Source organism: Manacus vitellinus, unplaced genomic scaffold, assembly GCF_001715985.3.
Source record: "Manacus vitellinus isolate BGI_N305 unplaced genomic scaffold, ASM171598v3 scaffold_30_pilon, whole genome shotgun sequence".
Taxonomy (NCBI): domain Eukaryota; kingdom Metazoa; phylum Chordata; class Aves; order Passeriformes; family Pipridae; genus Manacus; species Manacus vitellinus.
Window position 1 is genome coordinate 2,426,231 of NW_021940291.1, and position 144,179 is coordinate 2,570,409.

At 42.1% G+C, this 144,179-nt stretch overlaps 2 protein-coding genes across 3 annotated transcripts; one reads left to right on the forward strand and one right to left on the reverse strand.

Moving 5' to 3' along the window:
• Nucleotides 1-4,606: 4,606 nt before the first annotated feature.
• PTPN5 (protein tyrosine phosphatase non-receptor type 5) lies at nt 4,607-65,019 on the forward strand. 2 transcript variants are annotated; one of them, XM_018076130.1, is made up of 13 exons: nt 4,607-4,883; nt 27,893-28,074; nt 28,978-29,097; nt 30,952-31,035; nt 37,293-37,531; nt 40,290-40,479; nt 43,900-43,984; nt 46,535-46,614; nt 47,105-47,242; nt 50,524-50,634; nt 56,170-56,330; nt 59,054-59,167; nt 62,918-65,019. In XM_018076130.1, exons 1-13 carry the CDS (start codon nt 4,784-4,786, stop codon nt 63,009-63,011), a joined length of 1,698 nt encoding a protein of 565 aa, XP_017931619.1. In that variant the 5' UTR covers nt 4,607-4,783; the 3' UTR covers nt 63,012-65,019. The 2 variants fall into 2 exon arrangements, with proteins under 2 accessions (XP_017931619.1, XP_008920292.1); XM_008922044.2 differs by having other exon boundaries at nt 4,823-4,883; nt 27,903-28,074.
• Nucleotides 65,020-100,725: 35,706 nt separating this feature from the next.
• TMEM86A (transmembrane protein 86A) lies at nt 100,726-108,066 on the reverse strand. Its single transcript, XM_018075946.1, has 3 exons — nt 107,965-108,066; nt 105,530-105,794; nt 100,726-101,344 (listed from the first exon to the last, which is right to left on the reverse strand). Exons 1-3 carry the CDS (start codon nt 108,064-108,066, stop codon nt 100,917-100,919), a joined length of 795 nt encoding a protein of 264 aa, XP_017931435.1. The 3' UTR covers nt 100,726-100,916.
• Nucleotides 108,067-144,179: the final 36,113 nt, after the last annotated feature.

Consider the following 144,179-nt stretch of genomic DNA (forward strand, 5'->3'; position numbering starts at 1 on the left):
ATATTGGTCATAGTTTTTAATATACAATCAAGTTTTTAAAACTACCAGCTGATATATCTATTGTGAGTGACATCAGAATTTCAAGCAATTGCTATAAATGTTCACTAAGATAGCTGTGCATATCATGTGTAATTATCTGAGTTTACTTTTTTTTAATGGCTGGAAAACAGTTTTTTAGAAGAGTGAAAATTTTTTGCAGTGGAAATGCTGCTGGAAAGTTTTGTATTCAACTGTCCTGGTTGAGATTTGATCTCACTTTCTTCGATAAAATTGGTGTGAGGTACTCACAAAAATTAGTATGCTGTAACAAATGAGTTGAATTTCATTTGGTACTTGCTTAGCTATAGTTTTAAAATGTACATGTAGATGCTATTGAGCTGAACACCCAGGGATGTCCTGTAAATCCCCGTAAGCAGAGTGCAGTTTACCTTAGCATTTAATCTAACAGGGAGCTTCCACTGAAGAACATCTCCTTTTCATTCCTCCAGTGATCTCTAATCCACCCCCCAAATTAATTAGTTTTCTGTCAGTTCTTAAGCTGAAGCAGCAACCTTTTTGCTGCATAGATAGGGGAGACAGAGGGATATGATGCAGTAGAGGAAAGTGAACAGGATGAAACAAACCCCTCTCTTTCTGCTGAAGTGTAAGGTTAGATCATCTTAAAACTCAATATGAAGCGAACCTTAAGTGTTGATGATTTGGACAGTGGACTCATTTAAATTCTCCAAGAAATATTAAGGACCCACTGAGCTAAGAACTCTATATATGCAGAATTTAGACAGTGTCTTGATCTGAATCTTAAGAAAATGGAGAAACAGTAAACCAAAAACAGACTCTCAAACTGCTACATTACAGTTCTGTGACCTGACAACCAGATGATCAAGAATTCGATGAACAGACCTCTGTTGTTCCCAGAACTAAAAATTCTCCAAGTTTATCGTGCTTTTCATTAACACTCACAAACATACAATATTACAGAAAGCAGAGTCTCAGAATGCAGATAGAGAAAGACCAAAGTCCTCAGATGTTTTCCAGGACAGTCTCTCATTGACAGTGGCAGAATCCATCAGCATCCATTTAGCACTGAGTAAGTCTGATGAAAAGCTAATTTTTATGAGTTCAAGAAGTAACAAAGCTGTATTTCCCTTACAGAGCTATTTAACACCCAGTGTAATGTGAATTAGTCTCTATTTATTTTAAGCACCTGTTTCTTCTTTCTTGATCTCTCTGTAAGTTGGCATCTAGATCTCTCATCCTAGTTACAATATTTTTACCAGTAAAAATTGCTATTTTGTGGACTAGCAGTTAGAAGGGGTTGTGTGGAATGACTGGGGTGACAGTCCACAGATAGTCTGCATTACATAAACTGTGCTTTCCACTAAGGTGGTTAGTTAAACTTGGTCTTCAGATCCCAAGACAGAAACCACTAATGTGCGCATTTTATTTTAATAACATGTTTCTGCTCCTCTGCCCCAGGAGACTTGGCCCAGTCTTCCAGCTTGTCTGTTCTCAAGAGAGAGAAAAGGGAATGTAAGGACTAAAGGAGAGTGTGTGGCTCCATGTAGTCTCTTTTCAAGCAAATAGTCTTGTCTGACTGGGGGTTGTAGATGGAGTGAGGGAGCATCTTATGACATCACTACAGATTGCCTGAATGTGTTATGTTCTTTGGGAGAGATTCTGTGTCCTTCCCAGAACAGGGAAAAAGTGGACAGTAGCAATAAACTATTTAATAGTTTTGAGTTCCACCCTCTGGATTTGCATTACTCTTCTGTGATGATGCTCCTGTACATTAACCCACTGTGCCACTCTTGTCAGTGCCAGGGTATATATCCAGATAACTGTGTGTACAGTTTTTTGCCTGGATCTGGGCAGATCATGTCATTGTTTTCAGCAAAAATTATCTCAGTAGCTTAAAAACACGAGATTTTCCTCATTCAAAGCACAAGGTAAAGTTCCTGTTGCTTCCATGAAATAGTCTGAATGTGCTTCGGAGTACTTTCTACTAGAAGTTTTGTAATTGCTTTTCAGTCCTCTGTGGCACATCCTCTAGAGTTTTCACACAGTGCAAAATTAGGTGCTGAAATCTTCCCTTAACTTGAAGCCTGATTTTGCTGGCACTTATGCACATGAGTAAGTGCTCCTGTAACTAGTTTTAGCTGCTCGTGTCAGAATAACAAAGGGCACGCAGGAGTTTTAAAAGGAAGGTCGTGCAGTTGTATTGCCTTTACTGTTTAAGGTGAGTAAAACTACTTGGCCTTCACAGTTTTCCTTGTAGTCATGGGCAGATGGAAGTATGACTTTGACATCACTGTAAAGTAGGTGTAAAATGCTGCCAAATCTGAATATTGTTTTCACATCAGTTTTACATTGATAATAACTGCAAGGTGTAGGTTAATTGAGAATAAATCTTTATGCATTTTCAGAGGCGGGAGTTATTCCTAACTGTCCTTGCTTTAGTGGTATTTTCTTTTGATCATTCACATGGTGTTGGAGAGACAGAAATTGAGTCACGTTAGGCAATAGATGGGCTTATTTCCTTCAACAGTGTAAAACCACACTTCTCCCTAAGTTATATGATGGGGAAAGAGGAAGTAGAAGAGAAATGTTTGACTTTGGAGTCAGTGTAGAGAAAAGAATTCTCTAGCAAGGCACCTATACTGAATGCAGACTACAACAGTAGCATATATCTTACAAAGAGAGAACTCTCTAGAAGAGTACAGAGCTCCAACAGTTGTTCATATTCATTTGGCCTCTCTGGAAATGACGTGATACCAAGTTCTTTGCACACTGGGTTTAAAGAAAACAGTTTTATACTAGCATTTGTATGCTGTGGTGAACCACAGGCACTACGGAAGGTCAAAGAACAGCATTTGGGGCTATTGTCATTGCAAACAGCTTTATGTTAAAAACTGAGAGTGTGGTCAAGTTACCTTGTGTTAGCTGAACCACAGCACCTGTGTGTACACATTCTTAGTCGGCTTTTGTGAAAGCACTAAGCACTTCTGGCTTGAATTTTAACTATCTTGTCTTCTATTCACATTGGACTGAGAGTATGCAGAGTTAATTACATTTCCACTTAACAGAAGTAATAACGTTTTATGCTGGGGCAACCTGTTCAGATATCAGAGCCCTTCGTGTCACAAAAAGGTAGCATAAGGAGAGCTGTATAAGGAGGTGTAGCATCCTTTATTAGATCACTTGATGTAGTTTCGGGATACAATTTGGCCTTCAGTAGTGAGCCAAGAGGCATCAATTCCTTTTATCCAGTGGCAATCCCTTATGAACTCCAGTTACTTCTTGGTTCCACACCTCATGGCCATTCTGCTGGAGTGAGGTGAGTGTGCTGCAAAGCCTGTCTCTTGGGAGCTGTTGCACAGAACTGGTGATTATGTCATCAACAAGTTTGAAGAGCAGTGGGGGTGCTGATGGTATACTCAGAACTATCCACACCATCTTTTTATGGTACTTGTTAGTTGTTTTTAATGGCATTTGCTCTGTAAAAGAAGGGTGACTCCCTTTGGGTCTTTCCTGCAAGACATCTTTTCTGGTTTTGAGCTTTGACTGAAGAAGTCACATCAGAAAACAAACTTAATAAAAACATCTAGCTGAAAATAATTGGTTGTTATATTTTCCTGTGGAGGAGGGAGAGGTGTTTCTAAGTGGCTATAAAAGTATAAATACCATCTGTGTGCTTTATGCTTATTTTTTCTGGTTTTAAGAATAACTTCTGGATTACATTTTGACACACATTGTGTACACAGACAGTAATTCTTATTCTTGGACCTACATAGTTCCTCCATACTATGTTTGTATTACAAGTGAAAGAGACAGCATGTATCCAGGCCTTTACAACCAGTTGCATCCTTTTACTTAGTAATCCCTTGTCCTGGTTACCAGAGGATGGCTTAGTGCTAAGATGGGCTATATAGGATGAGGTGATTTTTTTCAAAGAGTTGTATCAGGTCTGTGGACTTCAGATGAGACTGTGAATGAACTTGCCTGACGTTTGCAGTGTGAGGTCTTTTAGAAGTAGATGACAAATCACATAAGCCTTGAAGGCAGAGCACTTCATAATCTGGACAAAAAAATGCATCTCCCTTAGCTGAATGAGTGAAGAAGGAAAAGGTCCTTGTAGTTTGCTAGAAGTCACTTTCTCTCTACATGCCTGCATGACCGTCTTTACCCATGTCTTTGCCATGTTTGAGTGGCGTGTTGGACACACGGTCTCTGAGGCTGTGATGGACTGTTTCCAAATTGTGTATTCAGTTAACCCCGCTGCTTAATGAGTATGACACATTCAACAGTCCTTCACAAATAAGTAGTAAGGGGTTTTTCTTGTACTCACAAACCTTTAAACCCTCTCTGAGATTTTAGTGAAATGGGGTGTTATGATTTCAGGTGAAGGCTTTTTCCATATGGTGCAGGTGGCTCCTAAGAGAGCTTAGCTTATGGATTGCTTCGTTTTCCTTAAACACTAAAAGATTTTATGGCACATACCCTTTGAATACCTGGAAGGTTTCAGGCAGATTCCAGTTCCTGTAAGCAGGGAATAAGCAAAAGCAATGGTATCAGTAACAATACAGGAATACATTTCATCTCCCTTCTGTATTTGACCTCCCCCCACATCTCAGTGGCTTGACATTTTCTTTATGGATGAACATCACATCATGGTCTTTTAGAATTTATTGTCATGACAAATTGTGTGTAAAAGCCCTGAATGGTTCTTAGACATCTGATAGTGTTAAAGCTTCAATTTTTCACTTATTCTTCAGGATTCTAGTGCATGAAGGACGTAAATGATAATCCCAGAGGACCATCTGTCCTGGAGCAGACATTGGAACCAAGCTACTATGTGACTGAAAGAACTGAGTGCAAGTCAGATGGTAAGTAAGACAAGGAAGATGAGATAATCATATTATACCTTCAGTACAGATGAAAAATACACCCATACACTGTTTCAGAACTTGTCCTAATTTTCTTGGAGAAAGAAAGGAACAAGGGAAAAAAAAAAAGGAAAGGAAAATTCATTGCAAGTTTTAAATGTTTTTCAATGCCCAATTAGTGTGAAACATCGCTTTTGCTAGATCTTTTTATAGTGGTGTATATATTTTAGTTTAGCTGTGGTTCTCATGTCATTCAAAGGGTCCATTTTACCTCCATTGCCTACTTGATGGGTAGGAAATTCTTTCTAGCTCAGATTTCTAAGGAAGCCTAGAGGATTGAGCCTTTGTCTCCTAAAAGGTCTTTAGAAAGTCCTTTTAAATCCAGTCCATAGCTGTCTCAAACACTTTTAAAAAATTTATTTATTTGTGGTAAGCAGTAAGTAAATTAGTTTTGTTTAGTCATCAAGGAAGTGGGTGTTTCCAATTCTGGACTTTTTTCTAAATATACTCTGTCTCTTACAGGAAAGTGTTTCCTGTCTGCACAGTGAGGGCTCTTGGAGCAACTGGGCTTTGTACTTTGAATCATGTATCCAGTGTATATAAACCTTTTTTTCTTTTTATTGGTTAGTGGATTTATTTACTGGTTACAGTTAATGCTGCCCTGGACCAGCCTTTCATACCATCTTGCAGACTGTTGCAGTTTGTGGTTGTTTTTATGGTAGAGAAGCCTGTTCAGCTGGATGTGAGTGGGCCTTTGGTGTCAACTCCGCACTGTGAGGGAGGCCTAGTTTATGAAAAGAGGATGCTGAAAACCTTTATTAGGGCGCGTTTGGAGGGCAGAAAATGTTTTGTATGCAAATAAACTGTAAGGTGAATAGGTTTATTCCACATGCTGTATGCTTTACTTCTTAGAAACCCTTTATGAGCTGTGATCTTTCATTATTTATGTAAGAATCCTGAAACCTATAGATATTTCTCCTGGAAATTTACATTCTCTTTACAAATTTAGATATAAGCGGTCAGCTTTGGCCAAACTAACAGTCAATGCTTGCTGTTCATTTGATGGCATTTCTTTTCTATAAGCTAAGAGAGTCATGTTAATATTTTACACTTTTTGGTGTTTTTTACACCTTATCCAGACCCCTTGAGGCCACTGTTAAACCTAGGCCATAAAACATCAGTGTTATTTAAGTTTTTATTGAGATGGTGTGTAAGTGTGCCAAATGATTGGAAGATTCATTGTGGTAGAACATGTACAAATATACAGTAAATGACAACCACACACTTTTTACCTCACAGCACTTGTCCTTGATAGTTTGACAGAAGTAAAACCACAATGTTTTATGTTACCTGACCCTTGTAGTCATAGACTATATTGATTTCAAAGCAAGATGTAAACACAGTTCTGCTGGTTATACAAAATAATGCATTCAGAAATCACTTTGCAGAGTTTATCAAATTTATCCCTGTACTGAAATTTGTAGTAAAATTAAGTTAAAAGTATGGAGTTAAACCATGAGTGAATTTGTTCCATCCATTTACATAGAAACCACACACAGGTCCTGTTTTGGAACTGGATAGTTAGGAAAAAGTAATTTATGTGCTATAAATCCAGTATATGATCCTTATGGATAGTGAGGATATTCAGAGGTCTTTCATGTTTCACTTCCTGTGAACCATGTGTTCATGCACAGACCCTGAAGGTTGTTCATGGAAAGGATCTTTAATCCAGCAGTGATACTGGCTTACTCTTTATATGTGGGCAATACAAAGGGAAGTTTTTCAAACAGTTTTGTTTTTATTGCAGAAGAAGGCGTGGGTAGTTCTGCCTTGCAGAATAGCTTAGCCTGGAACAACCCTTATGTGGGAGGGCAGAAAGAAAAGATCGACAATCATTTATCATGTGACACTGAAGTGGAATAGTTCCAACAAAAAGACTTTTGCTAAAACTTTCCAGCTGAATGTGAACTGAAGGTCATGCACTTGCCTTCTTGTTAATATGATAGCACCAGCATGGAAGCACTGGTAACATGCTGTGTGTGTAGGCTGCCCCTGGCAAGTGCGCTTGCTGAAAACGTACCCTGTAAAGGCCTCAGTCTGAGGTGGCTGAACAGACTAGTTTTGGCAAAGATGCTTAGAAAGTATCACTGACACTAATTTGAGGGAACGCTCAGGTGTATAAAATGCAAATCTATGTCTTTAGAGCTGATGGAAGATGCTCTAATAAATGTTTGAAGTAAAAGTTGTTGTCCAGGCATTGTCACAGGACTGTAGACTGCTCCTTGTTTCAAATCTGACTAAGAAAATGGTATCATTCAGTTGAGCTGTCACAAACACACTAATAAACTTGGCTGTTGTATAAAATGTTATATATAATGTGGCCAAAGGTTTTTTTGTAGTTCCTAAGTTAAGTAATCAATAAAAATCATACAAAGAAAATCTTGTTGTTTTCATGGCAGGGCATGGGAGCTAATGAGAAGCTTCTAAGGCACGGCTTGATTAGGGTAGGTTGGAGGGCAACTTCAAATTCTGAAAGATACCTTGAAAAATTGTTAAGATGTGTTTATACCAGCCAACAAATAGGGATGGTGAAACCATAAAATGATTTACTAGATTGGAAAACAGTCATTTTAAGTAACTGAAAGGCTATTTATTTCACAGAACCGCCTCATGTTCACATGCTCACATCCAACATAGTGTATGAAGCAAAAAGTATGCAGAGTGAAATTAAAACTAGATGCTGTTCCTGAGGATTGAAAAGTTTTGCTGTAGCTGCACAACATAGTAATGAGCTGCTCTTGTGCGGGTGGAAAACAGGATACAGATAAAAGAGGTCACATGAGTCTGTGGGGATGAGCAAAATTAACATGCTATTTTTGAAGGAGTGTGCACTCGGGTTGGCATTTTGAAGCAAAATTCTTTCAGTTAAAGCTTTATTAAAGCAAGTTTATTCTACAGTGTGTACACAAAACACTAAAGAAAATAAAACTGGTGGAAATCTGTTTGTCTCTTAGCAGCATTTAAGAATCAGAGAGATGAAGAGGACATGGCAGTTTGCAGCGCCAAGGTACACTGTATCTACAGTGTACAACTGTACATTCACAGGGACCCTGATTTCAAAAGAGTTAAATTAAAAATCAGTCTATTCTTTTTGACAAGTATCTATTTGCTGAATTATCATGTGCCACTTTTAGTTCTATGGTCCTTATTGATTTAGTACAGTTTTAGTACAGTTTTTTTCAGTATTATCATATCTTAATGAAGTGCTGGATAAGTTCTTAGGTAGTTTTTTGTTGGTTTTTGGGTTTTTTTGTTAATTCTTCTTGCACTTGATCCTTTCTCAGGCTGGACAGGTGGCAAATGACTTGACTTGATGCTGCATAAAATGGTTATCTTGCTTCACATTAAGTAGGAGGTATAACTTTGGTAAACATGCATTTGTAATTTAAGGACTTGAACCTGTTGATGCTGTCCCCTGCTGTATGTTTATTCCTCTGCCAGCTCCATTAGTCCAGCACAGCAGTCACAATATCAAGGATATCTTATCGTTGAATAGCAAAGATAAGACTCTGTTATTCAGATTGGGATTTTATGAGGCATTTAAGAGAACTGATTATTTGCTTTCCGCTGAAGTTCCAGTGAAAGTTGAAATTTTTGGTCACCTTTCAGGCATCCTGCATGAAAAGACAACAGAATCCATTTGCTGATATGTCCTGGATCTCTGTGTCGCTAAGTACCTTTCTAGGTCACCATGGAGAGATTGCCATTCATCATGTCACTGTAACTAGAAAACAGTGAATCCAGCTGGTCTCTGGCAATGCTGACAGCTTAGTATTGGTGAAGTATGCATTGTCAAATTATAAACTGTTGCAGAGATTTACCTGGAACTTCAGAAGTCTTAGCATGTCACATCAACCAGGTTTAGAGCATGCAGGTTTCTGAAGACAGCAGTTTGTAATGGTGTGCTAGGAAGTGGTGTCTGCTGTCTACAATCTAACAGCCCAAGTAAAAGACATACACAAGCTGATCTACCACAGTGTTTTGGTGCAAAGCTCCAGCTTGTGATTTGGGTTTCCCCTGCACAGTTATTCTAACCACTGTGCTGCTGCTTCTCCAGCAGCTGCAAGTCTTTCCTTGCTTTCCAAGAGGATGTACATCTGTTTTCCTCCAGGTGCATTCCATCGTGCCTCTTTCTTTCCCAGATATGCACTGCATTTTGAGTTGCGGTGACAGAATGATTTGGGGTTTTTTTCCAAATTGATAAGATGGAGCTGCCTCTTATTTGCTTGATGAGTCAGTACCGTGCTTGCAATGATAAAATAACCAACTGAAGTGGAACGCCTCACATGCACATTCATTTGATCACACCAATTATTTGTTTGGCCTCACATGCACATTCATTTGATCACACCAATTATTTGTTTTGGTTTCAGTCTTTGAACCTTAATACAAGAATGTTACTTGAAAACTTTAAAGATTTATTGACAATCATGAGCACATGCTGACATGGGGCATACTTAATAAGGTATGATTCAGGAGTCCTAGCAGAAGTGGGCAGCTGTATTTCAAAAGTAGATCACGGAGTTTGTTTTTTTTACAGTTTCTGTCATTCCTAGGAGGATTGGGGTCCTAAATCCAAGGTAAAAGTACATTCTACTGTGTCTCTACTACTACACAGGCAGCAAAATAGTATTTCTGGTCTGTCAGTCTCCTCCAATGATTATTCAGGACTCTTCTGTCAGTCCTTCTTTCACCATTCATATTAGGACAGTTTGCTCTGCTCTTGCCTCTCTGTGTAGCTCCTGCCTTTTAAGCTTGATCTTCAGGAACAGGGACTGTGACAGAAGATAAATCTAATCACATGCTCTTTGTTAGAGTGAGGTCTGGAGGGCATCGTCGTTGTCTTTTTATCTCTTGGTTTCTGCTGAAGGAAATATAGACATATGGACTTCAGGAGTGCAACATCAAACTCAGGTACAACCCTGCTCCAGATGGTCATAGAGGTGAAGAACTGTGGTTTGTTCCTGCTGTGCAGTCAGATGTGGCAGCCTATGCACATGCACCATGTCAAAAAACAGGTGGGACATGGTGGCATATTCCCTGAAATGGCATTGCTTGGCTTGGCATGTCTACCTGTAAGGCCATGTTCTGCCCCTGTGAGAGCTGACAGAACTATTCTGTCGAGTTCTATTAGACCCTGTGATACTTCCCCATGTGGGACTTTCTCGGCTTTTGTGCAGGTACAAATATCATAAACGTCACTGCAGTTTAAAGTTTGGAATGATGGGCTGTTCTCACACTGCCCAGTATGTAGTGTTTGATGTTCTCACAACTGCACCTGTGTTTTCTTAATTGTGAGTGACAACAGACGCATTTATGTGCTGTATCCACAGATATGCAAAAGCACATGGTAGACAGCAGTTTGAAAACTGTGTCAGTCTCAGTTTCAAAAGCAACTCTGCAGTATTGTGTCCCTGTCTTTCAGTGTGAAAGGGATTCTGTATGTTAGGCTGCTTTTGAAAATGAAACTTAGGCCCATCTTTTGAAGAACAATTAAAGTTGTTTCAACAGAACCACAGTCTTATCTGGCTGGATTGGGACTTCTGAAAATTTGACCTCTTGATGCCCTAAATGAGCTAGGGAGAAGATATCCACCATCATGTTTCCCACTAGAAAAATGAATCAAAATCAATATCTGATTTCTGCAGTTTTGCCTTTGAAATGTTCCATTAAGAGCTCACAGTTGAAATTGGGAAGTTTAACTAGACATTTTTTCTGTTTCAAAGTTTAGAGCAAGATATTCCCAAGAAGAGGGAGGGTAGACTGTCTCCCCTAACTCTGAGGTTATTTAATCCCCAAGAGGGAGGAAGTTTTCAGTGTACTGTACTTCTTGCATATGCTACCTTGTTTCATTTGAGCTATTGCCAGATGCTGTTTTTAGTCTCCACTCAGTGCTTCTGTCAGGCTTTCACACTCCTCCTCCTCCTGTAGGCTTCTCTTCTATGACCTTGTATTTATTTTCCTTCTTTCATCTCTTATTAGATATTCTTATTTCCATTATTCTCAAGCATAGTCAGACCTTCTTTTGTCACCTGTATTTTGTCTTCTCCTTTCTCTGTTTGTTACCGCGAGTCCATTATGGATCTTAACTGGCAAGAGTGGTTTTATAGGACCTGGTTTAATGCATTAGAGCAGATATTTCATAAGTCAAAAATACCAGAGAACCTGTTTCATGGATGTGAGATCCAGAACAGTGCAATATTTTGAATTGGGCATGTTGTCACATACTAAATTTTAGGAATGCCTCATGGTCAGTGTTTGGATTGGTGGACTAACTGATTAATTAATGGACAAATTAATTGCATAACTACAAGCTGAAATAAGCTGAAAATCAGCCTGGTAAAACAACTAGTCATTTTTGAGAACAGAACTTTGATGATAAGTGTGTGTCTGTGGCAGTTTTATAAACTTATTTTAGTTGAAGCAAACCACCCTTTGGAAGTCTAATGTCATCACAGCATTTCAAACTTCTGCTGTTTCATGCCTTCTTGACCTCTGCCTTACCAGTTTGTGAATTGTGGTTTCATGCTTTCCTTACATCTGCTGGTGACATCCCCATGGGGAAATGCAAGAAACCTCAATAAGCAAAGTAGCTCAATATGGATAACATAAGGAGCTGAATTGTTGGGGAATACCATCCTCAAGAATTAGAGGGTTTAATGATGGAATGTTTTCTTCATTGTATCACTGTTCTGTCTTGGAAAAGAAGTCTTGGGAATCTGAGACCTGAGACCTGCTTTATATTTGTGCATCTTCTTGTCTCTTTCCACCTATACATGATCTCTGATCTTTGGTAATCTGGGCCTGTTCTGTGTCTTCACAGAGGAGAGGAGGGACTGCAAGGATTGGCAAGGTAACAAAGCTGATGGAGGGCAAGCATTGACTCATGCTCAGCTGTCCAAAAGCAGTGAGGAACAGTCTCCCAACCTTTCTACTTGAAAAGAGGTGTCAGAGCTGATCATGGCATGGTCTCACCTGTTAGATTTGTTAGATTTTTCAAATGCGGTGTGTTACACCAGGAAATATCGTTGAATGCAACTTGGGAGTTCCCCATGGCTCTTTCACCACAAAATGCACCTTCCAGTTGAGATCTGGCCATGTTGCCAAAAAAGAGCCATATTCAAACGTGTTATTGAAGGAAAGAACAGAAAGGGGAGTCTACCTTGGTGAGCCTTCCTTAGGAGTACTCAGAGTGTAACTGAGGATCTTAAACTCTCAGATTAAGCAGAGAAAGGAGAGATTTGGGCACTCCATGAGAAGAGTTTTTTGGGAGGACAGAAGAGGAGCTGAGTAAATACTGACATGTTTATTGTTTAATGGTGCATTTTCACAACATCTGTCAAGCTTCCTTTAAAAATACTCAGCCAGCTATGGCTTAACTGTAGATATTTTTCATACTTACTTCCCAATGCAAGGAATTGGCATTTTAATTTCACAAATAAATCTACCAGCTTGTTAAACTTATCCACTTGCTCATGCAAATGGAAGCCCAGCAAATTCAGTTTGTTCTCATGTGCTTTTTTCATCATAGCTTCCTGGTTGTCTTGTAAGTTCTTCATAGTCTATTCTGTTCAGATTCTACGTTGCACTGTATTGTATATAATTTCATCCCTTAAATTGCACCCACCACCATGATATGTGGTAGCACTGGGTTGTCAGACTGTTCTCCCCATGGGATCTGAATGCCTCTTCACTGTAGGCTGCTGGCTTTCTGTGTGCTACACCCCATGCTGTGGTAGCAAGCAGCCTGGATAATACTGTATTGTGGTTCTTTGCACCTACCAAAGAGCATGAACGCTTATCCGTGTCGTTAATGACATGGATCTGGTATTGCTTTATTTTAAACTCAGCTGTTTAGCTAAAAGAATGTGTTATTTAGAAGAAAAATGCAATTTCACCTGAAAGTAACTGGCCAAGTGAAATTTTATTTAGTCCCAACAATAGATGCCATTTGCTGTTGATGATTGCCATCATGGCACGCTTTAAGTGAGAACAAACATACTACCCCCCTCCAATACACACAAGCCTTTTTTCCTAACAGATTTATTCATTAAGCATATGTTCAAAGACTACAGCTATTACCACTTTTAAATAGAACCATTTTTTCATTGCTTTTCATGGATAAAATGCCACAGTGTTATGAAAAACCTGTTAATGTTCCAGATTTAATGAACTAACATGTTCTATTAAAAGTCCTTTCTACTCAAGTTGTTGGACAATAGACTTTGCTGCCTTGCAAAGTTTTTAGCAGTTTGTATGCCTTTACCTTCCCTCTGTGTATGTTAATATGGTCTCTTACTTCTGAGCACAAAAATAGGATAGAAGGTGGTTAGACTGCAAGGCTTGGTCCCAACTTCCTTGCACAGGCAACATTTCTGCTGAAATAGGTAGAAGTTTCATCTGACCAATTTTGCAGCCTTTTGAGAAGAGGGATGGCACTCTTGAGAGACACTAAATGCCTTCCATTTTGTATGCCTTCAGTGGGAGACAAAGAAAAATACAGAAAGCTTTTTCAGAATAGGTCATTTTTCTTTCTGTCATGTCTGTTCAGGGGCTCTCAAAATGGCCCCTTTTAGCATCCTTTGTGCTCACTGGTACTGACGGGTTCTGAATGTCGTTTGCCAGGACATTGAAGAGCCTGTGTTATTTTCTGTAGGGAAAAAGGCTTTTGCAACAGCTCTAAGGTGAAGCTTCCTTTGTTCTTGAGATTTTTCTGCATGCCACTAAAGTGCTCTTTCTATTGGATGCACATATAGGTTCGATGATGCTATGTCCATTCAACTGGTAAGATCATTTCAAGATCTGTAGAGATGAAAGGATGAACTATGTTGTATCCCTCAAAAATAGGACTTGGTACTGCCTTGCTTCATCTTTTGTCTTTTGTGCCTCTGTTCAGCATATCTGAAATAGATCACAGGGCTTCTACCTGGGCCATGCATAAAATGCTCTTGTCCCTTCTTCTTATGATCTTCCCAACATAATTAAGGCTACTGTGGTGGTTTGACCCTACCTGGAGGCCAGGTCCCCACCAAAGCTACTCTGTCACGCCCCTCCACGACAGGATAGGGGAGAGAAAACATAACAAAAGGCTCATGAGTTGAGACAAGGACAGGGAAAGATCACTCACCAGTTACTGTCACAGGCAAAGCAGACTTGACTTGTGGAAATTTATTACCAATCAAAATCATTAGGATAATGAGTAGTAAATCAAATATTAAAAACTCTTTCCCCTCACCCTGCCCTCCATCCTGGTCTTAACTTCATTTCTGATTCTCTACCTCCTTCCCTACAGCAATTCAGGGAGATAGGGAATGGGGGTTACAGTCAGTTTATCACATGCTGTTTCTGCCACTGCTTCCTCCTGAGGGAGAGGAGTCCTTGCCCTGTTCCAGCATGGGGTTCCTCCCATGGGAGACAGTCCTCCATGAACTTCTCCAATGCAGTTCTTCCACAGCCTACAGTTCTTCACTAACTGCTTCAGTGTGGGTCCCTTCCAGTGAATGTGGTCCTTCAGGAACAGGCTCAAGTGTGCAAGGTCACAAGTCCTGCCAGCAAACCTGCTCCAGCGTGGGCTCCTCTCTCCATGCATCTGCAGGTCTCTGCCAGGAGCCTGCTCCAGCACAGGCTTCTCACAGAGTCACAGCCTTCTTCTGGGCATCTACCTTCTCTGGTGTGAGGTCCTTCCAAGGCTATCTACACCCCTCTGGACCTCCATGGGCTGCAGGGGCACAGTTCCTTCACTATGGTCTACACTGTGGGCTGGAGGGGAATCTCTGCTCCAGCACCTGGAGCACTTCCTCCCCCTCCTTCTGGACTGACCTTGGTGTCTACAAGGCTGTTCCTTTCACATATTCTCACTCCTCTCTTCCCTGGCCACATTCACTTCTGTGCCATAACTTCTTTTCCTTCTTAAATATATTATCACAGAGGTGCTACTACCGTGTGATTGGCCCAGCAGTGGGTCTGTTTTGGAGCTGGCTGGCATTGGCTCTGTTGAACATGGGGATGCTTCTGGCAGCTTCTCAAAGAAGCCACCCCTGTCGCCTCCCCACACCCTGCTACCAAAACCTTGCCACACAATCCTTTCCGGAAAGGACCAAGCAAGTTTGTTGTACACAATCGTCAATGGGAGTTGAGGGGTGCAAGGAAAAAAATCTCTAGTAGAATTTTCAAGTAATGTGGAGGAAGACCTGAATTATAAATGTTATGAGATCAGGAGCTTCTGAAAAGAAAGAAATACTTCAATCAAGATCAGAGACAATAATATTTTTAAAATTTGTGTTGCATAGTCGAGGAGGTAAAGTAATTTGTTGTGTTTTCATCCTCAGAATAGGAGATACTGTAAACACCTTTTATACCTCTAGCAATGGGAGGTTTAAAGTGTGCCTCCTTGTCAGCTGTACCTCCCACAGATGCAGCATACCTGCCTTGTGCTTCCATGCAATATCAGATCATATTCAAATCTTCTCCAGAAAGGTCTAGGATTAAGGTATAAAAAGCATTTCTGCAATATTTGCTGGAGTACAGAATAAAAACCCCCTAGGCTAACTGTGATCCCAGTCTTACTGGGGCGCTAGAAGTAGAAAAGCTATGCTGATACAGGATCCAAAATGGTGCTTGCTTCCCACCTTGGAGACCTATTGATTAATGTCAGCTCTTGCTAAGGTAACTCAGCATGAGGCTCTGTGGTATAAGAGTCACCTCAGGTCAAGCAGAGCCTTGGGATATGTGTGTCCATTAGAGGTTTGTTTCTTTGGATTGTTTTGTAGAGTGAAGCTCAGGACTGCAGGCAAGTCATGCAAAATCCTCCCAGAATAATTGCAAAGTTCATCACCAGCGTGTGCCTGTTTGTCTCACCTTCTCTGACAGAGATCCTTAACAACTTGTGCATGTCTGCTTCTCTATCTAGACAAAACATTGCTCAGTGCATGTTTCCTCACTGGGAAGAGGATGAGAAGACAAGCTGTTGCTTTCTTTTTTTTTTTTTTAGTTTACTATTTAAGGCTGTGTATCCATGTTGAGAAGCGGAGTATAGGAACCAAGATAGTCTAGGCACAGGTAAACGAAGTGGACTGTTACCACCTCCTACATGCACTGTTCCCTTTTTGTGCTCCTATATGGATAGCTAGGGAGAAGGAGAGATTGAAGCTGTTATGCTTAACCCATTTTATTAACCTGAGAATGCCCCTAATGTGAAGGGACTGCAGTTACAATGGTAGCAGAGTACTGAACTGGAAGCAATGATATTTAATTGTGCAGGGTTTGCATTAATGGAGTAGCCCTGGATGGAAATAGGGCTCTAATAAGGAGGTAAAATTGAGTGTGGACATCCTGTTTCTGGATGTCCATGCCCTAGCTGTACAAGTGCTTATTCTGAAGCCTAAGTTATAGTATCTGAGTGAGGCTGCTGCTTTCTGAGGAAGCAAAGCAATGCAAGCATAGCCTTTTTAAATGCATGAAAGAAAGTGAAATGCTTATACTTGGCATAGTACCCTTGGGGCATGTATCAGGTTTGCAACTGAAGATGATTGTTGAGACTGGTCTTGATATAATTTACTTTGCTCAGGAAAGAGAATGTCTTTGAAATAAACATTGAATGCGATAGTGGCTTTCCTAAATGTTTTTGGTGAAGGCTCCAGGGCGTAAGATTTGAGTCACTTAGTAAAGCAGGCTATCCCCAAATGAATGACATCAAAATGTTCACATTTGAACCTGGCAGGAAGCCAGTGTATCACCCATCTGCTTCAAGGTGCAAACCTTCTCATTCACCAGAGCAGAAAGCGGATCTAATACCTACAGAATGCCAGGCTAGTAAGTCACTGAGGTGAAATTAGAAACACACAGTGGTATTAGCATTACAACTGTAGAAGTTATTCATTTATCAGGAGAAATATGCTTTTTTTTTTTTCAACGGTACCAATGTGCTAACACCAATTTAGATTATGGTAGTATGAGTAGTAAACACTTTGGAAAGTGTATGATGCCAGAATGTGCTCATTTCTTTTAATTTTCAGAGTCACTCTTGTATTGCAGAGGCCATTTGACTGTGTTTAAATTATTGCTATTTTTTGATTAGGCATTCACGCATGTTTAAGTATATCCTGCAGTTAAAGACTAAAGGCACAAAAATTATAATTAGGGTTTGGAAGAGGAGAGTTGGTTATCCTGTTTCAGAGAGTTCAAACCTGTACATTTCAATCTGCATTGTTGTGCTGCTGACAGTTGTCCCTGGCTGTGTTGCCTGTGCAAGGCTGATTCATGAGCAGTCAAAGCCTTACCTCTTCAACTGTGGAATTACAGAGCTGCTTTTTGGGTTTCTATTTGCAGTGTTAAAAGGAAGTTTTCAGCCTGGAATTAATTTGGGACAACCAACTCCACTGAAACTCAACTAGTATTCTGTTTACAGAGGCTCAAATCACCTCCGAGTTATCACCAGGCACTTGAAAATGTTCACTGAAGAAAACAATATAACAGAGAAATGTATTCTTTATTTAAAAATACCAATTGTTAAAAATTGAATCTAATTGTTAAGTGGTAACCAGACGTACCGTCTGTAAGGGGGTTAGTAGGAAGGGAGGAAAGAGCCTTACGCAAAAAAAAAAATAAAATAAAAGCAAAACCAAACTAAAACCAAACCAAAGAAGCTTTGAATTGAGCCCTGATTGAAAGGTGGCAAATGCTAATATGTGTGGGTGTGATACAAGTTAATATTCACTGTCTCTGCCCGTTGAGGGTCTGTGCTCACTTAAGAGCCATACTTTGACACCGTATTTAATATTTTGTTTCAAAGCAAACACTGCTCGAGGGGCCCTAGCTGCCATGAGAAATGGCATATCCTTTAACTTGACGTTTCACAGGAGAAAAGGAAAAAGGACACTGCTTAACAACACATCTTGTGTTTTAAGACCTGTAAGCATTAGGAAAGGCATTAAGAATAAACCTCTTGTGTATTTGATTTAGTAGTGGGAGTATGATTTAGATGTGGATAAGGGCATAACGAGCCTTGCATCGGAAATTAAGAGCAACTCCCCCCTTATTAGTAGAAACATAGCAGTTTATAATGAGTGTTGGACACCAGCAGTCAGACCCTACAGATGGTACAGTAGCTCCCATATACTTCCCATATGGTTGCTTTATCTGACAGTCCCTTACTGCTTCTGATGGCTCCTAGCAGTTCATCTTTGCTGTTTTTCTAGAGCAGAGATCCTGAGGATTTTGTTTCTTCTCACTCCCAATCCAAGTGAGGCTTACCCCTGATTCGGAGTGGTGTCAGCTGGGTGTATCCCCAGCTGCTTCTCCCTTGCAGCTCTGTTTCATATGAGTTACTATGGACTAGAGATTTGGTGAGATGATTAGGTAAGTTACTTTACTGACCCGCTAAAGTGGCTTAGGTATATTTTAAAGCAGTCTATAACACTGTGTGGGACTCCAGGTCTGGGAAGGGTGGTGTCTGGAACATCTTGTTTCTTCCAGACAGGAAGAGTTAGATGACAGCTCAAATGAAGTGTCCCATACACAAACTTCAGTGAAACTAAGTCTCTGGTGTCAGGCTGCATCCTTCCCCCTTCAAGAATGACTTCATATACCAGAGTCCTGTCTTATAAAATTGTCTTTTGCAAATTCTTTTGATTATTTGGGGGAAAAAAAGAAGACTGTATGGAGGCAAGGAAATTTTAGAAGATTTTGAATTTTTCTTTTTCCTTTCCCGTATTTCTTTTCCTCTGCAGTTATCATTTTTTCATGAATTATTTCTTGAGCAAGACCACTCACTCACTGGGGGGGGGGAAGTGGAAGTTGATATAGAAAGGCATGTTAATGCTATGCCATTAAATTCTCTGAGACTGGGTTTTATCTTTGCGTTTCAGGTTTATAGAGCACAAGCACATTTTCAAGCAAACAGATTTGCACCAGAATCACTAAGAAGCAAAACTGAACATTACCTAAGAACAGATTGTTTCTCACAGGGCTTACCTTTTGAATCACTAATTCTACTTAATAAAACAAATCCTTATTTAGCTCCTAACAAGCCCTTAGTTTTTCTAGTGAATGCTAAGACTAGCAGTAGGTAAAAAATCAGTCTGAAAGTTAATCACAGTTGTCCTGGTTTAGTATGAAAGTTAGTTTCAGAAGTGTTTTTTCAGACATTAATTTAATAAATTAGGAACCTCCTGGACATTTTTTTCATGGCTTATAAACTGTACTGTCCAGAAATCTAATCACAGAAAAAAATACTACCTTGGTAATTTAGTTAAATGTATGTTTCTATATGTACAGTCCAACCTAAGAGTAATCTGGACCCTCTGTAAGAGTAATCTGGACCCTCTGTAGCCATGATAAATATATTTCTTGCCATTGACAGCAGAGTCCCTTTTCTGTGCAGGAATTTAATAGGTATTAGGATATGATTCCTGTTATGCTTGAGTTTTATGGATCCTGCAAGAAAATGGCTAAAATTTTTTCTTCATCTTCTCAAATGATGAAGGTTGGAGCTGGTGGACATTTCCACTGCAGCAACTCAGCTGAAGATGCCCTTAGGAACTGGAACCTATCCAGGTGGTATTTTCACTTATCATTGTGGCAGCCAGACAATTACTACACAGTACCTGTTGGACTTTTGAAAAAATCATAACAATTTGAAAGCTCTTATAAATCACAGAAAAGAGGGAAAACCTCAAGGCCTCATCTGTACCCTAAATTCTCAGAACATATCAGCAAGCACATAACATCAGTGACTGACTGGGAATCAGATGAGGTTTGCAACTTGTTTGCTGGCTGGTCTTCTCTTGTTGAAGAATAGGGGGAGGCAGTTTGTCTTGCAATCTGATATTTCTCTTCTCCATTCCTCTCTCTAGCAGCTTGCAGGCTTGCTTTTATATGTGACCCTGCGGTATCATAATAATGGTCTTGGGTGAACATGAACATTTTTTTTGACTTCACCTCTTTCTCTCCTCCCACCCACCCCAGATGAAGTGGCAGGTGGACTGAGTGGGAGCAGTGTGAAACGAATGCAGAGAAAATGTGTGACTCAGCAGTTCATCAGGGAGCTGCTGAGTGGAAAGGCAACTATTCTCCTCGCAAACTGGCACCAGGTTCCTATTCCCTCAGAGATGAGAACAGGCCCCTTATAGATGGAGCTGTGTGTCCCACCAGCATGGTGAACTTTTTTCAGGAGAACTTATTTCAAGTAGAGAGGAAAGTTTCTTCTTTGAGTTTGTTGCCAGGGAAAGGGGAGAAGCATTAGGCTAGAAATACATAGACCTCCACTGCCTGTCTTGCTCACAGATTTTATACGTGATTTTACTCCTTACTTTCTTTTTCTCTTAATGTGTTTTTCCCTTTTGGTAATCAAAGTTTGGCTTAAGCAGCAGCCAGATTCTACCACTTGAACTTTAAAAGTGCAAGCCTCCAGTAGTTTTCCTGGCTAGTAGATGACACCCCTTTTCCTCTCTGCACTGTTGTTCAAAGAACTCCACAGAGAACGTTTGTCTTCCTCAGAAGGAGGCTGCTGGATTTAGGTATGCTAGCAGCCACTCATGGACAAAGCAAGTGAGAAGGAGAATTAATATTTGTGTGTTATCCTCAGTTGCACAAGGGTGAATTAACCTTCTCTCTTCAGTGTGAGGGAAAGACCATTTCTAAGCAGTTTTGTAATGGTACAAGAAGTTGTTTTATTAGCAGTTTCAGTGACTGTCCTTCAGAAAGGAGAAGTGAAGTAGATTTTTCTCTGACTAATCAACAGCAGGTAGACATTTTATATCAGTGATTGTACTTACTAAAAATTGAGTTTTAAAGCTGTAATGTGCATCATTGTCACAGAGTTTTCCCAACACACACTTGCAAAAAAAGCAAGAATGAGGTGGTGTTCTCTCAAATCTTCAGAGAGCCTGAAACAATGTCACTTGAGAGCTGTTGAGCAGCTGAATTCCTCTTGATGGGCATATCAATCCAGGAATTGGAGTGAATGAAATACAAATATTCTTGGCTACTTCCAGTGTGTTCATTTTAGCGAAAATATTCAGCTTTCCCAAATGTTATGAATTTCAGTTGTTCTCCACGTAGCTATAAATACCTCTAGCTTGGCCCAGCTTGTTCTTACAGTCCAGGGTAGATACACTTAGTGCAAACTGAAAGCATTGTAAGCTGAAATTCATTTCAGATTAAGTAACATAGGAGACTGATAACTAGGTTGCTGGTCATGTAGGCTGAAGAGGCTTCCATTCTTCTGTAATGTGTCAGAGAGGGTAATTCCAGTTTCTTGGACCTCTTACTTAAATTGATGGTATGCCAGGCTTATTTCTTCTTTAAATTCTGTTACACAGGGGTGACTGAAATCTGCAGTTACAGTTTGCAGTCCTACAAAGGACCACTGGTTTGATCTAAGTGGCTTCCAGTTAATATCAAACTGATTTTAGAATTGCTTTGGTGCCTGGCAGTGTTTAGTGGTAAATGTAGTGAGATATGTGGATCTCTTGGGGTTGTTGCTAGTGTTTGAATTAAGCTGTCTGATACCTCCTGAAGTAGCTCTCTATGTGGTTTTGCATTACAAATGCAAGATCTACCAAACACAGGTTCTTGGCAGCTAAAACTTGGACTTTATCCAGAGTGAAATTGGAAGTATTGAGGCTATTACATTGTTGTAAATCCCTGCTATCTCCAGTCAGCCAGTAGTAGGTAGCTGTAGGGTGCATCTGTGAATATTTTTCTTTGCAGCTCTTAATCTGGATACTTTTAAGGACTAGATGCTCTCCTCCTGAGCAGTATTCTATTCAGGCATTTGGAAAACATAATTGTATTGAACTCTTGTAAACAGAGCAGGTCAGGGATTAAGCACAGTAACAGTTGTCATGATCAGAAAGGTCAAAAAAATTAATAATGGAGGAGATGCATTCTTAGGATAACAGCAAAAACATTCCCTGATTTCAACACAGATCATGAAGTCTTCAGTGTAATTTTTGACGTAACTTATCAGGTGAGTTATGAGTGAAGAGAGAATCAAGAAGAAACAAACTTAGCTTGGTGGTGAATTTTGTCTGTCTGTAAACAGTAATGATGCAGCTTCTGTCATGTTTACTACTTAATATATTAGATTGCAGATTATAAAGAAGTTCAGTAGAAGTTTCAGAATTATAAAATAGTGATCCATGAGTTGGTTTCCTGCAGAATGAGGAAAAAATACACAAGTTGTGTTTGCTATGCAAGTATGAAACATCCTCTTCCTCTTACCCACTTCCTCCCATACCACTGCAGTGCAAAAGAAAGCTAATTATTTGGTTTCCATCCTTATCATTCTGCAGTGGCAAGCAAAAAAAAGAACGTTTTCTTAGATGTTACCTTTCTTCTAAAACTTTATTCTTTGGATAGACGAGCTGTCTTTTTACCCTCCAGCACAAGCTGCCTTTTCATGTGCACTCTGAGGCAACTCATTCGGCTTTGGTGTGTCTTGCCAGCACCTGGACTTGCCTGCAATCAGGATGTCTTATGATGTGTGTTTTTAACAAGGTCTTGACCAGATATGTGAACTGCAATGCCAAGGGCTGTGTCCTGCTTATGCAGTTTAGGTGCATGTCAAAAGAAGCACTTGCAGTCCCATATCAGTAGTGTACATTCATCTACTGTTCTGTCATCAATAGCAGGTCTCCCTAGCAGTTAGATGGAAATTGGAGACAGTGATTTCAGTGGGCAGTTGTCTTTTGATATCTGAAGATCTAAAAGCTATACATGTATTTATGATTCTGGTGTGAAGTGTTGGTAATCTTGACGGATGTGAAGTTTGGCTGGTGTGTTCATGCTTTGTGATGCTTTTATGCTGTGATCCATTCCTATAAATTCTTGTCACTCACAGCCATCATGAAGATAGGTTCAGAGAGATATGTATCTCTATACACCCTAAATGATCATGGGACAATGCAGCTGAGCATCGGTGGTGTGTTGACTGCTACAGCTTTAGAGTTGGCAGAACACGTGAGGCCTGTTTTTCTCTTGTTTTGTGAGTCTGGCAGGTAATTCACAAAGCCTGGGGTTTCCACCCCCAGTGAAGAAGCAGCCACCACTGACAAAATTTATATTTCTCAGTGAAGAAGCAGTACCATCCAATCCTTCACAGGGACAGTGTGATGGATGTACATAAATGTCTAATAACTGTAGAGCACTATATTGTCATTGCTGGGGTATATTTTATTTCTGTTATAAAAACAATTTTGATGAGAAACAAGTCTGTTGCTCAAAAATACATTATTAAATTAAGTCTGCCAATGGAGCTGTGTCAATTCCGTGAGCATTAGCACCCATGCACAAAAGAGGACACAAGTTCCTTTAAAAGTGTTAATTTCATTAGGAAATAACAGCCACAATGTGCAGTTCTGGGGACTTGTTTTTTGTTTTGTTTTGTTTCTCACTGAAGGCTTTAAGTATGAATCAGTTGAGTTCCAGAGCTGCTAATGCCTCACCCACAGCAGGATTTGATGGGATCCTGGCATGTTTGTTACTGTGAGGTTTGTTGACATTGCTACAGTGCCTTTTAACATTTCAGTTAAGCCTGGTACTCTAAGCACTTGTTTTTCTGAGAGCGCATATAGGCATTGTTTCATTCTTCTGCCTTTTATGTACCCACATATAAAGTCAGAAAATTAAAGATATGGAGACACAGGGGTTTTAAAATAGCCATTTTCAGAGTTACAGAAGCCAGCTTTTACCTCCTGAATGGAGAAAGATGTTTCCCTATGTATTATTCCATAGCAAAGTGTTGTGCCATGTATTTTTGGCAGCTTGTATTGGTGGCAACATTTAAGGAAGGAATACAGGATGAATGGATCCCCAGCATGATCCAGAAAGTTCCTTACCCTGAACAGCAAGGATGAGGTTAAGTTTATGGTGCTGTTTTGAAATGTCTGGTTGCTTTAACAAGCCATATGGCTGCTACAGATGTCAGAGACCTTTTTAGTTCTTCTGCCAAAGGGGTTTTTTTTCTAGCAGCCATAGTCCTGCACCAAAGCAGAAGTATTTGTGGAACCTGAATCCCAATCTTCATGATGCAGGAATAGAAGAGGATATCACATGGATGTTACATTTAACTGTCAGTCAAATCACTAAGAGAGGAGAGGCACGATTCACTCCTGGATGTAGTCATCCTTGCCAGCTCTCTCCAGACCTTCACATTCACCTTGAGACAAGAAAGCTTTACTGATGTCTCACTCATTTATTACCTCATCTGGGCACTGAAAGAATCCAAGCCCCATTAGGGCAAATAATACAGGAACATAGGATTGCAAGATGAAGTGTGAGTGGTAATTGCACTATTGTTTAAATCTGACATAGTTAAATCAATACAGAACCCTAGGTGGGAATCATTATGTTTGTTAGAATCTAATCTTTTAGGATTTGGAAGAACAAATGTTTGAGTGAACTTTAATTAATATAGGCCTTTTTCTTCATATATCCAAGATATGTATCTTAATAAATTCCTTTATACATATGGATACAGGCAGTTCTCCAGTATTTTAGTTCTTGTCCCTCTTGTCTTTTCTTGTATTAGTGCAAATACCTGTTCATAACAGTTTCAATTCAGCAGAGCTGGAATCCTGGGCTCCCAGGTCCATAGACCAGGACCTTACGCAGTGAAAATAATTGAAAGTAGAAGTAATCTATTGTCTTTCATATAGGGCAGTCATAAGAAGGAGAATTTGACTCCTCCAATCGTACAGATGATACTGAATAACAATGGAATTCCAGGAATTGGACTTCTGGGCTGTGGAGAGGCATAGATCCCCATGGTTACAGACACAGAGCAGTCCCCTAACTTTGACATCTTTGTTCCAGAAGGCATGTGGTTAAGTGGCCTTCACATTGTCATGTTAGAGTCAGGATTTTGTTTCCAACCTAGACACAGATGACCTTGTAAAATCTCAGGCTGTTACAGATATGAAACAAAGAAATTCTGTTTACCTACTACATAAGGCAGGTGAACAAGCCTTTGGTCAGTTAAAAGAAATTTTCTGAAATATGAAATATTATGACTTATAAAAAACAATTGAAAGCTGAGCTTGAAATCTGCATTCCCTGACTTCTTGTTGGGTTGTCTTCCCAATGATATTTTAGTTCTGCACTGTGTGTATTTTATCTTGAGCTTTGGGGAGGAGTATCCAAGAAAGGAATTCATCAGAATTTGGAAAAACAGTAAATATGTTCATTAACCATTCTTAGGGACAGAGATGTATCATATCATGTAGATAAAGGAAAAGTAGAACTTAAAAATATGTTCAGTGAAAATAGAAGGCTAGAGACTTTAGGAGCAAACAATAATAAACTGTATGTAAACAGATATTTCTGAAGGTTTAGTTCTCAGCCACAGGTGCATGTCTCTCTGCAGGGATGACAAAAATAATTTCTGACATCAAGATTCTGTCCCTGCTAAATTGCAAATTCCTGTTCCAAAACATAGAGCAAAAACATCACACAAAAATATCAGGAAAAAAAATTGGCAATCATTAACAAGTGTTTTCACCTCAATTCTTATTCAAATCCAGTGAGACATGAAGCATTTTAGAAGCTTGAAAATTTGCAACTTTAACTCTTAAGATTTAGCACATTATAGAAATGAAAACAAAGGTCAGCATTTAAAGTATTTAGGCAGCCTTAACTGTGGCTGCTTAATGTGGCTACTGTGTTGTCCTCCAAGAGAACTTCTGAGTCCAGCTCTATGTGGTGTGGTATCAGAAGTCGGGTGTTAAACGTAAATATGTCCCTGGACACCAAGGACTGTGTCTGTCCTCTCTGAGTTTCTTGGAGATGTTTGTCAAGGACTGTAGATCACTGGCTGGAAGCCTGAAGGACTGAGAGGTAGAACTCCCATGATCTCTTGAGCGGTATTCCAGAAACTTTCTGCTTTTCCTTTGAAAAGCATTGTTTTCAAGTGATTGTCTTCCAGCATTAAAAGATACATTGGTGAAAGTGAAGGGTGGGATTGTTGACACTTGTGATTTTACCTCTTTAGTTCCGTATTTTTCCCTGTTTTATTGACCTATATTTAATATAAAATTTTGGTAGTGTTTAAAAAAATTGAGTCCTTCATAGAATGGTTTTGACTGAAAGGGACCTGAAAGGTTGTCTAGTCCCAGCTGCCCTGCCATGAGTAGGGACATTTTCCACTAGAGCAGGTTGCTCAGGGCCCCATTCAACCTGGCCTTGGCAAATGGGTGATTTCAGGATGTACCTGTGGTATGAGATACATGGGGTTATGTCTATTTAGATGCACATTCTCCATGTTTCCTGAGAAATATCTGTTTAAAGACAATGAAATAGTTGCATACAACTGGTTATACCCAGCATGCCTTGCTGAGGCCATTACTCATCATGAACTGACATGAACATTTTGAAAATGAGAAACCAGTAACCTTGAGCTCCTGGGGAAACACCTGACAGTACACTGCAGATGCACCTTCTTGTGTCTCTGGGTCTCCTGAGTCATTATGTGATGATGACCCTTTTGTTACTGGGCAGCTGTGGGAATGGAGAACCTTGTAGATGAATCCATCAGTGTTTTCTAAGCACCTTGTTCTCATGTGCAGGCATGGATGTCCTAAGGTTTGCTTCAGTGAGGGGAGGGAGAACAGTAGCAGAGTGGGAATAAACATCTCATGTTCCTGCCTACTCTCACATTTTTCTATTATAGAAATCAGAATGAGATATTTTCATGAATTCTTACTGTGGTGAGACCCTCAGCTGATACACAGGTCCTTATGTTTCATTTGTCTGATTAGAGCTGTGGGTACTTTATGGGTCCTTTTCTGACCTGGAGTTACTGTTGTGAGACATTTAGAGAACTGTATGTTGAAAAGAACTTTTTTAGAAACTTGACCTCAACAAATGGTTTAGGTTGGATATTAGGAAAAGGTTCTTTACCCAGAGGGTGGTTGGGCACTGGAACAGGCTCCCCAGGGAAGTGGTCACAGCACCAAGCCTGACAGAGTTCAAGAAGTGTATGGATGGTGCTCTCAGGCACATGGTGTGACTCTGGGAGGGTCCTGCACTGGGCCAGGAGTTGGACTCAATGATCCTTATGGGTCCCTTCCAACCCAGCATATTCTGTGGTTCTCTGAAACCAGGGAAGGACCAATGATGTGGCATTTCCCTGGGACACAGGTGGCTGGCTTAGGCTTAAGGCTGCAGTGCTGTACACAGGGCAGCCTTGGGGCTATCCTCATGTAGAAAAATGTGAATCAGTAATACTTACATCAAGTGGGGCTGATCTTTCACTCCTTTTAGCTTACAAATTAATTTATATCTACACAGACTCTGTTCAAAATACTGTTACTGAGGGACTAGCCACTCCAGCAGTTATTTCCACCAAACAATAGCATTACAACATTATTAAATAGCTCTTGAGTATGAATTCATCCAAGAAGTAGGTTATTAGAATAAAGTCTATTTTATTAGTGCCTTAGGATGCTCAGCCAAAACCTAGAGCCCTTGAGCACTATTCAGACTCCTAACATGAAACAATCTCTACCTCAGAAATTTATAATCAAATTAGACAAAGCAGACAAATAAGGGCAAAGAGAGAAATTGAGGCAGGAAGGGACAAAATGGGTTCTGTGCTACCATTTAGCTGGGAAGTGTGTAGCTAGGCAATAGCACAGATAGTTTCTTTTAAAAAGTAAAAATGAAAAGGTGCAGCAATGTAGATGAGAATTTATTAACAACAAAGCCCAGAATCTGCACCTCCGGAAAGAAAGGGAAAATAATTTATCCGCCCACACTCACTTTTTTCTGACGAAGGCAGGTGAATAAAGCTGCACTAATCGAGTGTGACGCTCACAATCCTGAGCTGCACTTACTGATGCGGAACTGAGAGGTAACCATCGTCTCCAGGAAAACAATAGCCCTGGCAGCCCCCGCGGTGCCTGCGGGGTCACACACTATTCATCCCCTGCACATGTCATTTTCACGTGAAGGTTGTTCCAGTCCAGCTGTTATGGAGTCAATGGATGAAGCTGAAGGACAGCAAGAAGAGCTGAACAGAAAGGAGCAGTCCCTGAAAACCTCTCAGAAAACAGCAGTGCTTGGTTGGCCGCCCCGGTGGAATGGATTAATGCCTGGAGACAGCATGTATCTGTTTGTCCTCTCACAGATACTGGTAAGGCAGTTTGCCATAGCTTTGAAATGCTGGGACCCTCCTTCTAAGCTGTGTTGGCTTGGGAGGTCTCCTCCTCATTTGTTGTAGATGTAGCAGTGGACAAAGGTGTAGTCCTCTCATTTCTGCAGCTGCCTCTTTGCCTTGCAAACAGCCCCTGCGTTTTGATGTCCCAGACTCCCATCCCATTTACTGCCTCACTGCAAATACCTCCTTTGCCCAATGACTGATCTGATCTCCCACAAAATCCATTTTCTGTAGCTGGTATGTATGGGGGTAAATACCCATCTTGTTTTCAAGTGGATCGGGAGGTGTATCCCAGTAAAGTTGTGGTGTGCCCTTCACAGTCAGAGATGAGATTATACCTCTCTGTGAGTACATTAAGTATATCATCATTGCTTTTGTAATTTTATGTTACCTCTGGTGTGTGCAGCACCCAAAAGTGGTTCAAATGAAAAGTTCCCATGCGGGTATGTTTGTGTGTGTGTGTCTATTTATAGTGATGTCTATGGGAATGTTGCTTATTTGTGAGAGATTTCAGAGAGGCCTTAATAGTCTTTTAATAACATAGTAATTTCATTGAATTACCAGTTCTGATCTAGAAGAGTTCAGAAGTCAGAGGAATCTGTTGCTCTTTCAATGTACACCTGGGCAGTCCTTTTTCTAGTGTGGATCAGAGTAAGCCTGCATAACTCAATGATGCATATCTGCTTAATAGTGGCTGAGCATGTAGCCTTCAGTCTTCTTATTCTTGTTAAGCTACAGCCTAGAAAATACTTGACTTTTTAAAGCAAAAATGATAATCAAGATGAAATCAATGCTAACTAAATTAGTTAATTATGCAGTCTTGAAATGAAAACGTATAATGAGAGGTGCTCATTATGTCTTTTCTGATTGATTGCACAGCTTCTCTGCATGATGCTGTGGTACGGCACTTACGGGACCATCCCAGCAGCTCAGAATGCCTTTGACCTGCTCTCGTACTTGCTTACCCCATTTAAACATGTTTGGTCAGATCAAGGGGAGGTAAGTCCCTGTACTCCTCTCTGATTATGTAGTTGATGTCAGTAGCCTTGGATGATGCTTCTAAAATCTCTTCTGATTAAAAGTGTAATACACGTGTATTTCATATATTACAGTGATTGCTGCATTGTGTGTCTGTCCTGAGAAGGTTAAAAGAGTTTTCTGAAAACATATCAATATTTTATCTTTGAGATATAGTGCTGAATTTTTGGCTATGATGTTAGGTCAGCACAGCAGATTTTTTGTAATGTGCTAGTAATTGCAAATGAAAAAAACAATAAGAAGCCAGCCACTAAGGTTTAGTTCACAGTAAAGGGAGAGCAGGAACTTCATTTATTAGGATGAATAGAAGCTTAAATTCTGGAAGAATGGATCAACTCACATAAAAGGTGCAAATCACAACATACTCAGTCACAAAAATCTATTTTTGTTGAGTGTTTAGAACATACCTATGTGCAGTAAATGTATTTCAAGTGTACTAGGTATACAGGTTCAATTATATCTACAAAGCTATACCAGTAAAACTGCTTGGTTTCTCACCATGACATAATGACACGTATACCAGAATGATTCATCTGATAAATTACTGATAATTATACCCATTGCAGATTTTTCTAGTGTGGACAGAACATTAATTAAATAGTGAACAACTACTTTCAAAAATCAGATGAAATATATTTGCTATCAGAATGCTTAGATTCATTGTACATAATCTTTGTAGCAGAGGCTATGCAGTACAAATAAAAAATCTGATTCTGTGCCTCTTGTGACTGAAGTAAAGTGACGACTGTTTTCTGTTTCCTCTTAGCAGTGTTTATGAGCTGCATGTCGCCTGCTCTTTTGTGGTTTTTTTTTTTTCAAAAGAAGCACTTTTTCTTTGCCCTTTTGCTGTTGGATTTATTATGCACAGAGCTCTTCATGGACTACTGCCTGTGTCTTATTTGTAGTGGCTGAATCATTAAGAAATTGCTGTTCCTTACAGAAAATCACTGATTTGTGTGATTTTGACTAAAAATAATTGTTCAGCATGGAGGAAACTGATTCCTGGAACACACTACAAGAACATCCCAAGTATGACTGTGCAGATGTTCATGCATATTTTTGAGGACTGTTTATTATAGCACTGTTTATCATGCAAATTTAGACTTGAAAACAGTAAAGGCAAAGAAATCTTCTGTCATTAAAATAAGCAAATGGAAGCTCTTAACTCCACCTTTTTCTTTAGCTGTACTAGCGGGACAGAAACAGAGTAGAGTTCTTGACTACTGAAGCCCATTAGAACTGAATTTTGCACCTACTACTGAGGATAGGCCAAACTGTAAACTACTTAAATATGGCTAAGACACTGGAATTAATTTCGCTTCCAGTGGTGTGAATTAACCTGATGGTATTTCACAGAATGTGTATAAAACAGAGAAAAGTCTTCTGTGGCTGGATTTTATGTAAGGACCTCTAAACATGGGAACAGTACTAAACTTCATTCAAAGCCCTTTGTCAAAGTATAAAATTGCACTGACTACAGCAATGAAGCGTTGGGTCCAGGCTGCAAAACTGAATTGTGGATCCAGATCTCAGTTTTGGCAACACATGAGGGTAGGAAGCAGAATTCTTTTTTGCCTTCACAGCAAAACCTGGGGTTTAGACTTTCTGAGTTGATAGGGCTTGGAGATGGTTTCAGTTTCAGTCTTCTCCAAAGCCTGGCATTTTCTCTGGTGGTGGTGGCTTTTCCACAGGTGAGTATGGTATGGCTAAATATTCATGGGAAATAATACACAGTTTGCCAAGAATATGCATGCAAGACACTATACTGTGTCCCTACGTATTTCATGAGTCATTGTCTATTCTGTTGTTTCACAGAACCTGACTACAGTTGGGAGCATTGTGGTATCATACATCCTGCTGTCTTTAGCTTCTCTAGGACTGCTATTTGTAGGATCTCTGGTAAGTTATGATACTATGCAAACTATATTCATGCCCTTTTTCAATGAGTTTTTATAAGATGTCTAATTTACCTGAAGTTTTTGGTGTTACACCCAAGCTGATTGTAAAGCAATATTTTTGGGGCTGTTTCTATATAACTGTCTGCTTGCTTTATGTAGAGGAACCACTTAACCTTACTCAGTTTCTTGATTAATTGAGGATCACACTGATGGTTTTTATTCTTTCCATCCACAGATGGGCAAAAAATTTGCACTTAAATAGAAGGGATGTGGTCCAGTAATAGGACCTTAATCTGCTTCAGTGGCAGAAAGAGCTGTTCCAGAACATCAGTGTAATACTGAATGTAAAGCACTTGTAGATGTAGGCCAAGACCCCAGCTGCAGAACAAGCTTAGTGGCATGACTACAAGTAATCTAGTTAGCTGTCAGCTGTTTGGGAACAGGAGGAGAATATCATGTTTCTCCACTGATTGTGTAACTGGCACAAATCTGTGTGATAGATGAGGAAAACTATGAAAAATTCTCTCTTTTTAGGGAGCTCTAATTGAATGTGGCTTTCCATACCCCTGTATGCTATTCTCTCAGAGTGGGAATGCAGTTACTGAAGATACAGGTAGAGCATCACCTCCTGTCCTTACAGAGGTGCACCCTCGGGTAGCTCAGGAAGCTGAAGCTGTACTATTGATATGCTGTTTGAGTGATGCACAGTACAGTGAAGTACATTATAGAATCATGGGACTGTTGGTGGGAAGGGACCTCTTGATCTTGCTAGTCTAACATCCTGCTTGAAGCAGGGCTGTTGCCAACACTCAGTCGGTAGGAGTGGTGCTCCAGCCCTTTGATCAACTTCATGGCCTCCTCTGGAATTGCTCCAACAGTGCATATTTCTACACAGGTTTTGAAAACTTTCATGGAAGGAGTTGTACAGCACTTTTGGGGAAGAATTTTTCCCTAGTGTCTGATGTGAATTTCACAAAGTTAAATGTCTGAGCTGAATTTCTGCAGTTTGTGGCCATTGTCCCTTGTGGTATCAGCTGCCACTATGAAAAAGAGCCTCCTCTTTGCCAGGCTGAACAAGCCCAATTCCCTCCACCTTCTTCAAAGGTGCTGTACTTTGCACCCCTGACCTCTTTTGCAACCTTCTACTGGCCCCACTCCAGTTTTTCTATATCTGTCTCAAACTGGAGGACCAAAATTTGTAAACAGAATTCAAGGTGCAGCTGCATCAGTGCCAAGAAAAGGGGAACACCTCCTTTGATTTGCTGGCCACACTCCCTGCTAGAAAGTATGTCATATTATATACCATGGTTAAGTTCACTCAGAGGCAGCACACTGGCAAAATCTTTCGTTTAATGCGTCAGCTGAATATACTTTCTAAAAACCATTCACAAGACAAAGTAATTATAGTTAATTTCTCCATTATTGTGATCATTGATCACAGGCAAGGAAGTTAGGAGGGTTTATGCAATTTTCTGCTTTCTTGATGCTGCTATTCCTTATTCAGATTGATTTTGTCCTCAAAAATAAACTTTTGATGACTCTGTAATTGCAAATATTCAACTTAAAAAGATGGAGCTATCTAAGAATTCTCAAGAACTTTATGAGTTCCAGGTAATTTTGCAGCAAAACATTCTGATCTGAAAATCCGAATAGGAGGGGTGTGATTTTCTGCAGATTCAGCTATTTCTCAGTGGATGGAAACATTTATTGCTGACCCCTTCTTAATACAGAAGGTAACAAAGTGAAAGCTCTGTGTGCCCAAAAATTCTGATCTCAGTTTTAGCTGCTTTGCATTTGAATTCCTTGCAGATGAACGCGAATACTAGTGTAGATGAGAGAGGATTTTGGCCCATTTTTAAGTGTTGGCTAAAATTTTTGTAAAGCAAGAACTTTATAACAGTTTCCATGTACTCAGGTTTGCACTGGTTTGTGTTCCTGTGGTCTGTGCTAACAGGCTTCTGGCTGGAGTAGAGGCACGAATGTCACACGCTATGTCACCTGGCTCTCTGAATAAGTCACAAGACAGCAGGGTATAAGAAACATCCTGTGAGTTCAGACCAGTGGTCCATCTTACCCAGTTTTTTCTCTCTAATGTGGACATAAGGAAGGAGAGTTTGTTTAGAGAGCCTTGTCCATTCCTGCTTTACTCTCAGACATCTCAGGTCATGCTGCTTTGCAATTTGCAAGCATCTGCTTCTAACAAGAAGGGAATAAGGTATAAAATAGTCATTGGCAGAACATTGAAAATAATGATTGAACCAGGAAGAGTTTCTAGAATCCCAGCCTGGTGAACAACAGATAGTTGCATGAAGATAGTTTTCTTTATCTTTCCCTTTGTTTTCTTTATTTTTCCTATGACTCTCAGCTGAGTCATATCTCTCTCCCTCTCTCTCATTCCTCCTTTAAAATGGATTTTAAGCAATATGCTGCCTAGAAGGCACCTTGGAGGGGTCTTTTACTTTGAGGAGTGCCTTTATAATCAAATCTTTCTTTCCCAAATGTACCCTTCTCTCTTTATAGATGGACCTGATACACCAGTCCCACTCCGATATACGTGGAATTATAGAATGGTTTGGGTTGTAAAGGACCTCAGGGACCATCTTGTTCCAACTCCCCAACCATGGGAAGGGACACCTTCCACAGGACCAGGTTGCTCGGAGACTCATCCAACCTGATCTTGAACATTTCCAGGGATGGTGCATCCACACCTTCTCTGGGCAACCTGTTCCAATGCCTCACCACCCTCATAGTAAAGAATTTCTTCCTAATATCTGATCTAAACCTGCCTTCTTTCAGTCTGAAGCCATTGCCCCTTGTCCTGTAATTACATACCCTTGTAAAATGTCCATCTCCAGCTTTCTTGTAAGCCCCCTTTAGCTACTGGAAGGCTGCTCTGAGGTCTCCCTGGAGCCTTGTCTTCTCAAGGCTGAATAGCCCCAACTTTCTCAGCCTGTTTTTGTAGGAGTGGTGCTCCAGCCCTTTGATCAACTTCATGGCCTCCTCTGGAATTGCTCCAACAGATCCATGTCTTTCTTATGCTGGGGGCCCCAGAGCTGGACACAGTACTCCAGATGGGATCTCATGAGAGTGGAGGACAGAGAACCACCTCCCCCAGCCTCCTGGTCACGCTATTTTTGATGCAGCCCATGATAAGGTTGATTTTTTTTTCTGGGGTAAAGGGCACATTGCTGGGTTATGTTGAACTTCTCATCAACCGCAGCCCCATGTTCTTCTTGGCAGAGCTACTATCAGTCTGTTCATCCTCTGGGCTGTGTTTTTGCTTGGGATTGTCCTGACACACATGCAGAACCTTGCACTTGGCCTTGCTGAACTTGATGAGGTTCACATGGGCCCATCTCTAAAGTCTGTCCAGGTCCCTCTGGATGGCATCCTTTCCCTCCAGTGTGTCGACCGCACCACACAACTTGGTGTCGTCTTCAACCTTGCCAAGGGTGCACTCAATCCCACTGTCCGTGTCAACAACTAATATGTTAAATGATGCTGGTCTCAGTACTGACCCCTGAGAAACGCCACTCATCACTGGTCTCCACCTGGATATCGAGTCATTGACCACAACTCTTTTGAGTGCAACCATCCAACCACTTCCTTATCCACCAAGTGGTCCATTCATCAAATCCATGCGTCTCCAATTTAGAGACAAGGATGTCATGCAGGACAGTGCATTGTACAAGTCCAGGTAGATGATGTCAGTCGCTCTTCCCTTACCCACCACCACCGTAATCCTACTCTGGAAGGCTGCCAGATTTGTCAGACACAATTTGCACTCAGTGAAGCCCTGTTGGCTGTCACCAATTACCTCCTCATTTTCCATATGCTTTAACATAGTTTCCAGGATGCTCCTCAGTGCTCCATCGGGCATTGAGGTGAAACTGATTGCCCTGTAACCCCCGGGATATGTGCTAAATGGCAAACCAGCGAAAAGCAGCTTATGCATTTTTGTTTTTATTCAGCAGCTATGGTAATGTACAGTACTACTTTAGCCCTTCCCCAGGAAAGGGAGAAAATGTGCCTGTTTATATGGGTATTTTGTTGCTTTAATGCAGAGCAATAGCTGTTGGACCATTTAACAAGGGTGAGAAGTGTGGTTAAGCAGAGTCTCAGAAGTGATACCTGTCTGGTCTGCGCACGTGCTGAAGTCCAGTTCATTCCTGTATTGGGGAATTTGTAACTCTAATACATGTAGAGCAAATGTTTCAGGAGAGCAGACATCAGTTAATGTTTGAAGCACCCAGGTACCAGAACGTGTTGGATAGTTTAGTAATCACAGTGAAAACAAAAGGCTGGATAGAGTGCTTTAGGCTTGTATTAGTGATGATGTCTGTCTTCTGTCTCATAAAATAGTGTTTTAACACTCAGTCACCTGCAGAGAACCAGCATTGAACTGTTTTTCTGAGTAGGTTTTCAGAGTGAACTAGTTTTCCATTATTTGTTGTAACCTCATCACTTTTAAGTATAACTTAATTTCTTCCAGTGTCTTGGACAGCTCCTTATTTGCCACACACTTCTTTCAATGTAAAGAAAAGATGTTTTGTTTCTAGGGGGAACTTTCTGTTCCTTTGGATTTATAGTGGGTTGAATCACCAGTAGAATCAGCCCTGTGTCACCGTACCAGTCCTAGAATCTGTAACAGAGAATTGGTACCTAGACTTTACTTTACTCTTAGCCCTCAACACGAGCATTGATTTTGGTACAGCAGCACTCTCCAGCAGTACAGAGTTATTGATCTCTGCTCAGCTATCATAGTCTTGCAGTATGGGTAAGAATCATGGATAGTGCCATGTGGGATTGCCAAACTCTAGTAGTCGAGGAATGAAAATAGATCCTCCAGCTTCCTGCTTGTCATGTAACAGGCCAAGAATGTAGGACAGGCCCAGTTCAGACTTGACCTCGAGTTTGTGTAAAATGAAAGTCTAGTAATGGTGTTCCTATGTTTACTTTTGTAGTTCCTGTGTACTCTGATTAATTGAAACAAAAAAAGCATTTTGTAACTTTCAAATACTGCTGCTTTGTGAGAGTCTAACATTGGCTAAAGCTAGATATGGACAGAAATTAAAACTTGCTTCTCTTCCTTTCATTCTTTAGGCTCAGAGAAATGAAAGTACATGAAAATAAGACAGGCACAAGAAAACTGTTCTTTCAAATCCCATACAGGCTAATGTGCTTTACCAGCCTAGGAAGAGAAAGAAATTTGACCTTTAGTGGTACATTTTCCAAATTCAACTGTTCATTTAAAAACCATGTAAGAAAAGGACTGAAGAGGCTTTACTTTGGAAAAATAAGACCTGTTCTTAGCCTCAAAAGGATTCATGACAGTACAGTTACAGTTTGTATGACATTTATTCTGAGTGATGCTACTCTTAGTTCAGTGCTAGATGGATGAAGCTGGCCTAAGGTTGCAGATCCTGGAGTCCACAGCTGGGCTTGAAATTTTTAAAGTGAGGCCTATGTAAAGGATTTAAACAATCTACTGATCTGATTTCCAAATCATATAGCCTACCACAGCATCTATGCAAACCAATATGATGCAGAAATTTCTTAGCTTCATGCCATTTCAAGCCTTTCATTTATTTGTAAGATAACCTTTAATATTACATTTATTTTCCTTCACAAGATTTATTATTTAATGTTTATGCCATGTTCAAATCAGACAATTAGATTATAAAAACTGATAAGGGTATTTTGAACCTCGGAAGCAGGTACCTCAAAACTGAGGCCTTTTTAAAAAATGATGGATTTATATATAAATTTTGGGTATAGTGCCAAGTTATCAAAGTTGTTCAGTCCAATTGTATTTACTTTTCTTAACTCAGTCACCTGTAAATTTTAGATGGAAACCCATTAAGTCAGGAGAGGTATGATTTGTAGAATATTACAATGAATTTTTATTTTGTAAACAAGCCTAGGAAGGATAAGAAACTGAACAAAAGGACAGTGATATCACGTTGGCTTGCATATGATGGTCACAAGCACATTCCACTTCTACTGTATCCCCGAGTTAAGCCTGGCCAGCTCTGTGGAAACCTCTGTGGCTGAAAGCAGGTTTGAATGGGTAGATGTGAATCCTTATAGCATGCACCACAAAGCTACTCCTGCATGGAACATTCCTGTCCTCTTCAGTACTCTCCGATTCTAATACATTATAGTGAACTGGGATACTACCCTGAAGACCCATCCTCTGGGCTGTATGGAAGGGCTGGCAACAAGCAGAAGGCTTTTTTAAATGTTTGTTTCCTTTAGTTTTGGCATCTACTCAGAGCCCGACCAGACCCCCCCTTCCCGCTACAAGAGGACAGACGCCAATCTGTGAGCCGGCAGCCTTCGTTCACGTACTCAGAGTGGACAGAGGATAAAAATGAGGATGACTTCCTAGATTTGGACCCCGTACCGGAGACTCCGGTCTTTGACTGCGTAATGGACATTAAAGCGGAGACAGATCCAGCTACTCTAACGGTTAAATCCGTGGGCTTGCAAGAAAGGTAGGGTAGATGTGGCTAAGAGGGGAAAGTCTGGTCCCAGAATTTGTGGATTTAGGAGTTCTATGCAAAGCAGGAAGCTTTATTGCCTTTGTGAATGTCACTTTAAAATGGGGTTTAAAGTCAAGTGCCTGCTTTATTACATATATATATATAAATATATATATATATTTATAGTTGTTTCCTGTCTTGTTTTCAGTCCAGTCATAAATATAAGCATATTAGCTAAAAAAACATACAGTTTCTAGGCAGCTGTCAACAAGTGCTATTCTAAAGCATCATTTCTTTCCTTTGAATATATCTATTTGTGTGTGTTTCATCAGGCTTTTGCCATTCCTCATGATGGCAACTGTGTAGAACGAAATCCATCATAGGGCAGTGAAAGCTTCTACCTCTGAAAGAGGAGGATCTTGTAGATTTTCTTTTTTTCTGTCACTCACGCTGGAGGACAGTTCTCCAAAAGAACACCATAGGAGGAGTGGTCATCTGCAATAATTCTTGTATAAATGAGTTAGTCCAAAAGTAAATGAATTTGTTTCAAATTAACCCAGTAATGAAATGTCAAGGTGAGCTGGTGTTCACTGCTTGAACCGTCAGGGCAATGGAGCTTCTCAGAGAGATTCACAGCTGGTAAAAGGCAGTTTCAAGATAAAAGGAAAAATTTTTTTTTTCTGGTTTGTGTTCTTTCGATTTTATTAGTGAAATCAGAAAAAGGTCTTGATGAAAGAATTCCTGTGAAGAAATTCTGCAAAGGTGATGATGTTATAAATAAGAACGAGGCTACTGAAAGGCCCAGCATGGCAGAGTTCTTTATTTCTAGGTTTTCAGGCTTAATTGGATTGCTAACCATAGTTAATTCTCATGCCTAAAACTTAAAACAAAGGGCAGAACTTGGATTTTAAGGAGTATGATGCTGAGTTTCCAAATCTCCACAGGACACAGTAAAAGGACTGTTACAGAAGAGGCTTTCAATTTGCACTCCATGAGCTTAGAATGTTTTTTCTCACTTTATGTGTTGTTATAACATTTGTCCTAAAATTTCCTATCTTTTATTGCTATATTCTACCTTTAACATGAGATTGCAGTAGCCTCTGGGGCTTGTCCCTGAACCTGCTGCTATCAGTGAGTTTTGTTGTTTCTTTCATTATAGCAAGATTGGGCTTGAAAAGCATGAATCATTTGTGTTCTTCCCTATCCTTGATTCATTCCATTTCAGTCATTGTAAAGATGCTGACATTTCTTCTCAGGTGACTGCTAGCCTGCAGGGAAGATACTCACTGTATTGAGAGAGTTAGGGAATATCACTTGGGGAGTATCAGTTGGGGAGTAAACAATTGGTTAAAGTAAAGAATTACAATTAAAAACCTGTCAAAGAACTAGAGGTGGGAAAAATAAAGCATTTGCTTGAAATTCTCACACTATGTGTACTACACTACACTTAAGATGTAAAATAAACTTGTTTTCAACATACACGTATGCTTGAGAAGACAGACATCATTTCAGGTTTAAGCTGTGCCCTGGCAAATTTCATTTACATTAAGCATTGGACACTTTACCTTTGTTTGGTGTTGTGTTAAATTAGCTACCTGTCCCTCTTTGGAATCCATTCTGCTTCTGTATCTTACTTCCTTCTCATTCTTTGACTACCTATTCCATCAGAGGCATAGTCAGCAGTTAAATTCAAACACCACTGAATGTTGTTAAAGAAGAAATCTCATTTCCTCATGCTGAAGAGCTATTCATGTATGTAACCTCTTCTACCTTGGAAGAACTAAAAGCATTCAGTATCAAATGCTTACATTTCTGGGGAGAAATGTGGTAGCTGTTTAATAGCACAGGGAGGTAAGGTCAAAATCCTTTGAAAGATATCGCTAAAGATTTGATGTCTGCCATTAGTGGTCATGTTTCATTCCAAATCATTTCCCCATGACTGTGAATCATAGCAAGAGGCTGGCTGCACATTCTTTTGGGAAAACTCCTGAATCCAGGAAAGGGCTGTCACCCAAGTAACAACTTCCGTGATCTTCTCCGTGAGCTGGTAATGTGATTTTTCAACAGCTCCTGCACACATCTCCTAACTAGATTTTGCCAGTTGAGATTCATCAAAAATAGGTTTACTGTGTGGATGTATAGAACACTTCTCTAGTAGTCATCATATTGTGTGACTTTATGTTAAAGATATTTAAATATAGATTCACTGATGCCTTTTGAATCTTACTTTTGTCTATGATATGTGAGATTGGCAGAAGCTCAGAAATATATTAGAACTGTACTCAATAAACAATGTAGGCATTTTGAGGTTTTTTTTTTGTTGTGTGGCTAACTTACAATAAAGCCACTAAAAATTCTGAACTCGACAGTATCTCTGTTTTCAATGTAACTGTTAAAATGTCGGGACCTTTGTTTTAACCTTCTCATTATGTAAATTTGTGGAAAGAAAATTTTTCAGACATAAAAATTGTTTGCTGCAGTGGTTGGCTTTTCACATCTTTATTGATGTTGAACTGGTAGTTTATCCCAGGATCTTACCCACCAATGAAAGTGTCGGCCTTCATGTTTCAGTGCACAAAATCATCTTCTGGTCTTGTCTACACAAGAAGCATCACCCATTTTTTACAGTTAGTGACCAAACCGTACCCATGAGAAGCAGCTGGGTGCTTTTCTGAAGTTGTTAATCTGTCATTGGGACTGCATCCATTGCTGACAGTGGTGGGTCACTCTGTTCTCTTGTAAGCAAACTTTGACCGCTCTGTTTTTGCAGGAGAGGTTCAAATGTTTCACTCACACTGGATATGTGTACCCCAGGCTGTTCTGAGCAAGGCTTTGGCTATGTCATGTCACCACGAGAACAGTCAGCCCGAGAATACCTCCAGACGGCATCAAACATTCTTACTGAAGAGGAACTGCACAAGAAAGCACTGGATTCTTTCATACTCCAGGCAGAGTTCTTTGTGAGTATCTGACTTCTCTCTTTTAGGAGCATCAATACAAATTAGATGATGTCTCTCTCCTATGAACCTTGCTATTATTTTATGCAAGTCTAAAAGTAGTGCATACAAACTCCGCTTCCACCAGTGAAGCATTTAATGCAATTCCGAAATTTGTCATCCCTTGGAATGACAGTATCTGAAAGCTTTCACTGATATTGTCACTTAAAAACTAGAGAATTAGTTCTGGCAATGACAACAGCAAATCTTATTTTTCACAAGTTTTTGGGTTTTTGCTGCTGGCATGCTACTTTTTTATTAAAAAAAAAAAATCAAAGTTTTCACTAGAGTACAGAAGAAAAGCCATGTTTTCTGTAGGCATAACTTTTTGAAATGTGTCTGGAATTGCTCTAGAGACGAAATTACAGAATCACAGAGTATGCTGAGTTAGAAGGGACCCACAAGGATCATTGATTCCAACGCTTAACCCTGCACAGAATCATCCCCAAGAATCACACCATGTGCCCGAGAGTATTGTCCAAATGCTTCTTGAACTCTGTCAGGCTTGGTGCTGTGACCACTTCTCTAGTGTGCCTGTTCCAGTGCTCAACCCCCCTAATCCACCCTCTTTGCTGCTTAATGCTTGATGTGGAGCTATTCAATGTTCTCTGGTTAACACGGGGCTATTATTTACTAGTTTTAAGCTTGTCTGTCAGTTGCTTTTAGGATTTTGAAACATGTTTTCTTGGCTCACTGTATCCATTGATGCTTTGGCAGAAAGATTCTTTGCCTCATTTTGGGAAAATATACTTACACAGATAAAGCAAGCAGTTGAAAATTGGATTTCTGAGTAGTTTAGGACAAAGGTCAGATAAATTTTGGTGTAGTGAGTACTCTAGCTTTTGAGATCTTTAAATGCTATTGAGTCTGTTCTCTACTTGCTTGGATGTCCATGTGGTAGGGATTGTCATGTTTGTCATGTTTATTATACCTGACAAAAATAGTAGTATGCAAAATGCTGCAGTAGCTGTATTAGGTCTACTAGGCAGAGTTGTAAATTCCTGCTCAAGATGGGAGGTAACCAGGGCACAGACTTTGAGTGCTGAGGTGTTGCAGGGCATGTGATCAAGAGCTACTGAAGTTAATACTGCAAAGTCAAATATTCTCTTAAGCATGGAATCTCAGCAGAGCAGGAGGAAGATTGTCTGGCAACATAACAGCCCTTTCAGCCTGTCCTCTTCATGACCTGTAAGTGTCTGAAAGGGAAGGAGTAATGCTCTGAGTATCACCTGCTGTCCTCCCTCCTTGTGTGATTTCAGGGGTTTTTTCTCTTTACAAGAAAGGGGTATGGTCAGGGCTTCTGTTTTAAAATAGAACACCAGATATCTGTGGTCTTTAATTCACTTAGTGCTGTCCAAGTTGAAGAAAAGCAGCTTTTTTGTAGGTATGCCCTGATTCTTTCAAGGTAAAACATCTATTCCTGTTTTAGGGAGGAAACGTTCACTTAGTGTGTGAACTGACTGCTGAACTAGTCCACATATGGTTTCATCAGTCTCTGAGGTACACTGTAGCTTTCAAGCAAAGAAAATAATGTTAGAAGGAGGAAAAAATATACTTCATTTCTCTAAGAGATTTGGAATTAGTTTTTTCATGTTCATAGAATCATTTAGCAACCAAACTATCCAAAGTTATTTTCATTCTTTAATGAAAACTGAAAAAACACAGATAAAAATGCAGTGTAATCAAAATGCCATTTCTGTAATTAAATACTGTAAACTAGTTTGTTTTTTTTTTAATGAAACAGTTATCACCAGCCAGCTCTGCATTGTGTATTTTCCATCTGTCTAACCTGCTTGATTTTCAAAGTCCAGATCCATGATGAAGCAAGCAGCTCTGTTTCACTTTGGAAGAATTGTCAGAGGGGACATTTGCAGGGCTAAATCCTGAAATTCTTACAAGATTTAGAATTTTTACTCAGGTATAAGTCCTGTTGATTTCACCAAGAATTGGCTTGAGCAGTGAATGACTTAAGACTCAAAAACAAGATCATGGGGCTTGGCTCAGGAAGAGTTTGGAGTGACTAAATACCAAGTAAGAATTGAGAAAATATGAAGGTTTTGTTCCCATGCAGGTCTCCAAATTGATACAAAAGTGCTTCGACAAAATGTTTTTATCATTAATTGCCTCTAGTTAAACCCAACAGTATTCTCAGTACTGTGTGAGAGAGAGAGAACAGATAGTCTTCTAAGGTTCCAGAATTGGCCTCAAGCTGCGCCAGAGCAGGTTTAGATTGAATATTAGGAAAAATTTACTCACTGAAAGGTGCTCAGGCACTGTAACAGGCTGCCCAAGGAATCAGTGGAAGCACCATCCCTGAAAGTATTCAAAGACATGAGGATGTGAGGCTTAAGGACATGGCTTAGCAGGGACCATGCAGGTGCTAGGTGAACGGTTGGACTCAATAATCTTAGAGGTCATTTCCAATCTTAACGATTCTGTGTTTCTGTAGTCCACAGCTCTGCTCATCCCAATTTTTTTTCCCAGAGTGAGGCTTGTCTTACTTAACCCTGATTCCTCTTACCACTGTGTCCAGCAGTGATGTCTCAAATGCAGTGTGCAGCAGGTGGGAGGATGAGCTCTTCTTCCAAGTTCCCATGAGCCATATCTCTGCTGAGTCTGGTTAACACATCTCTTCCCATCCCACGCCTACTGACTACAGTTGGTGGAAGGTTCTCATTTGTTTCTACCTGGCATTGACTGCATATTGCAGTAGATGTGCAGTGGAGACTACAAAACCCCTCCACCTTTGTGTGTTCTTGGCACTAGCAGTGTAGAGAGCAGGTAATCCCTGAATACCCATTTGCTGTCCTTCTCCATGGAGCTTGCCAGCCTGATGAGCAAAACCAGTCCCGCTCCCCCAGCTCCATAGAGACAGGTCAGTATGCCAACATGCCATAACGTGTGTCATACTTTGTTGCTGGTGTGAGTCCCTAGCAAATTATTGACTTCCACTCTCTGAGAGGAAGCAATGTGAGTCAGAAAGGATGGTGTCTGAGGTCCATCACTCTTGGAGCAGTGTCTTGAGTAGCACTGTTTGCTTAGTTCTGTGCCTACACTTGCAATGCAATTCTAATAGTATTAGGAGTGAACATAACGCTGTCACACGTGAGTCAGTGAATTAGGCACTATAAGTGTTTTCATATTAAAGATTTCAGAAAAAAAAGCCAGTGACAGTAAAAGGAAACATCAATCATATTTTGGTGATAAATTGCTAGAAATACTGTACCGTATGTCTCAGTTAACTTCATCATTTTGCCTCCCTCACAGTGAGGACATAATGGGCTTGGGATTTTTATTCCTCTTGTGAATCTAATAATACCACCTACTGTCTTTTATGTTTTTGTGATTTTTGTTGTTTGGTTTTTTGTTTGTTTTTTTAAACAGGAAATTCCAATGAACTTTGTTGACCCAAAGGAATATGATATTCCAGGCTTAGTGCGTAAGAATCGCTACAAAACAATTCTCCCGAGTAAGTTTCTGCTTTTAAGTCACTCAGGTAGGGTGGTTTATTCCACATGCTGGAGGGCTTTTCATGAAGTGTACTGTCACCACGATGTATCATCCAAAGGTCATGTTTATGAAGCAGGAACATGGCTTCAAAGTATAAATCAAATTTGCAAAGAGGTACAGAGCATGAAGAATCTAAGTGCTGCTGATTTTGCCTGTATCTTTGGCTCTTAAGTTATTAGAATTGCATCATTTGGCGCTGCTTAAAAATTCTATCTAAGATCTTGGTGTTCATTCAGATGTTACTTAGTGGTTTCTTTGAAACTCCTTTAGAAGGACTAAACTCTAGCAATGTTATTTTCCTTGCCAACGTTTTCTCAGAATCATGCCTCAGATGCAGACTGAGAATATAGGGAACTAGCCTGATGGCATTAAGATGACACAGAAAGTAATAATATTTTTCTTTTCTATTACACTAATATTATTTGTAGCTAGGAATAGGAATTTTGAGAAGCATTTTGGTACAAAGTTTTACAAGTGTCATCATTTCCCCCTCTCTCATACTTAAAGTTATTTTGAAAAGTGAAACGATTGGATGTCATGCCTCTTTTTTTGCTCTAAGTCATTGCTGGAAGATGCTACCAGTAGCCATGGTAACTGGATTTGCAAAGTCCAAAAGGTTCAATGCCAGGTTAACAAAGATAAGTGCAGAGAAGTCAAAAATACCTAACATTTCAGTCAATGAACCTGGACTGGAAATGGTTTCAAAAGATATTTTTTTAATCTGTCTTTAAACTCCAGTAGCTGCAGCTCAGTGTGTGCAATGCTTCTGATGACTTTACTCATACCTTAGACAAGAAGTATAAAAACATTCAACCACCTTTCACTGTTGCTGTGCTAATGACTGAGGTGAATTTTTCAAGTATTAATTCACTGTTTTTGCTGGAAAGGGAAGATTGCAAAAGTAGCTTATGATTTCAGATGTCCCAGGTGCCAGATTTCTAAGTAATCTGTGTATTCTGAATTTGGTATCTAATGTGTACTTTGAGAGCAGGATCCATTTTGAATGTGTAATATTGGATGTTTAAACTGAACCATCAGAATTGCTGCCATTTTGAAAACGCTGTTCCAGAATTGTAATCAAATGACTAAGTATGGCCCACTACCATATTTTATTAAAAGTGATCACTCAGTGGGCTAATTATTTGCTGCAATCTTCATCTCAGTGACATGGCTGTCTGCTAGCAGCCAGTGTTGTCACTTTGATCTCTCCATCTCAGCTAACTGGTTTCTACCCTACCATCTCTCTAAGGGTGAACAACCTTATCCCAGGGTTATTATGATCTGAGTATTTTTTCTGAATGAATTTGAAAACTTGTAACCTCTGTGCAACTTTGTCCCTGGCTGGGACCAAAGGATGGCTTGATATTGCTGAGGAAGGAAGAGAGCAGAGTGTTTGCTCTTATCCTGCTACCTCTATTTCGAAGGGCTTAGCACTGGCAGTAAAAGTGGGTAGCAAGGAGAGCTAAACATTCACTTTATGCTTCAAAGCCAAGGATTCCAATAAACATGAATCTAGTCCCTCTGAGGACAGTGTTTCATGCTGAGTGTGTGTTTGTAGTACTGTAGAAATTACTGTGTGATCGGTCCTTAATGTGATATTGGGTAAAGCACAATTTTTGCATATTTTTTTGTCTGGTTTCTAAGCAGGCTGAATTTTCTTATGAAAAAGTCATCTTTGGTTTGGTTTTAATATTGTCCTGGTGATATACTCTGTTGCTCTTTGCTGAGGCCTCTGTCAGCAGTAGGCTGTTTCTTATCAATTGTAACACACTGTGTAACACTGGTGAAAGAGCATAAACGTGGGCCTGTGTCAGTTTGCATTGAAATCATTGCAACAGCCATTGACTTCAGCAGGAATTGGACTGAGCTTCTCAAGTGAAATAATGTTTTCTTTTGTCATCTTATTAGAACAAGAGTAATGCTTCATAAACAACCTCAATGAAGGAGACTCAAGTACTGGAAAGATTTAGAGTACAAGAGACTGTTAATATTCTTTAATTTCTCTTTAACCATTGTATTTGTTAATAGCACATCTTGGAGTTTGGTTCATTGCAAGATGAAACAGGAAAAGAGTTATTGTTGTCTGGCTTGCCTGGGCACAAGAAGTGCGTGCTTATGGTTTGGGAGAAAAGCTGTTTGCTGTCATTTCACAAACAATATTTCAAAAGTCTTTCAAGCCAGAATGAGTCTGTTGACCTAACATACTAAGAAGTAATTTCCTGGAGCAGAAGACTGCTTTTCCAGGGTCACACTGAGACACTGACTCTGCTACAGGACCAATTAAGCGGGCTTCAGAGAGCGGGTGAAACTATCAGAAGGCGGCAAATTACCCCAACCATCCTTTGCTTTTTTTTATGGTAACTTTTTAACATGGGAATTTTCCAAGGCCACTGACATCTGTTGTGATGGCCATGAGTGCGTGTAAATTTCTTACTGTACAAAATAATCTTGTGTGTCTCTTTCCTCTGAGGAACTGATAAATTCTTACTTATCTCTTTACACCTTTCAGATCCTCACAGCAGAGTGTGCCTTACCTCAGCTGATCAGGACGATCCCCTCAGCTCTTACATCAATGCTAACTACATCAGGGTAAGAGCTCAGTAGTCCGATGTGTCTGTCTAGCCTCTGTCAGCTGCTGTTAATGTAAACAGAATTGCAACATTCACTGGCTTTTAAAGGCATCCTAGCTGATCTGATTGCTCTTCTCTCCTGCTTACATTAGCTGAAAACCAAATCTCAAAGTGCACCTGTACAGATTCAGACCAGACAGAAACATACTTCTGCAGTTCTTGATGCAAATTCCTTGTCAGCTGGCCTAACCAAGGCACTGGATAATCAGCCTGAATAAGGCTTTGACCTAGCCAGAGTCACCTCAAGGCTGTTGGACACTCTTTGCTGGAATTACGTGAGTCCATACTGTGCCTTCACTCCATGTACACGTGTTCAGGAGAGAGATGGAGAGGAGAACTGATGCCGCAAAGTCACCATTTCAACCAGTATAGCTCTCTGTTTTAAAGACCAAACCTTCAAGGTTGTGGTGGACATCTCTGTTAAAATTGATCTCTTGTTTTGTTGGCAGGGCTATGGAGGAGAGGAAAAGGTATATATTGCTACTCAGGGACCGATAGTTAATACTGTCACTGACTTCTGGAGAATGGTGTGGCAGGAGCGTTCTCCCATCATTGTCATGATTACCAATATAGAAGAGATGAATGAGGTAATGGTGTTACATTTAGTCTCTTTTTTAACCGTACTCTAGTAGATATTTTTGACATAGACACTAAACCAGCAAATAGAAGTTAGTTCAATGACCTGTGCAATCAGAGCCAGCATTAAATTCTTCGGGCTCAAAGAAGATATGGGCTTCTCTTTCAGTTCCATTTACTGTAAGTCCTGTTTTGCTGTCTGATTCAGCCTACTGCTGGTTTTGCCATTTTCATCTCTCAGCTGACCTGAAACCTCTCCTAACCCAGCTCTATTTGCAGGCAGTCTTTGAAGTTCTCTCTAAAGGAATCAAAAACAATAGTAGCCCATAACTACTAAGGTTGAATATCTTCAATCAGTAGAGGTGCTGCTGCTTTATCTTGCATTTATTATGATTTGGCATCTATATGCACATTTCATTGAAGCTGTACCTGATTTCTGAAAAAATGCTAGTTATGACAATCAACAATTAGAACTGACTTGGATGTGGAGGACCTTTTCCTGAGTGCACGTAGGAAATGTTTTTAAAATACTGAAATGCTGAAATTGTCTATTTGCCACCTACTTCCAGAAATTAAATTATTATTGTGTTTCTGCTAGTCCACCTAAAGCAATTTATTTTTTTTTTTCAGTTTAAAATACTGCTGCCCTCCAGCTGTTCATTACTTACCTGCTGAAATATTGCCCCATGGCAGAGTTGCAAGAACTATGTACATGGGCTTCAGCTCACAGATGTGTAGCTGAGCTTACATCTGCCTTTATTGCCAGTGTAAGATGGGAGAAAGTGGTCTGGGCATGTGTAGTGCTCTGCATCCTCCCTCACCACTAGCAGGAATGTGTAGTGGAGATATCCAAATGTTGTTTCTTAAACTGCAGCAGCAGTATATGTCAAGCTTGTCCTTGAGAACCCATTACTATTTGGGTGAGAGAGTTTCCTTTGGAGAAGAGGCTTTAGATATTTAGAAGCCCAAGAATATGGGCATACATCCAGCATACACACAGAGTTATAATGACTTGCCTGCTTGCTGGATGCTTAGTGCCCATAACCAGGCACGTGCACAAACCCTTAACTTTTCCCAGTTATAAAGTAAATAAATTTAACCTTGAACTGCACTGAAAAAAAAACGTGAACAAGACGGACACAAAATTATCATGCTTTGCAAGTGAAAAATGTTCAGTTATTACAGCTGGCTGATTAGACATGTACTGTCAAGGCATTGCTGATGCAAAATATAGTATGCTGTTGATCTAAAAGTTATGTTTTCACTAACATTTTTAAGCTTGCATATGCCTGTGTCTGAGCAGCAGCACTGAAGTAATAACTTGCTTGTTGATCTAAGTTGCCGGTTTCTGGCACGTAAGATGTTAAAATGTCATGACAAAGTGTACTAGAATCTTTTGAGGACTTTGAGGTTTGAAGAGGAAATACTGATCCTGAATGACATACCTGGTGATAAGTTCTTCCACTATAGTTTTCATGGCAAGATTGTATACCATGAATGCAAAATAATCTTTATGTCTGAACTGCCTCTTAACCATACTGGCCAAGTATTTTACCCCTCCTGTCAGTCTTGGGAAGCAGTGTGCTGCAGTACTGATGCACTACATAACTGGAGCTTGTTACAGCCTATATGTCACAACAGAGCTGCTGAGTCTTTTCTGATACCTTTTGTGTCAAAAATTAAATGGTGTCATGAATCTCACCCATAAATACAGGGCCTTGTCATGTAAATGACTTCTATATTAATTTCCTTTTTCTGTAACATATATATTAAAATATGAATAACGGGACTCAGAAGTACCTAGATTCAAAACCAAAACCTTTGTTCAGCAATGATGCTCATAAGAGGGGCTTTGCATTCCTTCTCAGTGCAATGACTTCACTAATGTGAGTATTAAAAGCTCTGTACCTCAGCCCTCTGTCACTTCTAATCTGAACTGACAGACAGCCCACAGAAATGAGTGGGCCATCTTACTCCACTCCTTTAAGCAGAGCAATGTCTGTGCTATTGATAGCTACTGGAGCTCTTGACAATTTTTACAGTGGATTCTGCAGTTTATGAGAAAAAACACAATCTGCGTAAATAACTTTGCAGAGACACAGTGGGCCACGCTCCCAGTGGGTTATTAACTGAGGCACCGTGCAGATGGAACAACACTGATTCTCCCACACAAAAATTTTTACTCAATAACTTTGCAAGGTACTTTTCTCTTGTTAGTCTTTCTCCTGAAGCACAATTATTTTTGGTGGAGGAGAGCAAAATGATTTAACTTGCTTCCTTCAAGATTGTGTGCAGCTATGTGAGAGAGGAATCTTACAGGCATCATCTTTACCAAAGTTTGTTGAATAGTAGATACCTACTCTCCTGTGATAACAAGATTGCCTCTTGCATTATCACAAGGGAGCCTTTTTCTCTGATTCTGCCTTGTTCACGTCATTCCTTGTCCACGAAGTAATTCGTGCACCATCTTGAAATGCCTGTCTCTGCCTTTGCATATGGATCAGTTCTAGGAAGCTGCATACAAAAAACCAGTCTTTTTTAGTCCTCCTTACAGGATGGGAGTGCTTACAAATTTTTAGCTTATCTTTAGTATATTGGTACCACAAAGTGGATTTGCTACTGGACTGTAGTTTCTGAATCTCTAATTGTCAGATTGTGCTGGCTGCATCTCTGACTGGTTTGGGGCAAAATCAGTCTAATATCTCTCACTGCTATTGCTTCCTTTTAGTTCCTTAGCTTTGAAAGATTCTCACTGACAATTTTAAGTGGATTTTGATACGCGATCTATTTCCCAAAACATTCCTAGTCGTATTATTTTATACAAAAACTTATGCAAATGATCATTTTATATTCAGAGAGCACTGAGTCTTTATAAAAAAATAGGAAAGCTGTATTTTGTGTTTCCATATTGGTAACTAGTGTGTATTATACTAATCATTATTATCTTAAGAAAGGGATTAATCTAAAAACACAAGCACATTGCCACTGGTCTCCCTAATGAACCTTCAAAATGCACATCAGCTGCACAAAGATAAATAAGGATGTGTGTATTTAAAAGATTTGGTTAGTAATTACTTGATTTGTGCATTTTTAATCAAGCAATCAGGCTATTATGAGTGCAGCAAAAATCAGCTGAAATGCGGTCCCTGTTTAGAAAGTGAAAACTTGTACTTGTTATAGAAACAAAGTTTATTCATATTCATCTATGCATGTGCTATATCCAGTTTCAGAGGAGCAAAAATGAACTTCCCTTGATACCTGCTTAACTAGATTTATTTTATGTTGCACACAGAAATGTACAGAATATTGGCCAGAGGAACAGGTCACCTATGAAGGCATAGAAATCACAGTTAACAGAGTCATACAAGCAGACGATTACCGTTTAAGGCTCATCACCCTCAAGGTAAATCACTCCAATGTACTTACAGTAGTTTAGAAGTCTAAACCTATACATTGAGATGTTCATGGAGAGTCATGTAGAAATCTTCTGTGAGGTGTACTGCTGTACAAATACCACTTTTCATTACTGAAGTTGTCATAGCTTTGCTCGGCTCGTTGATATGAAGACTACAGTAAAATAAGCAGTCAGAGATTTAGGCTGCATGTGTACAGTCTGAAAGCCACCAGGCCAGTTGTAGTAGGATGGCATTCACTTGGTAAGAAACCAGTGACTCATTCTGTGCCTGTGTCCTCTGAGTTCACTGATCATTTAGAATGACATGGTAGCTCACAGAGAGCTTCTTACTAGCCTTTGCAAGTCATACTACAGACAGCACTTGTGGAGTAACGCACTAAACTCTGTGGTGATGTTCTGTAGAATTCAAAGGCTTGTTTATTCATAGGGCCATGGACTTGGGCAAAGGGCTACTAATTACTAACGGGATTTTTAACCTGCATGGCATCTTACATAATTTGTAGTATGTATAGGTAGACCCCTAAGAAATATTCTTGTCTTTTTATGGTCATTATTAGGATGCTGTCAGACTGAGCTGTTTATACTTAAGATGACTTGTGCTACTAGCAAGAAGTGGAGGAGTTGAGAACGCAGCAAAAGACGTTTTAATTTTACTTACCTATTTTCAGTTTCTCTCAGCACTGGGACTACTGATCTGCTTGGCACTTGTCAGTGGTATGGTAGCACCACTTCTGTTCCCTAAGTCTAAACCCCTTTCAATAGGTACTATACTAATTTATTCTTTGAGTAATTTGTCTGACTTGACTTCAAAGATACTTTAAGGGATCATTCTGCTCCAAGACACTAAAACTGTTGATGACTCTTAAAAGTATTTTCTCCACAACATTCTTCATGCTTACATTTCTAAATATTAGTGTCTTTCCAACTAACTGTATATGTATTTTTATATACCAGTAACCATTCTATCATCTTGTTGATAGAAAACTTAAACATGGGTTTGATTTTCTAAGTACTTAGATACTACTTGATCTAAACTACTGGGGTCCTATTTTACAACTGTTTTCATTGCTAGGTTCTAGAATATCAAACTACATGTTTCAATAAGAACAGTCTATTTACATAAACTTCATACATCTTTCATGTACCAGATCTATCCCTGACCTCAGTATAACACCACAGTTTCTTTCCAAGCTGGAAAAACTCTTCTTTTATCCAACCAGTTTCAAGTCTCTTCAGCCATATGCTAATAGGCAGAAAGCCAGCATATGATATCCCATGTCTGGGATGTTCAGAGTGTGGAAAGTCTGTCACTCAGGCTTTTGGCTAAGGCAGCAAGGAGAAAATCACACTCCCTGACAAGTGGGAAGTGACATGTTGCAGAGTTGCAGCTTCATCCGAGTTAAACAATGTTTTTTGTTTTCAGTACTAGTGTGGCAGTCTCTTTCTCCCCACCCCAAGCATCAGGATGTGAACTGTTGAATTCTAAAGCTGAAATAAAGATTCCATTTGTTAAGTTAACATTGCCTAGAGCTGTACATTTATCATTTAATAGCAATAGTGGAGTAGGAGCTCCAAACCATGCGTACATTAAGTGACTTGGTAGTGAAAACTGGAGAAACCATGAATAGACTTCTGTTTTCCCTTAAACAGGAGTGGTCAGAAATATACAACACCACCAGCAGCAATATATGACTACTGCATGTTTTACAGAGTGGACTGTCATACTTCTCACAGTATAGAGGACAGGATTTGACAAGCTTCAGGAATTTATAGAAAGCTCAGGCAATAGGCAAGGGATTTTTCCCTTCTCAGAGAAACCTGCCAGTGCCTAGTCACTGATTCATGACCTCAACTACAGCATATGTGATAGTAGACTTCAAACCATCACTTAAATTTTGCTTCCTCCTAAGTGTTCCTATGTCTTCTCTGTCTCAAGGAACCACCAATAGAGAATATTTTGTTAAAGTCAAAGCAGAAGTGTACAGAACCACAAAAGTTAGAATTCTCTAAGCAGAAGCATAAAACTTTTATCACCGTAGACAAAACTAAAGACATCCAGAGTTCATCATTAGAACTTTGGCTGTTTTCCATTGCTGTCAACTAAGCGACTTTATGTAGTGATTCATGTTTTTCTTCGGATGACTTTCATCTTTTACTTTTTTCTCTGTGTTATTGACAACATTTGTATTATCATTTTTCACAACTGAGCTAAGAATCAGGTGTTCATAACTTCTGTGGCTCACACATAGTCACATTCAAATGCAACTGTCTATGTTCCTGTTTCAGAGGAGTGTTTGATTGGATTTACTGAAGTGAGCTCAAGTACTATTCATGACAACTGATAATGCTCTCTTAAACAAAATATTTTCTCATTAGGGTAAATAACCTAAGGCCAGGCTCTGTGCTACAATAGTAAGATTCTCTTTTCCTAAAGTGAGTTATATGTAGCTTTAAGGTTCCTATGACTGTTCTTCAATGAGCATTTTAAACCCACTGTAAGATGGAACAGCATCTCAATGAAGCTGAGCCTCCTGTTGCCCAGCTCCCTTGTTCCTACCTTTGTGCCATCTCTCCCATGTTCCCTCACAAACATTTATATGACTGTGTGGTAAGCCAAAGGGGGAAGCCAATAAATCCATCTGAAAATTAATCAGTCTCAAGAAAGTAAAAAGATTTAACTTGATCACTTTCCCAATCTAATTCACTGTGAAGCTGTGCAAAAGCTCTGTCAACTAAAGAGAAGGATGGAAAATGGCACAGTCACAGAGCACTCTTAACATTCAGTCTCTGACAGTCATAGGGAGGGACTTGGGAATACAGATGACAGAAACTATTTTCAGGTTTTTGTGCCTTGTTCTTTATAAGAGCCAAATTTGTCTTTTTTTTCCCCCCTCCCCTCTTCAACTCAGACAGCGTCGTGTTGAAGGGAGGGTTGTGGAAGATAACATTTCTGTTCCTGGACCTTTTGAAAACATTTATTTAGCCCTGTGCCAGCTGGCTTATGTAATGGCTGTAGGCTAAGGCCAGTTGCCTGAGCACCATGTTACTATTTTGCACCTTTAGAAATCAGACAGAAGGATCACTTTGAACACACAAAATCAGAAGCGCACAGTGCTACTTGGCACTTGGAAAAGGAAATGGCATATTTGCTATTTCATAGCCATGCTGAGGCAGAGAATTAGAATTTGTGTCTCTCAAAAAGCCATGGACTGCAGCTAGAGACAATTCCAACCTTCCATAGAGTCTCTGAATTTCTCACAGTGTCTAAGAGACGAGTAGAATTGACAGGAAACTGATGTAAGTCTGTCTGTCAGAAGAGATAGAAAAATAAGCTCCCATCTCTCTCCCTCATCTATTTATCTAGCTATCAGAGACAGAGATATGGCTCCTGGCTCTCTGTCTGTCAAATACATTATGAAAGCAATTATGTCACAAGCACAGCTCTGGCTTTGCTGAATGAATCTGTCAAGAGGGAACAGACTGCCTGGAGTGTTTTGCACATGGCTCTTGGCACTAAAAGAGCAGAATACTTTAGGAGGGAGGATTTTTTTTTTTTTTAAAGCAGTATACTGAAGTGCAGACATGATATTTGAAGTCCAGACTTCTATGTTGTGTGGCTTCCAATATGGATCTCTCCATTAACATTCACATAATGGTTGGGTTGGAAGGGACCACTAAAGATCATCTGGTTCAAGCCTCCTGCTAAAGCAGGTTCACCTAGAGCAGGTTGCATGGGATTTTGTCCAGGTGAGTTTTGAATATCTCTCGAGAAAGAGACTCCACAACCTCTCTGGGCAGCTTGTTTCAGTGCTCTGTCACCCAGAAAAGGTTTTCCTCATGTTCAGATGGAACTTACTGTGTTTCAGGTTGCCCCTTATCCTGTTGTTGGGCACTACTGAAAAGAGTCTGGCTCCACCCTTCTAACACCCTCCCTTCAGATATTTATAGACATCATTAAGGTCCCCTCTCAGTCATCTCTTCTCTAGGCTAAACAAGCCCAGCTCCCTCAGCCTTTCCTTAGCAGTGGGGTGCTCCAGTGCCCTAATCATCTTTGTGACCTTCCACTGGACCCTCTCCAGTAGTGCCTTGTCTCCCTTGAACTGAGGAGCCCAGAACTGGACACAGCACTCTAGGTGAGACTTCACTGAGGCTGAATAGAGGGGCAGGGTCAACCCCCACGACCCTCTGTCAATGCTCTTCCTAATCCACCTTAGGATACCCTTGGCCTTCTTGGTCCCAAGGGCACACTGCTGGCTCATCGACACACTGTCGTCCACCAGGACCCCCAGGTCCTTCCCCACAGAGCTGCTTCCCAGCAGGTCAGTCCCCAGCCTGTGCTGGTGCAAGGGATTATTCCTCCCCAGGTGAAGGACCCTGTACTTGCCTGTGTTGAACTTCATCAAGTTTCGCTCCACCCAACTCTCCAGCCTGTCCAGGTGTCACAGAATGGCAGCACAGCCTTCTGGTCTATCAGCCACTCCTCTCGGTTTTGTATCACCAGCAAACATACTGAGGGTACACTCTGTCCCTTCATCCAGGTCATTGATGAGTAAAATGAACACTACTGGACCCAGTGCTGACCTTTGGGGAACAATGCTAGCTGCAGGCCTCCAACTGACTCTTCAACTGTTCACAACCCTCTGAGCTCTGCTGTTCAGTCAGTTCTCAATCCACATCAGTGTCGACTCATCTAACCCGTGCTTCCTGAGCTTGCCTATGGGAATGTTATGGGAGACAGTGTCAAAAGTCACTGTCCCCTCATCTGTCCACTACTGTCCCTTCATCTACCCAGACAGTCACACCATCACAGAAAGCTGTCAGATTGGTCAAGCATGATTACCCCTCAGTAAATCCATGTTGAATACTCCAGATAACCTTCTTTTCCTCCTCATGTTTAGAGGTGACATCCAGGGTGAACTATTCAATCACCTTTCTGGGGATGGAGCTGAGGCTGACTGGCCTGTAGCTCCCTGGGTCCTCTTTGCCCTTTTTTAAGATTGGGGTGACACCCCTTTTGCTTGATTTCTTACCCAGAAGGATGCACCAATCTTGAGCTTTGAGGAAGCGATCCTTGAATATTAGCCAGCTGTATTGGACCTCCCATCTTCTAGGGCTCTAACCCAGGGGATTCCTCCAGTTAATTTCTTGAAGAAAGCAAAGTTAGCTCTCCTAAAGTTCAGGCTTGTAGTCCTACTTACTACCCTTGCTTCTTCCGAGCAGGATCCTGAATTCTATCCTATCTTGGTCACTGCGGCCAAGGCTGCCCCCAACCTTCATGTGCCCAACCAGTCCCTCTTTGTTAATACAAGGTCCAGCAGCACACCTCTCCTCTTTGACTCTTCCACCACCTGTATCAAAAAGTACTCTGCAGCAATCTCCTGGACCGCATGCATCCAGCTGTGTTGTCTTTCCAGCAGATTGATTCAGTCATCTCACTCTGAAAGGGAAGGCCATGTTTCAGTATCAATTTACAACGAGAAGTTCTTTTAAAACTTTGTGGTGTTTGTCTTAACTGGATTGCAGAAAGGAGAAGAAGTCAGAAACCTGAAACATTACTGGTACACATCTTGGCCAGACCAGAAGACACCAGATCAAGCCCCTCCTCTGTTACAGCTAGTACTGGAAGTGGAAGAGGCCATGCAGAGTGCAGAGGAGAAGAATGCCCCAGTGATTGTTCACTGCAGGTAAATAAATGTTGTACATAAATTCTAAGGGCTTCTTTTCATGGCATAGTGCAGATACTATCATGTAGGCCATAAGTCAGACATTGGAGATCTTGTCCAACTGCTTCTGAAATATGCTTGGAAGTTCAAATATTTAATGACAATAGTTGTCTATTACCCAGTGTCGCATTCAGATACAGATTGAGATGAACACAGAAGCTGGTGGAGGCTCAGTTACCTGTAAGAATGCCTTCCTTTCATTTTCCTTACCAGTATTATATGCTTTTAATGATCTTTAAAGGGCCAAGTTTGCAAAGATTGACATAGTTTTGATGAAATTGAGTAGGAAGACACATGCAAGAAGAAAAATAAAAACATTAAACTTTAAACTTCAAACCCCCTTTTTTTAGATTCCTCCTTTGCTTAAAAAAAAAAATCTTTATTAGGCCAAAGACAATAATTTAAGTATAGCACATAAATGAAACAGTGACAAATCAGCAAAGCTGATTGCAGCAAGTACTAACCAACAGTCAGGAAATTTATGCAATTGATAGTAAAACTGAAGTATCAGTAAAAAGCCCTGGCAAAGATGAAAACTTCTTGTATGGAAGGAACAAAATCCTTACAGTGGTTTGAAGCCTGATGAGAAAATTGTAATTATCAATCAGAGCAGAATAAAAATAGATGAAGATAGATACTTCTGTCTTCAGAAAGAAGTAGGATATGTACTTAGCACTTGTAGATGTGATGAAGTATGTTCTTCTGCACTGCTAACTAGGGAGTGTGTTAAGCAACGACTACTGACCATCATTAAATCAGATATGCTGAATGATTTTCATCCAAGGGTATTTAAAAAAGTTGGTTCACAGACTCTAAACCATTAAAGTTTGTAGTTGAATGTAGTTCTCAGAAAATTTGAGAAGTTCCAGAGGTCTAAAAGCAAGTCCTGTTTTGCCAGTGCTTAGAAAGGTTAAATGTGATTACTTGGAAACTAGAAGTCAGTTGTCAAAGCAGTTATTTCAGGTAAATAGCAGAAAGACTGATAAGAGGTGCAGTTATCTTGCCAGGGTAATCTTCCATAATTTCAATAAAATACATTTTGCCAAATAGATTTTTATAAGGAATTTTACTTCATTTTGCATAACATTTTCTAGGAAACAGCAGATGGTTGTTCTCCAAAATCCGTAGTAAATGGGTATTATACAATGTGAATGTTTTTAAAGAGCCTGTTGACATGAATGATTGGTTAGCCTGGTGTCATCAAAAATCCTTCTATAGGCTAATATGGAGTAAACACTAGTAAAAAGTTTGTATGATACCACATGTGCAGTTTTTCTGCCTATGTTTTTAAACAGATGTTAACAAATTGGGAAGAGTTCAGACAAAAATAAGAAATGTTTTTTAAGAAGGTCCTCTTTGCCCTTGGAAATCTGTGACTGTATAAGAGCTCCTTGAAGCATTATGGTATTTGCTGCAGGTGAAGCTGCTGGTCACCATGTCACTCTTTCTATGCATATTTTTTTGTCCTCTTGTAAGGTTCATCCTCAGGACAAAGTAATAATCTGGGGAGAAATGGGGTACTTTTATTTGAAAAAAACTACTAGGAGGTATAGTGAAAGAATTATAAAGTATTTTATGTGGATAATGTGCCACTCTTGTGCAGTCTTGGAGGGATTATGACCTTGTCTGGGCCACTGAGAGACCTGCAGCTTCCCCTGGGACAAGTGCTGTCCCAGTGCTGTTTGCTTTATCTAAAAATGGGTGTTTTTTCCTTTCTTTGCAAAATGCTCTGGAATCTATATGTCAGGAGCTCTGGCTCTGTGCTGTGGTCTGTTTGGTTATGGGCAACTAGAAGATGAAGGACTTTGTGAGCAGCAGTGAACCATGAATTCCACTGTTTCTTGTACATTTGTTGCCAGTGGTTTTGCATTATGACTTTCTCACAATGTAAATGAAAGCAGGATTTCTTGTAGTTGTGTCAAGTAATTATTCCTGAGTGTGCTCACTTAATTATTTCACGGATAAGAAGGGCTTCCAGCATTTGCTGCTAGTTTATTAGGTGATAAGAAGAATTCACAGCTTCTGTAGCACTGTGCCTTTGAGAATAAATTCAATTCTGGCCATTAACCAAGGACTGAATCAGATACAAAGGAGTTCAGGAAAGACAAACACATTTCTTTATTAGCAAATTTGTTGTATCCTGCTCTAATTCAGATAATTACTAGATTGTAGATCTGATCAGCAAATGGCATCACACTTACTATATTGCTGCTAGCTCTAATAATTTCACCAAGGGTTACATTTTTTGATGCACTTGTGAATGAAAATAACTTTCAAAGAAGCTGTTAGAATTAAGAATGTCAAAGCAAAATTTGCCTTCAAAGTGAGGGTTGCTGTCAAACCAAATCTAACTAAGAAATACAGTTTAATTGCTTTTTTTCAATGGTTCAATGGCAGGTTCAACAACATATTGGGTCAAGTGGTATCTAATAGTCCATTTTTAGCACTGTATGTGCAATGTTCACCCTTTTGCTATGAGTGGCTCACACTTAATCGTGTTATCCCACTGAAGTTAGTATGTTTTCCTAGTTTGGGCTTTCTGTCTGGAAGCGCTCACCTGGCAAAGGTCAGAGGGGCAAAAAAGATAATGGGGTTTGTACTGGTTTAATGGTACTTGTTTAGCAAGGAAGTTCCAAAGTCATTCTGACATCTCCACCACCTCTCTTTGCTTTTCCCTTCCTCAGTGCAGGCATCGGGAGGACTGGCTGCTTTATTGCAACCAGTGTGTGCTGTAAACAGCTGAAGAATGAGGGCATAGTTGACATATTGCGAACAGCCTGCCAGTTACGGTTAGACAGGTAAGAAAGCCTGTTTCCTTTCCAGAAAAATAAGAAGAAAAATGGTAACATTTCCCTCTGTTTAAAGAGAAACAAATGGGAAGAGGAGAAAAACAAAGGCAAGTGGAGGTCAAGAGAGAACGTCCTTGAAGGAAGTTTTCGTGTTCTAAACTGTTCTGACTTGTAATCTTTGCCTATTTTATGAACAGTAAACCTAATGAACAGCCATAGAACTGAGCTAGACTCACAGCTGGCATCAAAATCTGCATAGCTGCCCATCTCCATGCAGCAAGGGATGGCCTTTTACTAGCTGAGAAGTTAGCCCCATATTCATACAGAAGCAAAGGCTCAAAGATCTGCTGTACAGGTCTCTGCTACTCTGTTCAGAGCCATGGATCACGACTTTCCTCCCAGGTGGAGTAAATAAAACTGGTCTCACATACTGGGAACTGTGAGCCATGTTGGGAGAGACATTGCTTGGAGAGGGAGACAATCTGGAGTGTTTGGAGACATATGAAAGGAGCTGTGAAAATTTCCACAAATTCAATGGTTTCCAGTTAAGCATTTCTTAACACACCACCTTGAGTTTGATTATGAAGTAAACAGACTTGAATTTTGCACCAGAGATGTTATTTTTCCTCTCCCACTGGTTTCAAGTGCCATCAAAACATGTCTCAGTGCTCTCTCTAATGATAATGATAAATGTAGTCGGGGGAAGAGATGTCACGAAAAACATACCAAAGATTTTTCTGAGGGGAAAAAAAGAACCTCAACCCCACGCTGAACTTTATTTCAGAGGAGAAATTATGCTCAGTGGGAGGGAGAAAATGAAATGCTTGCTGCCCTGCTGAGGCTCTGATAGACAAGGACCTGCAGGGGCTTAGAGATTTGGCTATTTCAATGGATTTCAGACCAGACAAGGAAAGGCTTCTTGAGAAAAAGAAAACCAGAATATGAATAGTGAATGCTGATCATCCACAGACCAATGAAATATCTGTCTGGATGTGAAATATCTTGTGTCTGTGACTAATGTTACAGAGGAAAATAGCCATACAAATGAAGGTTGAAGATGCCTGCTTACAAATGAGTGTGATACAGAAAGCCAATTAAAAATACAAGGAGGAGGCAGAGGGGAACTGGCAGTCATTTTTAGAGGCTGAAGAAGGGAAATCACACTTATAGGACACCACAGAGGGAAAGAAAGACTGCAGGAACCTCTGTAGCTGTCACATACCTCTCAGGAGTGGGATGGGATAGAAAAAAGCCATTTAAATGTTATGGGCTAAAATACTCAAGACAGAAAGCATATCACCATCCTTCCTACTGAATAGCATGATTTCTTCAAGGACTGAAAAATGGGGCTCATAGTCTCTTGGAAGGCATGCTGCCATCCACTCTCATTTTCACTAAACCCCCGCAAAAACTCCATGTGACTTCAAAAGTACCATGAGATGATGAGACAGTGTCTAAGCAGCTACAGGAAGGAAGACTGTCTGTGTCTCCTCCTCTTGCCTGGTCATTACTGGCTAGAGAAAACAGGGTGAATGGGAAGGAGTCACCAGGTATGCAGGGAAAGAGGATTGCATGCAGGCCTGAGTAGATGTGTAAAGGAATGCCCCTCACTGCTTCACACAGGAGTACAGAGGTTGACATTAGCCCTAAGAACCACCTTTGACGTTGCCATGGGTGGGAAGAGAACAAATGTTTCTTTCCCTTCATTCTCTCACAGATCCCTTGAAAAAATCCTGTGCACTGGGCTTTGTATCAGTGGCCAACAGCTGATCCTAAAATAACCTATTATGACTAAGGAGAGGAAGTAATCATTCCTGCATCCTTCCCACAGTGCTGAGAGACATTTGCTGTCATTGCCCACAAAGCAACGCAGATTTGAAAGGTTTCTGTGGCAAAAAGGGGTGAAAATATAATTTATCTATTCTGTGCCAAAGCCTGGACAGCAAGCACATGTCATGGCATGTATATGTGTGGGAAGGGAGGAAGCCATCACATAGCAGGGAATCAGATAAAAAGGAAAATAATTTCCTGTGGTCTGAAATTCAATGACCACCTTAGTGCCTGTGTTGCTACAACTTCAGGGTGCAACCCCACTGTTAATGGAATTGCTTGGGAATTAATTGTCAGATATGACTAACGTTCCTCGTGTGTCACAGGCTGACGTAGATGTATTTCAGTTCTCTGTGCAGCACAGAGGGACTCGGAAATAGATCAACTGTGAGGTTGTATTAAGTAGAGCAGGTGGGGGGGGAGATGCTCAGCTAGGAAATATAGTTTTTGGAAACACAGTGGGTGTTTTTCACCTTTGCTAATTGATGAGAGTTGGAGTGTGGGTCCCTGCCCTTCCCTGCTCATTGTTATTTCAAGGAGTGGCTTAACAAAATAAGTGCAAGAGGCTGGAGGAGAATGTTGTCTTGCCCACTCAGCTCCCCCTTACTTCTATGGTTACTGTGTGACCCATAATTGTGAAGCTGGACCCCATAGAAAAGGCAGTTCCCAAGGAGAGTGTCTGCTATCCATTTGGCTCAGAGGAAGGAACTTTCATTAATTTCCTCTGGTGAAGGTTTCTAAGGGAATGCACCACTTAGGCACTTCCTCAGACTGACATGGTGTGGTTGGCTCTGCTCACCCACAGGTTCCCATGTTGCTCAACCCCACTGGTCATTTCAGCCTCCTTTTGGCACAGTGCCCCCAGGATCTGTGCTACAGCACCAGTGCTGGCACAATTCTGCATACACTTTTTGTGAGTTTGAACCATGGGTTTCAATTCTTTTCTAATGCATTACCAAGAGGTCATATCACCTTTGATGGGGTATTCTTGGCAGAATTTTAAATGTTTATTAAATCTGCTTAAAATTAACAACTTCATCCTGATTATTTTTGTTCACTTCTTTCTCCCCCTGTAGTGCCCATGTGTTGCTTAATACGCTACTTGCAGAAACACACAGGTTAATGATACATGGAAAATCAAACTGTTTTTGCTTCTGCTTGCACTTCCTTTCAGGTTTGCAGTTTTAAAGAGAACAGTAAAAGCTGAAAAACAAGCTGAACCAAAATAGATTACTGTGCTGGGAGTCTTTTACTATCAAGGTGTGCACCAAGAGTCAACTCAGCTACAAATCTGAGTAACTTTTCTAAAGTTACATTGTCTGTTCCAAAATCCTGCTAGCCATCCCTAGGGCTCCCTGGTGAACTTGCCAAAAACATGATGTGGGATGGCACAGAGGGAAGAATCCTTATTGCAGAATGAGAAATTTGTATCAGTTGTCTGGGCTGGGCTGACCTGGCCTAGCTCTCTATAGTCCCAAATTCAGTCCCTAGTACAGCTGTGAAGTCTTGGATAAGCTACTTCCCCTCTTTATTTCCCCTGCTCCCATCTATCTCTCTAGAGCTTTCGGATGGGGATTGCTTTTCACAGTGTTTAAAGTGGTTATTGGAGTGCAGGTGCTCAGGTAATATGAATGTAAATGACGATGATGTTGCCTTATGGGATGAAGGCCTCTGACAAGGAAAATGAACATAAAGCCCATTCCTGTTCTCACTGCCTTGTGTTCCTAGCTTAACAGAGGCTTTTAAAATGGAGCTCCAGGTCAGACTGCAAGCTGGTTGCAATCAAGGGGCACTCCTCACTCATTTCAGGAAGCGTTGGAATAGACCTTTGGTTTGGTGCACAAGCTTTATGTTAGCTGTGCTATTTCCTTGTGTGCTTGCATGTAACAGGACTGCTATTTCCCTCCCCTTTTTTTCTTTCCTTTTCAGGGGAGGAATGATCCAGACTTGTGAACAGTATCAATTTGTCCATCATGTCATGAGCTTGTACGGAAAACAGCTTTCTAGAACAGCAGAAGAATAAGTATCCATTGTATTCCTAAAGGCTAAAGCCAAGAGAACTTTTGACTGCATTCAGATATATTTCAGATCTGATACGAGACACACGGTAACCTGGCTGTCTTAGCTGGAAAGATATATTATTTTACTTTGATATTGCTTTTATGCTCTTGTTTGCATTGACATTTAAGAGCTGAGGTACACCTTGTCTTAAACTATGTGACAGGACATAATCTTCACCAAAAAAGGCTTATTTATACTGTAAATAAGAATAGTAGCTTCATTTGTTACAAAAGCAAGAAAAAAAATCAGAAAAAAATCCACTGTCTTCAGTTTGCTACTTTTTAAAAGATCATTGCTAATATATCCAAATACAGTGTGAAACTTTTCAAATTGTCATGCTGAAATGTGCCGTTTGTTGACTAAGCTTGAAAGTAACTTTTTGCCTCTTTCTGATTGTTTTTACATATAAAATTACCGAATACTGTGTATATCGTAAACTTTCTGAGCCTCTGCATTGAAAGATTCAAGTAGATTCACATTGAAATGATGTTTCACACATCATGTTTGCTTGTTTATTTTTTCTAAAGCAGTCCACCACCAGTGTTATCAGTACTAAAGGGGAAAAAATATTTCAATTATGCGAGTCAAATTCTTACCTTGAATTCTTACCAGCACTGTACCCCAGTACCATGACAGTTGGCTGAATATGAAACAAATAGTAGAAATAAATCTGAACATAAATTCTTTACGCTTTACCTTTTCTTTGTCAATATTTTGGTATTTCAGTCATCTGGCAAACAGACTTGATTTTTACAAATAGTTTCTATTTTTACACTGTCAGACCACAATCTGAATACAATTTCCCCTGAAATCTGGGATTCAGAATCAGGTGAGGAATTTTGTGAGTTCGTATTTATTAAAAATGTAATAATAAAATCACTTGTAATCTATGAATTTAAATTTCTTTCAAAGCTTTGAAGGTGACCAGGTGCCCAGTGCTTATTAAAATTAATGCAAATTCTATAGGCACCTTTAAAAAAAAATCAGTCTGAACTTGTTGGCTGCTTTTTGATAAATTTACCTTCAAACCAAATTTAGACAATCATTAGCCCTTTCTAACCACTAGTCCAGGCAGCAGTGTTTCCTTTTCAGTAATACAGCCTGCTGCCCAGGTTTTTATTTTAGAACTCAATCAGGCTGTGAAGACTGTATTTTGTGTTTAATGCTTACAGGTAAGCACATGTTTAAGTGCTTCATTAAGAGCAGAGAAAAATGGAGGTATGCAGGATCCTTGACATGAAAGATGAGTGTTTTATGAATAGAAGCTGTAATGACCTACTAAAAATATTTTTGCTTCTCTTTATTGTAACAATAACCAAAACCCACTGCTCATATTAGTGCAGGAGATTCTGCGAATTTACTGCACTTCCTAATCAGGAGAAGGTAAAGCAGCTTTCAGAACAATAAGGGCTGATCCTGCTCCCACTGATGTTTTGCCATTGACGTCAGCAGGTGCAGGGTAGGGCCCGAAATGTTATGCCTACAACTTCTTCACTGTGGGGAAAGTTTCCCATTGTTTCAGTACACATCTTTGTGTTTATTCTGTATCCATGAACCTGTAAAAATCCTGTCTGCAGGGTTTGCATGAACGTGTGGCAAAATGTGTTATCTTTAAACCTCTTGATTTTATTGCTGTATTTAAAATATTTCCTTCAGTGAGAAGCTAGCAGGAAGAACTGGCATTCTTTTTTAAAATACTGGTGGTAGTCATTAAATAGAGCAATAAACTTAAGCTTTTGAGCATAAGATGACTGTTAGTTTTATGTAAATCTTGATAGCTATATTCTCCCCACTGCTACTGATTTCTTTAAAGGGGGTAACACTGTTCCATCTAAGCGCTCCTTAGAAATAACAAAATCACCACTGATGTTCTAAATAACATTGTAAGTGGAACTCTTTATAAATGTTTTCAGCTGTTCAGTGCCCTTCAGTGTCAAAACTGGCTCAATGAATAAAATTACTTGCTCTGTCATCAGCTTCCCGTGCATCTGCTAAAGAATATTTGTGGATGACTTATAGGAGTGTGCATATAGGAGCTAAGTTCAATGTGTAAGTTGCCTCCTGCACAAGGAGACTTTCTAGAGGAGAATAGCTTTATGGCAAATGAGGTATAAAGGGCTCTAAGATACTGACCTTGAGATCCTTGTGCAGATCCTCAGCAGGTGTTAGTTGGCAGTGCTTCACTGACTTGAGTAGAAGCGAACAATTTATACTGATGAAGGAAATCCAGCCTGATGTCCACTCCCATTCTACACGTGTGGAATGCCCCGAGAGAGTAATTGATAAAATTGGGCTGTTTTGCATCAAGTCACTGCTACAAAGCTCATGTCAGCCTAGTTGCTCGGTCTGGTTAGGAGGGTTGCACTGCTGCCATCTTGTACCAGGCAAGAGCATACCACTTGTCAGGATCAAAATATTCAAATGCCTCTTGAAACGTTATTTTGTCTAACAGATTTGGAGCTAATCCTCCTATTTGCTCTTCGGCCTTATTATAATTAACGTATTTCTGTCTCTTTTTTTTCTTTACTGTTTTTTAAATAGAATTTGAGGTCTGAAGGACCTTTTATCAGCTGTTCTGATATCTTCTGACAGCAGAGGTAGTCTTAAGAAGCGCTTAAGATTAGCAGAAAGGAGCTCTGGCCGTGCACAAGCACTTGAGATGAGTGGGGCTGCTGCTTCTGTAATCAGTATGTTTGAAACCGAGCTGACAATAGGAACTAAGCTAAGCTATGTCTCTTGCTAGACTTGTCTTTTTACTGGACATTCTTTCTCTGTTAAATGAAAATTCCAAGCATACATCATCCACCCTCTCCAGCTTACTGTCCAGGCCTCTGTGAACTGAAGACTACAGCACTAATACCTACAACGCAGTTGTTTCCCAGAGAACTGAATTCCTCTCTGCAGGTGGGTAAGCATATAACAAACTTGAGATGGTTTTATTTAGAACCAACTGTGATGTCTTCTGTTTCATAAGCTTTTTCACACTTTGTGAACAGGGCAGACCCCAGCTCAATGCCCTGCTTTTTTGCTGTTCATTTGGTCATTGGTAATCACACTTAAGCAGTTTTATTATCTTGTTTATACTTCTGTCATGGTAACAGGCTAATGGCACATTCCATGCTTTTGTAGGTAGTCTGAGATCAGCAGATATCAGAGTTATGTAAAAACAAAAACTTAGATGCACTTGAGTATAAGACCTGTCCCCAGATAAAGTACATTTCACTCTCTGAAGGATCAAGATAAAGATGACTTGGTCAAATTATTCTGAAATGTGAACTACCCAGCAGTCATATAGAGTAGAGAACTGCATTCCTTGCAAGATTTTCAAAAGTATCTGTTTATTCTGGACTTTTCCTCTGTAATTAATCTACTTTGAAAAATCTTAGCCTGTGAATTTGCAGTTGCAAAATGAGCTTGAGAATGAAGACATCACTAAACAGGACCTTGCTTCCTGTCACTTCCCTGCTGTCTCTTCAGTGGAGAAATCGTGCAGCTTGTGCATCGGTGGCCTTAGAAAGTGTATGTCTGTTGGTTGTGAGTTGGCAGGTTTTAGAAGTGGACCTGAACTATTATGTTTTCATGTGCTCTTTCTCTGGAAGCCAGTTTAAACAAAGGGGTATGATAAATCTACAGTTTGTTAATCATAACCATGTCACTCTACTTTTGACATGAAGTGCGCTTTATAGATTTGCTATGGAGAAAAAGCAAAGCACTTTTTCTGAGATATGTGGGAAATAACCTTGTTTCTTCTGCCAAGTCTGTAGATGTACATTTGCTGTGTCTGCAAGAGTGATTATCAACTTAGGATAATGTAGGGCAGCTCAGGAGTCCTGCAAGGAAAAAAAATGCTCCATCCAAAAGCACAGAAAAAATATGTGAATGAAAGCAGCATTTGCAGCTTTGTGCATAAGGTACAGGCAGTTGTATGCTCCAGGCAACACAAATGTTATTTTCAAATGTCTCAAAGTGAATTTCACATATTCAAAGAGGTTAATTCCTTTGGTTACATGCAAGGAAAGAGAAAAGTCCACTCTCCTTTGAGCACTGACACAGATCAGGCTCCAGCACCTGAACACAGCAGATGCTACATTCTCTTGGCCTGGTGTGACAGTCACAGAAGGGGTTACAATCAGATCTGCCCAAGCTCGTGTGCCATATAGTCCCCAGCAGGGCAGCAGTGTCAGGTTTACTCAGTTGATAGCGAAGCTGAATGAAGAGAAAGACTGAATTATTTACTCAGAATTAAAAGCCGTGTTGGCACCAGGGCTGGCAATATGGCTCAGAGCATTTGAGAAGATAAAGCTTAAACAGTCTGGCAGAGGACTCAGGTATTGCAATTCCTGACCATTTCTCTCTGCTGGACCATGCTACTCAACTTCAGTGTTCCCTGTTGCTGCTTTATCTCTTATCTGCCTGTTGCTGCTTAAGCTTAAAATAGAATTAAATGTGCTACTGTATTGCACTAGTTTTAATCCAATATGTTGATGGCCTGTGTTTTCCAGATATCATCTCTTCCCTTGGAGAGAGCCTGTCTTGCTAGACTGTCTTCAGAGAGCTCAGCTTGTTCTGCCTACTTTGTCATCCCAGAATTCTGGGGACAGAAGTCTGCAGTTATTTGCACCTTACTAAAGGAGTTTCTTCTTTGAGAAACAGTAGCATCTGACTGAGTCAAAGTTTTCTTATTATGTCTGACCTTAACTGTCCTAGTCCCAATAGCAGCTGCAAGATGTCTGCTTTCCTTTGGAAAGGCAAAGGCAATACTTCTCTCCAGGGACCAGAGGGGAAAAATCCTGCATAGATCCTTTTGCTCTTTCTCCTTTGCATGTTTAGCTTGCTTGCCTCTGAAATGGACACAAGGAAGACTGTCAGGAATAAAGTCAAAACTAATAAAACAAAACAGAAACCTCCTCTTGTAAATTAGTTTTGACTCCTTCTATCTCAAAAGAAGGAAAAGCAGATACAATTAATTTCACTACATCCACTCTTGTCTTCTTGGTCTTTAGGCTGTTGTGAGGAATACAGAAAGCAAACACTCAAGCAATGCAAAGGTAATGAAGAGATCATTCAGAGTCACTCCTCCCCTTTTGGAGGCCTGTGTGTGGCAGTGTGGCCAAAACTGAAAGATCTTCTCATTCATGTGCATTGGTTTTTCGCCACAGTGGTGTGTGTGCATAAGCAGACACCTGCTCAACATGCCACAGTAGCTGGTGTAAGATCAGATGCATGAAGGAGGATTCACGAGCACTGTGAAGTGAACAGAGAAGGGCAGTGCCTGGTTTTTGAGTCAGTTTGAATAGGTGGGAGGAACTGAATTGGGTTGGCAGTGTTTTGTTTTTGTTGGGGAAAATACGACTTTCAGCCCAGATACTAGGCTTCTCTGTATCTAAGTCAGGCTCTTTTGGCTGAATAGAATACTGAAGAGGTAAATGCAGGTTGACTTCTTGATACATTTATTAGACAAGCAATTAATAATACTTTATCCACTTTACAACATGACCAATCCCATTTCCACGCACTTCTGATTTGGTCTGTGTTAATAAGAACACAAGCTTCTAGGCAAGGGAGCAGCGTGTCTGTCTTGCTGGATTCCTTCTTTAGCCTGTGAACTACAGCATGTGTTTATTTTGGCTGCCTATATGTGGTATGTGTCACTGGAAAAGTTGACAATGTTTCAAACTCTGGATGTTTTTCCTTGTTTTTTTGTGAAACTTTTCAGCTTCCTCTTTCTTTTGTAGACTAGTATAAATCCCCTTAAAATCATCTGAAAAAGGTGGTTTATTCCTGGAGGGGGTGGAAGGGTGGGGTGACCATTGCTTTTTCCAGAGTTCCCTGTAATCATTCCCATCAGCCTATGGACGTTGGCTAGATTTTTATGTTCTTTGGTTTTACAAGTTACTGTGTTTTGCAAAGCATAACCCAAGTGCCTACTGCACTAGACTCCCTTTTCAAATGAATTTAACATAAATATGGAATAGATAACAGCATTCTGTTCCAAAAAGAAATCAAATGTGGGCAGTTAAGCAGTTAATTGCCACTATATTTTTGAGCCTTTGTGGCAAACAAGATATGTGGTTTGTGTCCTTCAGAATGGATAGGCCTGTGTACATGAAAAACAATCTCCTGTACCTGCACTATGTCAGCACTGCTGTGATTAACACTAGTAAAGTGAAAGAGATCTAAATACATGGGCTGAGATCTGTAATTCATTCCCTCCTGGAGAAAGTACCTTGCTCATTGGGAATGAAGTCCTTCTCCATAGGAAGAAGGGTGACAGAATCTCAGACTTATTAAGGAATGGAAGAGAACCAATTAAAAAATGATCTCTGTAATCTAAAACTATGAACTGATTTTCTAAAACACCTAATCTCTGTTTCAGTAACTGAATGAACTGGCTGGACTTGGAAATGATAAAAATTGCTGCATGTACAGCTATAAAATAAAAAAAGCTAAAGCCTGGAGGTGTGAAAGGAGCATTGGAGAATGACTTGAACACCACAGCAGGATTTCTTGGATGTTTAACTGTTTGAAACCTGGACCCACATGTTTTGATTTTAACATGAAAAACAAGACTGGTAAATTGTTCAGTAGTCTGCTTTTGAACAAAGTTTAGAAATTGTGTCAAAATTAATCACAAGAAAATCTAGGAGGTAATGTTCATTTTTAAATAAAAAGGTATCCTTTTGACCTACAGAAGGTTTATTCCTATTAGCCTCATACTTGAAGTTTTATTGTCTTGTTATTCCAAAAATGGCAAACCGCTGAGGCCATTGTGAAGGATGTAACAACATAGCCCACAAGAGGCCAGTATGTATTTAAATTTTGTACTACACAAAGCCATATTTGTCCAGTGTAAAGGGATCCAGGAATCTTCCTAGGAATGTGACAATCTACAGGACTTCATGTGAGCTGAGGGACACAAGAAGGGTCTTGAAAGCTCCTTTCCCTGAGGATGAATGATCAGAAACTTAGCAACTGGGATAAACAGGTAAAACAGATATTCTCAAGAATGTATTATATACATAAACAGATATTTTCAAGAATGTTGTAATATTTTGTGTCCTCTGGCTGTGGGCAGGCAGGGTGGAAATGGGCTATGTGAGTTCAATGCCTTTAGACTCACATATGCTTTGCTTTTCCTTTCCTTACCTTTCCAAGAAAGGAACCTTGTAAAGTACCACTCTGAAGTATGCTCCTTGAGACACTTAAAACCAGGAGTAAAACGGCCGTGACAAGTATGGTGGACGGAAGACTCAGTTACCTACAAAAGAGTTAGTCAAGCTTGTTCAACTCTGTTTTCCGTAACTAAAACTAAAATTATAACTTGCTTGTACCATTTCTTTGCTGTGTGTACTTCAGTGGTACTGACAGGTCTTTTCTTGACATCTGCTTCTCCTGGCGCACGTCTGCTGATGCTGTTAATGTTGATGTTACAGCCGTGTGAATTGTGCGATGGCTACACTGTTACGTGATGAGTGAATTAATCTCTCTGCAGAATGTCTGTGGGTGGACTTGCGTTCCTGAGACCAGAGGCCTATCTACATTATCATTTTGTTTTCTTTCTTGCACACAGTCGAGGTATGTGCAAGTTGAGTCTTGGTGATAAGCAGTAACAGACAGTGTCACATCCTTCAAGTGCAACCTTTCAGGCTCTGGAAGTTGGTTCCAGTCTCGTCAAGAAATAGGAAGTCTTGCAATCTGAGGAGGCTTACAAAAGTTCATTGCTTACTATTATAGGCAATTTTTCTTATACAGTGGTTCCTCCCCCAGCAGAGTGTATTCAGGGCCTACTCCTTGCTGGTCAGTCTAACTGGAAAAAAAATAGCTTTACCCGAACTCAAGAACTAGTTAATATAAACACAAACTAAATGGATTCATTCTGATAGAAAAATGAAGCTCTTTGAAACCTCCTGAAACAAAACAGTTTCAAGAAAGAGGATTTGTCCTAAACTATGGGCATTTGTCTAGACATGGGACATGAGCAGCACTGAAGTGCTTAGTGCAGCTTGTGCAGAACAGAGTAAGTTCTAATAGGACTTAGGATACATCCAGTTTTGATGCCTTTCTTGAATGACATCTAACATCAAAGCACCTTGCAACATTCCTGCGCAGCAAGGCAGCCCAATTTTCTCATTGTGTGGATGACAAGATAGATACAGAGAGAGCAAGTTACTTGCCCAAAATCCTGCAGAAAGTCAGGAAAAAAAAGCAGGGAATTGATCAGCAGCCTCCTACAGACACTCTTCCTACTGCACAAAGCTTTCTCTCTCAAAAGTTTTAGGTGATGAGCAGTTCCCTGTGTAACTTTATGTTTTGTGACTTCTTATTGTATCCACTCTTTCCCACTCCTGGTAAATAAATCCTGCAAACAGTACCTCACTGTTCTGCTTAAGTAACATAATTTTTCCCCAACTAAACAAGTTGTTTCTAGGAAGTCTTCTGCCTTACTGGAGTCTTTCAGCATGCTGACGTGCTCCTTTGAGATGCTTGCTGGAGAAAGCATTCCTGAATTTGTGGGAAAACCTTGTCCATTGACAACACATAAGGGTGAGTAACAATTATTTCTGGGGAAAGACCTTTAGCTAGTACTTGCCAATAACTGACTGTATTTTCAGGTGCTCTTAGATATATTCATTCATCTCATGCAAGGAAATACAGTCTGTCATCCTCTGTAACAGAAGAGTGGTAAACAAAACCAGGTACAAACTGCAGTTACTTATCTCCATCCTCACTGTTTTTAGAGATTTTTTATGGATCAGTCAGATCAGTAGGAATGTTCATTTTAGCTGCTGAAAACTTGTCCTTATTGATCTAAATACAGCAATTCTTATTTATGCAAAACTCATGATCAAATTATTTGGCTGGGGCTGGAAGAATGTGACCTTTAATGCATAAGTAAATAGGCTTTTCCATCATGTATAATCTCTCCCATATGACAGATCTGTGACTGTCTAAAGTGACAGAAAGATCATATGAGTCTTTATTTTTTGTAGTATGTTATCAGAAAAAGTCACAAATCATTCCTGCCAGTGTGCAGAGAGCTGCTAATGAAAAAATTTCATTCCAGAGTGGTATCTGTGATGGATGTAAAGTTGCAAGAAGTACAATAAGTAAAACAAAGCAAGGTTAATCTAATCTCTTCTATAAAGCAGACAGGAAAGGAAAACATGATTTAAAATAAACTCAAACAGAGAAAGTAGGTAACAGGCCCCTGTTCCATTTCACTCATTCATTCATTAATTTAAATGTTTCTTCTTTAATTTTAGGAGACAAAGTAATATTCCGAGCTAAACCGTAATGTAACATGGAGTAGCGAGAGTGGGTACCAATAGAAGAAGGATCCAGAATGTTTTTGGCAGTATTTTTAAGAAGCTTGTACCATAGGCTTATTTTTTTATTCTCATACTAAAAACCATAAAAAAAAGAAAAATTTAGGCACTATAGTATTCCTCAGCAAAAATAAAAAGGTCCCTGTTCACAGTCAGCCTACTGCAGAAGTGCCACTTTCAAATACTGCTGTGTGTGTATAGGGTGGTGTTTCTGAGCAGAAAAAGAGCATCAGAGCAGGAACCATTATTTTTGTTACATAGTTTTGTGCTTAGCATAGTGAGGCCTGATGCATTTTGTGCATTATAGAGTCATAGGATGGTTTGGGTTGGAAGGGACCTTGAAAATCATTTAATTCCAATCCCCCTGCTGTGGGCAGAAACACCTTTCACTAGATCACATTGCTCAGAGCCCTATCCAACATGGCCTTAAACATTTCCAGGGATGGGGCAGCCACAGCTTCTCTGGGCAAGTTGTTCCAGTGTCTCACCACCCTCACAGTAAAGAATTCTTTTCTAATCTAAATCTACTCTCAGTTTGAAGCCATTCCCCCTTGTAGTGTCACTACATGCCCTTGTAAATAGTCTCTCTCCCTCTTTCATGTAAGTTCCTTTCAGGTACTGGAATTGTACAGATTGCTGCAATTAGGTCATCCTGAAGCCGTGTCTTTTCCAGGCTGAACAATCCCAATTCTCTCAGACTTTCTTCACAGGAGAGGTGCTCTGTCCCTCTGATCAACTTAGTGGCCCTCCTCTGGACTCGCTCCAACAGGTCAGTGTCTTCCCTTCAAGTGCCATTCAGGCAAAACCAATGCTAAATCTTAGTAATTCATTATATTTCTCAGGGCACATGTCCCAGTTCAGCCCTGTTTGATTTGTGTTGTCCTGTGGCTGAAAAAATTCTGTCCTTCTTCTGTTCTTTTTCTTCCCTTTCTCTGTCCCTTCCTCTCTTCTTTCCTTAATTCTTAGTTCACCCTAATTCACCTCTTCTCTCAGCCAGTCCTTTGTTTACAAATCTTCCAGCTAGGGCAGATCAAACTCTCTTTTTCTTTTCCTACAGTACTCTGGACTTTTAAGTCCAACAACTTCCATCAACTCTCCTCTGGTCTCTGTATTCCTTATGCAGTGCAGGAGGAATACTTGCTTCCAGTGCAGAGCATCAGAATAAAAGGATGTCTCTGAGAAGAAGGATGGCTTCCTTCTACTGCCTTAGGCCAAGAAGGTATCTGATCCAAAATACTATCACTGTGAGTGGGAAGACTTCTGTCTGTTTCTGAGGCTTTGGGAAGGCTCTGAAGGATCTTTAGGGAAGAGGGGGAATTGGATTTGGTCCCAGAATTTCTGCTCTCAGACATTCTGGATTTTCAACAGGTCAGTTTTGTTAGTGATTAAAAAACCACTTATGTAAACACAAATAAAAAGAGGAATTCACTAACAGCTCTGCCATATCCATTCCCTAGCACCCCAGCCTACCTGGAGGTTTTGCTTATTGCTTTCTCTGTTTGTGTTTTTCTTTCCTGTCAGAATGTTTCTCCAGAGATGATACAGATAACTACAGTTCTCTAGTGACCGATGCTATCTACACAGTATCCTTGATCATGGCTAAAGGTAAGCTCTACAGGACTGGCTTAGCTATTGCTAGACCAGTTATTAACAACCATGCTTGTAAGAATTTTGAAGTTAGACGAAGTGGAGAGTCTTTGCAGGGCACATTTGTTGCAAGTAGGGTGGGGTGAAGCAGGGTCTACACCCTGGAGAATCTACCCCCTTCTGACTTTGAACTCTGTGGTTCTTGCTCTCTGAGACCACTGCACAAAAAGAACGTATTTCCAAGAGTGCAAGAGTTGTGCTTATTGTGGGGGAGATTCTTTGTGTTCTCTGTATTCCCTGAGAAAAAATAATATGAAGCATATAGATTTGAAATACATGCTCTCCATCTCCACTGTGAAGGGGGCAGATCAGGCACCTACAGTCCTCTGTGGCTGACAGGAAACTGTCGTGCAGAGAATGATAGACAATGTTTGTTCTCAGATCCTGAGAACACAGGTTCTGTGTACAATGTTAACATCTGCAGACAAAATTTGAGGGTCAAAATAGGTAGGCCAAATTGACTTACTTTCTCTTCTTACATGTCTTTGCAACATTTGTGATTCACTGGTCTTTTTAGGCTCAAATAGAAATCTAACTTGTACAAGTCATAAACCAACCCACAATTAACAGAGCACCCATATGACAACACCTTTCGAGAGATAGCAGATTTCAGTTTGAAGCCTAGTTATTACACATAATAAGCCAAATTCTCCACTGACGTCAGTGTGGCAGGGCTGTGAGTCACTACTGAATTTGGACTAGTTTTAGCGGAAAAGATGGGAATGATAAAATGCACCTTAGCACTGTCCTTTTAGTGAAAGTGAACTTTGCTCAAGCAAACACTTTGGAGTTATAACACTTTGGAGTGACTGGACAGGCCTGGGCATAATGAGAATGATCTCTTTTCATCTGCATGTTCTTCCTATGACCAGCCAAAAGTGTTTCTGTTGTTTGAAGGAAAACCAACCACATTATATACAGCAGACTTGCTTTTAATCAATGTTGATTAGAAGTGATGCTGCCTACCTGCCTTATCTTTCATTGCAGCAGGACCGTCTCCTAAAGATGAGCTTTACCATAAGTACCATTTTTTAACTATAATACTTATCTTTTTGGTTAAGCCCTAGGCAGGGCTTGGGCACAGGCTGTTTGGTAGTGTGGTTGATTACCTCACTTAACCAAATAGTAATCCTATGCCAGGCACTGCAGCTTTCTTGACAGATAAAGCAGTATATGGCAGTCATCCTTCAACCTGTCATATGGTTTTTAGATGTGCTTGCAGATGTCATCTGCATTTGTCTGACACCCTTTACTTTACAAAGACCTACAGTAAAGGAGAGAAAAAAGAGCAGAGCTAAGAAGAACTGAACAGAAAGTGGTATGTCTGTTGGTAACCAGCTTTATAGGATTATGTGCAACTTTTACTGAGCATTTTGAGCTATAGTTAGGTAAATTTGCACTGAAATTAAAGGAATGAATTGATATTTATGCTGCTGCTCAAGAGATCCAAAGTTCTTCACTGACATCTTGCTGTTTAGTGTAGAAATCTGGATATCAAGAACTGAATAACAGAATAAATGTTTGTCTTTTTGGTATTTTAATAGGTAAGCACTGAACTCCTGACAGAACTGGAACTACTGAAAGTAACTGAAAGACAGACAGCAGTGCTTGAAATCCACCTGGCAAAAAAAGTGTAAAGCTTCACCTAGAAGTTCAGTGGGAAATAGTTCTAGTATGAAATTATCACAACTGACAGTGGATGGCCCCACACTGTGAAAATTAAGGATGTTCAGTCCAATGACTTTAAAGAACTCAGATGTTAATGCTGGAGATCTAGTGCAGAATGCTCTGCTCTTCATTGATCATAAGTGATGCAAAATAAGCATCTTTGAACAGCAGGTGGATCAAATGCGAGATAGCATTTGATCTGAGCTGCAAAATACATAAAGCAAAAACACAAAACCCCAGAGCTTGGGCTGACAAAATTGAAAGCCACAGTCTCATAAAGCCTGTCTGTGGACAGGCAAGCAAAAAGACCTCCTTTTCACACTTAAAGTCCCGGGCCTAGTGTCTCTCCTGCACAGGAGACCATATTATATCCTGCAAAGGCAAAACCACCTGTTTTGATGTATAAGGTGCTTGCTGGTATGTGCCATTTTTTCTTGCCAATCCCTTTCCCTTCCTGAAGGAGAAGAAGAATGGACAAGTGATTGAGAGGTCTCCTGAGTACACCATGAGGCAAGAAGGGAAGAGAGGAGTTTATTTTAATGCTGCTGAGCTGAGTGACTCAGGACATTGCATAGTGACCATAGGATATGCAAGACAATGACCCTAATGGGCAGTAGAGCAGTTCCAGTTTAACTGTGGAAGGTAAGCATGAATGAGTCAAGAGAAGAAGGAGGAATAGTTGTCTTTACACTGTTGTTCAGTGAACTCCACAGTGGAGCAGTACTGCTTTGCTGTAACACATAGGAAACTAATGTAAAATTATGCTGCTCTGCAGTCTTTTTATTGTTTTACACGGAATAGGACACTAGTCTGTACCTCTTCTTGGTAGTATGAAGGTAATAATGAGGGACTTCCCTTTGCTGTATGAAGTGGTAGAAGCATAAAGCAGTAAATCTTCCATTTAAGTCCTTACACCTGTCACCTAAACCAGCTTAGTAAAGTGTATCATGTTTTTTATTTTAATCAGGGTTTCTCCAAGGTATTCTCATCCTGGTTCTTCAAAGTGACCCATGGGACATTTGACTGCAGTCTGCTGAGGACCGGGAACAAAACACAAGACTGGTAAATATTTAATATCACATTTATTTTGTGAATTAATTTTGCAGTAGCATTATTGATGCTGTAAACTTAATTCTGTGGTCTTTACAGAAATACACAAGGCTGTTAAGAAAGCCAGTAAGAAAAGTTGGAAAGCTTAGCTTCATGCTGTCAGCACAGCTTCCACTGGGATTTTTTCCAGAGACACAATACCAAACCTGTCAGAGTTTAAGGAGAGTCTGGTCGACGCTTAGTCATATGATTTAGTTTTGGGTAGTCTTGTGACGAGCAGAGAATTGAACTCGATGATCCTTATGGGTCCCTTCCAACTTGAGATATTCTACGACATTTTCAGCCATGAAGCGTGTGACATTCATACTCTTAATTGGGATCCTGACAAGCTCTGTGTTGTCCTGAATGATGCAAAGGTGGAAGGAATATAGATCGAGAAGGCAAATAGGTAAAAATGCCCATGGGATCATCAGTGTAATGAAAGGCTGCAAAACCCTAGTGGGACTTGGCCTGGTACTGATAAAGAGCTTCTAAGTAGGGATGAAGAGATGAACAGATCAGACAAGAACAGATCTAACCTTTCCCAGTCTACTCCACTCTCAGTCTTACTAAGTTTTGGCTTTGGATCTTGGCGTTTTCAAAATTTTCCTTCACAGTCTCCTGCAGAGATGCTTTCACATTTGCTAACCCTTTTTCTCAGCCTATAGGCTCTCACTCTTTCCCACAAGGTTGGCTTTTCACCACCCACCCTTCTCCCTCTTCCAGTCTCTGATTTTCAGAGTAATTAGTAGATGTATCCTCTGCATACTGAAGCACACCCTTTGGTACATGCCATGAGGCTCATCTAGGCAGATGCACAGATCCGTGTAATGCTCAATTCATTTTGTCCATAGATCACAGAGCATTTTACCAGAGTAGGAATCAGAAATCCTGACCACTTACACATCTTAGAGCAGGGAACTCTGATCAGAGGGTTCAGGGACAGGATTGGAGAATTATGTTTGTCACAATGTGGGTTGTTTCCTGCCTCGATCTTTTTGTCAGATTACAGGCTTGAAAAGGATTTGAATAGTGAAGCAGGGAGCCATCCATGAATTCATCACTGACAAACTGGGAAAGGAGCATAAAGGGAGGTAGGCATTCAAAGCCATGGGGGCAGTTGCCAATGGAGGTAGCCACCCCATCTCCTTACTGTTCTTAACCAGGTGTACACAAACACCTACAGAATCAATGCTTCCTCAGGTCTTCTTACCCGGGCCAGTAACATTTTACAGGGTTATCTGTGTGCACGAGCAAAACCTCTCTGCTTCTTTGTTCCCTGAGGAGAGAAAATTGAACAGTCGCACTGGTTGATTTTAAGTCACTAACATAGATTCTATGTTTATAAATCAGTAATCAAGAATTTTGGGCTGAGCCTTTACTTCAAACGCTGTTGTCATGAGCAACAAGAAAAACACCTTTTCTGAAATTATAAATAGAAACAGATAAATGTGCGTATTGCTCAGCTCTTGGCAGGCAGATGGCGCCAGATGGGCTTTCGGAGTGGCAATGAGCCTCTTCCTGCCTGCTGGATCAAGGCAGCGGGACAAACTGCAGTAAGGGTGCTGTGTCTGCAACACTGAATATTTATCATACTTACATTGCATAAAAATCTATCCACAGTAAAGCTTTGGTATAGGAAGGGTTGATTTTCCTGCATTCAAAACTATTTTTGGAAGCCTTCTTATGACTTTCAGCAGCGAATTGCAGTTTCTAAAAATACACATTGTGTGACAAAAGTAAAAGAAAAAATGACAAATATCTTTACAATCAGAGTGGCTTGGGTTGGAAGGAACCTTAAAAGATCATCCAGTTCCAACCTTTTACTAGATCAGATTGCTCAGAGCCTCATCCAATCTGAACTTGAACACTTCCAGGGATTGGGCATCCACAATTTCTCTGGGCAACCTGTTCCAGTGGCTCACCACCCTCACAGTAAAGAATTTCTTCCCAGTATCTAATCTAAACCCACCCTCTTTCAGTTGGAAGCCATTCCCCCTTGTCCTGTCACTACATGCCCTTGTAAATAGTCTCTCTCCATCTCTCTCGTAGGCTCCCTTCAGGTATTGGGAACCTGTTGGATTTGGGGTTTTTATTGTGTGCAGGACACCCTTATCATTTTTCCATATTACTTTGTAATGAAAGAGGGACCATTTTCTTTACAAGCAAGTGAAGAAGTACCTAACAAACCACTGTGGCTGCAGAGGGATGTCATGACAGGACAAGGAGGAATGACTTCAAACTGAATGAGGGTAGGTTTAGATTAGATGTTAGAAATTCCTTCCCGTGGTGGTGGTGAGGCACTGGAACAGGTTGCCCAGAGAAGTTGTGGATACCCCATCCCTGGAAGTTTTCAAGGCCAGGTTGGATGGCACCCTGAGCAACCCAGTCTAGTGAAAGGTTTCCCTGCCCATAGCAAAGCGGTTGGAACTGGGTGATCTTTAAGGTTCCTTCCATCCCAAACCATTCTGTGGAAAACTAACTGGGTTAGAAAATACTGCTGAACTATCTTTATCTGAACTACAGTTCAGATACCTGATCTAGTTGAAACTGTCCCTGCTTATTGCAGGGGGGCTGAACTAGATGACCTTTAAAAGTCCCAACCCAAACTATTCTATGATACCTCTTGTTCCTATATTCGCTTTATGGACTGGAATCTTCAATGAAACGAGTTTTGTAGTCCACTTTCTCCTAGACCAGAGGGTATCACAGAAGATGTAAGTCTGGCCTATTGACACATTTCAGAAAGAAAATCACAAACTTGAAGGATATATGTCATCTTTCGCCTAAAGCTTTTCGGTTTTGTCCAAACTTCCTATGGATTAGGGAAGGCATTTCTGAGCTGCTCTGTAATGCATCACAGAAAGAGCTCATTTTTAGAATAAGTGTAAGAATTAAAATGTTTCAATATTTGAAATGATGAAGGGAAACAGGTGGTAAAGAAAGAGTCTTTAGAAAAAGACTTTTTATTCATGTTGTGACCATGAATAAACCTAAAAATACAAGTTACCCTCCTTGACTCCTTGCTATACGTACATACATATATTTATACACACAACTTGGAGGCAATGAATTCTGATTGTACTGTGCTAATTTGATTTTCTTCTGTGTAGATCCTCTGAGACTGGTGTCTCATAAAAGTTACTTAAGGGGCTTTTTACCCACAAGCAACAATGAGAGGCCAGAACACTCAGCACCTCTGAAAGTCACACCTATGTATTTGGTTGCCTAATTTCAAGAATCTATATTTTATATTTCTCCCTACCTAGATTTGACTGCTTTTTCCTGACTTAGACCAGAACTGAATTAAATAAGTGACTGATTTTGTTGTATCCATCAGATAGAAACCATATGATCCATGCTTAGCACAGCTTGTTTAACACATGGGAGTGTTCCTGTCAGGACCAGCATCTGACTAACAAGACTATTGCTTTTCTTTTTCTGTTAATGTTTTGGTTCCTTCTTGGATGCTTTCCTCTCTCACATTCAAAATGTTGGAATGTGATATTAATTAAGTTGTAATCAGTCACACTATTGTTGTGATTTCAGCTGGGATGGAGTTAATTTTCTTCTTAGTAGGTAGTACAATGCTGTGTTTTGGATTTTGTAGAACGATGTTGACAGCACACTGATGATTTAGTTGTTGCTAAGTAGTGCTTTCTCTTACTAAAGGACTTTTGAGTTTCCCATGCTCTGCCAGTGAGCAGGTGCACAAGAAGTTGGGAGGGAGCATGGCCAGGCCAGCTGACCTGAACTGGGCAAAAGGATATTGTTTTAGCACAGACCATCACGCTCAGTGTACAGACTGGGGGGAGTTGCCTGGGGGGGGCTGCCCATCACTGCTCAGGGACAGGCTGGGCCTCAGTCCAGGTCAGGAACTTTAACCTTGCTTGAAGCTTAGATTGAGGAAGGCCTGGCCACTCTGTTGAGCTCATTACATCGTGGAAAATCCCACCATAGTCAGTGGAGCAAGACATGAAGATATTTTTCCCTGGCATGAATGACTAAACCATGGACCCTAATCTAGTGGAAAGCAAATTATGCGTTTTTCTTATTTTTATAGGTATCAAAATTCCATCTCCTCCTTTGGAAGAGAGAGATAAAAATGGAGCAGACCACTGGAGAAGTGAAGTAGACCTAGTGAAGTGGATTTCTGAACCCTTAAAATTTATATTTTTCTCCAGCAGTCTGTGAGCTGAAATTTCTTCTTGGTTTATCTCAGTCCAAAAGCAATAAAAAAAAAATCACATTAGTGACCACTTGGGAACACTTTTATAAGTGATTAGAGAGTTGTATAATTGCAACATGTGTGTCTCTAGGTACCACATTCCAAGGGGATGATTTTCTGGAGGATACAGAACGAGTTCTGTGTGATAGCTGTGAACCCTGCAGACCCTGGACTTCCTGGCATGCCCTAGACCTCTGGTTGCAAAGGTTCCCATCAGTATGTTTCTTTCACTGTTAAATGCCTAGTTTTCCTAAACATGTATGCAATGTCTAGATCTGTGCATTTAGGACTGAAGTGTGAGGGAATGTGAGCTCAATACAATGGACTGTGTTGTATTAATAGCTCAACTAAAGACCAAGGAAGGCCTTGGTACTGTTGGCTGTAAATGTAATTTTAATTGCCTGGAACTGTAGTATTATTTACTTAAAATATGTAACTATTAAAACAAGGACACAGTCAGAGATTCTCACTTGGGGGCAACTGAATATATACAAACAGCATAGATCAGCGTGATGAAGGTGTTCTGAGGTGTAGATAGCTTTAATACTTAATGCTGACATATTGGTTGCCACAGGCCCTAATGTATGACAAAGAATATAATTTGTCATGCATATTACTATGCTCTTCTGTCCCCCATCAACCTTTTTAAAAGAAGAGAAAGCTCTTCAGGGATTCATGGAAGTTGCTTAGTTCTGAACTGATCAAAATCACAGACTCCAAAGGATTATAGTGGCCTCAGAACTGCTGGGCAGTTATTATGGGCAAATATCATTTTGTGCTAGTTACAAAGCATTCTTTCTCTATATGGCTATGTAACTAAAGCATTTTACAAACAAAAGACTGTCAGATGCCATCAATAAATAGCTTAAACTATTGATGGAATCCTGTAATAGATAATTAAGTGGGCCTCAGTAGCTGCACATAATTTAGAAAAAAAACCTGGCCAAGAGTGGAAGCCAGTATGGCTAAAAAATCAGAGAATTCTACAGAGCAGACAAGAGCCTTGAGGTTAAATAGTTACTCAGGTGGGAAAGCATTCAGGGTCCTTTACATCAGAAGACAACACAAAACCAATTTAAACCCTGAAGCTATGATTCTTCTCCTATTTGAAGACTTGCATTATCTCACATTAGGCTTAGGAGAATCCAGTCCTTCCATATGCAGCATATTCCTTATGTCCCTGTGTGCTCATGTGAGAGTTCTGTACAAAAACCATTAGCATCAAGTTTGTTATGTCATGCTGCATTGGTTGACTCTTTTGGTGCCAGGTGCATTTTAGCAGAGACTTTCAGAGCAGAATATGGATTTGGACACACAACTCCCTACTCCTTTGATTAAAAACATACAGATTTTTTAATAGTCTATCTTTTGCTCTTTGTGTGTATTATGGAGGCTGCTGCAAGGAGGACTAAAGAGCAAAAAGCAAGATTTATATTTTTTTTTAATTACTATTAATTAGGGGTACTGTAATCTTTGGCAAATAAACTTGAAGAACATTAATAGGATCTTGCAATCAGTAAGGACATCCAATAATCTAAGCAGTCCAGATAGCACCTGACCACTTTATACAGAACTGTAAGAGGGATTTATTAAACAAGAAGAGACACAAGGCACTCAAAGTCACAGAAAACAGGTTATAGGAAATGTACTGCAGAGTCACCAGCCAGCTAGAAAGAGACAGAACAAAATTTACGCTTTAATGCTAGACACTTCTTCCAAACACATGTGGAAAATGAGTGGTGGGCAGTGCTCATAGAAGGTTCCCTTTCCAGAAGGTCCCATGCCAAATGGTGTTTTTTTCTTAAATGAGCAACCTTGAAACAGGGTCTGAATGTGTGTGCTATGCTGGGAACTGCATTCTTTTGTTGGACAGAATTTGCTCTCTGTTTATTAAGGCTCCTTTTACCCCAAAACACTGCAGGTTCACCGTCTTGAAATGGAACCCGTTCTGTTCTCACATCTGCAAGCAAAGGCCTGTGGGTACAGTAGTGTGTCACAGCTCTCCTGCTGTCACAGAGCCTCCAGAACTGGAGATGAATTTTTCAACTCCAGCATTTGTTTAGCCTGGCAGGAACCAGACCAAGGGAGATCTGCTGTCAGGACACATACTAGAGACATGAGCTGAGGACACCAAAAAGTGGAGAAAATGAACGAAGATGCCTATCTCTAGTACCCCTTACAGGATGGGAAGCTTGCAGGAGAGACAAATACTACTTCTGAACCCAAGGCATGAAATGGAGCTGGTATGGGAGAAGCAGTGGAGTTACAGGAAGGAATTCTAGCAATGCCACCTTCAGGTAAGAACTGCAGCATTCATACAGCTGGAACTCCTATCTGTCAGCTGTTACTTTTTTTTGTTTTTAACATATACCACATTTTGGAAAGTTTTATGATATTTATCTTGCACAAAAGAACACTTAGCATCACAGCTCTGTTGGGTTTTGTTCAGTTTTCAAAAGGGCTGAGAGGAGATGGAGAGCAGCACAAGCTGTGCAGTCTTTGAGCCAAACTAAAATAATTCTGCCATCCTTGCTTAGCTGTCCCCAGAATGAGTGTGTCAGGTATAATGGCAGTTGTTTTTTCCACCATATAACTTCTCACATCATATTTCACGGGTTGTTACAGGGATCACTTTTGGAAGATTCTGTGATTCCTGAGGTGGATTCTGTAATCTGAGCATGGGTTAAGACAGTAGGTACTACAGCAAGTAAACCATCATGTCTGAAACAGCCATTTGCTGTAAATAGAGTGGTATGGAGACAGAATTATAATTCTTTCAAACCTCAGTTGGAATGAGATGAGCAGTTAGATGCCAGAATGCAAAAGTTGAAATAACATTATCAGAGGTCATGCTTTAAGTACGCTAATTATGTCTTGAGAATGAAGATATCATGACCTGCCATGAAATCCCTAGATAGCTTACTATTTGAGGCAGCAAAGTATTTAAATCTTTATTGTTTAGGACTTAAATCTGATGTTATACAAAACTGATTGTGGCAGAAGTTGGACAGTAACATCATCAAATGAGGCATTAAAGCTGCCTCTTCTTTTATTTTGTTCTCAGTCACACTTTACATGTAAATTACATTTCTTTATTCTACATTTTTTTCATTATTTTAAAATATTCCTATTCCACCAGCCTCACCTGAAGTTGTCCTGAATAGGTGTTCATCAGCAAGCACTTGATTGCCGAGGCATTAATGTTTCTCTTCTGGTTGCACAGATATTAAGAGAAGAGCTGGCAACATTGCAACCCTTATACTAACTGCCTTCTGCTGAAACAGTCTGAAGGTTTCTTCTTCCAGTCTTCAGGCATGACTCAACAGACTGAAGAATGGCTTTAGTTTTCTGTGCAATCCCTCACTCTTAATTTTTTATTTTTTTCTCTCTTGGTCTGTTTTTCTTTTATTCCCACCTCCCTCATTGTGAGGCTGAAGAGCCACATGGTGGTTTGTGCTGGGACAGCACTACACATTCATACATCCTTCTGTAAGATTCTGGGTTGTGTCCTGCCAGAGGAGAAATCCTGCAATTAGTGTTTTCTTGGGCATCTGGTGAAATAGAGTATCTGCAGGGCTACAGAGGCTGGTAGTTGTCCTTTAGTCTTTATCACATGAGCTGTCACTTTAGTTTAAAAGTTGACTGTTGGAGAAAAATCATACAGTGCTTTAGGTTCATCAAGTCCTGCATAACTGCTCACTATGTTTATGACAACTCTTTCTATAAACCTCCCTGTGGTGGTAAGATAGAGGGACTTCTGTGCACATACGTTTGTCAGCTGCACAACCCAGCCCTTTACAGTTGGAGCAGCACTGCTCAACAAACCATAACACACTGGGGAAGCTCTCTGATTCATCATGAGAAGCAGAACTTTTCAAGCATGCAACTACCCTTCATGTTAACTGAAGTGAAATTATTCTTGATTAAACCTTGAGTGACCTAAGGGAGTCATCGGGTTGTAAAGACAATGCTTGAAGTCCCAAAAATGTCCTGTCTGAGGAACAACTTCTATTACATGGATGTTGGGCTCATTTCTATAGAGGCTAATGGCAGTTTATGTGCTTTCTTTTCTTTTAAGCCTGGACTACTACATGAGCTGAAGCTCCACAGGACCCTGGAGAATCAGCCCCACTGTAAGAAAGTATGTCTCAGTCCAAATTGTACAAGCTGTGTTCCCTCAGCTTTAATGATGATCAAACTAATGAACTGTAGCATGAGGTTTTGTGGCATTTCCCAAAGTGCACTTTCCTGGGGACAAAGCCTGCCGTTGCCTCTACAGCTTGAAAAAATCTCCCAGATTGGTGTCCCTGAAACATTTTTCTATTAGGCTGATTAAATACAAGTAGCTCTTGTAGACACAGATATCCCTTTTGTGCTCAAAGATGGTGCTTGTTTCTTTTGCTGCCCAAGCCAGTTGCAGTTGTCTTGGCCAGTGCTCATCACCAACACCACTGATGTGGCAAAAAGAAGGCATATCAACAAAAGGGAGGATAAGAACCATACCCACTCCTTGTCCACAGCACCAGTGATTTGTTTCTGACCTGTACCAGGTTATCCTCAAGAACATTGATGGAGACATCCTTTACAACATTCACATGCAAGTTGCAGGTACAGGATAGAGAAAACTTGGGCACCTCCATCACCTCTGGGTCATGACAAGGAGGTATTTTTCTGCTTATGGAAATTTCACACAATTTCTGCACCAACACTAGGGTTGGGAAGGTTGTTTTTTTCTTAAAAACAAACAAACAAAAAAACAACAAAAAAAACAAACAAACAAACAAACAAAAAAAACAAAACAAAAAAAAAAAACACCAAAAAGCCCTGAATGCTTCCAATGATACAGCTCTTTATCCAAAAAATGCCACAGGAACAATCCAAATTTTGCTTCCACTCAAGGGGAGAAAGACTCCCTGCCCAGTGAGGATTTTCCTACCTCTTGTCATTGTGTATCCCAAGTCCTTCCTTCACACTAGCTAAGAGCCTGTTAGCTGAGCCAAACCTGGAAGCAACATGGTTCAGAGCCCAGGAATAAGGATGGTACTGCTGGGGCTTTGCTCACTCTGTCCAAAGTGGAGGGGAAGAGTGAAGCAGTTACTGCTCCAGACATCCCCAAATGCTACCTTGTTTTTCATGCCATTATTTGAACAGGCAAATTCCCATAACAGCACTAACACAACAGTGTCTGTCACCTCAGCAGCCTGGTGACATCATTTCCATTGCAAGTGGGTCTGTGCCAGCAAAGTGGAGTCAGGCTGGCTTGGCTTCTTAGAGTAGGGGGTTAGAGACCTTTGCAGTATATTTTGTGCTTGTCATCTCTTAAGAGTGCTTTCTAAAACTAACAGCCTTATTTCTTCATCAAAAGGTAACTACATGCACAGGGCAAATTGGTCCTCGGGTTGCTCAGGGTAGAAGTACTTTCCTAGACACACAGGAACTTTGGAAGGGAGAGGCTGAAGTGAAAAATTTTTGGGAGGGTGCCAAGCAGAATAAACTAATACCTGAATGGGCTCATTAATTTACAGCTTTCCCCTGACCACCCACTAATCTGATGCTGGTTGAACATCATGACCCTAAATCACAGCTCAGATGTAGAAGACAACTGGAGGACTTATGGTGTCCTGCAATGTGATGTCAGTACTGCCATGAGGTTCACAGATACAGAGAAGGTCTACAGCAATAAGTGTGTCACAGGCCTGCTCCCAGGGATGAAATACTTCTTCTGAGTCATTGTCTGCAGAATTTGCAGCAGGGATACTTTCCCTCTGGATTCACGGGAGCAATGGTACATCTCCACAGACAGAGGTAAACCTAAAAATTCATGACAGTACTGGAGGAACATGGGTGCTCTTGTACACAAGGCTCTGGGTTAAGCTCAGGCTCCCTCTGTGGCCTTGGGTATATCACTAACCTGCTTTGCACCTCAGGTGCCCACCTGGACATTAGACACAAGAATACTTCCTGTCCTATCCTATCCATTTGTTGGCAATCACTTCAGGATCAGGCTTCCTTTTGCTGCATGTGTATATAGCACATTACGTAGCGGTTCATACAGATGCTGTTTAAATTAAAATTCAGCACAGTCGAGGCCATCCATGTGCAGGGAGGGTAATATTATCATGTCTTGACATAACAGAAGATCGATGTTACAAGTCATTTGTCTTGTAGCACATTTCCAGTCTGACTAGAATTTTTTCCCTAAATAAAAAGCAAACAAATCAGTTACTTGTAGGAGACTCTGTGACAGTCTTTCAGGGCCAGAAACTATAAGTCCCTAGAATAACATTAAATTAAACATTCAGAGCTCATCCTGTCAGGTAAATGCCTTCTCCATTGTTCTGTTTCTCCCTGCTCATGCCTGATCAGTAACAAAGATGTCTCATGAGCGCTGCTCCCAAGCAAAATTGAACATGGCCCAGCTCAAGTCAAAATGGTAAGTCATCCTTCTGCCCAATCTGGGGCAATGCAGAATGTAGTGACTTTAAATGGTGAGATCCAAGGCAAATTTTTTTGCTCAACCTATTCCTAGTGTAAGAAACAATATAGTAATATCAACCAGATATATATTAATATATATTGCTAAATTAAGCATATATTTCTTCAGAAGCTTATTGACGTGCTGCTACAAGTCTTCTAATCCCACTAAGAGTAATGGGCAATACATTAAAATAACACAATGAATAGTACACTGAAAGGAGTAATGAGATGTCAAGTTGTGAATTTGTATTTAACAGTCAGCCTTTCCTGATTGGCATCACTAGACCATAGCTATGTTACTTGGGCTATGTGTGTAGCTGAGAAAGAGCAGCTCTAGTTATGTGGCCATATTTGTGTTCTTGTGTGGAAGTGCTCTAGACCTGGATTTTACAGAGTCTAGTATAACCTCAGTAATTTCTGTGCATGAAGGCAAGTGTAGGAGAACAGTGAATGGAGGAAAGTTAGGCTGGCTGTGCCTTGCAGTCCATTCCCTCAACGTTCCTTTGATAACAGCCTACCTATCTTCAGGCAGGACCAGCAGGACACAAGCAGATGTGAACTAATTTCCTATTCTTCATTAAAAATGGTGAGTCATAAGGTTTATTTGCATAAACATGAGATGGAAGAAAAACTCTGAAAGAAAAGGAGGAAATAAGCTGTTTTCTCTCATAAAAGAATTTTGCCCTACGGTGATACATTTAGAATCTAAGGGACCTACTTGATGGGATCCCATACCAATGCAAAAGGTAGTAATAAAGACTTCAAGAAGTGTGTTTAAATACAGTCTGAAAATGTGAAATTTGCTGTGGACACTGGAAATTAAATTGTACATGCAGTTCCCCGTGATTTCCCCCAAGCATTCTGTAGACTATTAATGACTCAGAGCAACACCAGCAGGGCAATACCCCTTCCTTTACAAGATCACCTGCTTTGGTTTATAATTGGGTGTAATTTAATCATGCATTTCTAAAGTGCCTTGGGAGCCAAATATCCAAAAAGCACTTTACAATTTAATGGCATTAATGAGAGAAGGCATTGATATATCCCTGTGGAGCAAAAATCTGACACCTTAGTTACAGATCAAGAAACAAAGAAATTAATTGCTTGCTTACAGTTGCATAGCAGATTAACGGGAGAATGAGATTTCCGATTCCTTCCTCTCTTGCTTTGCAGTTTGTATTTGTTTACATGTTGAAATGGGTATGCTGGTCAGATGCCAAGATTAATGTTGTGTGTTGTTCATTCTTCCTCCTCCCTGGGTTTTCCTTGGTGGGAAAGAAGATCCTTGTCATGAAATGTCATACCCAAGCTTTTTAAGGTTTGTGCTTGTGCAGGAGAAGACTCTGTCTTGATGGTGCTGGCTCTGTGTTTGCGTGTTTTGTGTGGAACAGAAAGTGCAGTGCAGAGCAGCCCGTAGTGACTCCGTTCTTAGCAATTTTTTGACCTCAAGATGGAGTATCCTTGGAAGGACTGTGCTTCCTGTTTCATTGCCCCACTGAAGAACCACAACATGAGTCATAGCAACAACTGCGCCCTGAGCTGTGTTTTCATCAGCAACCCCCACCTAACAGTGACCCTCTACAAGGGCAACATTAGCATCACATCCAAGTCCAAGTTGTGGTTCACCTCAGCATGTAGCATCTGTCTGTTTATGATCCCTACAACTTGAAGCTGCAAGGTGATCCTCTGTGGTAGGTCAGATTTGCAGCCACTGTGATTTATTTGGGTTGATTCCCTCCAGGCTGAATAACCATAGATTTCGTGTCTGAGTATAGTTCACACCCTGCTATTTTACCAGGGCAAGTGTACTTACTGGGACTGGCACTGTGGATCACACTGCTCTGGGCCAGTGTGGCTTTCATCCTTGTCCACAGAGGAAGAGATTGCTCAGTCTGTAGGTCCTGGAGCTGAGGCTGCAAGGGGGCCACATTGTAAGAACTTACCTTCGTATCCAAAAAAAACAGCCTCACTCTCTGACTTTGTCTTCCTCTGAGGTCACCGAGATTTGTCTTCAGTTGCTTGAAGGCAGTATCACATCCCTTAAAATGGCATATTTTGGCTAGCAGGCCTCATGAATTCCCTATACAGTTCCAAGGTAAATATGGCTATTTCTCAGTCCCTAACCAGGCTTGCCCTGCACCTGTGGCATACTTAGCATTTCTAAGCAGTCCACTGATGCACTCTGACAACAGCTTTATGCTTCTTTTGTGAGTACTACAGATACCACACTGGGTAAATCTATTCTCTTCCTTTGTAAAATCACAGGATTTTGCTAACATTGTATGACAGCTAGTTAAATTTCCAAGACCTAGAATGAAAGAAAAACAGATCCCCTCTCCTTTCCCTGTTTTGTTAAAGCTCCCACCCAGTGAAGCTTAAATCCAGTTGTAACACAGAGCTTGGTTCCAGCTGGCTCAAATTGATTGTGTGAGCCTGAACACTTCCAGGTGCATGGGGTGAGGTTTTACTAACACTAACCCATGACATGGCTTCCCCATGTCACCATGCCCAAACTTAGAGCTTGCAAAGTGGTCCTACAGTGTGTGCAGCAGTGCCTGGGAACAGTTGTGTCTTGTGAGTGTCATCAGCCCCTGGCAAGCTCACCCTGCTTAGAGCTGATTAACTATAGAGCCTCTGAGGTTAAACATTTGAGAGCAAGGATTCTTTTATCTGATGTTGCTGAAGTATGTTTCCCCTGTTCTCCCTTTTTAGAGAAAGGCCCTAGTCCCTCAGGCCTGTTAGTGTCCTCTGAAAGGGAACAAGAGAGAGGCTGCCAGGCACAGCTTGAAATGAAACTGATACAGCACCAATAATGAGGGACTATATTTGGAAAGATCTTTCAGAGTTATTTTTGCCTGAGATCATTGCTTCTGGACAGCCTGCTGGCAACTGCTGAGCACACACACACCCCCCACCCAGGATTAGGTTCTCTCTGCTAATGTGGAAGTAGCTCACAGGGGGTCAGCAGAGGGAAAGGATGCACATGCTGGGTTTCCTGCTCTGATTTTCAAGCAAACTGATCAGTCTTTGTGCATAGAACACATGCAACACTTCTTCGCTGAAGCCAGACAGTGCTCGCCCAAAAGACTGAAATCAATTCTTAACCATTTTTTTAAGAATTCCTGGTGTTACCATGTTTCCCACTTCCCATTCTCCCTGATACACTCCTCCCTGAAGCCACAGTTTCCTTGTTCCTCTAATCAGTGGGAGCCTTCTCAGGCTGCCAGCCAGGATAACGCAAGGAACCCTGGCAGCACCGCTCCCCCTCTTCAGGGAGGACAGGCAGGCCTGTGGGGGCCTGTGGGGCACAAGAGCAGCTTCCTATCCCCTCAGAGATCTGATTGTTGGGTAGCAAGAACCTGCTGCCTTCCCATACAGAGCTTGTCGAGGTGAGGACTGTTACAAAAGGAACACACCTCTTCAAAACTATTCAGATCAGCTTGTTTACAGCAGAACTGGCTAAGGAACGAGGCTTGCAAAAGTACTGTATGGGCGAGGTGCTGATTTATAGTCACATACCTTAAATGGGAGCCTATGTCTGAGAGCTCTGAGGGCTCCTTCTTACCTTGACCTGGACAATCTCTGGGGAGGGTTTCTCTCCTGGCATCTGTTTGCAGCTGAGTGAAGTGGGAAAGCGGGAGTCAGAATAAGAGACTGTAAAACTGACTTTAGCAGATAAGGCATTTACATCAAATTGAGCTTAATTGCAGGTTTATTTTAGCTCTCAGGAACTATATTCTTGATGATTTTTAGTTCTGGAAGAGTGGTAGTTACTGCTTAGAGAGGTAGTTACTGCCTGGAGTCAGACACTGTAGGCTGGAGGGCATCATGCCTCATGTAAAAGCAAGCCCTCTTTATTAGGCCAGAATCCCCTTCAGAGCAAGACTTGAAAGACTTTCTTTAGGAATTCTTTCAATGATCTTTACCTGATGACAGGTTATTCTAAGGGAAAGGAGTAAGGAGGGATCTTAAGGGCTGAGCAAATCTGCTGATTTGAATAGCACTGTAGGAGTTGCTGGCTTCTATGCTGATTCCATGGAGGTTAAACTTCTGTCTCAATTCCTCTTATTCTGTTGTGGTGGGTTGACCCTGGCTGGACACCATGTGCGCACCAAAGCCACCCTATCCCTACCCTCCACAGCCAAACAGGAGAGAGAAAATTTAACAAAAGGCTAGCGGGGCAAGATAAGGACAGGGAGATCATTCACTAATTACCGTCACAGGCAAAACACACTCGACTTAGGGAAATTTAATTTATTTAATTTATAATCAAATCAGAGTAGGTTAATGAGAAATAAAAAATAAATCTTAAAATACCTTCCTCCCATCCTTCCCTTCTTCCTGGGTCTAACTTTATTCCAGAATTCTTTACCTCCTTCTCCCAGTGGCTCAGGTGAACGGGGAATGCGGGCTGTGGTCAGTTCATCACATGTTAGTTTTGCACCTCCTTCCTCTGCTCTAACACGTTCTCACATTTCTCTTCAGCTGCAATTGCTGTTGCACAGTTTCTTTTTCCCCTTCTTAGATGTGTCAGCACAGAGGTGCTGCCACCATTGTTGTTGGGCTCAGCCTTGGCCAGCAGTGGGTCCATCTTGGACCCATTGGCTCTGCTGGGCACAGGGGAAGCTTCTTGCAGCTTCTCTCAGAAGCCACCCCTGCAGCCCCCACATGCCCAAAACCCAATACATATGTATTCTTCTGTTTCTCTCCTTTAAGGAAGGACACTTGCATTCTTCCGCTTATTCATGTTTTTCAGTTTTAGCCCCTTTCTTAATATTTGCAAAAACAAATAGGGCATTGCACCACTTCTATGAAACACAGCAGCAGCTTTGCTGCTATTGGAGCTCAGAAGGGATTAATATAATTTTCCTGAGGCTGGGAGGTGGCAGGTTGCAGAGAACACAAAGCCTGTTAGACCCAAAGCAAATTATTCATAATAGTGCTGAACTGAACAAGGGGAAATAGGAGTGAAAATGAGAACTCCCTGAATTTGAACTGTCACTTCCTATGAAAACTGTGACCAGACAACTTTTTCCTTTACACAGTGGAAAGCTTTACAGAGCTTTTTAAGATTTAAAATTTTTATAAAGCTTTTAATCCATAACTTTGTGAAACTTGCTCTCAAAATATAGGGTTGGTTGCACTAATTATGGCAATTTTCTTTTCCTTAAGAAAAAGATGGACACAGCAACAGGAAGTTTGCAGAGGTCAAAACACAAGAGCTAATTAGTGGAACTAGCTGTGCCTAGTCCAGCATGCAGAACAGCATTGCTGTGGCTGTGTAGTTTGTCTTCATGTGGCTCAAAACACAGCTGCCCTTGGCTTCTGTAATGGTCAGTTAAACCAGGTGGTGGAGTGTGGTTTCTGCTCAGCAGGGACACTTCCCATATTTCTATCTTCCTTCCCTCTAAATGGTTTTAGACCACAGGGTGCATGTTAAATGTGATATTTCTAACACCATCTGCTAATGTATTTTAATGGTAATAGAAGGACCAAAGATTGCAGTTCTCTCTTCTATATATGTTTGCTTCCACGCTGGTCAGTGACAATCCTGCTTTATAGTTCAAGAGGAGACTTGGCTTCTGTCTCCATGTCCCCAGATAGCCCAGCAGGACCTCCATGATGTTTTCGGCTTCCTTATGTCAGACTGTATACAAACAAAGAGTAAACCATAAATCTGAAGTACCTGAATCCTTGCAATACCAAGAAAGTAAACACAGCCTTGCAAATGAGGGAGTCACTTTGTGGAAGAGCTGGCCACAGAAGGTCCAGGAACTCCACTGCCAGTGGCCAGGACTAGAATAAATGAACCACTGAACAACTGGCAGACTGACAGGTAGATTAATACAAATATATATATATACGTTGGTGCTGGTTCTTTTAATTTAGACTGAAATCTTCCAGGAGCCAATTGTGGAATAAAAGCATAGCAGTGGCCAGCCACAGACATACACTCAGTCTGAGAGTATTTTGTCACTTTTGTTCCATCTGGAGCTAGGAACGAGGTATGAGGAAACAGGATGCTCCTCCCAGCAGGCTTCTAAGTTCTTGAAAGGAATTGTAAAAGATCAAATTAAAGAAAGAGGAAAGATTCACCTGCTTTTGCCTGCTGTTGACACCTTTAGGCTGCTTTGAAAATAATTTGGTAGTATTTCTGCCTGGTACTGATTAATTCTTATATCAGGAATCACTCCACTTCAGAAGGGGAGTATTAAGGAGTCTCCATTAAGCCTGCAAGCAGATCCATTTAACTTACTGGGAGCAGTTACACACACTGTGTTTCTGTGCTATAAATCCTTGAAACCTGTTCTACTGGTGACAGATGGCCTAGTTCAGGATTAATGATACAAAATATCTGTGCCACTGCATCAAACAGCTGAAGAATCTGGCATCAGATCCCCAAACAGAATAAAATGTGCAGACTACCTTACTTTCTTCCTCCCGAAAATTTTTCTGGGGCAGGGCAAGGAGAGAGATTTGGCCATTTGTCTGAGACATCTTGGCAGAAAAGAGTCTTCCCAGAGCAATCCTGTGCAGCAAGATGCTCTCTCCCTGGAATTGTGGACAAATGGCCATTGTATGTGGGACTGGCTGGAGCAGCAAGGGGCAGGATTGCCTCAGGGCTTTGCATCCCAGGGCACACAGGAGTCGTAACACGAGCCAGGTGCCATCATCATGGTGGTGCCTGGTTGGTTTGTGTTGGATGTGCTCTGTGGGGTGCATGTGGCTGTGTTTCAGGGTTCCCCAGACAGCAATACTGCAGCTGACTGTGACAGGGTTTCAGTGGGATGCTGAGTAGATCCAGCATAACATATGCTGATGGGTATAACAGTGGCACAAAACTGCCCACCACAGAGGTTCTTTTGGCCTCATACTCTGTGCTGAAACAGTTACAGGAATAGAAAATGAGCAAGGAGACATTGTATCTGCACAGTAAAAATACCCAGTAAATTAATAATTTTAATTGCTGTTACACACAGAAGAAATGAGAAAAAATACATTCCAAACAAAGAATTAAAACAGTAAAATTGGCATAAAAACGTGTTAAGAAAAGATCCCAGATCAAGTGGCTGTACTGTATGTGGTGACCTTTACAATCACAGTAAAGAAAGTAAGTACTAAAGACTTTTAGACATGGCAAATGCTTGACTCCCCAAAGGAGAGCAGCTGCTTCAGTCACATCTTTCAGTGCACTCTGCCTGGAGTGCGTGGGAGAGGGGCTGGAGCAAGAGGCTTGAATGGGTTCAAGACATGGAGATTAGTGTTCAGGACAGACCAGCCACTCTGCATTCTCAGCCAGGCAGAACTCCCACTTACCCAATGGCATTTGCTTTTTCCTTCCTTGTTTTTCATGGGTTTGTTTTTGGTTTTGTTTTTTTTTTTGTTCTTGTTATTGGTTTTGTTGTTTTTTGCTAGTTTTTGAGTTTTATTTAACAAAGGGTCAAGTTCTGCTGGCCTGACCGTGCCAGCACCGTAGACGTGGAGCAAGCCTCCCCAGGTGAATTAGGAGCAGGGCTTGGTCCAGCAGGAGCCAGCACCAGCAAGGTCTAGATAAGTATGTTGGTAGTGAATCAGAACCGTCGCCCAACAGGCTGGTTTTGGTTTCTTGTTTTTCTTCTGTCAGGAAATATTGTCTTTTATTTCCTGATACTCCATATTTTGACCGACCCACATTGCCCCAGTCGTGCTCCTGCTGCAGTCTTGGTGGCTCAGCTCCTCCACCCATCTGGCCCTGTGCTTCAGCCTCACTGTTGAGCCATCACACAATTCCAGTAGCTCATCCTACAGCAGCATAGTGTCACCACAGAAACAATACAAACCACAGAAGTTTTGGCATTCCTGCCAACTGGCCACCTTTTTTTCATTTGTAGTCTATCTAGAGTTGTATATTTTTATTCTTTACAATAAGAGCAAAAATAAAATAACATTAAGAAAATTTTCTCCAAACTAAGAAAACTAAAACCCACCACATATTTTAAAGAAACCATAAAAATTTGCATTGTGTTTGCTTCTGAGTTCATATTAAGATAAGATTTAACTGCAGCTGCTTCAAAATTATGGTCCATTTCACATGTACACATCTTATGTTCCTTGGTGTGTAATTCCTGGCCTTCATTTGTGTTTGTACAGCAGTTAGTGATACTAGAACTAAGTAGTTTCTAGTTGTGGTCCAGATTTCAAATCAGTGAACAGTGGCATTTTTTATCCTAGCTGAGAACATGGTGATGGTTCAGAGCCACATTTCTAGATCAGTTTTTTTCCAGGCTGTAGGACTAGTGGTACAAGCACCTCCTTTGCTACAGAACCTGCTATTTCTTTGATTCAGGTGAAAAGAAAGTAATTTAAGAAAGATGTGCCGAGCTTATTGATTCCATCAAGGCCTTCTCTCTCTGATGATTTTAAAGCCAGTAAAACCTACAATCATAGAAATTAAACACCCCTTTGCAGTTTGTCCCATGAAACCTAGCTGACCTTCTGCAGAGTGACGGTTGAATAGGACGACTTCATTTTCTGTTCCAGTCTTTTCAACAGCCATAGCAGACTGTGAGCACACTGTGTTTTGGCTGGATTAGATTTATTCTAGTTAACAATCAGGAATAAGACCAGACTGTGAGATTTGGATACAGGGTTCACATCTAAGAATTTGGTTGAGGCTTTTAGAAGAAGTAAAAAGCATTTGCAAAATTGAAATTAGGGTTCAGATTTTTAAGCTAAACCTTCCTCAGGGTTCAAGTGCAGCTGAGCCCATCCTGTTAACCAGTGTGAATAAATCTTTTGCATTTGCATCTGATGCAAGTTGAAAAGGTAGTCACAATTCCATGCTTTAAGAGAAGTCCTGAAGATCCCTAAAAGCATTTTTAATACTAAAGTTGGATAATACTTGGGACTTATATAGCACTTTACATCTTCAAAGTGCTGTATAAGTATTAATCCTCACAGCATCCTTGTGAGGTAGGTAAGTGCTAATAACCCTATTTTAGAAATGGGGTGAGGGCCTGGTCCCCTGCTGCAGTAACTTGGCATAGCACTGGCCCTCATATGCTTTTGCCTTTTTATACCAGATGAGGACTTGACCACAGAAAATGTGACTTACCCAAGGCCACAAAAGGAGCGAGCATGGATAAAAGGTAGGAGAATTACCCATGAAGACTTCTGTCAAGAGAAGTCAGCAACTTCCCATCTTCTTCCAAGAACACAGTTATGATACCTCTGCCTAAAAGAGCGCCTGTCTGTATCCAGAAACCAAAAAAAGGAAAGAGGCACCTGCCACTGAGCTTTACAGTTGCTGTTTGCTTTGATCTGCTTCTTCCAGAACAGCTCCCAGAATTACCATGATAGCAAGCTGAAAACATACAGGTGTTGGTGTTAAACTATGGGACTGGAAAACCTTGAAGAGCCACTAAAAATTCTGCAGTTAGTCCTGGGAATTTTATATACTCATGTAAAAATATATAAATTACCTACACTGATTACAACAGGAAACTTTCAGCAATCTACATAAAAGACATGTTAGAGTAATTCTTAAACCAATCAGTCTTACAGTTGCCTCAATATGGAGGAGTAATAACCCAGGTATTCAGTATGAATACCATTTCCTTGGTAGAGTAGGAGTAAAGCTATTAAAATCCTCTGGCTTTGTTCTTCTTGGCCTGCAATTTCTATGTGAGCATCACCCTGCTGACATCAGTGTGCCTGGCACAGCCCAGAAGCATCACTAGCATTTAAAAACCAGTTGCAATTACCACTGCGTCTTTGACTTCTACACCAGGAGTTCCATGCAAGGATCTGTCTACAGAAAGAGGCTGAAATAAACCTGTCAGGTCTTTTATATGGCCAAATAAGGAGCAAAAGGATCTCCAAGAGGGTGGTAACTACAGAAAGGAAAGTGACTGCAAGTAATAGGATCACATGTGTAGCCTGAAGTGACCATAGACAGGAATTGCAGGAGTATCTGGATACAGCAGTGTGAAAAGAAAGCCTCTGTATTTAGCAAGGAAAGGAGCTGCTACTGCTGGGGCCAGGCACACTACACCGCTTGGGATGCTTCACTGCCTGGACCAAAGACCGGGTGCTTCTCAAAGAATGTACCCCTTACAAGGACAAGAATGGATCAAACCTCACAGTTTTACATTTCGAAGAGACAACAGGAAGGTGCACAAAGGCAGTGCCACAGACAGTCACATAATTCCCATTTTGTTTGCTCCATTTCAAAGTGGAAACAGACCTCACTGGGGTCGAGGAAACAGTTTTAATACTAAGAAAAGGTATTTAACAGACTGCCGAGCAACTGCTTAGTGTTTCTCAGGGTTTAGGAATCTCAAAATTGTGTCAAATCACCATCCACAGCAGCTGGTCCCTTCCCAGCAGAAAAAAGCCTCCAGGAAAATGGTCTCATTCAAGTAATATGGATTAGAAGGAGGAATGCAGAGCAGGAGAGAGATTTTGAAGACTGAGAGCCTTTGCTGACAAACCTCCCAGCCAGCCAGGACTCTCCTTCTTTGTATGCTGAGGGCTCTGCCTCGTGTTCTTGGGAAGGCTGAAGCTGTTGCAGCACTGGGACAGAGCCAGTGTGACTGGCCAGAATGTGTCCCAGCCAGGTCACTCCAGGTGAGGGGACAGCAAGGGAACAACAGCCCACTTGGGCTGCACACGTTTCTGCCATCCCACCTAGAGATTTCTGCCACCAGAAACTGCACCTCTGGCAGCCAGTGGAGAGCAGAGGCCTCCTAATAACACTTAAAGACTCTTTTCTGCAAGTATCCAGTGGCTGATGGTTGAGTAGAACAGCAAAGCAAGATGAAAAAGCACAGAGAAAAGCAACTCAGCTGTCTTCAGGAAGCTGAGGACTACTCATTTCTAGAGAGGAAGAAAAAGAGAATCAAAACTGAGACTTTTAAACAGAGCTTATTTTATCACACACACATTTCCCTCCAAGCAAAGGGAAGCTCAGGATGCAAGGGGCTCCTCTGAAGAACTGCCAGCTAAGGACTGAGTGTGCCAGCCCAATGTGCTGTTTGCTCATATGCTGGGGTTCACCCTAAATGCTTAGATTTCCTCTTAGCTGGGTCAGTCTGTTGCAGGAAAAGATTTGCAAACAGCCAAGTGGAGTAACAGCAGGTGACATCTGCAGAGAGCTACACTGCAGGGTTCAATCTGTGGCCAGGAGACAAGCAATGCTGATGAATGAAGGTGGTTATGGCTCTAAATTCCCTTAGCTGTTTACTCCAGGCAGGCCCCAGTGCATCAGTGAATGAATACTGACAGTATTACACAACAGCATTAAAGGGAAGGGATTACACGGGGCTGTGCTACCTACCATGCTTTCCCTCTCAATAATGCAGCTGACCTTTCTGATCTCTGTCTGAAAAGCAGCAGATGCCTCCATGGGGTCAGGATAGTTAACCTAGACTTTTGTAATACTGGCTGCATTTGCACTGATGCAGAAGTCAGAAGGAGGCAATGCCTATTCCCCACCCAGACACACCATGCGAGGCCGGCGAGGAGCAGGAGACCCACTCAGCACCTCTCAGCACCAAGGGGAAAGCCAGCAGGGCTGGTAGGGGTTCCTCAGCTGCCCCTGAACTCGCCAGACTCCTCACAAAGACGAATCCCTCTTCTGCAGATGGGGCTAGGGACTCAGTGCCAGGCTTTTGCCTGGAATGGTCCGAGCATGCTAGGTATGGAGACAGTGATGATTTTTCATCCCACAAGGCTGGTCTGGAGGGCTGCCCCTCTTGCTTCCTCTGCCCATGTGGGCATGTGCAAAGGGCTGTTGAGGATTCAATGGATTCAAGTTGTGCAGTCTGTTCTGGTTGTCCCTGTTTGGCTGCAGTTTGAAGAGAGGCAGGAACGCTCAGCAAGCTTCCTCTGCACACCTGAGTGCACTTGTGTCTTAAAACAAGCCACTGGGGAAGCACCTCAGCCCAAGGGAGTGGCCTGAGGATGGACAGAATGAAGAAGCACATTCAAGATAGTAATATAGTTTCATATAGAAACAGAGCTTGCTGATACGTATCCTAAATAAGAGGAAAAAATATACATATGATCACAAATGAACTTGGACTAAAAATCAAGGCAACCTCATCCTACATCTTTTTAAGAAAGTCTGAAGTCAGAAATAATCTTGCTTAAACAGATGGGCAGACAAACCATCCAAAGAATTTGGATCAGAATTAAATAGGCTTTCCCAGCCCCATCTGTGCATTCTCACTGTGTCCCTGTGAGTTCAAGAAGGAACCACGAGGCATTTTGAACACACAGGACAGTGCATTTCAGGAAGCTCTCCTGAAAAGGGGCTTTCTAAAAAAAAAGAAGTGGTGCAAAGATGATCGTTTACCACCAGCTGGCAAAGCCCAATAGCAATCTACATCCAAAATCAAGGCCTTGACCACAAGAAATGCTCAGATGAAGATTCAAATACTGCAGGCAGCAGTACTATAAAGCTTAATGGGTATATGGAATATTACTTGTTAGGACACTGGGGAAGAAAGGCATAAAGGTTGGATTCCTGTCTTCTGTACTAAGGACAACTAGGGTATACACTAGTAAGACACGAGATCAAAGTTCTGCTGTAAAAATCGAAGTTCCTCGTGTGCCCATTACATCCCAGCTGTCACTGCTGGCTACAGGCACTGTATAACTGCACACACAAGGTGAGGGGGAACATGTTGGCCTGGCTACCGAGATGTTCCTGAAATCCCACCAAACTCCTAGTTCTGCCACATATGGCAATGCTGGCTTACACCTACAGCTCTGCCCTGAGGCAGTGATCACCATGACCAAAGCACACAGCACTGCATGTCAGCACACCTCTTGCTCTGTGCTCTCAGCCTGGGGTTCTGCTGTCATGCTGGTTCTGCTGGGTGCTGCCCCACATGCTGCCCTTGACTCTAAAGCTCAGTTCCTATCTGGATATGCTGTTTTTACTCTCCCTCCAAGTTTTCTTTTCAGCAGAGGCAATAGCTCCAGTTTGCATACTGAGTTTGTAATGCACAGAAGACAAACATCAGTTAAAATAATTTTTACCTATGACTTCAGCAGAGATCTGTGCCTGTCTGCCTTCAGTTGAGAGCAAGCCTTTTGACACAGTGCATGGCTAAACCTCCTTTCCATCAGCTCTCCACTTCCCAGACATTTAGCATCAGTTTCAAGACTAACAAATAAAATGCAGTAGTACAGCACTTCCAAGAAGGAAAAGTTGAATGAGTAACTACTGCAGGGACAGTCTAAGCTTTCTGATGTGGACTCCACACTGAAGTAAGCTTTATTCAGAGAAAGCCATTGAAAAAAAAGAATTCCCAAAGGTAATGCTTCAAAGAAGCAAAATCAACATCACCAGTGTGCCTAGAGAAATGGAGATCTCTCTCAGGGGTGAATGCAGCTACAGCACCTGAGATATAACCCACGTGTTCACAGACTATTGGCACTCCACCTAGCTCCTCTTTCTGAAGTCCTCTTCATCTCTGGTCTCTACAGCTGACAGTGCAATAAGCATTTGGGCTGCATAGTAAGTAGCCATGATGATGAAGCGCGAGTAGGGCACGGGGAAGCAGAACTTGTTAAGTGCAATGGTTAGATCGGACACCATGAACAGCATCGCGCCGATGCAGGCAGAGAGCTTGGTCCATGTCCAGAGGTCGTTGCACAGCTGCATGCCGGCCACCGCCCGCCAGCCCATGAAGGCAATCAAGGCGATGTAGACAGCGACCAGGTAGGTGAACGGGCCTGAGAGGTAGGAGTACAGGAAGGCATAACAGGAACCGGAAACCAGGCCCATCAACAAGCCGGCTTTGAGGTCCAAAGGCTTCATGCCAAAGGCTGAAGAGTACAGGATGTGTGTGATGGCAAACATCAGCAGACCTGGAAAGAGGCATTGACACAGATCATCAGTGACTGGCGGTCAAGAGCTGAAGGAAACATGTGGTTATATTGGATTTTAAATATACCACTACAAGCACAGGCTTAGATTTTCTTGCAGTGTTATAACCCTTAACACTATCAGTGAAAACCATACTGACCACTTAAGACTATTTAAATAAAAAAATAGGTGCATGGGAGATCAGCCTTAACACCAAGCCTCTGGCCTAAGAAAAAGCCCCAGCACATCTACGGCTGCAGCCAAGTACATCTCTGCTGTGACAAAAGCCTTTCTGCTGGGAGGCCAGGTGAACTAAGCTTCTGCAGAAGGAACTGAGCTTGTTTTTCAGGTGTTCCTCTTCCCCTGCTTTGAGCAGAAGGGTGGGAGCAAGGCAGACCAAAGATCACCCCCTCCAACTATCCAAAGTGTTTTGCTCATAGCTCACATGTGGAACAGGAAGGCTGGAATCAGAGCAGTGTAGGAACAAAACATGACAAAAGTTACCAATCCCTCTGAACCCAGATACAAAGCCTGACCGTATTTAGCCACAAACCCAAAGGCACTCAGGGACTAAATCTGGCTTCTACTCCATCTCTGCCCATAGCTGGGAGAAGCCTAAGCTGGAAAGAAGCAGCTGGCATATTTCAGAGACTGCATCGATGTGATCTGCCAACAATTTTATGGCTATTTTCAAGATTCAGATGAACCTTAGAGGGAATCAATCAGTGAAAATAAAATGCCGGCTTCCCTTTGAAGTGCAACAGTCCTGAGAAACGCCAGATGTGGGTGTTGGAAGGTACTGCCTACATGTTGTTATTCACTTGCCACTAATCCATTTGACAACAATATGTCCCAATGTGTTGGCACAGCTGCTGACTCCTAGCTGTCATGACAATTGTAGATAATGGGCTCCAAACTGAGTCCAGCTCCTTGGATCCTCTGGTTCCCAGGCCCACACATGATGCAGCTGCAGGCTGTCCCACTTTATCCTGGCAGGGTTATTAGTGGAGCTGGAAGTTTTTATGCAGCTCTAAAGCATGAAATAGAGAAAAGGATCTGGGAAGCTGAGTCCTCCAGCAGGACACTTATTCACATTTAATGTGTGATGCCATGGTGTAAAGGGCAGTCACTAAAACCTGCTGCTGGCAGACATTGCTTCATCCTAATACTCTTGTGTTGAGGCAGTGCAAAGAAGGGGAAGTGTCTCCTTGCCTTTGGAGCGGACCAGATTGGACATTCACTGAAAGCTCAGCCATGGTGGGATGAGAAGGGAACCCACAAGAGGGAGGGGTTGGTGGGGATCTGATCTGCAGGATGAGGCTAGAGAACATGGACAGTGTGAAGGGGAAGGAAGAGAAGCACAAAGGAGGGCAACCAGAAGCTGATGTTTCACAGAGCTATTGCACATCATGGGAACAGCACTGAGGAAACTGAGAAGGGATTTAGGACATGTTTATAGTGTTATAGCGCAGGAAAGGTTAGAGCCCAGGGAGATGGTAAGGAGAAGAAGGATACATCCTCCTAGGAGTGATGAGTGTTTTTTTCCTTCAGTGGCATTATATGGAGTATTCTGGGACAGGGAACTGAAGAATGTGGTGTCGTTCATGCAGGCATCTGGCAGCAAGGAGGAGAAGGAGGAGAGGAGAGGATACAGCAGCAAAACAGAGGCCTGGAAAGGCAGTAGGAGTTTTGTGATATGTGGTAAGGCTGGTCACAAACAAGGCAGTCAGGTCCTGGGTTTACTCATTCAACACCCACAAATCAAGCCAGGAACTGAGGAAACCTGTGACAGCTGCACAGGGAGGGGGTGCATTTCTCTCGTATTTCTCAGCCTTTAGCTTGGTCCTCCCACATCAGGCAGATCAGCCCTTCTCTCTGTCTGCTTTCTTGCCTCAGGTTTCCTCAGGCTGGCAGAAAGGCTTTTTTGCTAGTCTGTGTCTTCTTCACCAAACGCATAAATTGTTTCTAAGTACCTGCCATCTAAGGAGGTGGATATTAATGCTGTAAAGTATCTTCCACATGCACTAAGACACTAGTCAGAAAAGAGCGCATTATTAGGGGACTGAAGCAGCAAAAATGAAAAAAGTCAAGTGTGCCAGGAGTAGGTTCCCAGGCCCTCACTTCCCTATAAAGTAATGAACAAACGTCCTTTTATAAACTCGTTGTCTCAAAAGCTATTCAAATCAGCCCAGTTTCCAACCCTTTTCAGTTCAAAAGCTAGAGAAATTGAACAGAAAGTACATTTTTATCCAGTATTTCCTCTTACTCTCCTGAAACTTCAAATTCCCACAACTGATGATGTCAAAAGGTTAAATATTGTCAGTTGTTGGCAAGAACAACCTGGTGAGTTTCAAACAGGAGAAAATAAATTTTGCAAGCAAGGTGAAGGATGAAATGGATCAGTGTAAGCTTTATCTGCTTACAGCTGAAATGCAAATATTAACACTTCATTTCAGAAGATAGTAGCTCAGTGGGCTGAGATTTTCAAAATGCTCCAGTAGAGCTTTGTCTCCTCCTTAAGAAGAAAAACGTGTCTAAAGCCACAAAGCAAAACTTATCAGTTGTGAGACTAGGGTTGATAATCCAATTTATTTGCAGATTAAAACAATCAACCAGATACTGAATTGCTGTGACTGGTTAACCCTTCCTCTAGCACTGTATTGGAGAGAGAACTTGGAGATATACCGTCTATGCGGAATGGAGAAGCATGGAACAGTCCATATACAAAAATGGTCACGGGGAGAATTGGGCCTCAAATATTTTCCAAGCCACAGCTCGAGAAGCAACTCCAGGAGGCAAAACAGACACACAACCAGTCGGGCTGAGGCAACCTGCTCCGAGCCTGAGGCAACCTGCTCCTAACTCCTGTTAGGAGGAGGCCCATCAGTGGGAATGTCAACACTCAGCACAGAGGGGATGGCACCCCAAGAGAAAGCTGAAGCTCCTCAGCAATGTGCCCAAGGTTCAGCCAGAGAGATCCAATCCTCAGGGCCTAATCTAAACCCTACCAAAATCAGTAAAAATTTTTACATGAACTTTTAATGAGATTGAGATAAGCCCTTGGGAAGCAGGATTAAAACCAGATTCAGAGCATTTGGCCTTTCAGATCTGGCACTGCACACTCTTTCTTCCCATAAAGAAAGAGCTTCTGGGAATCCCAGAATAAAACTAAATACTAACCTCATGAGAGAGGCAAAAAATAAGCCTTTGACTTTCAGAGCTGACAACAGCACAAGTCAGAAAAGTTGCCTCATCTCATCACATTTTCCAGTGGGACAGTCACAGCAGCCAGTTAATGGTGGACGTTATGTGAGATCCCCGTGCTGGTTAAATAAACTTCAGAAAGCCCACCAGTCAGTTTAGCAAAGGACTCAACTGCTGCTTATATCTTTTGACAGTCCAAGGCCACGGAGAGTGTTGCTGCAGGCAGGTTCAATGTGGCTTTAAATGATTAATCTAAATCATTATGTTCCAGTCTGCGAACTAGCAAAATAAACCAAGCTCATTTTGCTCTGAGAGATGTGGATCTTTCTGTAGAGAAGACAGACCACTGTGGTAAGGTTTGTCCTTGATTGACCATCATTTACATGTCTTGCAAAACAGATATATCTTGTACAACAGGCTGCATGATTCACACTGATGAACCTGCAAGTAGGGCAAGATTTCTGATGCTTTCATTTCTAGCATCCACTTAAAAACCTCCCCCAGGCTATGGGCTTGTCTATCAAAACATAAAGCTCCCCTCCACTTGCTCGTCACTGAGGACTTTTGCACAATATGTCCTATCCCTGATCCTTGTAACAAAGGGCTAACAGATCTCCCTGCAGAGAGATAGGAAGTAGATACTTCCCATAGCTTCATGGGAGCTCAGGAGTACCATAAACATTTCTTTTTCTTCCCCAGGGATTCTGGCATGGCACCTTCTCAGCTCCAGCCAGCCGAGATGCTGTGACACATGCCAGGAAACCAAACCTGACCCAGTTACCTCTCTAATCTCAAGAGAAAGACTCATCCATGGTGTGACTCTTCTAACCATGATGGATTTTAGTCAAGGAATAAGGGCTTCCCAGTGCACGGGACTTAAGCTGTACGTGAATAAACAAAACATGTGCCCCAGCAACCCATTACTAAATAAAGAGGATAACAGCTGGACTGTGGCATCCCTTTAGGACTGACAACATACTCACCATGAATGAAGTAGCCCTGCTCCTGCCAGATGAGAAAGGCATCTCCCACTGCCGAGAATATGAGTCCCGCTAGGATGCGGCTGGCACTCCGGTGTGACACTAAGAAGTTAATTCCATGGGCCAGAAGGAAAACCCACAGGCAAAAGATGGGCAGACATTTAATGAGAGCACTGAACCAGGAGGGGCTGGAAGTTGGCAGCCAGAGGACAAAATAGACACAAGTGGCTTTAAAGAAGGGCACCAGTTTGGGACCTTCGCTCTTCACCTAAAGAAAACAAACATTAAAAAAGATAAATTAATAGGATCATCAGAAGCATCAGTGGAATAAACTTCATAACAGAACTGTCTCCTTCCTTTTGAAAGCTAATCTTTCATGTATACTGTCATCTAGCAGTGTTTCTACCCTGAGAACTGCTGATTGAACTTGACCACAATTCTCAGCCTAGACCTTTGTGATCGTCTCTGCTGAACACTTCTCGGCTGTCAGGATGGGGTTTGAGTGGTGGACTTGGAGGAAGTTTTAGATACCTTTTCTCATTATTTGGTTCTACTGAAAACATTCAGGCCATCAGTCAAACTCCTCTGGTGCTCCTTGACACCTACCTTGTGTTTAGACTAATCTCTTGTATACACCTTTCCGGAGCTGTGAAAATACTCCACCCCCAGATATATCCCAGCAGCAAACAAACCAGAAAAAGTGCAAATCCTCCCTTCCATTTTCACAAATCCTCACGCTTAGCCAGTAGCAGATCACCCTGAGGATACAACCTCTCTTCTAAGGCATTCTTTCTCCTGCCCTGTAGCCTCATGCCTGGAGCTTGCTGTTGGCACCACCACATGACTTCAAAACCCGTCACATCAACCTCACAGGTGAGGATGTCATTTCCTCAGCTGACTAATACCAACATTAACCACGTGTTGCTTTGTTCTAGCATTACAGTAATAATACAGAACCCATACTGCAGGAAATGTTTTGACTCAGGGCTCTATTGTGTAAATACACAAAAATGTAGCATGAGCACTTAGCTACCCATAACAAAGCCACAGCAGGGGCAGGGCACAGAGCTACAGGCTCCACAAGCTGGGTCTGCTCTTGATATACATTTAGCTGAGAACACTCTGTACAATGATAACATATGTATTGTGATCACCTGCCCTCCTGTTATAATTCTGCATTTCAGTGCAGGTGGGGAAAACTTCACACAAGAAACAAAGCTATGATTTTATTTTCTCCTGAAGAGCAGCTGAGGGCCAAAATAAGGATCAAAGGAAAGGGACTGCCTCCTGTGCCTGACTGAGCTATGTCCTGGGGTCTAACAGGAGGCCTGTTTCCTCCTGCACCTAAGGCAGTGCAACATCCAGAGCTCCTCTGCAAGCAGAGGTTTACTCTCAACCTTCCCATTTCTTTGGTCAAGCAAGACTTAGTTGCTTAGTATGAAAACAACTTCCCTCTACTCATGGCCAAAGCACACAGAGGCCTCATGCACTGGAGGAGGACATGGGAAAATTTAGAGGCATCAAAGTTGATTTCACTCTGCAGAGTCCAACTGGTCTTTTTTTTTCCAAATCACTTGGCCCTATTTCTGCTTCCTTGCATCATGGGACATTGCCATGACACAAAAACAGCATCCATCTTCCTTTGATGCAGTGTGCCTTGATGCAGACACCTAGAACAGATGAAGACTGCACAGGAAATATCCTGTGCTTACAGTGCTCAGGTAATAAAGCCTAATCTCATAAAAATTCTGGAGCTTTTACAGACACAAGCAAATCGAATCAGGTGAAGCTGGAAGACAGAGGCAGAGGCAGTGGAGGGCATCTTCACATGCAGTATCTAAAAAGGGAATGCAATCTCGGAAGCAGTGAGGCTATAAATAAAGGGCATCCCAAGAAGACAGTGCCTTCAAAATTGTTCTCACATCTGATGGAAATTTCCCCAGCATATCAGCAGTTTCTTGGCAGTAAGGTATTTCATTATACATTATTCATAGGCTATTGCCAACACAATTTTTAAACACTCCATTAAACAACCAGGCTACACAATTCACTAACAAAAGGACATCAGCAAGCCGTTAACTTTCTTGTATTACATGGGGAGCCGTTGTGAGTCCTCTACTTAGGTTGTCTAAATTAATCACCATTTACCGCTCCTTGTCTATATTCCTTGGGAAAATTCTGGCAGCAAATAACAAATGAACTTAAAAGTTAGAAAAGCTCATGTAGTCTTCATAGTACTGGGGTTGCCTGGGAACTATCAAGTATCATAAGGGAAAGAGTGCAGCCAAGCTTCCCCCTCCTTCAGACCCAGCACCTTGCTTTCCTAAAGTGACACATCAGGCTCTGACTGTCCAAAGCCAGTGCTCGGCTCCAGCTCTGCTTCCTTCCCTTCTGACTCTCTTTTATTAAAATGTAGTTGATCACATTCATCCTCTCACAGTTGGAGGCAACAGAAGACAGTGTTTCTGGCAGGGTTTTCTCCTCTCCCCCGCAAGTCGTGGAGGATCCCCACCATGCCGTAATGAGCCTGAGATCTTCATCGTGGAAAACTAACAACCTCCAGAGCTACACAGTGCGAAAGAATTGGCAGCAGCAACAGTGCTCCAGGCTCCTGTAACAGTCTCAGCTCAGGTAAGTAGTTTTGTACCTCTGAAGAAAAAAGTTTATGCTGAAAGATTAAGTTGAAGTTCAGGCTGTTTGCAACACATCACAGTGGCACTGTTAGAAGCATACAGGAGAGTATTTGGGTTAATAAACATGGGAAGTTTTATTTAATACCTCATATTAACAGAAAAACACCTGCTAGGAGCAGTTACCATTACAATCACAGCTTGCCCTCCCCTGTGTGCTTACATGATGAGACAGGTTTTAATTACACTTGTAATTTCCCCAGGAACCCTGCCTTACTGAATGTAAGACGTGCCCTTGTGCGGAATGATTATGTTTGATTAACTTAAAATTACCATTTCTTACTATCTGAATGTGAATTTTGCAAGCTCAGCCAGCATTATTTTAAAATAACGATTTGTATTATTTCCATGCTAATAGTAATTAAGGAATTTTTTATATATAAGGGGTCAGATTCCAGTCTCAGTTAAGCACCAGTTAAATGATTTACAGTGTTACAGAGTCCCCAAGTAAGAATCTCATATATCTAAAAGGGCTACAGGCTTCTCATCACTGAATTGACACTATTTCTTTACATCTTTTCTACAAGTATACTTCAGATGAGTTATTTCCAACCATACTCTTGCCCATCACTGAATGCTGCAGCTCAGTGGAGCCCCTGTTACAGCTCTGACCAAAATGAGGGACAGCACTTGCTGAGACAGGTACCTGTGCAGCTGAGGGGTGGGCAGCACATCCCGCTGGGATATACTTGGGAGAAGTCCTTCCAGAATAACTGAGGCAGCCAGAGGGTGAGGCTGGGGATTACCCTCCATTTGGACATGTGGCTGAGCCTTGGAAAGGACAAGTCAAGGCTGGTATTGGGAAACCATGTACCAACATGACTGGAGGCTGTGGCTTGAGGAAAGCAGGGCATATAATCCATGACTGGACTTGCCTGTACCTCAGGGAAGGGAACATTATTTCTTGGTTGCATGGATAAATTGCATCAGAGATGGAATGTGAGATGGGGACAAGTTATGGTATTGGAAAAGAAAGCACATGACAGAGGTGACAAAATCCTTTATGGTAATGCATGTGATTGTCATGGCTTTCAGCTGGGTTTTGCCATTTTGTTATAAATTTATTGCATTTTCCCCCAATTCTTTTCTCCTTCCACCGCTTATTTACTCCATACAGAAATGCAGTACAGAAAACATTTTGAATACAATAACAAGGCAGTATTTCCAAGTTTTGAATTTCTAAACTGACCATAATTTAGGGCATTTTCTCAACTGCTATGACAATTAAGTTACCTAGAGTCTTGAGAAATTAGTTTAAACTACTGTAAAGCCAAAAAATTTACAGCTGGCTCCTCTACTCCAGAATAAGTCCCATCCACAGAGGAACAGCTACATTCATATGACAGTGCCCTGATTTTCTTTAACATTTTGGAGCCAATTGTCTGTATCTGTATCACGAGTGGAATGAAGAAAATCCAGCTGCCACAGGGAGGGAGACATCTTCTTCCTGAGGTACAGAAGAACATCAGAAGTTTGTTGCATTGAAATGCTAAAGTCGGATGAAAAGTCCTTGCTAAAGTCCTAAGCCGTGCATTGGTCCCAGGAAACAACATGGAGTATCAATGCTCTTCTCTCCACAGTCTCCTAAATCAGCCTGCACAGAAAATATGTATACAGTCACCTGCTGTGCACCAACCTGCTGTGGGGATATGGCTCATACCCACTGGGCTGTAAAATGCTGCTTCCCAGGAAAAGTACTTTAAAAATAAGACACCAGCTATTCTAGAGAGCAACACTTAAGTACAACTGTGTGCACTGGCCAAAAAAAAGCTGAGTCGTTGTCCTTCACCCATCCGTCCCAGCAGCCTTGGCTGGCCAGGTACCATTTTGTGTATTGATGTCTGAGCTGCTTCTCCTGGCTTTTGGCATGGATCCTGCCTTGGTTCTGCCCTATTGTGACAATAGCTCTTACCCCCAGTTGTGTGCTAATAAATATTTATTTGGCTTTGTTGCCATGTTTGCTGCCACTTCAAGTCCGGGGCTCATGCTTCTCATTCCCCAGAATATGTGGCACTCTGCAAAGCACTGACCATCCTCTGTGCAGTCTGAGTCACAGAGGAGGAGAGTTGCTTCAACCTGGGGATGGACCACAATTAGGGTAAAGTACATGTATGTGCTACAGGTTCTCATCTACAGAGCAATGGGGAACCAACACAATTCACCATCGGACTGAGCCTACAGAAAACCCACCTTCGTGCACAGATCCTAGCCAGGGGCAGCTGTTTTCCTCGGGAATTCAACAACCTACCACTTTTTGTTAAACCAAGGAGGAATGCAGCAGTGCTGGGCAATTCCTGGCCATTAACCCACGTGAGTGGACTGCAAAGCTCCCATCCTCATCTCCTGGGTTTGCTTCCACATTCCCACCTTTGCTCAGATGGTGCAACATCAAGCCTTTGAATGTGTACACTCTGATAAAAAAAGAGGGAATTTTTAGGCAGGGAACCAGATTGCGTAATAGTGAGGAGTCAGCTGTTTGGTACCCAAATTCACCATTTACACCTTCCACACAAACCAAAGGCCCCAGTGGCCACTCTGGCTGCTCATGTCTGCACCCCTCCTGGGCAGCTTGCAGAGATGAGCGAGCAGGAGACAGATGAGAGGTAAAGTGATCAGCCAGTCAGTGCTTTTTATTCCAGAGGGTTGCTGAAATATTAGGGCTGGCTGGGACAGCCCTAACTGGTACTCACCTAACTGATGACTGTAAGTGAGCACAAAGCACTTCCAACCTTGCTCTCCTGCAGGAGCAAACATGCTCCTGGGGGATAACTGATTGCCTATCACCTTTTGTCACAGAAGGCATTGGCTCATACATGCCCCAAGTTGTTCCTGAAAAAAATTCTAAGAAAAAATGCTTGTTATGGAGCGTAGTGGAGAGTTACTGAACCAGCCAGTCAACCTGTCTGAAATACTCTGCTGGTGCAATACACTTTTGCAATTAATAAGAGTGTTTATGTTTGTGTTGGAGATGCCATGGCCAGGCATCTGAGGCAGATGGCTCCTGAACAGGCTCCACATGCTGCAGGAAATTGAGGGTGATAGATAAACCCTCTTCTCCTCAAATGGAGCCAAGATCGTAGAGGCTCCATCGAAAATGGATTTGTAAAATGGCCAATAAGTCACTCAGAACATGGTACGTGATTTGCCTTTAGGAGAATGTGTGTGCTGATGATCCTCTGTCTTCATCATGCTTATGTCATGCAATGAGTTTCGCCAAGTCTTGTAGTGCCTTATTGCAGCTTCTGGCACTCCCCAGCACAACTCGGGGCCTCCATTTCTCTCACAAGGGTAATGCAGTGAAACTGAGCTTGTGCTCAGCTATTCAGTCAGACCTGTTTACAAGGAATCAAAAAATCATGATTTTGTCTGACAGGAGCCTCTGTTGTTCAGCACAAGCCAAAAGTAATGGGGCTCTGCCTGAATGCTTCCTGCCTGCAAAAGGACCATCCTCCCAGCTCAGACACATGTGTGTCCAAGGCAGCTCTTCCACCCACAGGGTTTCTTCAGCTGCAAAATAGGGCTGGTGTGTTGGCTTCTGTCATCTCTCCCTCTACCCCAACAGACTGGGTACTCTCTTTCTCCCCTCAGTTAAGCAAAGTAAGGTCCAGCTGTACTTCCATGCTTTGGTTCACAACAGATTAACACAGGGTTGAGAGCTAGAAATATTCAGCTTCTTTTTCTTAAGACCAAGATACGGCTTTTTGCCAGAAAAGTACGATTAAAAGGTTGGCACAGGCCCTCACAGTTCTTGGGTGGTGAACTCAGCTATATTGCTGCACAAATTCTTGGCATCAGAACAGTCACCCTTTAGTGGAGGCACACGGGAGCTGGCCGTGGATGGGGATCAATCAAACTGGCATCTCACAAGGGCTCCTGTGCATGGCTGGGCTGCTCCAAAACACAGCTGCATGCAGAAACAAGAACCACAACAAAAACTTTAACTTCCAAGCCAAAATGCTGCCCAACTCACAGTCACATCAACATTCAACCTAATCTCTGCATTAACCATAGGGGGGATGAAAACCTGTCAGCACCGAGGTTAAAATCTTCCAGACAAGCGACTTCTCCCCAGATGCAGAAAGCAGGGAGGAAATTTGTAGCAGGAGTTTCCCCACAGATGCCTGGCAGCAGGGCAATGTTTGCCTGCACCAGCCTCTCCCAGGTGAAAGGGCAGCTCGAGTCCCTGCAGCGCGGCAGCCTGGGCACAGCGGGGCCACAGCACAGCCACCCAGCTGAGCGGCAGCAGGCGAGCGCCAAGAATGGGATGTTTTGTACCAAGACAGCTGGGGAGCACATGAGCAAGGCTCATCATGCCGTGGGAGTGCCAGTGACACGAGACTGCAGACCTTGCTTTTGAAATGGTCTCTCTCTTCATGTTTGCTTTCCAAGTGCAATTTCTCCACAACAAACTGCTATCTGTCCCTGTAGACACTCCTCAAGCAAAGTCTGTGCTACCCAAAACTTTACCACAGCCATGCTGTGATCTACCACAAAACTCTGTCATCTCTCTCCTCTGGGAGGAAATTTCTGAAGGGGATTGTCTAGGATAGGTTTTAGGGGAAAACAGAACTGAACACACGAAGTATGAAGGATAATTAAATAAAAGACTTGGGAACATAAAAGAGAGAAACCTTAGACAGGTTTTGTGGCCTTCTCCAGAGGACAGTAAAATAACTGCAACCATGAATCCTTGTACAGGGGTCAGGGAGGGAGATGAACACTGACAGGCCAAGGGGGCAGGCAGCCTTCATTTTTGCCCCTTCCCAGGTTAAGGTAGGAGAAGCCAAACTGGCACTCACATAGAAACAACAATGCATGTGTTAGCAAAGCTTCAATACAAAAATAACAGCAGTCCTCTCTGGTCTTCAGGTGCTTAATGAAGAAATTAAAAGCTGCTGGGTGCTGAGCAGTCACACTGACTGTGCTCACGGGGCTGCTGACAAGGCCAGTTTGGCTCAGCAGCCAATTTTACCTGGGTGCTCTCGGACATTGCAGCTCTCTGCTGCTACACCTGCAAGTTAAAAAACATGCATCTGTAGCCACCTGGGATGTGTCAGAAAAAAGTCACAAAAGGGAAACTGGAGTCTCACCTTCAAAAGACCCCTTACAGGAGGCTTTAGAAATGTGAGGGAACAGTCCCTTAACAACTTAAATTAGATACAGGCAGTTCTGGAGCCAAGGAAATCACTCCACGCATCAGGGCACTGTCTGTGCCACGTATTGCAACAGGAGCTCACTCCTGCTTCTTGCCTTTTATACCATGACATTGCCCAAAGCTATCTTGACACACTGGACAGTTGTGTTCCCTCCAGCAGATAAGGAAGTTACAGTATCCATAAAGGGTATATCCTGTACCAGATAAAAGAAGAAATCTAGTTAGCTTGGCTAACAAGCTATGCAACAGTGTCTCTGGGACCTTCCTGCATTACACAGGACCTACTGCTATTGGGCCAGGCAAAGTGAGATACCACTACACCCACCAGTATCTTATAAAGTCACTGTGGTGTCTGCCCTTCACTTTCTAGGATCACAGGGGAGCTTTCAAGGTGGTAAAGCCTTTCTTTAGCAGACGTTAACTCATAAAAATCAAATTACAGACAAATACATTTCACCCTGAACTGAATACTCAGTTTGGATGTATGTGTTTTCGCTAGGGCTTGTTTTTTGGGGGGGTGGTTTTGCTTTTTTCCATTACCAATCATCTATCCTGTCTACCAGATTGGCAAAGGGCCACAAGCAGGGCTATTTTAAAAACCTTTTCCTAACCTGCGGTTGTAATGATTGACTCCACATCTGCAGCAATCCTATAGCTGTCAGCAGTTTAGTAGATTGCCTTCTGAGTACGGTCAAGGACTAACAATATTAAACTAGTCAAGAACTCAAATGTCTCTGCAGGGTTGTAGGGGCTGTCACACACTAATGCTTTCAGGGTAGTTCATTTGCTCTCAGAAATGAAAGCAAAAATATAGTATTTGCCTGCCAGTATCTTAGAGCAAAGATTGTTTTTACCTCCTGGGATTCTGGATCTTCCTTTTTGTGTAGCAGAAAGCAAACCTCCCTGAATGCTTCCTTTGCTGTAACACTCACAAAAGAACCCCTTGCAGATGTTTAAAAACATGAACCACAATGGATCTGTGGATTTGCTCATCAGAGCTGCAGTGCTGCCACAGCAAGGGCTCATACTCTTCCTCAGTGAGATCAGGTGGGGCTGTATCCTTACTGCTACCCTGGACATCAGGAGGATGCTGTGAAGCCACAGTGAGCTTCACAAGCCAGCCAGCCAGCACCCTGAAATGCACAGCTGATACCTGTCCCAGGCAATTCCTCTAAGGATGGGAAGGGGCAGCTATTTGCTTTGTCACACTAAAATCCAGATAAAAAATTTCTACTGCTTATGGAAAAGTCACCTCAACTTATTTCTGGGGATGGCTTCCAGACTACAATCATTTGTTCTCAGGAGACTTTTCATTGTTTATATAACACTTTTCTGTGAAAGAGAGTGCAGACTTCCATTATCCAGGAAGAAGCAGTATTAGGTAAGCCAAACACATGAGCTATGGGGCACAGGACCACATCAAAAAGTGACACCCTCTTGCAAGGCCCTTTGCTACAGACAAGTGCCACACACTGACACCTGTCCCACAAGCTGTGTGGCAAGACTGGGGCCTCTCTCCAGTCCCTGGTGCAGATCCAAAATGAAATACCCCAGGGAGAACTGTCAGTTCTTTCCTTATCAGCACCAGGGGCAGGCTGAGTCTCTAGTTAATAGCTGTGAGGAGTCTGCACACAGAGTGTTTTGTCCCCAGGGCTGAAATCCACCTTTTGCCTGCACTCTCCCATTTCCAGCCTTATTTGCACCCCACAACCCACTGCAACCACTGGGCTGAGCCAACTGTATTGGTTCCTCATTGTTCTTGTTGGAGGGCCCCAGCCACTCTGTCATTTTGCTGCAGCACTGGGAATGCATGGAAGAATGTGTACTCAGGGAAAATGGGCACTTGGCAAAGCTCTACCCTGCCCCAGGCTACTTTGCCATCAGGAATTGGTATTTGAGAGGGAAAGGAAGACCCTTCCATCCTGAAGCAACCTCTTCAGCAGAGAAGACCTCATTTTACCTACAAGCTATGGGGAATAACATGGGTCTAAATAAGAACATTGCAGGCATTGCTGCTGTCACAGCCCTTTAAAGGAACAGCTGAAGAGCCAGTAGTGCAGCAGAGAAGGCAGGTAGCACATGACAGGCTGTACCAGCCCCAGCAGCCATTGCCAAAGACCTGCCAAGGGTGAAACTGCCTCCAGCATTCAAAAGGCACTTTTTCAGCTCACTTTTCTGGCTCACACAACAGATTGCTGCATACCTGGCAGAGGTGAGGTTTTTGCAAAAGGAACAAGAAGGAAGAACTGAGGCAAGACGGGAAGGAAGAACTGCTAGCGGATGGGAAAGCTGGCAGCTCTGCACAAGAGACTTACACTGTACAAATCCTCACAAGGGGTGGCAACAATACCAGCAAAAGCAAGTCGGGTGAAATGCAGGAGGGACAGCTCAGACTGCCTTGTGCCCTACAGGAAGCTGAACGAAAAGCTCTTCTCTACCTGTGTATCATGTCCTCCAGGCCGAAAGTTTGTGAATCACTGATGTTAAAGAAAATCAGAAGGGAAAACAGCAATATACCCCAATAAGGTTGTGTATTTAGAGAGATGCCTTACAAAAAAGCAGCAGCCCTCCTCATGTTATCACGGGATCAATACGCTTAAGAGACAGGAGGGTGTAAGGTCAAAGGATGATAGCAGAGTCGCAGATTTGATTTCCAATATCTATTCTTGTGTCAAGATGTCAAGACCTGGACAAGTCGGTATCAGACACAACTTACATGAAGGTCAATTGGACCTTCCCAGCCAATCTCAGCAGATGTGGGGTGGGCAGGTGCAAACACTAACCTATGCACTCCCAGGATTCAAACTAATATATCAAGGTTTTCACTTGCAAAACCCCTTCTGTAATCAGGCTGCATACAAAAATGCAGACCACACTCACAAATAAATGTGCAGCTGCTTACCAGTGTTATGCCCTTTATATTGAGGGTGCAAGTCCACAGATGCAACCAAGACGAGTGGAAATTTCATAAACATCAATTCAGTGATAACATTGTCATCACATTCCTTTTGTATCAGGGTTGCAGAGAAAAGCCATAAAACTTGTTTAGTTCCTCTTGCAATGGAACACATCAGCACTGTATTCACGCTGTGACAAAACCAAAAGACACAAGCAAATACAGGTACAGTAGCCAAGCCAGGGTGTCAGCCCAGTTCTGCTGAAGCCGTGGGAGACATAAGTCTGAGGATCTGCCTATGTGCTGAAAAATGAGTAGCTGGTTTAATGTCAAACTTCCTTGAATCTCAAGCAACGATTCAATCAGAGGCTACTTGCAACTAGCAGAAATGCACTCATTTTGATACATAGTTGGAAATTTGATGCCTGATGCCAACTGTTGCCATATCTGTCTCCAAAGCTGGTCTCCGGTGAGGAGCAAAAAATGAAACTTCACCATTCATTCAAACTTGATCGAAGTCCCAAAACCAGTTCAGTAACACGACTTGTCTCATCTTCCCTCAGTTTAGGAAAGAGCATGTCTTACGGTAATCTACAGGAATTAGTTTTTGGGAGAAGACTAGCCTGCTGGTAGAAACAGGGCATTTCCACAGGATCACAGCAAGGTGAATCAAAACAGCCACCATCCTCATTAACAGGCAGATTTGCAACGCAAGAGTCAGCCTGCAACATTAACCTAACGCAAGAAGAGGCACAAGTTGCACTTACCCAGAGTGAAACTGCACCTGTGCAACTCTTGAGTCAGAGCTGTGGTGTGAGCCCCCAGGCTCTGTGAGTATCTGAAATCCTTCCCACCCCAGCATGTTGGAAATCTTCAGGAAAACTCTTGCTCAGCTCATCTACTGCCTTTCAGCCCTGGTGATGTGTAAACTCCTAGATACAGTTTTCTGCACCATGTCACCTGGATACATTTAGCACTACATGGAGGGATGCTCTAGATTGACACACTTGTCATACAGAAACCTGTGTTAGCTTAAATTCTATTTAGATTATGGCAGTATAAAAACATAGACATAGGAAGGGCACAAGCAAGAAGCAATTACCATCACCATTTTGGGCATGTTGCAGTAAGCAAAACCTACATCTCTATTGTAATGACAAATCTATTGGTGATTGTGTGACATGAAGGGCAAGTAGAAAAATTAAGTGTTAATATAATAGCCACTTGGGCCTCCAAGAGGAAAGGGAGTTATATAACTAATAATCTTGTTGCTGTTCAAGAGTTTCCACACACTAGCAGAAGATGAGTTCCAGATGCCATCTTTTTATGAGTCTAATTTCATTGGGGTTATTATTTCCTCAGTGCTATGAAGTTATCCACAGAGAAGATAACTTTGGCTCTTCTGTTGCACACAGCATATTTTGGATATAGATATCTGAACGGGAAAAGAGAACGGAAGAAATGCATCTCTGTCCTTTCAGAGGAATTCTGAGTAAGTACAGACTTCTGAACTGGACTCATAATCTTAATGCACAAAGCACACTTTGAACAACAGACGCGTGTGACTCGAGTGATACACTGGAGTTAATGAAGCCTTTAATCTACAGCACTGCCTGCAGAGTGATCGGCACTAACTGCTTAGTGTGACCTCCCTGGGACTGGGAAGAGCGTGAGAGAAGCCGCACTTTCCAGCCTCCGATAGTCCACCCTCTCACAGCAACAGCTATAGCAAAGAATGTCAATGTCATAGCAAGAATGCACAAGTTCAGTCTGAAAAAATAAATCGTGGCATGTAACACTGGGCTCTAGCTGGCATAAATCAGCTTTTTGCCCAGTAGGCCCAAAGCTTTAGGCTTCTCCAAAAGGTGGGACTGACATAAATGTTACTAAGATCTCGCTAAGCTTTCCTAAGGCGATGATTCCCTCCCTTTCTTCAGTGAGCTCAGGTGTTTAGAAATCTTTTCTATAATTCATTTACATTCACTTGGATTTTATACAAGTGCCATATTTCCATAATTGTCTATGCAGTATATAAATGTGCATGTTTACAAGACTCCTGCATAATAAAATCCCGATGTATGATGTATTTAAGTAATGGGGGAAATTACAATGAAAACATTGTATATAAACAAAGAGAAAAGTAAAATTAACTCTCTACTATAAGAATTACTTCTAACTTAGATGGTTGCTAACACTTCATTCATTAATGCAGAAATAATACATTCTCTCCTTAAGAACAAAGGCTGAAATAGCTCCAAGTGTGAACTGGCTTTCTTGTTTTCAGCAGCAGTTTGAGAATTATAGAGCACACTTTCTAATAATAAACCTTTAAAACTATGCCTAGACCTACTACTTAAACCTACTACTGCTACAATTGGCCATAGTGCAGAGTCTCTAAGCAATGTGATTTACATCAGATTTCCACACTCATCTGGATCAGTGTGGTTTGGCCCCTGTTCAGAAACTGAAATCATTCCCACCCAGTTCTCCAGCCCTATTACATATTTCTTAATGGTGAGTACCTTTCCAGACCATATCTTTCAGGTTTTTTGCCCAGTTTTTGCAAATGACCTTCATCACAGTGACATCCTGTGTCTACTCAGAGGGCTGACAAGGGCTGTTCTCAGGCTGGTGCTGCTGCTTCCCACCTAGGGGGGACAGGGCCGAAGGTTCATCTTCCTTTGTGCAGCCAAAACAACATATTTTTCCCCAACTCAGCTATCCGTGTTTAAAAATGCAAATACATCAAAGGACAAAAAAGGAAGGGATGGGGTTCATTAAGATACGGGTTCTGAGCAAAAATCTGTCCCAAACAGCGTTTCACCTCCCTCCCACACACAGGACTGTGCTAGGTCCAGTAAAAGTCAGATGCAGAGGGGATGGTGTAGGACAAGTGCCCACAGTTCATCTTACTCTAAAAGACACACCAATATCACGTATAATTGCCCCCCAAAGAAACCTACCCTCAGCCAATTAATATGTAAATTTGCCATGCCCTGTTTTCCTCAAGGTGACGTGAAGCCCTATACTAAGTTTAGCCTTAACTTTAGGGAGAAAATAGGGTCCCTTTGAGCAAGAAACATTATGTAAATGTCAGAACGATTGCATGTCTCCAGGGTCATCTCCTGCACACTTGCAGCTCCTGCAATCATGATGCCTGTGGGGCAGAAAGGTCCTTAAGGGAAGCGCTATCTTCTACAAGCTCATGCTAAAAACTGCTTAGCCAACAGCAGAGGGGGGGAACTGGACAAAAATCACTAACTAGTGCTCTTTTATTAAGATGGGACCACTGTTGACTGAACAAGAATGGAATTAAACCTCTCATATCTGTGAAGCAAATGTACCATTTATCAATACTGAGCTCCAACTGCAGGCTCGCAGCCCACATGGCTTTATGCAGAAAAACAGCTCTTAATCAGAGCAGTATCAAGAACAATAATTTTTAAAGAGGATGCTCCTGCTTTCCTAGCTGTGTGAGCAGTCAAAGCTTCCCTCCAAGGTGACTTCCAACCAGAGTGAGCATCGCTCACCAGCTGGAACAGGACTGGCAGACAAATGCATCTTCCCTGCCACAGCCCAGCACCATGCAAGTCTAGACTCTGGCCTCAGCAAGATTCCAGAGCTTTATTCTAACTGAGGACCTGGCACAATATGTTAAAAGGTATTTTGGCACCAGACTTGTGTATTTGTGTGCACGCTCTACCCTTAGCACATCTGAATTGTGCAACATCAGAGACGACAGCTTGGCTAGCTCTGCACGATGCCATGGTCTCCCCCTGTGCACAGGGCAGACATGCCAAACCCTCCAGGCAATGATGAACACCTGGCAGCCAGCACAAACAAGCAGTCCTAGCTGTGATCTCTCCCTAGGTGCCTCTCCATGGACTGTGCCTCCTTGCAGGTTTCTTCCAGCTATCAGTTGTACGGCAGATTTGGAGCTCAGGGGTGTTGCCTCTTTTTACAAGAGTGTCCTAAAGAAGGAAAAAGGAGATACAGGAGAGCAGGTTGCATGTAAGCAGTCAGGGCCATCTGCTGCAGAACTGTACTAAGGCCATCGCTTTGAGAATGGGAATAAAAATCCAGTCACTCACAGATGTGCTCTTCCAGTGTCCTTCTCATACAGGCTGATGCTGCAGTGTGCTGGGAGAGGACATATGCTGTAGACAAATCAATTCCTATGGCTAATTTGATTATGCCTCAGGTGCTGCCCCTCCAGAGTCTCCCCATCATGTCATGGAAGTGATAGTCATGCTGGCTCCAAACACCTGGTCCATCTATGCAGCAAAGGCAGTGCAGTACAGAGAGAAGGCCTGGGCCCAAGGCTAGCCCCTAGCCATGACCAGACCAATTGCCACTGCTCTTCCCTCCAGCAAGAGACTTGTCACAGGGAGCCCACTTGCTGTACAGCCACCCTGCTTCTCACCCCCTCAGCTGGCAGCTGTGCAAGGGCTGCACCACACTCCAGGGCAGCACAGGCCGCTGCTTGACACCAACTCAGCCCCTGCCCTTCGCGGGACAGCCAACACGGAGAGCACAGTGCGCTCCTTCAGGGGAACAGCGATGTGACAGCCCACTGAAGGGGATGTGCAAAGAACTGCTCCTTAGCAGACTGAAGGCTTGCAGATCCGTTGTTTAGTGAGCTTTGTGGAGGATCAGACACCCTTCCCTCTCACCTCTACAGCCATGGTAAATAGCCGCAGCTCTGGTCACAGCTCCCGGTCTCACCATCCCTCCAGCTCCCCACAGCTTCACACCTGTGTTAGTTGCCTTTGGTGAAGCAAATTGTTCATGTCAGGGATGAAGCCAGAGCAAAAATGTGCTTAGTTACACATCAAAAGGGCAAGTGAAGATAGCGGGGCTTTTTTAAATTTTCCTTCCCAAGTTACCTTGCTAAACTGCAGGCAAAGCCTTCAGATCTGAACTCTGTACACACTTCCCGACGCATACTTATGCCTTAGTCATTTGCCTCCTCTCAAAGCTCTGTTGGAATACACTCTGCAAGACCACCCTGATGCACCAGCCAAGTACGGCCTCCTGCAAACAGTGAAACAAATTCTGCCAGTTTTCGAGCCATTCCAGTATTGTACCAGCATAAGATTTTACTTCCAAGGTACACATACACAATTCATTGTAACCAAAAGCATTACTGAAGTACAAATTTAGCTTATGGCATAGAAGCACAGATACCAAATCTCTTGAGCTGTTTTCAAAAATCACAAAAAAAAAAAAATTGGCACTACAATGGTATAATTTCCAAGCTACTTCCCTCTGTCTCTAGAGATAAAAGTCATCCCCAGGCTGCTGATGAACTTAGCAGGTACATGTTAATAACTGGGGGAATATTTATCTGAAGTATCAGACAATACAGGCTGCTCTGCAGAACTGGCAAAGCAATTTAAAAGTTTTGAACCCCAGCTCCATGAGTTAAGAACAGGGAAAGGACAAAATTTCTACCTGCAAGAGAGCATGCAATGGCCTGGCCATTAACCAAAATATTTCAAAACAGGATAATAATGGATAGACAGGGAACCAGGATAGCAGCAGTAGATGTTCAGTGCTGCAGCAAAGCACCAGGCAACTTTCCCACCAACAGTTAGCTATTCTTACAGCATGTGTTAGTCTGCTGGGCTATTCCAACAAATGCCTTGCTTTCTAGAAAGAGGAACATGCAAAGCAGCATGTCTAACAGTGCAGCTTCTCTGCTGTTCTGGCTGTTCTTTTAGCATTGAAACAGCCCCTGTTCCCCTGCAGGGCCAGGACCTGGTATTGCTGGCACAAGCCACGGCTACTTCAGTTACCGGCTTTGCTCCATCAATCCAGCTGTGCTGCTGCACACATCACCAACTGACAGGACAGAAGTGAGGTGCTACCTTATTGCTGGTTACGTTAATTAAGCATTGTGACTCCCCTATGAAACAGGCAGGTGACACCATCCCTCTCTCATGTCGTTAGGTGGTGGAAGTGCCGGACTGGCTTGCAAAGCCAGAGGTCTCAGCGGGAAGTCATCCAGCCTGTGGTAAGGTCTGCCCGGCACGGTGGTCAACAGGAGCCTCAGCCCAAGCCATCACCTGGACAGCAAAGCCATCTCTGGATGGTGAGGCGGAGATGCCTGCTAGAGCAAGGGAGGCCGCGGGAGCAGGAGGATGCTCCCCGGCGCTGCCGCGGCGCAAGCCCGGGGCAGCTGGAGCAGCGCCGCTCTGAACAGATGCAGTCCACATAGAGTAGATACATCACAGATGTTTATTAAAAACGTAAGTGACCAAGAGGAGGGGAAGCAGGGAGAAGCTGCCCGTGCCAGGCCATGCGCTTCGAGCAACAGCTGCGGGGGGGCCGGGGCAAGGGGGGACGGCGGGGTCGCGGGCGATGGTCGCACTCCCGGCGGCCGGAGCGGAGCGGAATCTGAGCACCTCCGGCCCTCGGGGCAGCGCCATCGGGAGCGAGGTGGGAGGGCAGCACCGGCGAGGAGGGAGGGGGGGAAAACCATCGATTCATCGGAGAGGTGGCCTGGGAAGGGACGCAGGAGTCCCGCTCCCCCCCGCCCGCCGCGCGGTTCGCACTCACCACGTGCACAGGGGACACCATGTCGGCGGTGGGGGGCGCGAGCGGCTGCTGCTATTGTCGCTATGTCACTATTGTCGCGCTATTGTCGCTATGTGTTCGCTGTGCTGTGCTGCTGCTGCTGCTGCTGTCGCTGTGCGCTGTCGCTGTGGCCGCCTGCCCGCCCCGGCCGGCTGCCCATGCCTGCCTGCCGTGGGCGCTTTTTAGGCAGCACTGACGTCGACTGAGCGGGGACCCCGCGGCGAATGCGCTTTGCGGGAGAGCGGAGGAGGCGCGCCCGGCGCCCGCCCCGGGCAGGCGGATGAGGGCGGGCGGGCAGCGGGACCGGGGAGCGTCGGCCTTCGCTCTGGCTCCCGCAGCGGCGGCGCCAAGTGTCGCCGCTCCGCCATCCTTGTGCGATGTGCCCGCCGCGGCAGGCGGCAGCTCGGGCCGTGCGCCGGCGTCCCCTCCCCGGGGGTAGCGCCGAGCCTTCGGGAGCCCCGTGGCGGCGCGTTGCGGTCCCCGGGAAGCGGTACTGGGGGTCCCTCCCTAGAGCGGCCCGCCCCCAACCTTCTGCCGGCGACAGGCGCGATGCCCGAGGGCAGCGGAGGCCCCTTCCCCAGCGCGGGTTCCCCGGCGGCCGAGGAGCGCCAGGGTCGGGCCAGCGCCCGTCCCCCGGGACCGCCCCGCCGGGCACACGGGGCGGGACTGTGTTCTTTGCTCCGTGTCCTTTGCTCCTTCGCCGAGCGCCGTCGGTGCCAGTGCCGGTGCCGGCAGTACCAGGCGCTGGACCAGAGGCAGCGCATCTCACATCACTCGCTCTCTCCCAAGTGCCTCTCGTCTCAGCTCCCCGCTTCGCACACCTGGTCTCTTGCCCCCCTGTGCCGCACACTCGAGCCCCGGTCTCTCTCCTCACTTCCCTTCCTGCGGCTTCCCGCCTGCCGCTCCTGCTCCTGCCCTTCCTTTCACAGCCGTGTTTCTTACATGGACCCCTGTGGCCTTCCACCCTTTCTGCTCCACCTTGACTCTTTACCACCCCTCCTTGCCACATTTTTTTCCTTTCCAGGGGCTTCTTTCGGTTCACAATTGCCCCCTTAACACTTTCCATCATCTGACCATCTTAAGACCCACAGGTCCTTGACAAACCCTCTCCCTGCAGAGCTGGCCACGTTTTCCAGCCTTGTCCCTGCTCCCATTGACTGGTAATGGACCCTGTGTCGCCCCAGGAATGGGTCCCTCCCAGTTCACATCCCCATCCTCCCGCCAAGGTCACCCAGAGACTCTGAAAATGTTGGTGTTGGCACAAAGACAAGGCGAGGAACATTTAATGTGGGATACAAGACAGTGGGACGCAGCAGCTCAGACTTTAATTAAAGTGACCCTGGGACTACCTTCAGTCTGTTTTTACTTGGGGATTAATATTTAAGGATTCAGGAAGCCACTTCACGTGCAATATGATCTTGCTCAAAAGCTTCACTTTATGACAAAACCAACAGGTACTTAAATAGTAGATGAATAAGTAGTTTGCTATTTGCAGCCAGAGCAAAAGTCGTGTTCAGTATTTATCACGTTGAGGGAACATTTTCTTCTATAAAATAATAAAAAAAAACCTGTGCAATTCTTCTGCAGTCTGTGTGCAATAGATTGGTATCATGTTTCTGAGAACGAAATGTATACAAACATCAGTCCCAAAATCCCACACAGGCAGCATGATTCCTATCAGTAGAGACGTGTAAAGAGAGAAGGCAGCATTTGGCCCACCACCACCCGATAGGACTGGGATGGATGCTGCAATCTTTGAGTCATTTACCAATCCAAGAGGGATTTCTACCCAAAGAAAGACACTGCAAATCTGCACTATCAGATCAGAGAGGCATTGAAATCTTTGGCAAATAAACCTCAACCAGATGAAAGCAAACTGTTCTCCGTATGGTAAAGACCTGCACAACCATGGACTGGGGATTGAGTGCTGATCTTATAATTTCAGTTAAAATAGTTTGTGAGGCAGTAACACATTCATTGAACAAGAGAAGGATAAAATTTCGCTTTTGGAAGGGAGCTAGGTGAACTAAAGAATGGAAAGAACTTGCTCATCTTTTCATAAAAAAGACTTTGCCCTGCTGAAATCAAGGGTGACCATCCCTAGCAGAAGCAGCACAAGAACACAGAGGTATTTTGATGTCCGATGAGACAGTTAATTTGCTACTATACAGTATTTTCAGAAGGACCAATGGACTAACAGAACTTGGGCTCCTAATTGCTTTTGAAAATCCTTCTGCGACCTTCATTATGTCTTGGCTTTTCAATATCTAAAAAAAAAAAAAATCTGCTTCTTAGTCCTTAGCCACACTCTTCATCTGCTTATCCTGGCCAGTAAGTGATGAGCCAAGCTCATCATTGAGTGGATAGTGTCATGTTTGCATTCGGTATTTTCTCTGCTGCTCAAAACGTGGGAGATGATATTAGGATGGTTGCATCTGTTCTTTTTTTTGTAATGCAATATCTGTCTTCACTGGCTGCCAGCTGAAGCTTCACCTGGTCTCACATATGAGCTGTTTCTCCGTGTCATTGGTTTTTGTGCTATGTTATTTGCTCAAAGAAGCCTATCAGAAGTGAAGGGGAAATTGTGTGCATGTCCTGACTTTCCCATCTCAAACAGGCACTGAGATACTCAGTTTCATTTAGTTTTGCTTGGGGAGAAGTTGACCTTATGTTTCCAGACAGTTCCTTCCACAAAGCTTTTAAAAATAGAGTCTCAGAGGCCCTAATGGCAAATATGGTATTTGTGTGTAATAAAGAGATGAGTCGTGTGACAAAGATTTTACATCCTGAATATAAGCTGAGAATTCACTGTTGTTGTTTATTTGGTACTAGATTAATTTCATGTGACTCACAAGATTATTCATGGGATGATGTCCATATTTCTACTATCAAAATAAGTGCTACATCAATGATAAGTAATTCCTTGTAAGTGAGGGACACCTTGGAAAACACATTAAGAATTTGGATTTTGCAGACAAATTTTACATTTTACCTGAATGCAAGTTCTGATAGAACAGGTCCTGGCACAAATCTATTCCCACTGTAGAAATACCAAGCATCAGATGAAGAAAGGAAAGAGAATACAGGATTGATGGCTTCATAACACAGTCAAATTTGTCTTGATTTGTACATGCCATACTTTTGGTGAGATTTTTTTTTGGTGTTGTTGCAGTCTTCTGTCTTGACTAATGCAGGCAAGAGAGATCTCATGTGGCTCAGCACAACATTTTCTTCAATATCAACCGCAGGGATTTAACAAAAAATAGAAACCAGTTCTAATTGGGGGGGGAGGGGTGGTATTTTTAACTCCCTATCAGTAGACAAACAGAGAACAGTAATTACATGAGCATAAATTTATGGGGGTTGGGTATAGCAACACAGAGCATAAGTACTTCTGTGCATGTTTGTTCTTGAAAATACTTCTACTGGGCCATGTTTGTGGTGTGCAGAGGGGGAAAAAACAGCAGGAGAAGTTCCGTCTTCAGCAAGGCTACTACACAACCAATTATTTATGAAGGAATCCGTGTTGTTCAAATGTGCAGTAGCTTTGTGGTTCGTGAGGGTGTATTATTTCTTTTTAAAATTTACTGCCTTATATTTCAATTATAGCTTGCCTCTTTTTTTCCTCCTCTCTCTGTATTTTTCCCCACTGGTTTATTCTCCTCTAGGAGAAATGTCAGTGCATGGACTCCATCAGTCCCTCCTAGCTGAGTCCCCTCAAAGCCCAATGCATCTGAGGAAGACTTAGAGCTCTGTATTGTTAAACACAGTTCAAATAAGTCCAAAAAAAAGAGACTTTCCCAAAAGTGATTGCCTTTGGAGTAAAAGGGTCTGTGGATATTTGCATGAAATATAGGTGTTTATAGGATAATGTTGGAACAGCCCTAAAGCTTGATGTTTTCTGGCTGTTTATTACTCAGAAGGTTGTCCTACCAACAGCAATGGCTGGAAGAATAGCAAAACATTTCTCACGCTCAAGTGACTCTGGAATTAGGGGTTGCATCTGCTCTCACTTTGCTGGAGTGGGCTCTGGCTGTGAGCCATGGAGCCACATGCTTCATTTTGCACTTTCAGATTTACTATTAATACAAAAGGGCCTTGGAATTAAACTACTCAGGAACCAGAAACAAGTGTGTCAGTAAGGGCTGGAAAAGTTTTATTTGAGATTCATCCATGCTGAGATGCTCCTGAGCCATCTCCTCACTGGCTGCTGCAAGCACAGTGTCCCAGATCCTGGGACAGCAGTGTGCATGTCAGCTACTGCAGGATATATCTGATGCAGCTTTCTACTTTGTCATATCCAACTCTATCCAGGCCTCTTCGTGGCTTGTGTACTGGTCATTGCACTAGTTCCTGATACTTTTCATGTCAAGTAACCTCGTGTTTCCTTCTGCACATGAGGAGCTGTTTCCTTTCCGTACAGATTTATTTCCTGATGCTTATAGAAATGCAGAAAGTGCCTTTGCTTCCCTCATGGTGGCAATTGCCATAATGACAATGAAGTATTAAATTTAGACTGCAGAATTAAAGTCTCAGTGAAATAAAGGGGGGGACACTGCAAATTAATGTCTCCTGAGAGCACTTTTTCAAGCTATTTGCTGAGCCAGAAAGGCAACATATAAACTATTTATAGGCTTTGTATTTGAAAGTTTTCTTCCCAGCCATAAAACCACTTTACTGTTTGGCCTTAGTAAATGCTGTGTGTATGTGTGTGTCAATCTTTATGGAAAAGTTAGTATTTCTAGAGATGAGCATCTGTATACCTAAGGAGGATCCAGAGTGCAGGTCCATTATGGGATTTTGCTTGTTTGTGACTGGTTTATATCCTAATCACCATCAAAGCAAGCACATTATAATCTTGTAAAGAACATTAATAGGGAAGGGAAAATATTATCCATTTTTTAAAATTTTCTATTCTACAGCATGGAAGTAAATCACATAATCTAAAATGTTTACAGTTTATCATAGAATCATAGAATGGTTTGGGTTGAAAGGGACCTTTAAAGATCATGTAGTCCAAAGACTCTGCCATGGGCGGGAGCACCTTTCACTGTGTGAGGTTGCTCAGAGCTGCTTCTGACTTTCAACACACAGACATGGGGCATCCACAACTTCTCTGGACAACCTCTTCATAACCACACTAATCATAAAAAAAAAGTCTTCTGTATATTCAACCTAAGTTTACCCTTTTCCAGTTTAAAACCAGTGCCCCCTGTCTTATCACTATAGGCCTCAGTAAAAAGTCTTTCTCCATCTTTCATATAAATCAAAGGGCAGCAATAAGGTCTACCTGAAGCCTTCTCTTCTCCACACTGAACAAGTCAACACTCTCAGCCTTTCTTCACAAGAGAGGTGTTCAAGACTGTGAATTCCACCCAGGTGGGATCACTGCAGCTCAGGCTGCCACCACTCTTGTCATGTCTAATTAGTTCATCCATGTTGGTAAGCAACAGGACTAGTAACGCTTCTCTGATCCAGCTGTTTGTCACCTGGATTAAGAAATTATCCTCAACACATTCCAAGAGTTCTTCTGGATTGTTAACAGCTTACTTTGCCACTTTTCCAGCAGATATCAAGGAGTGCCCCAGCAGGATCAGAGCATGCAAGTGTGGTGTTTCCCACAGTCAAAGTAAGAACACTTCACAAACAGGCTCCCCTTGTTCCAGTGGCCTGCAACGAGCACCAACCATGAGGTTTCCTCGCTTTGCTTGGCCCTCAATTTTTATGTATAAGCTCTCATCCTGTTCACTGCTAGTTTTCAAAGACAGTTTAGTACATTCAATCTATTTTTTTATATGTATGGCAAATGCCCTGGCCTCTCTCCTTGCCTATTCCTTCTAAAAATCTATAGCCATAGACTGCAGAGGGTTCTGATGTGGTCACAGTTTCTGTTCCTCACTAAGATGCCCCATTCCCCAGGTTAGAAACCCAGCAAAAAAACCTCTGATTTTTCTAATGATCAATCCACTTGTGATTTAGTGATATGCTTATTTACAACCATGAGGTGGTAATAGCTGAAGTACTAAAACCCGCAGGAAAAGAGGTGAAGGCTTGTCCTGGGAATCATCATCAGATAATTTGCACAGAAAAAACATGATGCAATTTAAATGGTTAGGTTACAAAACAGAATGTAGGTAGGGCAAATGCTTTCAGGTCTATTTTCATTGAAGCAATCTAGCTGAGCAACTGACAGAAGAAATTGTGCTTGTGATAAAGGAGAATCTTTAAGGAAGAAGAGAGAGACGATCCCAACCCAAAGCTAAGTGCTGGTGACAGGTGGATGAGACCAACTTTTCGCGGCCTTTTAGATTTTGGTGGACTTATTTCCATCATGAATGCATGGTGTCACATGGGATGAAGGCCAGCTAGAAGCTGGGAGGGGAACAAGGAATTGGCCTGGAAAAGGTGCACAATGGTCATTAGAGGCATAGCAACCTGGTGTTGTTTATCTCGGGTTTTCAAAAGTGACCAGTGGCTTTCAGAGGATGGTCTAGGTACCTGAAGTACCTGTCTTTCAGAGAGCATTTTCAGAAGTTCTGCTCTGTTCTATGTTATTTTCAAGTGGCCCATAAATGGCAGTATCCAAAGTCCCTGATCACCTCCAAGTCTTGTCTGTGTGCAACAGGCATTTTCTGGATTGCTCTAAAATCCAACCGAGTCACTAATGAGTTCAGATAAAGTTTTTTACCACCGTGTTTATTTAAAACCAATTGCTGTTACATTTCCCAGAGGAAAGCACTGCCGGCTCCGTCAGCAAGCAATACATTGATTTTAAATCAACAAGGTTGCCATTGATCTTAGTAGCTATTTATTGCACATGTTCCCAGCAGCCACTTCCTAATGGAATTTTAACAATTTAGTAGGGTCACTTGAAGGTCTCGAGGAAGCAAGGGAAAAATTCATCTCTTGCGGGAAGTACCTCCCTAAAACAGTGCCTTCACTCACAATCACAAGACAGTCAGAGTCGTGCACTTCTCCAGTTTTGGTGAATAATAATGATTAATTTTCAAGACATACATGGTTCTTATTTCATTCAGTTTGTCCTGGCAATATAGACACAGTTTCACCTCTGTCTGATTAAATCCCTGAGCAACTGCTTGCTGGAGGCTGGGAAATACAGAACAAGTATGTCTAGCCTCTTGGCCTCTTCTGAGGCTCTACCATCAGCCTTAGGATAAGCGAACCCTTAGCTTGGTGAAGTATAACTACCCTTACATTGGAAATACTGGTATAAGAACTGGTCTAAATATGCCTCTCTTTCCTTTTTTCTTTCCTGCAGAACTTGGCCTTTTTCATTTGAGTTAAAATCTTGCACCAGAAGAACAATTTTTTGTTTGGATATGCCATTTCCTATGGTTTAACAGGAAAAAACATGTACAGCGTTCTTCTCTGACAAAAACTATCCTGGTTGCCGTTTTCACTCTGTTTCCTTGCATGTGATCTCAGTTCCAAAAGTGTTGCATGGATATACAGGCGAAAACAGGAGGATTAGGAAGGGAATAATGATTGTAAAATATTTAAGAAAAATGATAGTTTATCATAAAACTGAAAGGGATAATAGTGCTTGGTTGGGGACTGGAGGAGGTGGCTGGTGCCCTGCCTTCAGTGTCAGGAGAGCCTTGTCTGGCTCCAGGCCGTGGTTCTTTTCTGTTCTGAAATCACTGTGTACACAGCGGTACCTGTTGGGGCTGTTACATCCCTGTGTCCCTCGGAAAGGCATCCTTCTCCCACCAGTTGAGATGGGCCTGCACACCAAATGGCAACACAGGCCACAGAAACCCTCCCTGATGTCTGTGTGCCCGGCTATTCCTGAGGAAAGACTTAAGTGAAAACCTAGTGAAAGGCTTCCTGAGATTTGTACAAATAGCACAACCACACTTTCCTCATCTCTTACACATGCATGAGGCACATTATGCAGAAGCCACAGGTAACATAAGCATTTGACAGGCACCTGCAATTTTACCTGAGATTTAACTTGTAAGAGTGCTGAGGTTGTATTTCTTTGTATACTACAGACTGCAACATAATCCAGCAGATAACGAGGGATGAGGGCAAACAAGCACTGTGAGTGAGTGGTGGCATCCGTCACCTCCACCACCTGACACTGAGTCGAACAAGGCTGATTTCTCTGGCACACTTCTTATGTGTCATGGGAAGGACTGGGAGAATAGTATGACTGTGTGTGATTTCCTAGGTCCTCTGGGAAGGTCTGGATTATATGTATGGGTGGAAGTAACCAGTACAACAGATAACAAGAGAGAAGGTAGGAGACAGCACGTTCTACTAAATAAGCGTTAAATAGGACCTGGGCTTTCAGCGGTCTCCTCTGCTGACTCGATGGATGATTACAAGCACATTTCATGTTTTTGCACCAGTCTGCAATAGAAAACAATGGTTGAAAGCTGTCTTCAAATCTGGTTTTTCCCTTTATAGCAAAGTAAGCTTGAATACAGCTAAACCCAACCAAAGCATATTCCTATTTTGGACATACATCATTTTACCTATGATTAGGCGAAGCTGTAGTGCTCAGGGGTAATGCAGCCCAAGGGCAGCTAAAAGTGTGGCTGGCAGGCAGGGGAGGTGTTTGAAGCAGAGCCCTGCTGTGAGCACAGCAGGGGCTGGGGCCGTTTCTCCAGAGCTGGCTGCACTGCTGAATTTCTGGCTAATACCCGGCCAGGGCTATTTGGGCCTTCACAATGGTGCCACAGTTTCCTGTCACTATAGAAACTGGTTTTTGAAAAGGCACTAGCTTAAAAAAGTGAATTGAAACCAAATCTTGTGCTTTGTCTTCATCCCTGGCCCTGGGGTTCCCCTGGGAACAGGGAAAGACTCCTGAAGGCTGGCCTACCTCCTCAAAACCCAAACTCAGGTTTCCCCTAGCGAAAAAGCCACAGCTCAATCAGCAGCTGGTTTTTCCACAGATATGGGCAGGAATCATGAGGGCTGTTATGTCAGCAGGAAAGACCCCCAGAATACTTGGAGAGGAACCAAAACCAGTGGGCATTTAACAGTCTAATTCAAACCCAGCAGAGATGAAGGCAACCAAAAGGGGGTTTCTTTCCATGTGTGGGCTACAAAAACTTACTGAAAATGGCTTTGTCTTGGAGCCTACAGTTCAGACTTAGCTGTGTTCATAATGCTCTAGATAGGTCATGCTTGGCTCAATGAGTCAACCAGGAGAAAAAAACCTGGCACTTAAGCCTCTCACTGCAAAACTCATGCAAGGCGCCTGTACGTGGGTGCTAGTCCCAGAATAGACCTTGTGGCACAGCCCTCATTTTGGTGGTCAGTATGATCGCTGCCCAGAGCTAGAGAATCACACCCAAATTTTAACACTAACACTGTTACCTGGGAATTGCAAAGTACTTGCAACCTGTGTTTTCAGGCCTCAGGCATCACTGGAACTTAAAAGCCCTTTGCAGAGGCTCAGTGAGGACAGGCATTTCCCTCTCTTCTGTTCCTGCTCCTTTCCTTGATTTCACCATCGTACCCATGTAACTCTCTGTGGAGTTCTGCTGTATTAAAAGTAAACCTTGGGGGCTGGAGAAGTCCAGAAGAGGGACTGAGGTGTAGAAGGGAGGGATGGGAGGTTTTTGAGTGAACTTTGGCACTAAAGGAAATCCTCACTTAACTACATTTCTGGGATGAATTCTGGAAGCCTTATGGAGGACATACCCACTTGCAGCCCTTATGGACACTTAATTGTCAGGTGCCAGGGTCCAGGATATGAATCAGAGTAATTAATTTCTGTATACAATTGGCATTCCCTCAGGGAAGACCCAGAAACCCAAGTAATTACAAAGAGCTGGAAAGACGAGGCATGGTGTTTCCTTCTTTCTGAAATTTCAGCACCCAAACCCCACTCCCTCATCACATCCTGAAACAATAATTTCATGTTTAGGACAAAGAAACAGAGAAAGAATGTTACAACATCCAGTACTGACCCAGAAAAATCAGTAGAATTAGGCAGCTGGGCTTGCTTTTTCCAACAAACTTATTGCTGTTCCATTTTCATGTAGCCATCCTGAGTTGGTTGGACCTCTCAAGGCTTTTCACCATCTCTTCCCACTTGATGTGTCAGCATCTTGCCACGGAGCCCACTATGCCCACACACAGGTTCTGCTAAAAACCTGCAAGAAGCCCAGGGAGAACTGTGGGTGAGTTCACATGGGAGGGTGTCACTGCAACGAGGTGCCCACTCATGGGCAGAATTATGGTGCAGACTCTGCTACGGAGCACATGGACATTTCCCAGCACAAATGTCAGAGGCTACCCCTTGTCCAAAATCCACACACCATCTCCATGGCAGATAGGAACCTGTATGACACAGTCAGGGACTGCTGAAGATGACAGAGTCAGTGGTGCCCCCAGAAACCCTTGGATAAAGGCATGAGCCAACAGCTGCTAGTCCACATAAGGGAGCCTTTGCAGGCCCCTTCTGGTCACATTTATTTTTTATGTGTTTTGCTTTCTCTCCCTTAGGGTTTTCTCTTTTCCTGGGCATGCTGTGAGGCCCTGCACACTTTGCCAGCAGTGCAGTTCAGTGTTGCTGGTCACATCATGCCCCAACCTGGGAAATTCTCCTCCCAGAATGGTTGCTCCTGTCTCCTCCAGACAGAACTGCAAGGTGGCAGTTTTCAACAGGCGAATGCAGGCAGACATGCACCCATGCAGCCATCCAGGGTGACACTCATCGCTCATTCTAATCAGAATTATGTTTGGAAAAGAGAAGTGAGTCAGGATCTACTTTGGCTCCTCTCAGAGACTACTAGTATGCCAACACACCAAGAAAAGGAGAGACTGGAGAGTAGCTTAGGATAGCTACTAGCATTGCCTCCTTACCTGGAATAGCATTTTTTGTTGTCTGTGAATGTCCTGAGTGCTGCAGTACACAAGCTTGGGAGGAGCTTCTTTGTCAGCCACACTGCCTCTGTGCTTCCCCTATTTTAAGCTGTTAGTCTGAAAGGCATAGCTTCGAGTTTGAGCCAGCATTTTTTCACCATAAATATCTGTGATAGCAGCCTCAAAGACAATGATTTTCTCCTGACAGTCTTAATTGTTTTTTTTAACACTAGACTTCGAAGCACTTTAGAGTTTGTGGTACCCATGTCTGCACAGGAAGGACAAGTGCTGCAAATAGAGGGCATGAGTCTCCTGATGGGAAGGGGAGACCCTGGCACTGGCACCAGTAGTTTCCATCTGGTGCGCCAAGGATTTGCTGCAGGTCCCAAGAGCAGAGAGTGAAGGCAAGGAAAGGTTTTAGGTTAAGCAGCAGTGCAGTAGCACCAGGATGGCACAAGGCTGCTAGGCTGTATCCTGACCCACCTCACGCTTCTGGGGCAGCAAGTAGAGGAAGGACAGCAAGGTCATGTTTGCTCCCATAAAGGCTCTGTTCTAGGAACGTGGCAATGTCGGGTAGTACAGCCATTATTTCTTGTTCTTGCAATTATGGAAATATTTGAAGCTCATTTGGGATTTTTCCCAGCTCCTCCAGAAGTATACCTTAAAAATGTCGAAGCTTCAGAGGAAGGTCTGTGGACCAAATTCAGAGGAATATTAGAAATAAGATCAGAAGTAGGCAAAGCTGACATTAACTGATGTCTTTGGAAAACAATTTCAGGCCCTGAGAAACATAAAAATCTGGTTACTGGTGGATGCCTTCTTGAGGTGACCCTCTCTGCTTTACCAGAGGATTGCTTTTTAGGAAGTACTTTTCATTTTAGGAAAGAATACAACTGTTGTATCCTGCTCACTGAACCACAGGCAATCTGTGTATTCTCCATCATCTTTTTGCTTGTCTTGTGCCTCACCTTCTGCAAGACTGAGATGGTTAAACTTGAAATTTTGTTTAGACTATTGAAGATTTTTAGGGAAAGAAGGAAAATTATTTTACAAAGGAAGATGTGGATGGTGTCTACAAATTTCTGTCCCAATTAGAAACCAGCTGCAGGAGGCAAGTAATGTAAAAACCCTTATTTTGGCAGTTGAGAGTCAGGCAGCATTTAGGAACTGAAGTCTAAGACAATTATTCAGAAAGCAAGTTGGACTGCACTCCAAAGTCACTCTTATTGATCAAGTAAATAATGTGTCCTTGCAGTTGCCATCTTCTATATTCCAGCTCAACAACAAGCTAAGCCAGCTGTCTCCTAATCTTTCTTCCACAGAGCAAAAAGAAATGTAAACAGAAGATAATGAAGATCAGTGTACCTTTCAGAAGTCCAAAGTGCTTCTCTGCACTATTATCAATATTGTCATACCAGGAAAATAGTTTAAAATTTTTCCTGTTTGGCACAGAGGAAGCTCTGTTCGTCATCAGAGTTCATGTAGTCTCTGAGACAGAGTCAGCAAGTGGCCAGAGCACAAAGGACAATAAATCCAGCATAAATAACTGAATCTGCATTTAGATCAATAGATGAATTACAAATGTTTGAGATGCTTAAAGAAGAGACTTGAAACTTGATTTCTAAAAATAGGTTTTAATTATTTTTTTTAATCTTTTTTAGTTTTTCAAACTTTTGAATGGTTAATGTTCATTTGTTTCCTGAGGTGAAAATAGTCAGAAGACTATGTGGTTTTGCTGAGATCAACTCGAATGTCTGTCCCAAACTGCTGACTTCAGAGTCTGCTCCTAAGTGCTTGTTTTTCACCTCATGATAACTCATGTGTGTTCATTCTACTGTTGTGAAAAAATATAACTCTTTTAGCAGCTAAAGCTAACTTTGTAGTTAACTTTCTTACTGTGAGAGAATGGTATATTTTCCAGCAGGGACGATGCACTATTGCCAGTGTTTGTTCTGAGTAATTAATGGGAACAAGGATTTGCTTCAGCTTGAGCTGGAATTTTTATGTTTTTACTACACTTGGTCATGGATGGCTGCTTTTGAGCAGGACTGTATAGGGTGGGCAGCAAAAGTCCCTTCAGCTCAAGCATTCATCCAAGGCTGGATATTGCAGTGCATCTGATAATGCTGAAAAGTTGAATGGCAAAAGGATTAGGAAACTTTGAGCCCTGCGAGACATGTACACATGATCTCTTGCAGTGTCTTCTTATCAGGGAAACACTGGAAAGACTTATTCATGCTGTCAGTGGCAGAGTCCATAATTGCTGCTGTGCAAGCAAACAGCACAGGGGTGGATAGAAACACCGAAGTGTCCGCCCTTTCTTTTGGATTAATATCATTATCAGAAAGGATTAGAGAACATTGCACTTGCACTTGCTGCTGTGCCTCAGCAGAACGAGAGGCATAACTGGGAGCAGGGAAGAGAACAGGCACTAAGCTTGAACTCAATGTTACCTGGATTTGAGTCTCAGTTCTGCCACAAACGGCCTGTTTGTCTCTCTCAATTTGCCACTTGCTGGGTGCTTGAGTGAGGCACAGTGCAACCTGTGCTGAGGTTGGCATTTCTAAGTACTGTTGTAATAAATGTAGTATAGACTTTTACTTTTCAGAGTTGTACCTAGGAGAGTTTGCATTTCTGCATGGAGCTAGCTGAAAGAGTGATAGAAACACAGAGTAAAATGAGTGTTCTGAATCTCAAGTCCATGACCTGTGGCTATTAAAGCATTTACAGGAGGTCTGATCTGCAGCCTATTCAAGTTAATGAAAGCCTGTGCAGTCACCTCCATGGGCTTCAGATCAAGCCCCATGAAGTTAATTATAGAAACAACTGACAGGAAAGAAACCATAAAATAAAAAACATAGTACTAGAGGATGCAAAAGAGAGTAGCGGCAACAATGCTTAATCACTCAGAACTGCTTAAAGGCTCTTTTAGGTAAATGATTAAGAGTGCTGATGCAATTATTGTGAATGTGCAGGATGACAGGAAAATTACATTTTGTATGTAAAAATTATTAGATTATATTAGACCACTACACACTGACTTCTGAGTAACTGCATATAATGGACTTTATAGCAATAAACAGACCAAGAAAATGACCAGCCTGTTGATAAGAATAAAGCTGTAAACAAAGACCTAAAGATAGACCAGCCTTGCTAAGGTACAGGCTACCTGTACCAATGCAATTGCTCTGGTCTAAGACAGTGACTTCAGAAGATAAAATATTTGGCAGCAATATCAGTCAATTTTCCTCCCCAGCTCTTCGGGGTTGTTCCGTTTCCCCCCTTGCTCCTGCCTGCACCTTGTGCCAGCACAGACCTTGATACAGCCTTTTCATGAATCACATGGGGAAACTGAGCCTTTCAACGCACACACATGGAGACAAGCAAGCATACTTTGCTGGGTTATTTTTTAACCCAAATCACCCCCTCAGTCTGGCTCGGAACATTGGCTTCCGAGCGCTGGTGTTGACCCCAGCACTAAGGTGAGGAGAGACAGGATGGCTGGGGCAAACAGGGGGCAGGGGCTGGTGGGTAGCCCTGAGGTACCAGCCAGCCAGCAGCATTTCAAGAGAGCCTCTCCTTTGCTAGGGATCCACAAAGGTTTCACATGATCTAAAGATCACCAGAAATAGCCATTCTTGGGTTTCCCTTTGTTTGTTTTAATGCAGTCAAATGGTGTTTTTACCATAACCACTTGCTTAAAACACTGTTTAACCTTGTAGGAAGTGATGGAATGTTGATTACTCATTCACTGAAATTCAGGAACCTGAATATTAAATTCTCCTCACACTCCCATTCCTACCATGTCATTATTTCCAATTAGGAGAGTATTTCAGATATTTAAATAATCTCCCCTTCAGCTACATGTGTGAAAAAATGCATTCACTCAGTACAATAAGGTAATTGTGCCTTTCCTCTCAGATGGCAAAAGAGAGTGGTTGGAATCATTTTGAGAAACAGTAACTGAAAAGCAAAGGCAGTTAGACAGACTGGGCACGAGAAAACATAAAATCAAAGAGCAAACATATGAAAAATCCCCTCTGCATGCACAGTCAGCAGAGAACAAAGGCAGCAAAGCAACCTGTAAGATGAGAAACTGTATTGCTTCACCAACTAGAGAAGTTATGTTGCTTTGGGCTGACTCTCTTTCATACTGGCCAAGAAAATAGAGTGCAAGTGGACTGATGCTCTTCTTACTTTCACTGACACAAATCGGGAGCACCTACACGCAAGCAACTAATTTCATCACAGGTACACCACCACAACAAGGATTTAAGTGAAAAGAAGATTCAAGCACAGAAGACTGGATGGGAACTGGCAGTCCTTGCACTTTGTAACAACCATAAAATGTTTGTTGTGCTGACCTAAAAACCCATGAAGTCCCAGCAACAACTATTCACAGCACAGATGCTGGGATGTTTACTGTACAGCCAAAGCATCAGCAGCAGAGGGGTCTGTATTTAACCAGAGAGAACACAAAGACATTTTTACAGTTGTTTATGTTTATTTGGTCTATAAATATTGAGACAGGATTCCTTTTTGGCTACTCTTTGGATCCAATTAATTTGTTTTTCAGTTTCATTTTTGCAACTATAATTTCAGAGGTGACTTAGGGTTGCAATACACAGCAATCACAGCTGCTAAAAATAAACCACAGTAACATAACACATAAAACAGCGTTTAACCACCACATTCCCCTGTACCTCAGCTCTTTGAAGTCCCTGTACTTCAGCAGATTCTTGTATTTGGAGGCATGGAAGCCTGCTGTGGCTGTGAATGTCCAGCATAACATGGGGAAGGAGACAAGATGAAAACAGCATCTCCAAGAGGCATCTGGAGCTGCTGAACTCTGTCCTGTCCCATAGGGGTGGGTGGGGGAATGTTTTCCCTCAGGAAAACTAGGATTTCAGCCTTTTCAGTGTTGCATGGCATTGATTTCAACTGCAAACAGTTGTTAAAATAGCAGCCTCTAAAGTTAAGAGAGAAAAGAACAAAAAGGGTGTGACGGGAATCAGAATGATGTGATTTTGATTGATTTTCTTCTTGCAAAGTCACAAGCCTAGAAATAAACCTTACAAAGCAAAGTAAAAATTCTCTCCTTTCCAAGAGTGGGCTACAGCCATTTTTATCCCTAAAATTTTCTGACCACCAGATATAAAACAGCATTGAAGAAAATCTATTAACTCAATGACGGTGGAATTAACCTCACATAAACTCTTGAACCGAGGGCTCTGTTGTACAGGGTTTGTCCCACCTTCTTGGGTAAGGGGAGCTCCAGGTGGGGTCTGCAATGGACATCCTAACCAGAGGGCAGTGCATCAGTGCCCTGGGAGCAGCTCAGCAAGCAGCCAGGGATCTTTCCAGTTCAGCTGACAGTGGCAGAGTCAGTGTTTTCCTGATTCCCTGCTTGCTCTCTTCTGGGTAACTGAGCTGAAGAGGTGGCCTGAACAGTCAGGAGAGCAGCTACTAAACCAGGAGTTTGGGCCAAGAGGCCCAGGACAGCTTCAAGAAGTGGAGATAAGGCTGAAGGAAGTAAAGGGGGGGCTAAAAGAGTGGAGATGAAGGTGTTTATCTTGCACATGTGTTAAAGTAAACACAGGAGATGCCAGAGAGAGGTCTATGGATTGGACGTGCTGCTTCAGAAGCTACTTTCCAATACTGCAATGAGAAGCAGCTTCATGACTGGCAGCATCAGGTCTGGTAAATATTATCCCACCTAATGACGCAATTTATACCGTTCTGCTCAGCATGTTCTCTTTCTCAGAGCAGGAAAAGAAGACGCTTTCATAGGAAAAGCATAAAGGGTTTGGATTTGGCAAGGAAAGGCAGCATTTACACGCTGGAAAGATGCCAGCCAGTGGGGTGGGGATGCAGCGAAGACCTTCTCTCAGTTTTTTCAAGAGGTGTTGACCTAAAGTTACTTATTACAAGTCACTTCATCAGTAAAATCAACAGCAGTGCAGAAGGTAGGCTGTGTTTCCCCACTCTCTGATAGTTCCTATCTTCCTCATCGCTGGAGGAGAGGCAGAAGTTTTTTGGATAATGTAGAGGAGGACAATGGGGCGATGCTGTCTGATGGCCCAACAGTATGGCAGTGAAGGGCCAGGCTCTGCAACTCCAGATGTGAACAGTGAAGTATCTGTCATGATCCACCACATCAGGGTTTTTCAGTTTTTTATCTGCCTGTATTTAGGGTCTTAATTTTGTGTTTAGGACCTTTAATTTTGTGCTTGTGGCACAAATTTGGCATTCATGCAATATTCCAGCTGATCAGCTGAAGTCCTCCCTTCAGCCCCTCTTTCTTGGCACTTTTCTCATCTCTCTCTTTATCCCAGCTCTGGGTTCTGCCAGTGCTCCAGTGATACCACAGGATCTCAAAGCAGCTGCTGACAGGTGGATGGAGATCTTTTACACATGGGAAAATGCAGCGCTACCTAGAACTGATATATGTTGCATAATATCCCAGTCATCCTAAGACAGTCCTTCGTTCCATCTGTGTCTCCAGCGACTGTCACCTGAGCTGTTCCTGCTGTATCACTTCCTGCATGTAGGGGGTATTTGCAGGAGGTGTGTTTATAAGACCACATTGTGTGGTGTGTTTGTGCTCTGGATTAGTTTAATGGAAATGCAGTATAACCTGCAAGACAGTTTCCAGGCTGATATATCATGTTTAAACAGTGAAAAACAAATACATTTTCTTATTGCTCCAGTCTCTTTACATCTGGTTGCTTAGCATTGTTCCTACTCGTGTCTGCTTTGCAGTGCTTCAGCACGATTACCAAACAAACTGGCCAAAAATCAATCTGACAGAGATCAGAGGAAAAAAAAACACAAAACCCAAACCCAAATGAGATATAACAGCCACTGATGGGATACACAGACATGTCAATTTGGCAGCTAGTCAAACGCCTCAGAGCCATCGGTTGTGCTCATTAAATGTCAGAGTTGTGAATTTGCCCCAGGCATTGTCAGCAAACGCTTGAACGTGTCCCAGCTGGGTTGTAAGTGATTTTCTCATTCAAATTTCAGGTAACTAGAAAAAGGAGAAGAGATGTCAATAGCAATTCCATACCCTAGTTTTAGCTCCAGAAACAGATTTCTCTGTCACAAAGCCAAGTTGTAAACTTTTCCTTTTATTCCAACTAAAAATAAATATTTTCCCTAAGTATTTACAAATACTTTTCAAGCTGAGTCTCCCACACCATACAGATTTGAATTTCAATGCCAGTAGAACTGGTACTAAGTTTCTCTTTGACAATGTTCATTTATGCAGCAATATAAGGCCTCAAATATATTACCCTACAAGCAAAAGTGACAGGGCTTCTAAGTGGGTTTTGATGGGGCTTTTTGACATGGAAGATTCAAGAAGCAGCAAACTTTCCGTAACGCTCAAACTGGGAAAGAAAAACGCTGCTGTTACTGGGGTTTGTTTTCTTTAATATCACAGCAACTCATGTATTATATGACAAGTGCCAGGAGGTGACAGAAAATTGAAGACAACTAGAATGAGGTAGAGAAAACTGAATTCTTCTAGAGGTCAGCAAAGAAAGAGCAACAGCTCCCTTCCCCTGAGCAGTGCAGGAGAGGGCTTGGCCTCCCCCAGAGGACTCCCTTGCCCTGTGAGGCTGGTCTGCTCTGCAATCGAGAGCTTCGCATTGCTTCAGATTCAAAAAGCATAAATTAGAAGAATCAGTGGCTTGCTTTTTTGTGTGGGCTTTGGGAAAATTTTGGGACAAGAGTTTATACCAAGCAGACATCAAGAAGGTCATCTTTTTACAAGTGTTGGGGGCCTCTACAATGATAGGATATAAGTCAGTGTAACTCTAGAGAAATCAGTGAGTTCTCCCACTGACAAACTCGTTACCCAGTGTGGCCTAGGTTGTAAAACACATGCTTGGCTAAGAACTTTGCCTTGCTAAGGATCTTGGGATTTGACCTTTAATTTTGAATGTGTTGTGTCTAAACAAGCCATCATAATTTGTCTGCACTGCCCTCATCACATTCACACAGGAAGGAACCTGGAGGTGAGGAGCAGGCAGAGGCCATTCTGGCAACACCCAGGCGTGGTGGTTTCTCCGAGGACAGGAGACCTCCTTACCTTACCACACAGGTGGATGGAGAGCTGCCCAGCTTCACAGCCAGGGCCCCAAGCACTCAGCTGGTCCCTCCATAGTTCAGCCTTTGCTTGGACTCTTCATGTATCCGGGTGTTTGGAAAAATGTTCGAGAGTCATGGATTCTCTTGTTTAAGAAAGACATACTGTTGCTTCTGGTGTACAGTATTACTGTTGCATTAGATAAGAATTGCCATCAGTGTTCGGGCTAATGCCACTACTTACATTGTATTTCAAAACATTCAGACAGCTCTGTGCCTTTGCTCCCAGTCCCAACACAGTGTGGATCCGAACGGAGGCAGGAATCCAGCTGTGAGAGGGGATCTGCAGACCAGATAAACCGAGCACTACCGAACAAGTACATTGGGAGCTTCTTCAGAGTGAAAAGTCTATGTCAGACACTGCATTTCTGTAGCACTAGGCCGAACAGGGATCAGCTCCTTCATTCCACTGCTCAAACACAGCAGCACCTTCAGGACCACTTCAGGAGGAAGTAAGTGCTGAGTAGTATTTGCGATGTATACGAGAGACTGTTTTCTCAGCTATTACTTACCAGGAAGGAAGGTATCAATTCCCCACCTCTAGCACACTAATTCTCAGGAAAAGTTAAGAGTCAAATTTGTAACTGCAACTTCAAAATCTGCAGCTATTTGCACCTCGTTGTTAGGTCAGCAGTTTGCCTGATAAAGGAGCCCTGACCTCCTCACCTGTAGAGGAAAGTCCAAAGGTATCTTCAAATGGTCTCAGGATTGTTTAACAAAAAGCAGAGGTCCAGAAACCCATATAGGGATGCAGCCTGGGAATACAGGCCAAAATAGATGATGTGACCTGGTGGAGACTTCCAGTTTCCAAGAAGAGAGTACAAATCTTGACTCATAACTTTGTAATGCCCCTCGACTGTTTGAAACCCCCACAAAGGATGTCTCCTTTGAGTGACATGAACTGGAGCTTGCTGAATCTACGATTCAGTGCCATAGCTGCATTGCTTCCTGTAATCCCTCTGATGCTAAAGAAAACAACTTGTCTATTATCTTTACTGTTAAAGCTTGGATTTCCTGTGCAAGGGAAGTCCTCATGCAAAAAAAAAAAAAAAAAGCAGAGAAAATGCTCTTAAGAAGGAGGTGAATGTGCTCAGATTGTGAAGCAGCTGATCCAAAGGCAGTGAGACCCTTAGGGAACCCTGGGCCACAATAGTTGACATTTGAGGCAGGAAATGATGGTTTATTTAACTAACTGAACTGAAAACTGCCAGGGAATTTATACAAGGGAAACAGAATTAGTAAGAGTATTTAGCTAAGACAGACACGAAGGCTAAAACTCCTATGGTCGTGGGAAATAGTAAGAGAGAATTGACATCTGGAAGTGAAAGTGGCCTCTGCTTTGTGATTCATCTAAAAGACAGATCAGGTTGGCAAGGGATGCCATGACGGTGTTCCACTTTCCTTATCAACCTGGCTTCTTGCAGTGGCTGCTGCTTCTCCACACAGTTACCCTTCCAGCCACAGACCTGCCTTGAAGTTTCTGAGATATAACAGCACAATCCTAAACGAGGCTATTCTGCTCCTAAATATGTATGTTCTTTCAAATGCTTCAGTAAAAATACTTTTGAACTCTTTTGTTAGTTAAAAAGGACCTTTCTGATCAATAATGCTGTTTCTTTTCAGAGTTTGTTTTTTTTTCACTCTTAGCAATATGCAGTAAACACTGTGATTTTTCACTTCCTGTGGTAGTGAATTATATCCAGGAGTCTGACTTTCCTAGAGGATCTGGCTACAGACACCAAGGTGAGAGGAGAAAACCTCTCTAAGTCAGCCAACTTTAGTAACAGCAACAGAAATTGAGAGAATGGCAGAACATAAAAGCATTCATTATTCATCAGTTGATACCCAGGGTAAAAAAGCTCTGTGAGCAGTTTTTGGATTTCACAACCCAAATCTGGCTTTGCCAAGGCCTGGCAAAGATCCCAAAGGTGAAGTGCTTGATCTATGACCTCCTACATCTTTACTCAACAGAGCAAATTCCCCATGGCCCAGGTTTCTCTCCTGCATGTCCCTCCCCTTCTTCCCTCACACCCTACTGAGGTCCATGGAGTCAGTGTTTCAGGACTGGAATCCATTGTTCCAGATGCACTTGAACTTGTCTAAAAGGGACAATGGCAGGTAGCCATTCTGCAGAGCAGTGACCTTAACCTCCTTCTCCAGCCCTCTGGGAGAGCAGAGTTCAATGAACAACAGTCTGTCTGCACTGCTGAAAGCTGTGGCTTTAGGGGAACTAACTTGTTGTTGTTAGGTTTGCTTCCAGCTGAATGGTTCCCGGTCAGCTTCATTGTGCAATTCTACAAATCCTTATGCCAGCACAAATAAGCCAGTGATACAGGC

Excerpts from the sequence above, each read along its gene's own strand:
- TMEM86A (XM_018075946.1), bottom strand. The coding sequence starts at position 108,066 with ATGAAGATCTCAGGCTCATTACGGCATGGTGGGGATCCTCCACGACTT. Across the intron at positions 105,795-107,964 it reads GTCTTCTGTTGCCTCCAACT|GTGAAGAGCGAAGGTCCCAA; the intron begins GTGAGAGGATGA and ends TGTTTTCTTTAG. Across the intron at positions 101,345-105,529 it reads GCAGGGCTACTTCATTCATG|GTCTGCTGATGTTTGCCATC; the intron begins GTGAGTATGTTG and ends GCCTCTTTCCAG.
- PTPN5 (XM_018076130.1), top strand. The coding sequence starts at position 4,784 with ATGAAGGACGTAAATGATAATCCCAGAGGACCATCTGTCCTGGAGCAG. Across the intron at positions 4,884-27,892 it reads AACTGAGTGCAAGTCAGATG|GTTGTTCCAGTCCAGCTGTT; the intron begins GTAAGTAAGACA and ends TTTCACGTGAAG. Across the intron at positions 29,098-30,951 it reads TTTGGTCAGATCAAGGGGAG|AACCTGACTACAGTTGGGAG; the intron begins GTAAGTCCCTGT and ends GTTGTTTCACAG.